The sequence below is a fragment of the Candoia aspera genome, chromosome 10, assembly GCF_035149785.1.
Source record: "Candoia aspera isolate rCanAsp1 chromosome 10, rCanAsp1.hap2, whole genome shotgun sequence".
NCBI classification, from domain to species: domain Eukaryota; kingdom Metazoa; phylum Chordata; class Lepidosauria; order Squamata; family Boidae; genus Candoia; species Candoia aspera.
In genome coordinates this window covers 3,783,563-3,922,697 of record NC_086162.1, presented here as the reverse complement: position 1 = coordinate 3,922,697, position 139,135 = coordinate 3,783,563, and the positions used below count along the sequence as shown (strand labels likewise).

Here is a 139,135-nt window from a genome sequence, read left to right as displayed (position 1 = left end):
AGCTACATCTAACTAAAGACCTCTGAACCTGAGTCCCTCCAGATTAGTGTTTCTCAACCTCGGCAACTTCAAGTTGTGCAGACTTCAATTCCCAGAATTCCCCAGCCAGCATGGCTGGCTGGGGAATTCTGGGAGTTGAAGTCCGTACAGCTTGAAGTTGCCAAGGTTGAGAAACAATGCTCCAGATATTCTGGAAAAGAGCTGCCATCTTTCCTAGCCTGTCAGGAATGATGGGAGCTGTAGTCCAATACCTCTGGAGGGCATGCAGCTGGGGAAGGCTAGTGTTCCTATTTTATTTGGAACAAAACCAAAACTACAGTTCCCAGGTTCAGCAGAAGCTGTTTCTACCATTGTTTTCATCCCCCAAAATAAGTTTGCTACCCACTGAACCCCGCCACTGGAAGGCGTTTTCACCTTCTGCTCCTCCTCAGCCATCCTGCCTGCTTTTATCCCCTCCCTCCATTATATTATTTTGTTCATACCTGTGCTGACATGTCTAGCAGTTTATAAATTGTTAAATTAGTGCCTTCAGCAGCTTTGAGAAAATCTACCAGGTTTCCTAGAAGGAAGCAGGAAAAAAAGATCAGCAGTCAGAACATGTGAAATATTGTTTTATACACAAAGTGACTCTTCCCAACCGTGGAGTAACCATGGAGTAACTGTAGTCATCCAAGTTAGCCTTCACTTACTTGGTTCTATATCAGGGGTGTCTGCAAGTGTGGTTTAAAAAGTTGATGGAGTGGCAGCCATCATAGTATTGTGGCAGCCATCTTGACTTTTTTGACCATACTCTGTGGACACCCCTGTTCTTGACAGAAGTCTTGAGACAACAGTTCCCAAAATTCCCTTACAGCACGGACAAGGACATCTCTTCATTTTGCTCCACTGAAATGACTTTGTGCATCTCCCATTAATTTCAGAAAAACAACCAGTTCTTTTTTTGGATTGTGTCCTATGCCAAATTATCCCTACAAGATGCTCTCCAGATGTAACAAATCACAACTCCCATAATGCCAAGCCAACACATCTGGTGGGCATCCACTGGGGAAGGTTGGCTTTTTGTTGCTTATTCGTTCAGTCGCTTCCGACTCTTTGTGACTTCATGGACCAGCCCATGCCAGAGCTTCCTGTCGGTCGTCGACACCCCCAGCTTCCCCAGGGACGAGTCTGTCCCCTCTAGAATGTCATCCATCCACCTTGCCCTTGGTCGGCCCCTCTTCCTTTTGCCCTCCACTCTCCCTAGCATCAGCATCTTCTCCAGGGTGTCCTGTCTTCTCATTATGTGGCCAAAGTATTTCAGTTTGGCCTTTAATAGCATTCCCTCAAGTGAGCAGTCTGGCTTTATTTCCTGGAGGATGGACTAGCATTATTTCCCTACAAGTGGCAGCCAAGGTCTCATGGAAGGGGCAGCTCCATTATTTGTACAAAATTCCTCTCAGGGAGAGTTGAACTATCGCTGAACTAGCACAAGGGTGCAAATTCCAGGTGCCAATAGGGGGCAGCAGTGAGCCATAATGTTCTGTATCCCTCTGCTGCCATCCAGTAGTCATCTAGAAATTTGCATCTCAGATTTGGAAGCCATGTTTTAGGGGTAAAAGAAACTTCTTCCATGTCCCTTTTTATATACTTTTATTCTGACCAACCTAGGAAAAGACCACCTTAATCTGGGGAAGCAGACATGTCTGTGTGTGTGTGTGTGCGCGCGCGTGCCCCTCCTCTAGCCTTCTCTTCTCAGTTCTGATTCAAAGCCAAATTCCTCTGCTGGGACAGCAAAATCTCACAGGAAAGAATGTGACCACGTTCCAGATGCCTTAAACCAAAACAGAGTAAAAATCTCTGCCTTTCAAACCCAGAAAGTGGGGCAGCAGAAAAACTGGACAGTCCCCCAGACAGATGAGAGCCAGGAAAAATTGCCATCCATCTTCACCCAGTTGCCTGCTCTTGAGCTGAGCAGGGAGTGAAATTGTTCTCACTGAAGTGTTTATAACATTGGCAGCCCAAAGGGAGACTGAAATCTGCTGGTACAGCTGGGTGTTATTTGTGATAGATCAGCAAGAATTTCACATTTCCCAAGGCTGAGCTCTGTAGGGTCAAAGAGCAGGTAGAGAAAAGTGAAAAACTCATCATGGCTGATCTGGTGCTCATGGCTCTGGAGGGTCAGAGTATCTGGTCCCTCACGTATTAGTCGCAATGCTTGACTGCATCTGTGGGCATCCCAGATGGCCAGTTTTAAGTGAATGATACGGGCATTTTATTCTGACAGTGTAAAAGCTTATTTACTCATAAAATATGCTACAATCAGTTCGCACTGTTTTTCCCCTTCAAGCATCAGTTGTTGGCATCACAGATAAGGTAAAAAAAAGTCAAGACAGTCGCTGCAGCTACCCAGTCAAAACCTTGTCCCATTTTAATGTTTGTGCAACACACATAAAAGGGGTGGGGCTTCAATCATAAAACTGTGGCCACCATCTTGACTTTCTTTACCTCCTACCCCCTGCAGACATGCCTGTTTTCCACACCGGTTTTACAACAGATTTGTTGGACACTGGTAACTTCCACACATGTTTTAAAATGACAGCACTATCACTTTTATACTCTAGGGTACAGGTAGTCCTTGTTTAGTGACCACAATTGGGACCAGCAACTTGGTTGTTAAGCAAAACAGTCACTAAGTGAAACTACGACTGTGCTTACAATCTGACTTTAGCTTTCCTTTGCTTTACAGACCTGTGAAGGTCGTAAATGTGAGGATTGGTCGTAAAGTTCCTTTTTCATCACTGTTGTAACTGCAAATGGTCACTAAATGAGGACTGCCTGTACTGGGCAAGGATCTCAGAACCTCCTGGTAAATCAAATCTGGGAGCTTTCTGTGGACTTGGTGAAACTGATTACTGGATAATGAAATTGAGTAGGTGGGATGAAACAGCCAGGTGGCGAAACTGACCAGAGAAAGGCCCAAGAGCCAAGCTGAGTAGGAGAGAGGGGCTGTTTTTCCCCACATGACTGATGGGAGGGAAAAGACTGATTTCATTAAGCAGAGGAAAACTGTGCTGCACGGCAACGAAGGTTTGGCCCAATCCACTTTCACAGACAGAAAATGAAATTGAAATGCACAAACCCAGCTGCAACCCACAAGACTACTGGCAGCCAAAAAATCTGTTCAAACCTGCTGTGGTTTGGAAGGGGGTGTTTTAGGGTCAACAGGGAAGGCAGTGTCATTTGTGCTGCCCCCCTTGTCATGTGCCTCGCACCCAGAGCAGCCACTGAGTTTTGGAAAAGAATTGCCACTTTGGTGCCACATATGCAGAGGGGTCTAGCATGTGGAGTCTGCCTACGGGTGACATTCAGAACTGGAGGCAGACTTGGTTGCTGGTTCGGGGTAAAACATGCAGAACACCTCAGCGTTTGGCGTTGGGAATGGGCCACCCACAGCTCCAGGCAATGCTGAGCTCCTGGCTACCGTTAGCGGACTACAATATTCAAGCACAAAAGCCCGCCACTTCCTTAATCCATAGAGAAAAGAGCCCCCGGCTGGATTAAGGCCAACTGGTGCCCTAAGCAAAGCCCAGCAGTCATGCCCCTTGGCCCTTCCATGGCTTAACCGGCAAGACATTAAGACTCAGTAGGTGCTGAATGCCGAAGTGGAGTGTGGCAGTGAGAGAGTTAAGGGCAGGACAGCTGGTGGGGGGGAGCTCTGGTGCTCCCCTTAAGCAGGTCCTTATTCTGCCTAATGTTTGATTCAGGGCTGGGAAGAGCCTAGCTTTGCTGCCACCTCCTGAAGATGGAGAGACTAGCTGACAGCTCCAAAAGGCAGGAAACTTCTCCCAGACCTCCCAGCTATTTTTGTATCCTGGCTGGCTGGCTGCTTTCGTAGCTAGCTAAATTGCAATAACCTTTAATTTCCTTCTCAATTTGGAATTGTGCCAAACCCAGCAAGCCCGACTATCTAGAGCAAAGGGAAGTGTGTAAAATAACTTGGTTGTCTCTGAGAGAGCAGAGGGGAATGTCAGGCTATATCCTCTGCAACGGGTCAGAGACAAACTGGGATGGAAGACCCAGGATGCTCTCTCCCTTGCCATTGGCTAATTAGCATTACTCTTGACCTGTTCTCATTGCTCTCCATCCTGCCCAGGCTACAGCATCAGCGAGGCAAAAGCACCGCAAAGATATTGAGTTTTGGCTTTGCATATGTAAGCCTTTTCATTATAGTCTACTCAGCAACCCATAGTTCAAAAACTCTTGGTTTAGCGTCACAGATGAATGCAGCCGCTAGTTAAATTCACACATTGGCCTGGTTTTGGTTACCCTGGTTGGTTGGATAAACCACAACTGGGTGGATTCACGCGTTGCACCAATTTCAGAAGCACACTTTAAAAAGCACAGCTGGGTTCACATCCAGTCACAAATAAGCAAACCACATCATGGTTTGAGAACAGCTTTAAGGACTGTGAGGGCCGGCACAGCCTTCTGCAGGGAATGCCTTCCAGAACTGTTGCATTACAGCTCCCAAATTACCAAGTAACATGGGTGGCAATGAGGAGAATTCTTTCGACAAGAATATTTATTGTCCAAATATTTAAGGATAAATATCTGGAGGACCCCGGTGGGGAAAAGGCTGATCTTAGCTGCAAAGCAGCTACCCAACTTCATCCAGAAGAAGGGGCTTCAGAGATTTCCAGGCAGCTGTGGTTTGCTCTGGGGCAAATGGCTTTGCATCACAAGCAGGTGACATTAGAAAATTGTTCCTCTGCAGTGTCCTCTTTTGTCTCTTTGGGAGAGGAGGAACCTGTGGCAGTGATCCCTTGAAATGTTCACCAGTTTTGTTTAAGGTCAAGCCAAGAGCAATTACCGACAATTTCATGGAAACATCCATGAAACATTTTTCTTGGAAATGTTACAGAAATAGTTTCCCATTGTCTTATCTTCCGGGGGTTATGTTTCAACTTCCCAGTCTAGTAGTCCTGGGATTTCCTAGCAATTTCCCAGCCAAGTCCTAATCAGGGCGAACCCTGCTTAGTTTTCCAAGAGCAGCCAAACTTTGATAGAGCCCCAATTTGGGAGATGGGGGATCAGATCTTTGGAAGAGAGAAAGGGGTTTCCTGAAACTGAGGGTAAAAATGAAATATTCTTTACAGCACTTTATTTCTAAGCTGTATATAATAAAAAAGAGGTATGTAGGAATCCACCTACCCAAAGGAGAGGCCTTCCCTCCAGCAGATCCCATACACTGGCTTCTAAAATCCAGAGCCAAGGATATAAAAGACTAAACTAGTGTTTCTCAACCTTGGCAACTTTAAGACGGGTGGACTTCAGCTCCCAGAATTCCCCAGCCAGCAAGGCTAGCTGGGGAATTCTGGGAGTTGAAGTCCACCCGTCCTAAAGTTGTCAAGGTTGAGAAACACCACTCCAAAGGACAAGTCCAGAATGTAACCATCACAACCCCAGACAGAGGCTACCTTGAAGGTCTGCAGTCACCTGCTGCTTTCCACCCGAAGACTCTGATGATACTTTTTGGCTTTTAGGAACACAGAGTGAAAGAACCATAGAGCTGGAAGAGACTGGTCCAGCCTCTGCAGTGTGTAGGAGAACCATTTAACCCATCCACAAGAGGTGGCTCTCCAGCCTCTTCTCAAAAGCTTCCAGAGGTGGAGAACCCACCATCTCTGTAGGTAGACTGTCCCATTGTTGTAGTGCTCTTGCCATCAGGAAGTTCTTCCTTACGCTTAAATGAATATAAGTAGCTGCAATTTGCCCCAGTTATGTATTCTTTACATATCTTCTTGGTCAAGCTAGCCTTCCTCCCACCCACCTCAACACCTCCCCACTGGTAGCATGCCTGATGAAGAAGAGAGAAAGTGACACTTTTTATGATCTTTGAATTGACTGATAAACATAATGGGTAGTCTGCAATAAGCGGGAGGGAGGGAGGGAGGGAGGATCTTTCCTAGAAAAATATGAAGTGTGGAAAGGACAATTAAAAACCAAAACCTAGCAGAATCAGAATAAACCTGCCAAATTTCCCACTTCCAAGTCAAAACCACACTCCATCCACGTGAAATGGGAGGAGACATTCTGGGCAGCTCACCTTTCTCCATATACTCTGTGATGATGAACATGGGCTTCTGAGTCACCACCGCGTAGAGCCTCACCAGGCGCGCATGGCGCAGCTTCTTCATCAGGTTGGCTTCAGCCAGGAAGGCCTCGGGCGACATGCTGCCCTGCTTCAGACTCTTGATGGCCACTTTTGTGTGGCCATTATAATAGCCTGTGGAGGGAGGGAAGGTATCAGTCCAGGGCTGAGGCTGAGGTCCACGTCGCTGGACATACATCAGCGCTCCGAGTTGAAGGGGAAGCTCTCTCTGCTCGTCAAGGCAGCTGGACTCCGAAGCTTCTCCACCATTCTGAGCTAGCAGCAGGGCTGTTCCGGAGGAGGGGGTCAAGAAAGTCAAGATGGTGGCCATGACCACGCAACTGAAGCCCTGCCCCTTCCTCCGTGCATCATGCAGTGCATGAAAAATCAGGGTAGGACTTCAGTTGTCTGATTGTAACTGCCACCTTGACTTTTTCAACACCCAAACACATATGGATGCCTCTACTCAGGCGACACAAGCCTTGAGACCTCCATGCCTCTTTGAACCCAATGGCTGTGTTCATACAACAGACGTCACTTGGTTACGGAGTTAACCCATCTTCTGAGTCTACACAATGCATTGTAACATGCAATAATCAACAAGCTGGATTCACACAACACACCAAGCCACAAAGAAGCTAGCTGAGGTTCAAGCTAACCAAGTACAGCATTCTGCACAAATGCAGCCTCTGAGTTTGCAATTGATCTGGTTACGACTGTGACACCAACACAGCCATTGTTTTCCAGCACAGTCACTTCCTGTCACAGACAGTGCAATTTGCAGCAGTTCAGGCTGCAAGAAAGCACAGATGCTAATATTTACATAGAGTACTGCAATAGAAACCAAATGAAAAACTCAGCAGCAAAGCTGGTCTATCTTGGAAACCCTACATCGTCAGGCAAATTATTAAAATTATTAAAAATTATTACCAGTAATTTTTAATACCAGAAAATTAAGACAAGTGATATTTGCTGGGTGAACCTGGATGCTGAACACTTGCAAGAAGTTCCTTATTGTCATTTCAAAAGTACTGGGGAGTATAGATTGCTGAATATCTTTCCAAACTAATCTTCAGCATCGTAACGCTGGGCTTTTCTAATGAAAGTGGAGATCCTTGAATTGCTGGAAGCTGTGGCTGAACAGAGCATGCATGAATCCACTCCCCAAATTTCCTACGACACTTACCCATCCAAACTTCACCAAACTGCCCCGCTCCCAGTTTCTCCACCAGCTTCAGGCTCTCCCGGGGCACTTCCCACTCATCCTGCCACCAGGGTTTCTGTGGCTTCTGAGTTTGGCAGGGTTTGCCAAGGCGGGTGCAGAGCCCATCTGTGTTGTCTATGAAGAGGTGATGCAAAGGAGAAGAGAGTAGATCGGGTGAAGCCCACAGGGGTGGTGGCAGTGGGCTACGCCCACACATAGCATTGGAGGCTCACCAGGACCGGAGAGGAAGGGAAGGCCTCAAGTTCATCTCCCTCTCCTCCAAAAGGGCAGTTACTCACGTGTGGGGCCTCCTTTACAAATCAAGCCTCATCATCTAGATCAGTGTTTCTCAGCCTTGGCAACTTTCAGATGTGTAGACTTCAACTCCCAGAAATCCCTTGCTGGATGGGGAATTCTGGGAGTTGAGTCCACACATCTGAAAGTTGCCAAGGTTGAGAAACACTGATCTAGATCACAGAGTACCCCAGAGACAGGGCAAGCCACTGCAGACAGAGCAGCCAGATACCTCCAGTTGGCTGAAGACTGAGTCACGTCACATGCTGCCTGGGGAATTCTGGGAGTTGAAGTCCCATGTCTTAAAGTTGCCAAGGTTGAGAAATGCTGCATTAGATGGTGCAAATTCCAGAGGGGCAGCAACTATGTTCGTGCAATTCATGCTAAAGCCAGAGAAAGCATGTGGCACTTCCCAGCCCTTAGATTAGTATCTTGATGACACTGGCATCTGGGCACCAAAGGTCCCGCTGTGTGATAAGAGAGGGCAGCCCAGTCCCACCCCGCAATAGCCAACAGGCTGAAAGAGGCTCTCCGGGACAGGTGGTGTCTTTAGCCTTACTCATATAATGTTCCACCAGGCTATGCAAGCTGTCGAAGGTGATACGAGGGGAGATGTAGAACCCGCCGTTGTCCATATTTCGTATCTTATAGTGCTTCACAACTTCTCCCTGGTTCTGGTCAAAGTCTCGCACAGAGAGGGAGAAGGAACCTGGGGAGAAACAGAACGAGGTTACTTTTCCACCCCTTTCTCAGCTAGAGAGAGAGGGAGGCCCTCGCTTTCCTTGGTCCAGAGTGCCTCCTGCCTGACATATATGTTTCCTTTTGTCAAATCCCTTCATTATTTCCAGGGGGTTCTGCAGTGGGGTGTCAAAAAAGTCAAAATTTACCTTATCCAGTGGCGCCCACAGGGAGGTGGTCAAAAAAGTCAAGATGGCAGGAACAACGATGCAATTGACGCCCCATCCCTTTCATGTGATCAAAAGGGGTGGGACTGCACTCTCGTGGTGGCTGCCATCTTGACTTTTTTGACTACCTCCCCATGGGTACCCATTGAGTTCTCCTGCTAGTTTTAGGCTCTACCTTTGGTATCTTTGCTCCTGAATCTTTTCACCTTTGCCCCAACATGTTCAAATCTTTGACTGCTGCTTCCATTTCAGATGGCAGGATGTTTAGCAGCAGAGCCTTGGGGAATTCGGACCATCCTAGCAAAAGTTGGAAGGGCTGACAAGGTAGGCTGATATCTGCAAAGCAGCAGCCAGAATATGAGTTTGGGGGACCATTCAGAAACTGCTTGGGAGTCAATTGGGGTTCAGAATGGAAGAGAGTTCATCTGTGGTAGCCAAAATTCAGAGGGACACATTTTATTAACAGGCACAAGCTTTCATTTTTTCTTGCAAAAGCTTACGCCTTTTAATTGAATAGGTTGGTCTGAAAAGGTGCTACCAGACTTCTCCTGAAACTGGACAGGAAAGCCGTTCAGGGACCAAGAGCACAGCTTAACACAAATACTTAATGTTCATTGTGTGGCAGACGATATGTAGTTTGGCCAGATTGTGTCAGAGAAAAGAAGGGGCTGCGACTTCATGGAGCAAAAATTCTGAATTTGGATTTGTCAGCCATCAGGCAGAGGCAGGGAGAAGGCTGTGGATACAGTGATATACCCTACGGAGGCGTTTCTCAACGTTGGCAACTTTAAGATGTGTGGACTTCAACTCCCAGAATTCCCTAATGGCTGGCTGGGGAATTCTGGGAGTTGAACTCCATCTTAAAGTTGCCAAGGCTGAGAAACTTTGCCCTACAGGTTGCTGAATCCTACTCATGCCATCCCTGATTAAACACTCCAGCATCTCCCAAGGAGCCTACAGGCACTGAGAATTTTCCCATCAGATGCTATGGAGAGTTATTTCTCTAAACCAGGGTTTCTCAACCAGGATTCCATGGCACCCTAGGATTCCACTAGGGGTTTCTTGGGAGATCACGATTTATTTAAAAACTTATTTCGAATTCGGGCAACTTCACATTAAAGAGGTAAGTTTCATTCTTTATTTTTAGTTTGAGAACACTGTTAATGCATCTATACAGGACTACCCATGAAACAAATATAATAATTTTGTAACTTTGAGCCTGACTGTGCAGGGGTTCCCCGAGGCCTGGAAAATATTTCAAGGGTTCCTCCAGGGTCAGAAGGTTGAGAAAGGCTGCTCCAAAGGGTTGTGTACGATTGGCTTGTGATTTGCACACAGAGATGCATTTTGGCTCAGTGAAAAGATTAGTTCTGTGTGTTTGGCCACGCAAGTGCTAACGGAGAGAGGCGGGCCTTCTCTGCAGTGGCGCCCGCCCTCTGGAACACGCTGCCCCCAGCGGTGAGGCAGGCCCCTTCGCTCCCAGCCGTCCGGAAGAACTTGAAGGCCTGGCTCTGCCGCCTCGCCTGGGGTGGGGTGGGGGGGCACCAGTTCTTCTTGGGGGTGGCTGGCACCGTAGATCTCTCCCCAATGAATAAGATCTTCATCCCTTGGATTTTGTATCTATTTTATTCTTATTTATTGGTTTATATATTGTAATTTATATTTTTATGGTTTTAATTCCTGATTTTATTGTAAACCGCCCAGAGTCCCCCTTTCTGGGGGGAGATGGGTGGTAATAGAAATTTGAAAAATTAAACAAACAAACAAACAAACAAACAAATAAATAAATTTGCATATGTATTGTTTATTGCACCCCAAAGCAGGGCTCCTTCCCCAAAGAAAAAGAACCTGCCAGGCATTTTGGAGCCTGAGCTGAAGCAGGCGGGGATGCTCCTTCCCCGCTTCTGCATCAGAAAGGGAACCGAGGCAGCCACTGAGTCTTCCATCAGAGGGGCAGCCTTCTCTGATGTGCCTGAAGGCAGCAGCTGGCTAGCGCACATTTGCCTTCCTAAACAGCTTCATTTCTTTTTGTCAGCTGCTTTGCTTTCTTGTGGCAAAAAAGCAGGATGCTAATATCTCGGATAAGCCCAAGTAGCCATCTCATTGCTGCTCCTCTTCCTAATGGTAGGGCCAGCCTTGGCTTCAGGTGCACCCAGGAAGAGGCTTCCGGCACTGCCAGCCAAAAGCATCCTGCAGGTATGCCCTCTCTCCTCCCTCTTCTCCTCCCCCTTGGGAAAGGATGGGAGGATGACCACAGGGTGACCAAGAAAGCAGAGCAATTGCAGAACAGCCAAGCCTGGAAGCCCTTGAAGCATTTAAGGGAGTGGTTCTCACCTGCATACCACCAGTGGAACACGGAAGTAGTTAGGTGGGACACGGGGTAAGCCATGAAAAGGTAAGTAAATTTTCCCATAAATGATCAGTGTAATAACAGCATAAAGGCATTAATGATCTTCTTGAGAAAAGTGGGGGTTAGTTCTGGTGTAGGGCGTCCCGGGTTCTTTGACAGAGGGGTTGGTTGGCTTTAAGGCATGCGAGGGCCCTTCTCCAAACTTGCTTTTAAGGCTCCCTTTCCAAGCTCTTTGTCATTCCCCTAAAGCAGAGGGAATGGTGACTCCCGCCTTCCGCAGGCTCAACCAGATCCTTGTCTAAACGAGGTACCTTTGGTGGATTCGCTCTCACGAATGAGGAAAGCACCATGTGTGTTGCCAGCAGTGAGAAGGCGGCGCTCAGCATCCTTCCTGCTGAGGGCTTTGAAAAACCAACTGCAAGAAACAACACATTGTTTACAGAGTTTTATCCACACCCCATTGTGTGTTCTACAGCTTTACATAGGCAACCACAGTCATTCTGACTTAAAATGAAACAAGGTGAGGATATTGCTTAGGCAGAGAAAAACACACCACATTTGCATTTTCGTTTTCAACCTTTCCTGGCCACCTTGCAATATGAATACTCCCAGGGTGACATACAAATAAATATTTCCACTGCAGCTTACAAATACAGTATTTTTTAAAAATCCATATATTCATTTCAAAATGTATCCACAGGTACAAAATGGAGCATACGGAAAGAGGACTGTAGTGTGACACAATCCAAAAATATAAGGGGCAAAACATTTTGTTTCTTGCAAAACTGACCCCAAACTACCCAATCTGTTTGAGAAACAAAAGCATTTACCATGCACCCAGTAAATATCTTTTTGATCCCCAAAGTCTGCCCCTCTTTTCCCACTGCTGAATTAAAGAGCTACAGTATGTGTCTATACCTACAGAAATCAGAATCATGCAAGCAGTGGTTTTCCTTGTGACCCTCTATGAAAGTGAACACTGGACTTTGAAGAAGGAAGACAGAAAAAGCACTGACACTTTTAAACTTTGGTGTTGAAGAAGACTCCTGAGAATATCATGGACAGCCAAGAAAACAAACCAATGGATTGCTGAACAAATCAGCCCAGAATGTGAACAACCAGCTCCCTTGAGAAGTCCATAATGTTGGGAAAGATGGGAGGGGGGGAGGAGGGGGGGAGAGGGGGAGGAGAATCAGCAGCAAGGAGAATGGACTCAATTGTGGCAGTGATGGGTACAACACAGGAAGACCTGAAGAACCAGGCTGGGGACAGATCCTCCTGGAGAAAGTCTCTCTGTGGGGTTGCTAAGAGTCAACAGGAACTTGATGGCACAGAATCAGATGAAATCCAGCCATACTTGAATTAGCAGAACACTACCTGGTAGAATTGATTGATAACTGGCAAATAGAGGGAGAAAATGTAGAAGCAGTGAAAGACTTTGTATTCCTAGGTGCAAAGATTACTGCAGATGCTGACTGCAGTCAGGAAATCAGAAGGCGCTTCATCCTTGGAAGAAGAGCAATGACAAATCTCGATAAAATAGTTAAGAGCAGAGACATCACACTGACAACAAAGGCCCGCATAGTTAAAGCAATGGTGTTCCCTGTAGTAACATATGGCTGCGAGAGCTGGACCATAAGGAAGGCTGAGCAAAGGAAGATCGATGCTTTTGAACTGTGGTGTTGGAGGAAAATTCTGAGAGTGCCTTGGACTGCAAGAAGATCAAACCAGTCCATCCTCCAGGAAATAAAGCCAGACTGCTCACTTGAGGGAATGATATTAAAGGCCAAACTGAAATACTTTGGCCACATAATGAGAACACAGGACACCCTGGAGAAGATGCCGATGCTCGGGAGAGTGGAGGGCAAAAGGAAGAGGGGCCGACCAAGGGCAAGATGGATGGATGATATTCTAGAGGTGACGGACTCGTCCCTGGGGGAGCTGGGGGTGTTGACGACCGACAGGAAGCTCTGGCGTGGGCTGGTCCATGAAGTCATGAAGAGTCGGAAGCGACTAAACGAATAAACAACAACAACCTGGTAGAATATCGGCTGTTGCCACTGCTGATCCCCATCCTGTCTTTACTTTCTCTGTGCATCAGTACTGATTTCCCTCCAAGGTAATAGTGATGAAGGGAACAGCTATGTAAACGTACTATTCACCAGCCCCGGGGCTGACAGGGAAGTACTGTATGTGGGCATACCATTTTCTGCCCCATCTGCCAAGTGCTCTTTGGTCTCAGTAACAAGGCTGGACATCGAAATTGTGCTCATAGTTTTTTTGTGGGAGGACTTAAGGAAGGTGATTGGGTACTTGGCCCCTGTGGTTGGTCAGTCACTGAACAGATGATTGACATGGGACCAGTTCTGGATGTGGGACTAGTGCTATTTTGAAAGGCCACTAAACCCGAATCTGAAAATGGCCCAGCTGATGCAGGTGTTACCTGGAATTTTTAGCTTCGTTGGTAGCCTTTTAATAAAGGTGATACTGTATTAGCATTCAAGCATGGCACCCACGCCTTCTTTTCAAGTTCAAGAAACCATGTTTTTCTTTCAGCCCAAACCCTTTCTTTCTTTTACATGCAAAAACTAGCCTTTTCAGCAACTAAATGATAGAGAATATATTCTGAAAGTCCCTGAGCACACTTGCAAGTTTTAAGATGATACAAACCCAGCTGGGAAAGGGAGTGACATAACCCATAAATTTGCCCCTTGTGGAATGTCATCTAGAATCAATGTTTTCTATTGTTCAATTCTCACATGTAATCCATGTCTTTTATTGTTTGATTATTTGCTTTATGACACATCACATATACCAAATGCATGTATCATTTGTCTCTGTACCCTGTAAAAGGACTTGACCTCTCCCTCCCCCCCCCCCCCCCCGCTTAATAAAGGCTTTTGCTTCTGCCTGAATCGCTGCGTGATTCGTGTTTTCAGGTAGGCAAAAAGCCACTTGGCAAAGTGAGTCTCTGTCCCAAATTCAGTGACCAGGTTTTTATCAGCTCCACACCAAACTCGGGGTGCCAGAGTTTCCAGGCAACACAGGCATGGAGGAGCAGCACAGAGAGAAGGAGGGGTAAGCGGTGCAAGTGGGAACATGGCCCTGGGACGTCTTGAAGGTCACTTGTCAGTTTGGCAGTTAAAAATACATCCATTCTGAAGGGATCTGCTTTTTTTTTTTCATGTGGAATAAACACATGACTATTCGTACATTTTTGTCATGCAGGCACAGACATATACTGTACATACCAACAAAGTCTTTGGGTGGAACCTTAACTAAAAAAATATTTTTTGTTTTATTTCTTTTCTATCCTGCCTTTATTACTGTTATAAATAACTCAAGGTGGCAAACATACCCAATACTCCTTCCTCCCCCTATTTTCCCCACAACAACAATCCTGTGAGGTAGGCTGGGCTGAGAGAGAAAGACCGGCCCAAGGTCGCCTGGCTGGCTTTCGTGCCTGAGGCGGGACTAGAACCCACCACCTCCTGGTTGCTAGCCTGGGGCCTTAACCGCTAGACCAAGCTGCCTCTTACCCCTGAGAAAAATTGTCCCGCGCTTTAGAGCAGAGAAAGAAGCACTGCAAGGGATCACACTTGTCAGGGGCGGCCAGACCACAGTCCTGATGGGGCAAGATTGAGGCTATGTCCTTTGTGAAACCTCTAAATACTCCCCAAATATAGCCTCTGGGTAACATGTTGCAGCCAGGCCACCGGCGTGGCTCCCACAATGCCAAAATTCCCTGTGACTGCTTCCCTTGTGGTGTCCACCACATGCTCTCAAATCTTCAAATCAGCCATAACGAATTGGGTAGTTGCAGTAAAAAGGAATCCGCTACTGTCGAAGAGGAGGGGGATGGCCCTGAAGAAGATGCGCTGCAGCCATTAGGAAAACATCAGCTTAGCCCGAAAGACCAGAGGGTGTGAGAAAGAGCCTGAAGATCGCCCTGCCTTGATTCTCTTGGGTCTAAGCGGGAGAAAGAGCGAATCTCGGTCAGGCTTTCGAGATTCTTTTATCATACCCTATAACAAAAAAGGAGAGCTGCAGGAGTTCTTAGGGGGTCTTTCTCTTGACCTGGCCTACCTTGAAGGGCTGACCCATGGGAGAAAGTAAATGGTTGATGAATTGGGTGTGGGCAAAATGTGTCCCCGGCACCTGTGATACGCACAAATCTCTGTGCCTTTTGTAGCTCTGCTCAGGTCTGCTGTGCATCTGCTTTGTTCCACAACAGAATCATCTGGTCCATCTGGACCAGAATTATCTGGTCATCTCCCAGATAGACTACTGCAATGTACTCTACATGGGGCTACCCTTGAAGAGTATCGGGAAGCTTCAGCTGGTCCAGAACGCGGCTGCGCGGACAATCTTGGTTGTTCCAAGATTTGCACACGTAACACCTTTGTTGCGTGAGCTGCACTGGGTCCCAGTTTGCTTCCAGGTCCAATTCAAGGTGTTGGTTATTACCTTTAAAACCCTACATGGCATGGGGCCAGGATATCTGAAGGACCGTCTCATCCCTATTACATCGACCCGCCCCACCCGGTCATGCAGGGAGGGCCTGTTACAGACCCCATCTATAAAAGAATTTAATCTAACGGGGTCTTGGAAGCGTGCCGTCTCTGCTGGAGCTCCCGCCCTTTGGAACATCCTACCCCCAGAGGTCCGACAGGCCCCTTCATTCCTGGACTTCCGAAAACGACTAAAGGCCTGGTTTTGTCAGCAGGCTTGGAATGGGAGGGGGAATAGTTATACCTGGGGATGGCTAGCGCCCTAAGTGATTCTGAGGGGCGTCCTACAATCTCTTGCCACTTAGATTTTACTATACTCTTATTTTATTGTATTGTTATACTGAAATGGTTTTAAGTTTTAACTGCATTTTATTGTAAACCACCCAGAGTCCCCCATGAGGGGGAGATGGGCGGTGAATAAATTTATAAATAAATAAAAATAAATAAAACAGAAATCCACAGGAACAATGAAATAGCTTCTTACTGCAGCATCCTATTCCTTGGTCTCCCTGGCCCAGTCTTCTCCAACCTGGTGCCCTCCAAAGGTGTGAGAGCAGGGTTTCTCCGCCAGGGTTCTGTGGCACCTGCGGGTTCCACAAGAGGTCACAAGGGGTTCCCGGGGAGATCACAATTTATTTGAAAAGTTATTTCGAATTCAGGCAACTTCACATTAAAGATGTAAGTTTCATTCTTTATTTTTAGTTTAAGAATACTGTTAGTGCATGTAACAGTTAATACCCATGAAACAAATATAATAATTTTGTGAGTTCTGGCCTGTACTTGAGCCTGAACGTGCAGGGGTTCCCCCAGGCCTGGAAAATATTTCAAGGATTCCTCCAGGGTCAAACAGCTGAGAAAGGCTGGGTTGGACCAATGTTTCTCAATCTCAGCAACTTAAAGACCTTGTGGACTTCAACTCCCAGAATTCCCCAGCCAGCAGCTGGATGGGGAATTCTGGGAGTTGAAGTCCAGAGGTCTTCAAGTCACTGAGATTGAGAAGCGCTGTGTTAGACCATGCTTTAGGAGTGTTGAAGTCTAACACCGTTTTTAGGGCAACAGGTTGGAGAAAGCTGAGCTGGACAGAGAAGCGCTCCGCTTTTGCAGCTGCAAATACTTGTGTGAGTGGCTGCATATTTTTCTTTTTTAAAAAAGTACAATAGACATGCACGTTTTCATTCCACATGAAAATATCGCACGCGCGCACACACAGACGCACACACACACCTGCATTCCTTTAGTAGCGTACCTGCATAAGTAACATTTACACTCTCTTAAGAAAATAAATCCACAGTGCAATCCACCGATGGACTGATTAATCAATACATTAATCTACCGAGGGCCTGAACTTGAGGCTGCTTCTGAGTAAGCAAGTTTTGGACCAAGGTTTAAGCCTCTTATCTTTATCGATGCCCTTAAAAGCCCAGGTGGCCCACGGCTACGGGCACGGAGAAGAACAGTCTCACTACTCACAGCTCCTGCTCCAGCGTGTTCAGCTTGGCGACGAAGTTGCACGGGATGTAGCCCACTTGCCCCGTGGTGAGCGACTGAGCCTTCCACCATTCCCCTGTCCTAAAAGAGAGAAGGAGTGTGTCTGCCCCCTTATGCTTGAACCCCATCCCTACCCATGGGACAAAGGGGGAGAAGGAACCCCAAACCTGGGCTTGGATGAACCCATTCCCCCCTCTTCCCGTTCGTGTTTATATTTTATTTTATTTTATTTATTAAATTTCTACACTGCCCATCTCACTGGGCAGCTTACCAATAAAAGCTCATAAAAACCATGATAAAAATACAAGAAACCCAAGAAAGTTAAAACAGGAAAACTAAAAGGCAGAGAGGGCATCTTCACACCACCAACCGCCCCACTCTTGGACCCCCAAGCTGGTTGGCAGAGCCAGGTCTTGGCGCTCTTCCATTCCTTTAGCCATGGCTGTTGCACGTGGGCACCGCTCTTTCCCAAGGGCGGAGTTCCTTTCCTGCCTCTTTGGTGAGCTTCCATTATCACAGTGTAGCTTTTGCACAATGTGTGTCTGTTGCGGGTTTTATCGAAAGGAACTCTATGCCTCCCCTCTGCCCCAGGCAGTGAACCTGGATGGGATGTGCTCTGACTTCAACACAGGGGTGTCCATCAGGGAGGAGAGGGGTGTCCAAAAAATCAAGGTGGCTATTGCAGCCTGCCAATCAAAGCCCAACCCCTTTATTACATGCATCACAAGTTATGCATATACAAAAAATTAGAGCAAGTAATGAATTATGTACCTTGGCAGAAAGTCTATGTTGAGAGACAGCATTCAGCCATCAGAAAAAAAAATGGAATTCCCACACTGTTCTACTATGTCATCATGTATGTATATACACACACACACACTTACATGTGTTGGAAGTCCTGGCAAATCCAGCATGCCTCATTAGCATATGGATGGTTGCTCTAGGATGCAAACTCTCCATGCTATTGAGGAAGCTGTTTGTTGCCACTCCCACTTCCTCTCTCTCTCTTCCTTCCTCCTTCACCATTGGAGAAGAAGCACATTTTGCTTCTCTCTCCATCTTGGGCCACGCGGTGGGCCTAAGAATGCAAAAGGGAGATTTTCGTCCCTTTCTTCCACACAGCTCTTAGCAGCTATAGGGCTAAGAGATTACTAAGTATAGGGAAAACAGAAGAAGAACAAAGATTTCATCCTTTCTGAATGGAAATGTAACTGGACCAAGAATAAAATGAGTAAGATATTCTTTTTACTTATCTTAAACCTACTTTGTCTAAGCATGTGATTCTTTATGCTTGGGAGAGCAGAGTGTGTAAGATCAATAACCTATGTTTCTCTGACGTGCTCATTAAGCTAATTTAAGATAATATTCTTTTTCTGTGCACAGCTCCTCCGCTGTGTTAAGCTCTGCTCTATTAGGTGGTTCTAGCAGGCCACTAATGGCTTCAACATGGTCTTACGGTTTTATACCAGTTGAGCTGAATTAAACATGAGGGCTCTCACAGCCCAGTTAGAAACCTTTCAGAATATGAATGTATGTCTAGTTCTCAGTGACCCATTTTACTGATATTAACATGATTAGAACCCGCAATTCCTAGAGGAATGCAAGCCTTAAGTGCAACCTGAGCTGTTTTCAGACAGAACAGTTAATTCCTTTTGCTGATGAACCGGGTAGTGCTTACTCTTCTACTATCCGCAGCTGTTCTCCGGTCCGAAGCAGCAGATCTCCATCGTGAGTTGATTCATAATCATACAGTGCAACCACCAGTTTATCTAAAAAAGATATGAACATGTCTTTAGAAAACAAAACAGGTTTCTGGGTAAAGGAAAGTTGAGGCTGCTAGGAATGGACTGAAAGGAATTACATTAGACAAGACCATGGAAATGTGTGGAGACTATGGGAAAGGATGTTGTGGGAATGCTGACATGAAAGAGGCTGAGAATGAAAGAAGGTGCATCCAAGAGAATGGCTGCTGCAACAAATGAGTGGAAAAAATATATCATGTATACATATAGAGAGAAAAATAGTTGCAAACAATATACTCAAGCACAACATTTAGAGTTAAAGGGGCAAAAAGGAATGATTCTGAAGGAAATAAAACATTGTTCTGGGTAGGTGAAGAGGCTAAGCAAGAAGCTTCCAGCACAATGAATGGAATTAAAAATAAAAGTGGTGAAATCATTTGGGAAGAAATTGAAGTGAGGGAATGCTGGAAGAAGTACTCCAGAGATTTAAATGGAAAGGATAGTGATATGTTGAAGAATGGAATCAAAACAAATGCTATAAACGTTCAATAAGAAGGAAAAGGAAGTCCTAGATGCTGGGAGTATGTCAGAAAATAAGGCTGCAGGTGCAGACAATATAACTGGAGAAATGTTAAAATACATTTATGGTTCATCTGTGCAACTTCTTTAACCCATGTGTGAAGACTGTGTCTGTACCTGAAGACTGGAAGAATCCTGCTATTATTCCTATATCAAGGGAAAGGTAGTAGGAAGTTTGCAAAAACTAAAGGGGAATTATTGTAGGAGGGGAATTACAGGGGAGTACGAAAGGAACTGATCAGCAAAATCAAGGATGTGCAGTTTGGCTTTATTCTAGTCAAGGGTTGAGCAGATGTTTCTGCTTCATCAGGTCCTTGAAGAATGTATGAATGTGAGAAAGTTTATTATACATTTGTTGATTTAGAGAAAGTTTATCCTAAAGCAAATAGGCCTGAGTTATGGAATGTGTTGTGCAAACATGGAACTGACGGTTGATTGCTGGATGCAATAAGAGTGGTATATGACAGAAGCAAAATGCATGAGAATCAATTAAATGCTTAGCAAACGATTCATATCTGAGCAGGGAATCAGCCGAGGAAGGGTTCTTTAATGAGTTTATGGACAAATGTTAAGGAATGCTCATGGTGGCATTAGGCATGTATTGGCTGGGGACGCGCGCATGCATGTGTGTGTGTGTGTGTAAACAATGCTATGTTGTTGACTGAGAATCAGCCAATTAGAAAATTATTCACAGCAACAGTTGGAAAGATTTATCTGATGTAAGGAGTGCGAAACTGAAATTAATGTATCAGATATCAAGGGAAGATGGAGCAAAGAATATTTTATTTTTATAGATCTATTTATATTGTAATTTATATGTTTTAATTGTGATTTTATTGTAAACCGCCCAGAGTCGCCTTTTCGGGAGAGATGGGCGGTGATAGAAATTTGATAGATAAATAAATAAATAAAGTTTTGCGGGTTATACATAAATGGTGAACAATTCAAGTACATGAATTTGTTGCCTTAATAAAATGTTTATTGAAAATGGGAAAATGAAGAAATGTTGGGATATGCTCTTGAAAAGTTGTGGATAATATATGATTTGTTGCAAGGAATGAATGTTTCCTGAAAGAAGAAAAAATAGCTGTATATTAGCCTGCTTCTGTCTACTTTGTCTTAAGGAAATGAGAGTTGGGTTTGTCAGGAAAGGCAGCTAGTCTAGTGTCGTGGTTCAAGGCACCAGGCTGGGAGGCTGGGAGTTCTAGTCCTGCCCTAGGCACAAAGCCAGCTGGTTGACTCTGGGCCAGTCACTTTTTCTCAGCCTTAGGAAGCAGGCAATGGCAAACCACTTCTGAAAAATCTGGCTAAGAAAACTGCAGGGACTTGTCCAGGCAGTCACCAGGAGTCAAAAAAAGGCTCAAAACAAGGCATAAAAAAAAAAAAAACCTTGTTCAGGTTCAAGGGTTAGCCACAGTTCTCCTGTATTAAGGGGCCAGTTTGGTCTAGTGGTTAAGGTGCTGAGCTAGAATCCAGGAGGCTGTGAGTTCTAGTCCCGCCTTGGGCATGAAAACCGGCTGGGTGGCCTTGGGCCAGTCCCTCTCTCTCAGCCCAACCCACCTCACAGTGTTGTTGTTGTGGGGAAAATAGGAGGAGGAAGGAGTATTAGGTATGTTCCCCGCCTTGAGTTATTTATAAAAATAATAAACTCAGTATAGAAAACAAAATAAAAATAAAAAATGTGAGGTTTAGTCAGCTTGGATCTTACCTTGCTGGCAACGTAACAGAATTTCGGAACACCCAGGGAGGCAGAGCCCCTCTGATCCGAAAGAAGAGTTTGTATATAAAAGGTGTGCTTATCTTTATGGTTTTTTCCCATGCTTTATACTGATAATCTTTTAAACTTATTCTGAAATAATCATTCTTTTTATTGAAGTTCAGAAGAGTAATAAGGCTTTTTGAATATGCTTGCAAATAAAGAAAGGACAGAATTGTTCCTGAGGTCCCCAGCGCAGTGCATGGGGTGTCAGGACTGTCATGGACACCTCTTTGGGCATCAGATGTGCTGACCAGTCTGACTTTTGACACGCTAAAGAATTATATTAATAGAGAAAGACCTGTCCTGGGGGAGTGGAACTCAATAGGGGGGCAGAGAGCGTTCTGCTTGGGAATTGGTTTTGTTCTCCTGGCAGCCATTTTGACAGGGCATCCATATTTTCTCAAAATTTTCAAACACGCCTACCAGCCCCCCCAAGTTCTGAGGAACCAAACAAGCAAAGTTTGACCCAACTAGAACAACTGAAGCAGCAGGTTTGAGGAATGCAGCATCAGAGAGATTTATCTCAATATTCTTCTGAAAATACAGTGATTGAGCAACAATTTTCATTAAGACGGGGAGCATGCCTCTGGGACCTCTCCTCTCCCAGCTGTTGATAAACTGACATGGTCCCCTTATTTTGTTCTCTGCCCTAAATTTGCCCCCAGCCCATTGACTTGTCAGTCCCATCCTAAGATGCCACAGATTTACTGCATTGCCAAGAAATCCAGACAGCCCGTGCACAGCCTTGGCCACAGCTGGAAGGAGAATAAAATGCTCACCTTGAAGGGGTGAACTAGGAGGAGGAATCCCTTCAGACGACAACAGAGGAGTGTGCAACTCGGAGCCATTTAAAGTGGGTCTCTGCAGGAGAAACAACGATAAAAGCAAACATCTTTTAATTGCAAGAGAGGTGGAGAGTTAGCTAGTTTTTAAATGTGGTGGAAGAAATCCAGAACTAAAATCTTTCCTCCTCACCCAAATGAAATTATTATTATTGTTATTGTTATTTCACAGATAGCTTCACGACACTCCACATTTCATGATCTGGCTAAAAGGAAAATTGATCCTCCTAGCTGTGAAATCGGGTGTACAAGCTGGGCCAGGTATGGAACACATATTTCAAGGAAAAGCTGGAATAGACAAGTCAGGGTGCAGGAGCCTAGGATGAGACTTTGTACCATGCATCTAAAAGGGCCACAATGAGTTTTCAAGAGGAGTTATGGGATTCATCTCCAGATGAAGAAACCAGAGCCATGAATGGATTTCTCACCTGAGGCTTGGTGGCTGGATCAATAGGGTAGTGACACACCTCACAAATCTCAGTGCCCACAGCCCAATCATCGTCATAGTCTAAACTGTAGCAGCAACCCATAATGTCTGCAGAGACAGGAGGGAGAGGAGAATTGAGACATAAACAAGCCATGAGCCCAGGTCCAAAGCTCTGAACATCTAAGCAAGGTCTTCAGCAAACTGAGTCAATGAAGTCAGAACTGAAAACAAATAACAGCAAAATGACATGAATTTCTAACAAAATACATTGTCCACCATCCATGATATTCCTGGAATTAACCAATACAATACAAGTTATTGTATTGCAAGCAGCAATACAATACCTTGTCCAGAATATTAGTGAAGGGTACACTAAGTTGGTGGGACAGAGGCAGCACTTGGAAATCACATTTTCCCAGTATTAACCAAGTCTGTTTTTCAGTCCTGGAGAAATGTGATATCCCTCAAGCACTAGTATAGCACTAACTGCAGGATGCTGGGCATCATCATCAAGGAGAACGTTTTGCATTTTGCTCTAGTGAAAGCATCTTCTGAACCAGTATTTCTCAACTTTGGCAACTTTAAGTTGTGTGGACTTCAACTCTCAGAATTCCCATCAATAGTCACATAGAGATAAACCGTATTTATACACCATTCAAAAGAGACAATAAAAAAAGCTAAGAAGGAAACAGAAAGACCAGAACACATCCTCTCCAGCAGCCAACACCCAGATAAACAGGGATTAACAACAGACAAACAGTCAAGCAGAAAACAATACCCTAACCAAGGAACTACCAAGGAGAAACCACACCCCCACCAACACCGGCAGGGCAAGCTGCTGTGTATAAACAGGGAGCAAACCCCACACTCCCTCGCACTGATGATGTTACCTAGTTGGATGATGAAATGTCTGCAAGCAAGCAACCCAGCTCAGAGAGCACCAAGGGCTCCACAGTTCAACCCTGAGCTACAGATATGCTCTTCTACTGAAGCCTATACTCAGAAATAACCTGAGATATAGATTACTGGCAAGCAGCACCTGCACCTGCCCTCCATCCTAAGGCCCCAGCCACACTCATCCAAGCCTGCTACACCACCTGTTCAGGAATGATCGGTAGTGGACGTTTTCCCTGCTAGTGATGCCTGGTGGGGAAATCTATCAATTGCTGCTCTTAAATTGTCCCGCAGTCAAGCTGTATGGACAGGCCACAGGCAGGCCTTGTTGCTGAGGCACATTAATGATTGGCCATTGGAAACAGCACAAAGTATGCTAACATTTTTTGTTGTTAACTCAAGGAATGCATATTAATACAGCTGTGAGAAGAATACAGCGATTGATTGATTGATTGATTGATTGATTGATTGATTGATTGATTGATTGAATATCCCATCTTTTTTTCCGGCCCTCATAGCACTCCCTGCTCCTATTTTTCCTACAGCAACAACCCCGTGAAGTAAGCTGGGCTGAAAGAGAGGGATCGACCTGAAGTCATTCAAGGAGCCTCCATGGCTGAGGGAGAACCAGAACCCCAGTCTCCGAAGTCTCCACTCTTGCACCACACTGTCATTTCTCTCAGAAGTAAGGGGGAACTTCCATATCTGCTTCCCTCAACAGACTGGTAAGCAGAAAAGGATTTCTTTCTTTTTCAGGACCTTAGACAAGTGCATAGGCAGAAACTGGAGCCTGCAAGTATAGGATTATTGTTCAGCAAAAATGCATTGCCTCTTGTCACCTCCTACTTCTCCAGCAGTTCTATAGTGAATAACTCTCACTCACAGCCTAAGTATAGTACTTATTGTTAGTCCTCTGCCTCTTGAGCAGCAGTTCCACGCTGGAAATCTTTCACTGTGCAACGGCCTCACATAGAGAAAGGACTCTAATATACACTGGTATCATGGCTTGGGACCAGATTGCCTGAGGGACCATCTTTTCCCAGTTGTTTCTACCTGTCCAATCCTGTCCGGCAGGATGGGCGTGCTCTGGGTCCCGTCAGCCAAGGAATGTCGGTTTGCGGGGACTAGAAGGCGGGCCTTCTCTGCCGTGGCCCCTGCCCTCTGGCACAGTCTCCCTCCAGAGATTAAGATGACCCCGACCCTACTGGCCTTCCGTAAGGCCGTGAAGACCTGGCTATGAGCCCAGGCCCGGGGCCCCGAGTATGTTAAGGCCCCCATTTCTTGGCTATACTAACTTCTATGCATTCTTTACATATATTTATTTTGTACTTTTAATTGTTTTTAATTATTTTAACTGTTTTATGGTTTTTGTGATTATAAGCTGCCCAGAGTCACTTGTTGAGATGGGTGGCTATAGAAATTAAATAAATAAATAAACTAAAAAGAGCAAATATCCCCGCTCAGCGTAAGAAGTGTAAGGGTTACCTAAGGGACCGTCTTTTCCCAGTTGTTTCTACCCATCCAATCCAGTCCAGCAGATTGGGCGTGTTCCGGGTCCCATCAGCCAAGGGATGTTAGCTGGCGGGGACCAGGAAGTGTGCCTTTTCTGCTGTGGCGCCTGCCCTCTGGAACATCCTCCCTCCTGAGATTAGGATGGCCTTGACCCTTTTGGCTTTTCAGAAGGCCTTGAAGACCTGGCTTTGTGCCTGGGCCTGGGGCCCCAAGGGTATGAAGGGCCCCATTTCATAGCTGTGCTAACACCAATCGCTTTTAAGATCTCTCAGCTGTATTTATATTTATATTTAATTTTTTGGTATTGTTTTTATTATTGTTCACCGCCCAGAGTCACTGGTTTGAGATGGGTGGCTATATAAATTGAATAAATAAATACACATTGCTCAAGTCAGGTCCATCAGAACTCAAGAAAAGCCTTGCTGGACCAAGCCAAAGCCTATCTTAGTCTAGAATTTGTTTCTAACAATGGCCAACCAGATACACTAGGGGAGCCCCTCTCTCCCTGATGTTCCCCTGCAACTGGTACTTTAGGCACAATGTCCCAACCAGAAGTAGCACTGATTGTTTAAGACCACTTGCCCTTACTAGACTATCGTCCACAAATTTATCTAATTTCCCTTTTAAAACCATCCAACTTCATGGCCATCACCACATCTTGTAAGGAATTCCACAGGCTAATTATGCACTGCATAAGAAAGTGCTCTCTTTTGTCTGTTCTAGACCTCCTTCAGATTTTTTTTTTTTAATCGTATGGCATAGCAGTTCAGTGTTCATGCTGCTTTTTTTCTTGCTGGGAAATCCATGTGAGGTCCAGCAGCCAGATGTGTAGACTATTTAGCCGTGACAAGTCACGTTGCCTGGGGTGCACCATAAGGAGGCTAGTCTGCATTGCACAGAGTTGGGCTGAGAGAAGGTGACTGGCCCAAGGTCACCCAGCCACTTTCATGCCTAAGGCAGGACTAGAACTCTCATACCACGCCTGGTTGGCTCTGGGGCTGAGAGGGAGGGACTGGCCCCAGGTAACCTGGCTGGCTTTCGTACCTGAGGCAGGACTAGAACTCTCCTACCACGCCTGATTGGCTCTTGGGCTGAGAGGGAGGGACTGGCCCAAGGTCGCCCAGCCGGCTTTTGTGCCTAAGGCGGGACTAGAACTCTCCTACCACACCTGATTGGCTCTGGGGCTGAGAGGGAGGGACTGGCCCAAGGTCACCCAGCCAGCTTTCGTGCCTAAGGCGGGACTAGAACTCACAGCCTCCTGGTTTCCAGAACCTTAGCCACTAGACCAGACTGGCTCTCATCTTCAGATGAGCTTCACTAAATGATCTTGGCCCTAGGGTTTGTCAAGGAGGAGAAGTTTCTCCCTGTCCCTTTGCTCTATGTCATGCCTCTTGTCAAAGTATTATTCAGTAGCTTTCCAAGGTTTTAGGATCCTATTTTAGGAGGGGCCACAGGCAAAAGTCCATGTGATGTCTGTGGCAAGATATTAACTTAAATGCAATTGTTGTTGTTTATTCGTTTAGTCGCTTCCGACTCTTTGTGACTTCATGGACCAGCCCACGCCAGAGCTTCCTGTCGGTCGTCAACACCCCCAGCTCCCCCAGGGACGAGTCCATCTCCTCTAGAATATCATCCATCCATCTTGCCCTTGGTCGGCCCCTCTTCCTTTTGCCTTCCACTCTCCCTAGCATCAGCATCTTCTCCAGGGTGTCCTGTCTTCTCATTATGTGGCCAAAGTATTTCAGTTTTGCCTTGAATATCATTCCCTCAAGTGAGCAGTCTGGCTTTATTTCCTGGAGGATGGACTGGTTTGATCTTCTTGCAATCCAAGGCACTCTCAGAATTTTCCTCCAACACCACAGTTCCAAAGCATCGATCTTCCTTCTCTCAGCCTTCCTTATGGTCCAGCTCTCGCAGCCATATGTTACTTCGGGGAACACCATTGCTTTAACTACGCGGACCTTTGTTGTCAGTGTGATGTCTCTGCTCTTAACTATTTTATCGAGATTTGTCATTGCTCTTCTCCCAAGGATTAAGCGTCTTCTGATTTCCTGACTGCAGTCAGCATCTGCAGTAATCTTCGCACCTAGAAATACAAAGTCTTTCACTGCTTCTACATTTTCTCCCTCTATTTGCCAGTTATCAATCAAGCTGGTTGCCATAATCTTGGTTTTTTTCAGGTTTAGCTGCAAGACAGCTTTTGCACTTTCTTCTTTCACCTGCATCATAAGGCTCCTCAGTTCCTCTTCGCTTTCAGCCATCAAAGTGGTATCATCTGCATATCTGAGATGGTTAATGTTTCTTCCAGCGATTTTAACTCCAGCCTTGGATTCCTCAAGCCCAGCTTGTCACATGATGTGTTCTGCGTACAAGTTGAATAGGTAGGGTGAGAGTATACAGCCCTGCCGTACCCCTTTCCCAATCTTAAACCAGTCCGTTGTTCCGTGGTCTGTTCTTACTGTTGCTACTTGGTCGTTATACAGATTCTTCAGGAGGCATACAAGATGACTTGGTATTCCCATACCACTAAGAACTTGCCACAATTTGTTATGGTCCACACAGTCAAAGGCTTTAGAATAGTCAATAAAACAGAAATAGATGTTTTTCTGAAACTCCCTGGGCTTTTCCATTATCCATCGGATATTGGCAATTTGGTCCCTAGTTCCTCTGCCTTTTCTAAACCCAGCTTGTACATCTGGCAATTCTCGCTCCATGAATTGCTGAAGTCTACCTTGCAGGATCTTGAGCATTACCTTACTGGCATGTGAAATGAGTGCCACTGTTCGATAGTTTGAACATTCTTTAGTGTTTCCCTTTTTTGGTATGGGGATATAAGTTGATTTTTTCCAGTCTGATGGCCATTCTTGTGTTTTCCAAATTTGCTGGCATATAGCATGCATTACCTTGACAGCATCATCTTGCAAGATTTTGAACAGTTCAGCTGGGATGCCGTCGTCTCCTGCTGCCTTGTTATTAGCAATGCTTCTTAAGGCCCATTCAACCTCACTCTTCAGGGTGTCTGGCTCTAGCTCACTGACCACACCGTCAAAGCTATCTCCGATATTGTTATCCTTCCTATACAGGTCTTCTGTATATTCTTGCCACCTTTTCTTGATCTCTTCTTCTTCTGTTAGGTCCTTGCCATCTTTGTTTTTGATCATACCCATTTTGGCCTGGAATTTACCTCCAATGTTTCTAATTTTCTCGAAGAGGTCTCTTGTCCTTCCTATTCTATTGTCTTCTTCCACTTCCACGCATTGCTTGTTTAAAAATAATTCCTTATCTCTTCTGGCTAACCTCTGGAATTTTGCATTTAATTGGGCATATCTCCCCCTATCACTGTTGCCTTTTGCTTTCCTTCTTTCTTGGGCTACTTCTAGTGTCTCAGCAGACAGCCATTTTGCCTTCTTGGTTTTCTCTTTCTTTGGGATGTATTTTGTTGCCGCCTCCTGAACAATGCTGCCAACTTCTGTCCAGAGTTCTTCCGGGACCCTATCTACTAAGTCCAGTCCCTTAATCTATTCTTCACCTCCACTGCATATTCCTTAGGAATATTAGTGAGCTCATATCTAGCTGATCTGTGGGTCTTCCCTAATCTCTTTAGTCTGATCCTAAATTGTGCAAGAAGAAGTTCGTGATCTGAACTACAGTCAGCTCCAGGTCTTGTTTTTACCGACTGTATAGATGTCCGCCACCTTTGGCTGCAAAGGATGTAGTCAATCTGATTTCGGTGTTGTCCATCTGGTGAAGTCCACGTATAAAGCCGTCTCTTAGGTTGTTGGAAGAGAGTGTTTGTTATGCAGAGTGAGTTGTCTTGGCAAAATTCTATCAGCCTATGTCCTGCTTCATTTTGTTCTCCCAGGCCATGCTTACCTGTAATTCCAGGTGTCATTTGTCTGCCTATCTTAGCATTCCAGTCTCCCATGATGAAAATAACATCTCTTTTAGGCGTGTTGTCCAGTAGGTGCTGCAGTTCCTCATAGAACTGCTCTACTTCAGCTTCTTCAGCATCTGTGGTTGGGGCATATATTTGGATCACTGTGATGTTAGATGGCTTGCCCTGAATTCAAATTGAGATCATTCTATCGTTTTTGGGATTGTATCCAAGCACTGCTTTAGCCACTTTACTATTAATTATGAAGGCTACTCCATTTCTTCTGTGGTCCTCTTGTCCACAGTAGTAGATCTGGTGGTCATTTGATGTGAAGTGGCCCATTCCAGTCCATTTCAGTTCACTGATGCCCAAAATGTCTATCTTTAATCTTGACATCTCACCAATAACCACATCCAATTTGCCCTGGCTCATAGATCTTACATTCCAGGTTCCAATGGTGTGTCGATCCTTAGAACATCAGATTCGCCGTTCACCACCAGCACTGTCGGCCGCTAGCCGTCCTTTCGGCTTTGAGCTAGCTGCGTCATCACGTCTGGGGCTAGTTGAACTCATCCTCTGTTCCTCCCCAGTAGTATTTTGACCATCTTCCGACCTGGGGGTCTCATCTTCCGATGGTATACCGACATATCTCTGGTTGTACTGATCCATTGAGTTTTCACGGCAAGAATACTGGGGTGGGTTGCCATTACCTTCCCCAGGGATCGCATTTAGTCTGACCGCTCTGTCATGACCTTCCCGTCTTGGGTGGCCCTTCACGGTTTAGCTCATGGCATCATTGAGGTGCTGAAGCTCCAGCACCACAACAAGGTAACAATCCTTTGCTGAAGTTGAGGCTGAGTTCATATAACACATGAAACCCTCAACCCAGGTTAACAATAGACCATAGTGATATTCCAATGACAGACTATGTCCAAAGAAACAATCATAGATTGTCTTATTGTGATGGCCAGGTTCACATCACAGGCAAAGACAATAGCAGGGATTCCACAACAAAAACCAAGTTAATACCATTTTAGTGTTGACTACTATGCTGTGTGAATGCAGCCAAGAAGAAGAAAGGCTGATTAAAAATGAATTGATCTTTATTACAGTCAAAAAACAAAATATAGGCATATAAAAGCTTCCATAAAAATAACATCTAATGACTAACAAAATTTCAATATACAGTATCATTTAGTTGTTTCAGCCCACACCTTAGATATTTTGATAGATATTTTAATAGATATTTTCTTGGCACAAGATCTTGTGACTACAGAATTTTGCCACCGTATAATTTACCTTCAGGGTTTTCGCAGATAATAAATAAGAGACAGAATATTCAGCTGCTCAGGGACTGGTATATTGGGGCACTGAAGTGGGGTCTTGAAAATGCCTGGCAGTATCTTGGATAGACAAGTGAAATTTAATCAGTGCAGCGATCACAAGCAAAAGTTCCTTCTTTTCAGCCACATGTTAGAGTCTTCACTCCAGCCAAGAAAGGTGTTTAAGACTGCAATCATTAGCATCCTTGATAAAAGCAGGCCCCTTGTAGTACCTTTACAGAAGCATTTGGGGTTGCAGCAGACATGCGCAGAGGTAGCCCCAGCACGGAAGGTCAAACTTTCCCAGTTTAGCGCCCTCCAAATGCACTGGACTTTATCTCCTGTCATCAGGAGCACCAGCTTGTGGGACAGAACACAGGTGTTCCCCATCACCCCTACGGGCTCTGAAGGCGTAAGAGTCCCCCTTTTGGCGGGAGGTGGGCGGTGATAGAAATTCGAATAATAAATAAAGGTGCAAATTCCCAATAAGAGGAACGTGATCATCCAGAAACCGCGTGGAGTTCTGCTGTTCCAGATGGAAAACCCGACTGTAATGTCCGTCCCTTCAGCTGAGCCCCAAACGAATGAAGTCAGCTGCCCAGCAGAGAGAACACACAGGGCATGGAGTCATTCTGGAGGTGGAGCAAATGCCGTGTGTGAGTCCAACAGTCAAGGCATGGGGAGCACAAGCAGGAGAATGTTGAGTTAATCTAACAACAGAGGGGCGTAAGAGCTGGGCCGGATCAGACCAAAATTCAGTTTCCTCTTCCTCCAGATGCCAAAAAAAGCCCTCAGTCCATCAGAAGATCCTTGTGATCTTCAGCAGATGGTGCTGAGTGCCACACTGTTTCTGATATGGAAAGCACTTTTTTTTTTCTGCTGTTCAATCATGTCCGATTCTCGGAGACTGCCTGGACAAGTCCCTGCAGTTTTCTTGGCAAGGTTTTTCGGAAGTGGTTTGCCATTGCCTCATTCCTAGGGCTGAGAGTGAGGGACTGGCCCAGAGCCACCCAGCTGGCTTTGTGCCTCAGGCAAGGCTAGAACTCTATCTACACCTAGAACTCAGGGTCTCCTGTTTCTAGCCTGGTGCCTTAACCAAGACACCAAACTGGCTTTCATGGAAATTAATACCCAAGGCCTTTCTCCACATGCACCTATTCACAGTGCAGCCATGCCTGGATTGCATCCTTTTTCTGCCACGTTCCCAGCAAGTGGCCATCCTCTCCAGCACATGAGTAACACGGCCTTAAATCATTCTTAGCAGGGCTGGTCATACGCTCTCCCTTATTCCTGCTCTATCCAAGAGCAATCTCAAGGTCAGTGCAATCTGTTAGGCTTTGTCCCCCATCATCTTGGAGGCATCGGGTGATTGGGGTGCCTGGGAACAGAGGCCAAGGAGGCAGGAGAGGGATCAGAAATGGGGCATCATATATTTTTGTAATCTTTTAATTTCAGAAAGCAGGCTAGACATTTTGGATGTATGACAGCTTTGCAATACAGTATCTTAACTGACTGATGCATAACTCTGTGTATGTGTGTGTGTGTGTAAGCCACAGCCTAAAGGGCCCTTCCAATTCTGTCATTCTGAAATAGATTCCAAACAAGAACAGCCTGGCACTTCCCTGAAGAACATTTTAGAGAACTACAGACTAAACAAAATGGCGCCGGCTTTTACCAGGCATGCACGCATGCTCAGTTGGGTGACACCATTTTTCTTGCTAATAATCCTGCACCTCTAACAGCAGCTTAAGAAGCATAAATCAAAAAGATCCCGTTGGTGCAGCTTCCAAAAAGACCTCTGTTGCCTTCTCCTCCTGCTGCTTGAAGGTACAAATGCCGCACACAGTAAAAAGCAAGCAAGATCAATTTTGAAAATATTGCTTTCCTTTAAATTCTGCAACTTTACTTTCAATTCTGTAATTCACCTTCTTTTTTTTTTCCAAGTCCCACATTCTGAAAGAGCTTTCACTGAAAGAGAATATGAGCAAAAGGCTGCAAGTAACAGCAGATGCTCCAGTGGGGTTCTCCTTCTAACATTTCTTGAAACACCATCATCGATTCGCAAGATTCCCATCGTTCCCAGTTACGAAGTTACTCCCAGGCTGAGCGTTCAGAAGAGGCACCTTTGTAATCTTGTTATATCAATAAAATATGTATCTGCTAGAATCTAAAAAGGGAACTGGGTCCATTGTATAGGCTGTATCAGAAACATGCAGGGTATTTCTGGCGAGGTACATTTAAAATAAAAGGGTATGTTTTTACCAAGGGTTGATAAAACTGTAGAGAGAACAAACTGGCCCTTATATGAGGCAGAGTGAACTGGCTGTCCCAGGAGGGCAACAACATGTTTCCTGCCAGGTAAGGAAAGAAAGAGAAACATGATATTTTTCTCCCTCCCTTGTTGAACTTGACAACTTTACATCTTGATCTGGAGAAGGCACCTTCTCTCTGTTCTTTAGCAAGGAAAAGCATCTTGGGTGAGCCGTAGAGGATGACTCAAGGAGCATCCAACACAAATCTTGCATCAGCCACACTTTCATCAGGCTCTGCGTACCGTTAAGCATATTCACTAGGGAAATGATCTTACTCACTTTGGATTTTTTTCTGACCAAGCCAATGAGAATGAGATTGTCCTCTAAGTGAAGGAAGGTAGCCTGGCAGGATGGCTACAGGTCCCAGACCAAGATTTTGCTTGTGTATGCCTTCAAGTCTGTCTTGATCCCTGGCAACTGCGTGGACAAGTCCATGACGTTTTCTTGGTAATATTTTTCAGAGGCAGATTGCCCTTGCCTTCTTCCTAGGGCTGGGAGAGAGTAACTGGCCCAAAGTCACCCACACAACCAAATTCAGGGACTCTGAGTTTCAGAAATGAATGGTATCATACATTGTTATGTAACTGCAAGATATTGCTATTTTGAAGCTAAATGATCAGACCATAGTACCTTTCTTCCCCAACCCAGCTGGCTGGATTTTAGAAGAAATTGAAGCCCAGCTCATTTAGAAAGCAACTAGCTGGCTACCTGATGTAATCTCAAAATTCTTTTCTTTGAAGTCCTGAATGCTTTCTGTCCCCCTTGGCTTTCTCATATGTCTTTTTTGCTGTCTTCTCCCCCTTTAATTTTCATTTAGTGTTTCTCCTTTACTTCATGATATTTCTATAGGCAATCATTTGTTTATTGATCACGTATATTTTACAATATTACGGATGTGTCTCTTTGCCATGAACTTATCTTCTGTTGTGTTTGTTGCATGTTAGATGCTGTTAGATGCCTTGAAAATTCAACCCTGAAGAGAAGGTCAGGTATAAATCAAACAAATGCCTGAATGTAGTTAGTATCTCTCCAACACACATAACACACAAGCAACACACTTCATACATATCTCTAATCTAAAGTTGGGGTAAAAAAGATTGCAGTTGTAACATCTTTTATTTCTTCTAGCAGTTAACATACTACTGAAACCAGTAGAGTCAGTGTTAAATTGAATCCTTAGACACCAACAGATAAAAATAAATGTAAATAGTGATAACATTCGTTCAGAGCGCAACCACTTTTCCTCAACTGGCTATCCCCAACTCCCCAAAGAAGAAAATGTTAAAAGAACATCTGCAGCAGAGCTGGAGGGTCTCCTTTGGGAGACATTTCCACCAAGAGAGCCAAGGAAGGAGGCAACTTTAAGCCCCCTTCAGTTCTTGTCCATTACTTACTTTTAGTCAGGGTGGAAGAAACCAGCTTCTCCTTGGTTCCCACAATTTGAAAGGGAGGGAAAGGGCTTCCTCATCACACTGTAGAGTTAATCCACATTTGTTTAGACGGAGACAGATCCTTGCAGACCAGGAGATCAAAGATCTTCTTCACCTCTCTCTTTCTCTCTCTCTCTCATTCTCTCTCTCTCTCTGCCACCTTTCCTGCTGATTTCCTGCCCTCTAAAAACTCTGCAGAGGCAACTCTAGAAGCGTGTTTGTAGCACTTGTTTGACCACAAAAAGTTCTAACGCAGTTTACAAACCCCAAAAGTTTCCTGCCAACTTCAACCCCCCCCCCTTCTGCAATTCTGTAGCTGAATCGTGCAGCTGGCCCCCTGTGGATCTTCTGGCCCACATGGTGTGCAAGCTTGACGCATGATGGGGCTGAGCCTTTTGAACTTGGGGAACCGTTGCATTGGGGAGAAGACAGAGACAGTATGAATTCAAAGGACGTTTCAGGTATGTTTCCAGGCATTCACATAAATGACAATGGAGCCTAGCTGTCTAAGTTCCAGACTTGGTCCAGAGTAATCTCACTATGCTTCCCCTCAGCTTGATTTTCCTCACATAGAATCATAGGATTTTTAGTGATTCTCCCTTCTGAATGGGGCAGCTGACTAGCCAGGAAACAATTCCAGAGAATCGCTCTTCTAGTGGACCTGGAAGGAGAGACATGGTGGCACAGTCAAACACAACCAAGTTCAGAAGACTGCCTTGTCCTCCACGTTGATTTTTGGCCCCTCATCCTGATGTCTTTACTGCTTAAGCTTCATTCAGATACGCAGAAACCTTAAGTCACACCCAACACTTTGACGGCTATATGACTTTCAGGTGTGTTCTTCCATTTGAAAGGGATTTGAAAGGGTCTTTGTGGATGCTTTCTGGAGCAAAATGCCTAGGGGGAAATTGCACAGATGAATATGATGAATAAATCCCACTTGGAATGTTTGTTTCTCACCAAGATATGTCAATGAAATCATAAATAACCAGCTAGGAAGGGGAGGATAAGTAGAAAAACTGGGGCATTGGAATCTATAGTTGGAGAGATGAGGACAGGGAGTAGATTGGAAACAACAAGAACTTGCACACAGAATGTGTGCACTAAAAACATTGTGCAGCTTTTCTGGAAGGAAGGAAGGAAGGAAGGAAGGAAGGAAGGAAGGAAGGAAGGAAGGAAGGCAGGCAGGCAGGCAGGCAGGCAGGCAGACAATTGTGGGAAAAAACAGGAGGGGTTCAAAGGAAGAGAGCGGTCTCTTGGACTCCTGAAATGAGGTAGGTTTTAATTGCCGCACGAGAAGAAGGCCCCATACCGAAGATGGCTCATTATTTGAAGTTATAAAGTGGGTCAATATATTTTTAACTTAAGGTAGTAAAACCTTAAAAGATCATCCCTGGTGTTATTTTCCTATTCGTGGTTTTCCCCTAACGCTCCCATTTTGTGGGGACCATTTGCTTAGTAGACTAAAAACAGAGGAGGAAAAATTACACCATCATGGCATGAGAAGACAGGGGAAAGCTCTAAGAATCCAAAAGACAAGAAGGTTTTCATGCTGAGAGCTTCACTGGGAACTACTTGATCTCTGGTGGCCTTTGGTACCATCAACCAGGTATCCGTCTGGATCGGCTCTGGGGACTGGGAGTGGGCGGCCCTCTATCAGGCTGGTTCTCTTCCTTCATGCAGGGCCGATACCAGTTGGTGTTGATTGGAGTGAGAGGTCCCACCCTCGAGCCCTTCTATGTGGGGTTCCACAGGTTCGAATCTCTCCCCACTCCTGTTTAACATCTACATGAAGCCATTGGGTGAGATCATCCATCACCGCAGGGTGAGGTATCATCAGTATACCAGCTGGACATCTCCACCCCTGGTAAATTAAGCAATGCTGTGGATGTCCTCTCTCAGTGCCTGGAGGCTGTGGAGGTCTGGATGGGGATCAACAGGATTCAACTGAGCCCTGGCAAGACCGAGTGGCTTTGAGTTTTAGGGCCTTCTGGATGTGGGACTTTGCCATCTTTGGTGGTGGATGGGGTGGCACTGCCCCCAACAGACCTGGTGTGCAGTCTGGGGCAGTTGTGGTTAGGAGGGCCTTTGTGCAACTTTGCTGCACCTGTTCCTGGATCGAGAGGCTCTGCTCACAATTACTCATGCCCTGGTCACCTCCCTAAAGGACTACTGTAACACATTCTATATGGGGCTGTCCTTGAAGAATATCTGGAAGCTTCAGCTGGTGCAAAATGCAGCGGCAAGGGCAGTTAGATGTGCCCCTAGAAGGATACATGATACACCTCTGCTCTGTGAGCTGCATCAGCTGCCAGTTTACTTCTGGGTGCAATTCAAGGTGTTGGTTTGGACCTTCAAAGCTCTGTATGGCATAGGGTCAGGTTCTCTGAGGGACCGGCTCTCCCCAGTTACATCTACCTGTCCCATCAGGTCCAGCAGGTGGGGCACGTTACAGGTCCCATCTGCTAAGGAGCTCCATCTGACGGGACCCAGGAGAAGAGCCATTTCTGCCATGGGTGAGATTAGCCCAACACTACTGACCTTCCAGAAATTTCTTAAAATGTGGTCTTTCTAGCAGGCCTTGGGATTCCTTGGAAACAGGGAGCCCGTGATATGGTTATGTTGTGTGTAGGTGTTTAATTATGTTTAACTATTAAGACATGTTTTGATTGTTTTGTTTTATTGTATGCTGCCCAGAATCACATACCTAAGATGGGCAGCTATATAAATTTGATAGATAAATAAATAAATAAACAGGAGGAAGGGAGCAGGGGTGTCCTTGCGGCAGGGTGTCAAAAAAAAGGCCTGTTTTGATAGCCCTCCATGGACATCTTGGAAGGAAATGTCCTAGCCAGGCCCAGCCAAGCAGGGCCGTAACTGGGGGGGGGGGGGCAACTGGGGCATGTGCCCCAGGTGCCATGCTGGGGGGGGTGCCAAAATGGGCACAGAATCCATGCTTGCCCGGGTGACACAGACCCTAGTTGCGGCACTGCAGCCAAGGGCCACCTGGTCCATCATGCTGTCCCCCAGAGTGGCCAATCCCTCTTTCCATGTTGCTGCCCTACAGATGATATTTCCAATAATCTGTCACTTTCAGGGGGTGCTATGATTAAGGATAATTGATAGCATGATTCTCCATGAATTTATCCAGTTCTTCTTTAAAACCATATGGCAGTGTTTCTCAACCGTGGCAGCTTGAAGATGTGTGGACTTCAACTCCCAGAATTCCCCAGCCAGCATGGCTGCTTGAGATATTCTGGGAGTTGAAGTCCACACATCTTCAAGCTGCCACGGTTGAGAAACACTGCCATATACACTGGGGGTGGTCACCATATCTGATGGCATAACTTAACTCTATCTTGAATTTTAAAATGTTCCATTTAATGGTGCTGAATCTCCTGACATTTCACTTTGATGGGTGACTAATATTGTGAAAAAGGGGGAAGAATGGCTCTTTTTCCATATTTTGCATACCATGCATTATTTTACAAACCTCTGTCCCGTCTCTTTTGCTTGCCTACTGCAACAGTCACCATTCTGGCTGCCCCTGTGTGAACCTTTTCCAGTTCTACCATAACTTTTTCGAGTCTAGTGACAAGAACAATGCCTAATTAAAATCTTGCAAAGCATTTCCTGCTTTCTGGCATTAATCTTGAGGTTCCATGCAACCTAGCAAGGTTCCGTGCAGCTGCATATCAGTTCACGATAATCACTAAGCTTAGCTGAATCCGTCCGAGCAGGGTTAGCCAAATATGGCTTGTTCTCAGCTTTAGGACTGATTTTGCTCTGTTGGTCTTTTTGATGGAATTTATGCTGTGTTTTCTATGTATCCAGTTAATCATGATATATTCTTGCTGAGTTTGCTAGAGGCTTATTTGTAAGTGAAGTCTGCAGTCTTTAAATTCTTTTTTGTTGATTTCACTCTTAGAGTTTTAGTTTCATTTTTTAGGTTGATTCTTATGCTCTTCTGACTCATTAGTCTTAACCTTTTCTATTCCTAATATTCCTTTTAGTTAAAATTTCTTGTATGTACCCTTCTTCTTTATTCTAAACCTATCCAGCTAGCCCAGTGTTTCTCCACCTGGGCAACTTTCAGATGTGTGGACCCCAACACGCAGAATTCATGCTGGCTGGGGAATTCCAGGAGCTGAAGTCCACGCATCTTCAGGTTGCCAAGGTCGAGAAACACTGCTCTGCTATGACTGTAATAAAGATTGGCAATAATCTATACGGTATTGCAAAAGGAAGAAAAATAGAAATGAGCAGAGGCCAACATAAACAAAACTAAGATGAAAAGCAGGAGAATCGTGATCTCTGGGCTTTCCTTTTGTGTGTTTTACCTAGGCTGACCATACATCCCCTTTTGAACGGGACAGTCCCGGTTTTTTAGCATTTCCCGACCGTCCCGTCGTTTTAGTATAAATGTCAATTTTGCCCCGTTTTTTAAAAACGTTGGAGCCGTTATTGGGGAAAGCGGGAAGAAATTGACATTGACATTGAAAAGGAGGCTGACTTGGCAGCAGTTCTCATCCGGGGGTAAACCTAGAGCGGAACCGCAGGAACGGCTGATTGTCGGAGAGCAAGAGGGAGAGTCGCTGCCGCCAGTCAGTGCAGTGGGAGGCGGTCGGAAAAGCGCGCCCAGCAGAAAGGAAGCCGATTGGCTCTCGGGCCGAAATGGCGGGAAGAAAATAAAATAAAAGGGCGTGCCAGAGAGGAACAGGTTGTCGGGGACGACCGGTCACTAGACTCCTCTGTTCCTGTCCGCCCCTCGCAGCTCGCCGCCACCCTCAGCCCTCCTGCAACCTCTCCGCCCAGCACCCCCCTGCACCAGCCTCTCCAGACCCAACCATTGCCGCACCTCCCCCTCCTGCACCTTCCCTGCTTACTGTCGATAACACTTTCTATCGTCTTTTTTGTGAATACGGAATATTATGTAATAAAGTTTAACCCCATCCCGTTTTGCCATCCCAGAGTCCCGTTTTTGTCTTGAGGAAATATGGTCAGCCTAGTTTTACTTAATTGTGCCAAGCTTGCTAATGTAACCACAAAAGTGTTGTTTGCATATTCAGTCACAAAATGGCAAGGACTGGGCTGACAAGGAAGTGCCGTGCTTTATGGGGGGGTGTTCACATGTGCGCACGCATCACGTTAGCAGGTAGGAATGCCTACCCTTTATGGCAGGGTTTCTCAACTGTGGCAACTTGAAGATGGGTGGACTTCAACTCCCAGAATTCCCCAGCCAGCCAAGCTTGGTAGTTGAAGTCCACCCATCTGAAAGTTGCCCAGGTTGAGAAACCCTGGTGTATACTAACTGTTCGTGCAAGGCTGTTGTTAAATAAAGCCTCAGTTCCGTGTGATTCATCGGTCCCCTGACTAAATGAGGGATCAATATAGGAACTGTGCCTAAAATATTATCCTACATGGAGGAGATCCAAGAAGAGGAAGTATCAGAACTCTTAAAAGGAATCAGGCTACTTCTAACCAGATAAACCTGGCTTTGCCCCACAGAGCTAATACCAATCAGAGGAATCCATAATGGAGTAAATCATGTCATGCTGGCTGGGGAATTCTGGGAGTTGAAGTCCACCCATCTTCAAGTTGCCACAGTTGAGAAACCCTGGCTTACGCAGTTAGAACGCAATCAGAGAAACAGAAAGCTGTTCTTAACTGGAGGCGGTTTGCATTGGGTGCCTCATTTCCTGCTCAGCCTTGGAATTTGTAAACAGAGAGGGCAAGGGGAAAGTTCTTGGAAATACCATTGAAGCCCAACCGGTGTAAAGCTGCCCGCTGAACTGCCATGGGCTGGGAATGGGCACCGGGCAAAGGCGTGCATTCATAAACAACACACAATGCTCAAGGGATGCATTTTTATGGTTGCTTTTAAAGGGTTTAACTTACAACAGCTTCTCAAAGCCATGCCAACTGACACAGAGTAAAAAGGAAGCAAGCCTTTAAAACATGCATGGGCAAAATAAAAGGGGAGCCGCCGTGGGGTGAGCACCCTTCCAGGCAAAAGGGATGTATCAACCAGCAAAATTCCTTCCCTTGATATCCCTGCCCCCCATGTGTCCTTGGCCAGATCCATTCCAAAGAGCCATGCAGAGAAGACCTTAAGGGGAGGGTTACGGTCAAAAAAAGTCAAGATGGTGGCTGCAACTGTGTGATCAAAGTCCTGACCCTTTTTTGAGTGCTAAACTTTGGGTTGGCCCTTCTCCGAATCTGCAGGCTGGAGGTTGGGCTCCCCCTAGATCCTCCTTAGGCCTGTGAATCACAAAAAGAATGCTGATCATCCCTCTTGCTGCACATTGCCCTCTTCCTTTCATCTCTTTTTTCTAAGCAGCAACCCTTCTCTTCTGTTGGAGCAAAGGCTGTCCCAGGCAGTTCCCTCAAATTTCCTACTTCCTTCCTTCTAGGATGTGTCCTCTAGCCCACATCCCTGAGACTTCCTGGTGGTCTCCCATTCCTATACAAACCAGACCCCACCCTGCTTTGTTTCTGAGCCCAGAGCAGATCAGCCAAGCAAGACACAGGTTGCTCTACCGAGGCACACCATCAGCAGCCGCACTCGGTGGGGCCCGAGATGCATCCTCCTTGCAAGCAGCTGCAAGCGCCAAGCAAGCACGCAATGGGGTGAAGGTCTATCAGCACAAGGAGAAGCGGCGAGAGTTGATATTCATGCGGGTGACTCCGATGTGCTTGAGAGGAGTAGACAGGAGGAAAGCCATCTTGGGGGGGATGTTGCACAGCAGGTCCGAATCGTCCTCGCAGCCCTCCAGTTCAAAGGTGGCGTCGTCCAGCATCTCTTTGTGCTGATGGCAAGCCTGCTCCACCTTCAGCTGGTGGATCTGGGCCCGCAGCGCCATCAGTTGCCGTGCCAGCTGGTGGTCCAGGTCCTGCATCTTCCTCTGGAACAAGAAACAGGGAGAGGATGGAGAGGAGGGGCTTTGCCTGACCCTGAAATTGGCCCTGGACATGTTCTACATGAAATAACTATCTAACATCCATCGCTTCACTGATGAACAAATTCCAAAGTGTGGATCCCAGCATGGGGGTCCAGAGGGAGAGGAGGGAAGGCAAGCGACCTCATACACACCGCGATGTCCTCCCACATATGATCACATTATATAATTGGGGTTCAGTTGACGAATTGCTTCATTGGTGTGATGATTCCATGACCCACGTGACATCACTTGCCTCCCCTGCAGACATCCAGGGGTGTTGCTGGGACAGCAAAGGAGAACAAATGACATCAGGTGTAATATGACGTCATTGCACAAAGGAGAAAAATGGTGCACATGACATCATTGTGGCTTCCACTGGACCCCTATAGATCCAACAAATTAAAACAACCGTTCATATACACACTTTACAATTTGATTTATAACAAAAAACATGTTGCTCTCCCTCTATCCTAAAATGCCCACCTCTTTAAACCACCAAGCAGCTTAAACTTGATCAGGTGTAGTGCAGACAGGCCAGTGAGCAGCCCAACAGAGCCAAGGCTTATCCAAGATAGCCTCTAGGGAAGGAGGACTATCTGGCTTCTTGATCTGAAGGAGGATAGCAAAATATCTCCAGAGAGAAGGGTGAGCAACTGCAAAGCTCACAAACATGGTGGGGGTCAAAAAAGTCAAGATGGCAGCTGCAAACAGTTTCACAATGCACATAAAAAAAGAGGGAGAGCTTGATTGCACTGTTGCGGCCCCCATCTTCATTTTCTTGACCCCACCCAGCAGACACACCTCCCCATGGAAGAGCAGGCAAGCCCGAATGCCATAAATGCCCACTGGGTCAGCTGCAGAGTTTCTCTTTCACAACTATCCTCTGAAGGGAAGGACATTGGACTCAAGACAAAATTCACCATTTAATTTTCACTACAGGCCTGGGAATCTCTCCAACCCCCCAACACTGGTTTTCAGCACACAAGAGTATTGTGTAAGTATTCTTTTCTTAATCTGAGATTAATTTGCATATTTTGTGCTCTTTTTAATGCAGTGGCAGCATCAGATTAACCTTCTCTGGACTTGGAATTTCAATAAAGCCAGGTTGAGTTAGGATTTGATGGGGAACCTTCTAAGGAACTCATCCTGTAGGCCAGCGTTTCTCAACCTTGGCCACTTTCAGATGTGTAGAGTCCAATTCCCAAAATTCGGAAACACATCTGAAAGCAGCCAAGGTTGAGAAATGCTGCTGTAGGCTAAGAAAACTCCACAGACGAATCCATTTAGTCACCAGGAGATGATCTTGACTCCAAGTAGAGTTGATTTTTTAAGAGAGGATGAGGACTGTGCCCCCCAAGTGGTTCCTGAGCTACAATTCCCTGTATCCCCCCACCACACCCCCAGCTAGGATTGTTGGAAAAATGTTTAGGATCGCCACAGATCCCCATTGCTGAAATACATTGTGTTGGCAGAGTGCTAAGAAAGCATTTGGCCCAGGAGAGATCAGAAAAGTCACACACCAGGCATTTCTATAAAAATAATTTTATTTACAGAAAACAAACATATTTAAAGGCTGTTTGCTGAGAGGAGAGATTTCTCTCAGCTGCATACTCTCTGCAAGCCTACACAGAAGGGAAACTGAAACTAAAACAAGTCCAGGCAAGTTCCTCCCTTAGGCAATGCAACCATTAACACGTGAAAAGGGGACAATTAAATTCAACCTCTTCACTTGGCCAAAATGATTAGTTACCATAGTAACCTTAATCTGTAGTAGAAAAACATATTAACACATTGCTCCTCTTCTTTTTCTCAAAATATGGGAATACAGTCTAACTATATATTCAGAGCCAAGGATTACATTACTGCTGTTTATTTATCCACTGAATATTGCCACTTTTTGGTAAGTAAGTAAGACTTTATTTGGGTCATAGACCAGCAGATGCACCTAAAATCCCTCATAGTAAGATGCAACAATAGGAAAGATCCAAGACGGAACAAAAAATGATCTGTGGCAAGATTTAAAATATTTAGAAGTTTTGAAAGAGCTCAGCCATGTTGGGAAATATTTGCTGCCACGTCCTCATAGGTGCTAGGCAAAATTTAGCAATATTGCAGTCAACAGTGGCCATGCAATCTGCCAGAAGGAAAGACGTTAGCGCCACCCACTAATAATGTACAAGCAGCCAAAGGTTCTAGTCGTAGCGTTAAGCACACACTTTCTCTAACCTGGCGTCCTACACCTTTGCTAGGACTACAACAGCAAAAAACTAGAAGCAAAACTAAAAGCAATTCAGGATTGCTTTTACCACAGAATGGCTCAATCCCAAAATATCACTTCATGGCTCATATGAGGGTCTGTCCTCTGTTCCTGAAACTTTTCTGTTATTCCCAACTACTTGCTCCAAGTCATCAGAAGGGCACCAGGTAGGGAAGCTGGTGCCACATCAGACTTAACAGGTTTCAGAGCATTTCCCTGCCACCAGCTTCCCACTTCTTATAACCAGGGGAGACCAGGGGTGTCAGTGATGTCACATGCGACGTGCAATCATCATCATGGCCCACATGATGTCATCGTGGCTTCAGTTGGATGCTGGTCCTTCTCAGACAGGGCTTTTAGCCTCTCGTTACAGCTGGGGAGGGAGGGGAGAAGTACAGCTTGCCAAAAACTGCTGGCTGGGAGTTGATCCCTGAGAGATGCTGACCTAAAGGGCTTTCCTCCTCTGCTTACCTTCTCCAGCTGCAGTGAGAATCCCACTGTCCAGAAAAACAGCAGAGGTTAAGTTGAAAGGAGGAACAGCAGATGTTCCTGGTTGGAGACTGGAGAAATAGGACTTATAGTAGTTTTTAGCTACTTTGCTGCCCCAGCTTCCAGTACATTTCATCAACAGTAATTATAATTGCCCCAAATGCAGCTTCCTGGTAGGCCAATCTGACCCCTTTAGGCCAAATGAGAAGGCATCTCCTGAGATCCAGTTTCCTCAAAGGGCTACTTACCAGCTCCATCCGAAGCCATTCAAAGGCCAGCCCAATGGTGGGGAACCCACAAACAGACTTCAAGGGCACCTGGGCCTGATCCTCTTCTCCCCCAGCCTCTTCACCCTGCTTCTCCAGGAGGGTCTTCAGAGCTCCGTCCTGGAGCCTGTTTCTCCAGGAGGGGCTTTGCACGTGGGCCTTCCACTCCAGGTAGGATGGGCGCCGCGTCTGTAACTTCAATTTTGCCGTCAAGGCCTTGACGCTGTCCAGGTTCTCCTCTTCCAAGTTCAATTCATCTTCTCCCAGCTCCTTGAACCTCACCAGCTCCATGGCAGAGGTGCCAGGCAGAGTGTGTGTCTCCACAGAGGACCAAATAATCAACTCCCTCTTGGTGAGCACACTTCATGTGTGCGTGCGTGCATAGCCGAAAGCTGTTTATTCCTGGAACAATCAAGTCCTTGGAGTTATAAAAAAAGAACAAGAACTTTAATTATCCAGAAGTGAATGTTGGAGGTTTTTTAAAGTACAGTATTATTGTCTCCAGCTGGGAGGAGACACCCTATTCTTTGGAAGGAAGTTCAACAGGAACATAAAAGACTGCAAGTGTGTAAAGTAATTTATCCTGCGCGGGCACTGTTTCCTCTCCTTATCATTAACCAAGAAGAGTCATGGATCCTCCACCCACGTCTGAAATGGGATGAAAGGTCAACCCAAGAACTTCGGGGCAATTTTTTATCAAGCCAGGTCATGCTTCAGCTAACCAGGGGCCAGGAGACCTTGGCGTGCGTACTAGGAGTTGATTGGGGCAATTGTCCACCACATCTTCTCTGCCCTCTGGGCCCGCCCGCCCCAGTTTGCCTGTGACCTCAGCTTCTCCTTTAAGCACAAATTACTGTGATGACAAGGAAGGTAAGCAGCAGCACCTCCTGCTGTCTGCTAATAAACCAAGCCACTTGATGCCCTTCAATGTAGAGTTGTCATGATCACCGTTGCGATGTACGCTCCATCGTAATGGTTCACATGCCAGAGTGTTGATGCGTGTTCCTGGCTGGGAGGGTGCTGCTGATAAACCTTGTATGGGGAGATGTGTGGGGCTGTGCCAGGAAGGAATGTGTTTGGGTTATCTCTTAAATGTCAAGGTCTTTTTGCCCATTGATCAGCAGAGCTCGTTAGGAGCACCTGGGAATGTGGGATTGTTCTATATGCAGGGGGGGGGGATCGTTGTTGGAAACGGAGCTATTTAGTTTGAGTTTAGGCGCGCTTTTCTCATTCTCAGCTTTCTTTCTGTTTGCACCTTATTCTAAATAAACCAGACCTTAAACTTAGATTTGGAGTCTGAGCTTTTTATTTGAGTAGGGCAATCGTTACATAAAGCTGAGAATCATTCCACGAACGAACCTCGCTAGTCTCTACCAAGGAATTTTTCTTGAGAGAGGAGAAGTTAGCGATGGCAGAATTGGGGAAGGAGTCGACGGGATTTGGGGAGGTGACCAGACAGCTCTTGGAGACGGCGTTCCCAAGCAGGGACTCAAGCCCCCTCCCATCCCACCCCGCACCCCATTCCAGAGATCCAAGCTCCAGCCCGGAGGAGAGGGAACCGACGGACAAAGGGCTCGCCGAACACCAACAGTCCCTGTGGGATGCCCTGGCAGACCCCCGGCCAGGGTCGTCTCACACCACATGGAAACTACGATGCCCACAGACTCCCGAAAGAGAGTCCACAAAAGTGTCGGGGAGTCAGCGACCTGAAGTGCCGGGGCTGGAGGACTCCACCACGCCGGATAGGATCAGAGTCCTTGAGTCCAAAATCGAATCCATGGAGTACATGCTACACTCCCTTTCAACCGCAGTGAGTGACCTGGTAAAGGTCGTTACTGGTCCGGGGGCAGCAGGGGGTCCCAGCGTCCCACCAACTCCATCACCGACTCCGAGGGGAAGGGGCCGGCCACGGGACTTTTCCCCGGCTGTCCGTGGTTCCACTCCGGTGGTAGTTACCCTGGCTCGTCCACCAGTTGGGGCGCCTCCGAGCGGCGGGGTAGCTAAGGACTTTTCAGTGAAGTTTGATGGTGACCCCACAAACTTGTCATTCTTCCTTACCAACGCGATGAATTATATGCAACAATATGGACATTGTTTTACATCAGAAGGGGCTAAAATTACAGCTATTGCCACAAAACTGAAGGGCTGACCGCATTTGATTCCTTTCTAGCCGCTTTGAAACGGTATTTTGAGGATCCCCTGGCTAAGGAAAGGGCTAAGGATGCTCTGAAGGAACTGGTTCAGGGACAAAAATTGGTTGCTGATTATGCCCTTGAATTCGAAGTTTTGGCAGGGAAAGTTCCCGAATGGTCGGAGGCTACCTTGATAGAGAAATTTAAGGATGGCCTCAACCAGGAGGTGTTGCGATGGGCGCTGTGCAGAGACGATCCAGACTCCCTGCATGATTGGATCTGTCTGGCCGGGAAGGCTGAGCGTGCCCAGCACACCTTTATGCAAGCTACGAAAGGAGACAAGCCCCCCTCCAGTGCGAAGGGGCCAAGGATGCAGTCGGACTCCAGCTGGGCTGAGGAAAGGCAACGCCGTTTCGCCCGGGGCCAGTGCATCAAGTGTGGCAAACCGGGTCACCGCGCAGCAGAATGTCAAAAAGCTAAGGCAGCGGATCGCCCCTCTAAAGCAACCCAAAAGGTACCCCAAAAGGCACTTAACCCCCCTTGCCAGCTGGCGGGGGCGCTGGTGACCGCGGATGAAGAGGATGAGCTATACTTTACAGGAGACGCTTTGGCCGCACTGGAGCAGCCGGCGGGAAACGCCTTCCACCTGCCTTAAACAGCGCCGCTGGGCAGGTGGTGGAGAATGGGCGCGATACCAACATGGTGAGTGCTGATTGCCCCATCCTAGCTGTAAAAATCCAGTTGGCCTGCCGATCCAAGACCGTCGACGTGTGGGCTTTTGTCGATTCAGGGTGTTCCAGATGTGTAATCCATCCCAACCTGGTCCCTGCTCCCCTCTCCCAAAACCGCTGATTTTTCAGCAGCTCGATGGTTCCACGGCGGAAGGAGGTCCAGCCACCCAGTTTACTGGGGAGGTTACGCTGCGAATGGGCACGCACATCGAACTGATCCAGTTCATAGTTACCCCAGTGGGCAATCCTTTGGTTGTTTTGGGGATCCCTTGGCTAACCAAGCACAACCCTTACGTTAATTGGAAAACCTGTACTCTAACGTTTGAGGATGGTTTCTACCAAGCTCCCGTTGTGGGGAGATCCCTCACTTTGGCTGCGGGGAGGGCTGAAATTGTTGACTCGCAAGCTCCCGCTCCCCCCTTGGAGGGACTGCCGGCAAGGTACTCGGACTTTGCTGACATCTTCAGGGAGGAGGAGGCTGACCAGTTACCCCCCCATCGCAAGACTGACTGTGCCATTGAACTTCTTCCCGACGTTCCCTTACCCAAGCCGAAGATTTATCCTATGACCAAGAAAGAACTTGAGGTGTTACAGGAGTTCATTGATAAAAACCTGGCTAGGGGTTTCATTGAACCAGCTAACTCCCCGGTTGGGGCTCCCGTTTTATTCTGTGAGAAAAAGGATGGCACCCTAAGACTGGGTTTCTTCCTCCCAAGTAAACTTGGTTTGTTTCCCTGAGCCACTGCTGCCTTCCCACCTGTTTGGGATTCTCAGTCCAGATCCATCTTTGCCAGATGGGAACAGAATGCCGGATCACCCAAATTTGTTTGTTTGTTCAGTTTCTATAGCCAATGAGTTTCAAAAAAGCCTGCCAAAATTGTGAGGTAAATTGTGTGCCCCTATCGGTCACCAAATGAGAGGGGCAGCCGTGGGGGCGGTACACATGCACCAAAAAGAGTTTCGCCAGCTGTTGCGCCGATGGAATGGACGCACAGGGAACAAAATGGGCCTGCTTTGAAAAATAGTCTTTGACCACCCAAATGACAGTTTTCTTTTGACTGGGGGGCAAGTCAACAATAAAATCCATGGAGATTTCTTCCCAAGGACGAGAAGGGTCAGCCACAGGCTGCAAAAGCCCCTGGGGTTTACCTGACGGTCGCTTAGACATAGCGCAGACAGGGCAGGAAGCGATATAAGCCTTGACATCCTTTCTCAAGGAGGGCCACCAAAATTGCCGCCGAACCAAATGGAGGGATTTGAGAAAACCAAAATGACCAGCTTGTTTGCTGTCATGAGAACGGGCAAGTATTGTAGCTCGTTGAGAGTCAGGCACATATAAACGCCCCCCCACCCAGGCTAGGTCATGCTCAAGGGAAACCTTGTCAGGGTTAGCAAGAAGCCAGGGATCAGATTTCAAAGCTGAGACAAAATTTGCCTGCAATCCACCAGGCATTTGTGGTTGCCTGCGGGCACGAGAGCACTGCACCGGAGCCGTTTGCGAGGAGGGAGGGGGCTGCCCCCGAGCGCGGCTCCTGGTGACAGTGACCAAACCCAATTGTGGCTCTGTTAGCACAGTCCCAATAACATCGGAGATAGGCTCCGCATCCTGTGGCAAGCACGGAAAGTGCATCAGCCAAAAAATTCTTCTTGCCCGGGATAAACTTAAGTTGAAAATTAAAACGGCTAAAAAACTGAGCCCAGCGTATCTGTTTTGGGCTGAGACGCCTGGGTGTGCGGAGTGCTTCTAGGTTGCTGTGATCCATCCAAACCTCAAAAGGGGAGGTAGCCCCCTCCAAAAGGTGACGCCAAACTTCCAATGCAGCTTTAACCGCAAAAGCCTCCTTTTCCCAAACATGCCAGCGCCTTTCCATTTCAGAAAACTTACAGGAGAGATAGGCACAAGGCTTTAAAAGCCCAGCAGAATCCTTTTGCAACAAAATAGCTCCAATAGAAAAATCAGAAGCATCAACCTGAACAACGAAAGGCCACTCAGGGTCAGGGTGGGATAGAATGGGCTCCGCTGTAAAAAGGGGTTTTAACTGATCAAAGGCAGCCTGACAGGCAGGAGTCCAATTGAGCACGGCCCCCGGGTTTTTCACTTTGCGTGTCTCCCCGACCCCTTTGGTGCGCAACAAATCAGTCAGGGGCAGAGCAATCTCCGCGAACCCCTGGACAAAGGATCTGTAAAAGTTAGCGAACCCCAAAAAACTGCCAGATCAAATTGGACAGGTAGAAACAATTGGGAGGAGACGGTCCCTCAGGTAACCCGGTCCAAGCCATGACAACCAGCACCTTGAATTGCACCCGGAAGCACACCGGCAACCAATGCAGCTCCCATAGCAGCGGTGTTACGTGTGTCGAATATCCAACTCCACTTACTACCTGCGCAGCTGCATTCTGCACCAGCTGAAGCTTCCAAATGCTTTTCAAGGGCAGCCCCATGTAGAGCGCGTTGCAGTAGTCCAGCTGCCACCTGCTCTTCTACAGGAGTCCAAGAGGACCCCCAAATGTTTGCCTTATCCAATGAAGACCGGCCTGCTAAAGGAGAGGAACTGTGGGCATCTTTTCTTGGCACTGCCTTCACTTAAGGATGCAAAGCCTACCATCGCAGTCTGAGATATTATTGATGATGGTGATGACAACGACAACGACGATGACAACAACTTTTGTGGTTTGGGGAAATCCAACACTATTCTTCCGCTTAGAAACCAAGAGGCATCCATGGGAGGGATCAAACAAGCCAAGATGACTAAGTGATCAAATCCCTGTGCCTCCTTTATGAACATTTTTAAAAAAGGGTGGAGCTTTGATTGCATGGCTGCCGTCTTTACTTTTTTGTCCCACAAACACACACTAGGCACTGCTGCTAGAGACATATTTATTTGCTATTACTTTTCATTATTTCTATCTCAGCTTCCAGGAAAAATGGTCAGTTCCCTATCCAATGTAGATCTGGTAGAGCAGAGTTTCAAAATCTCAGCTGGGGAATTCTGGGAGTTGAAGTCCACACAGCTTAAAGTTGCTGAGATTGAGAGACACTGCTCTCGAGGTGGAGAAGCTTGCTGAAGCTCCCCAGAAGGAAAGGCCCCCAACCCACATTTTATGGGGGGGTTCCTCATACGTGTTCCCATCCTACGCGTATCAGCGGAGAACCCTTCTTATTTTCCACTGGCCCTCCGAGCCCTTCTCTGCTGCTGCCACTGCCCCAGTCTCATTCCGGCACTGCATTTAAGGTGGAACAGAACATCTGGATTGCCTGGATATACTTAATCGCTCTGGCCCAACCAGGCACCTTCCAGATGCCTTAGGGCTGGAAATCCCTAAATTCCCAGCCAACCTGTCTGGAAGGTATCAGTTTTGGTAACGTGTTAGTACAGAAATGGTATCTGCATGCTGGTGGAATGCAGCAGTTCCTCACTCAGATCTACTTTTTGAAGGAATCACGGCTAAGCAGCTAAAAAGGGAAAACTTGTCCTTCGAATACAGCACCCAGAAGGGGTGACCCCACCTGGACAAGTTTCAGATGTTTGTTTTGCCACTTTGAATACCTGTGGGAGGTTCAGAAAAAGAGGTGCCGTCCTGCACCCCAACAGCCCATGCTGAAGATAAAACTCTGTCAGCAAAGCTCTCTCAAGCATCTTAAGCGGCCAGATCATTCCGTTCCTGGCCTTACCCTGCTTTCCTTCGAAACGTGGACGTCCCGGTTGCCAGAGGGACAGTGACCAGCTTAGGCTGTTGTGAAGGCAAAATAACAATGTGCCCTGTGGCACCATTAAGGTGGATGACCTTTCAGTAGCAGAGGACTCTAGCCGGTGAAAATTTGCTTTCTGTTCACCACGATGGCTGGGGACTATGGGGCTTTTAGTGTCATGGAGGTCATCAAAGTGAAGGAGGCGACTGTGCCAGGGGAAAAAATTAATTGAGCGGTTTGGCAATGGAGCCAAGGGCGCCAAGAGATGGGGAGATGGAGAAGCTAGACAGCCATTTGTACGGGAAGCTTTAATTCAGATTCCTGCACGATGCTGCAAGTTTGGCCTCCATGGGCTCAGGAGTCCCTCCTAGCTCTCTGGCTGTGGGATCAGGTCTTCACAGCTGGTGCTTTGCTTTATTTATAGCTGCTGCCTTTTCACTTGGTCTTTTACCCCCAGCAGCCACCTCCCCGCAGGGCTGGCCCCACAGAGGGGTGAGCAGGAGGCTGGCCCTGGGCATTGAACTGTGGCAAATGAACCTCGGGGGTGGGGGGAAGTAGAAAGCCTCTTTCATTTTTTTGGAACAGCTCAAAAATAAACTTTCACTATCTTTTGGAAGCGTTTTCAACAGTTATCTTGATGAACCCAGTTTTCTGGGTTTTGTGACATATTGAACTTTACACCATCCACCCAGGCTGGATTCACACGGAACAACTACCGGCTGAACATCCACTTCTCTCGAGGCCACAAAATTATGTTCCTTATCAGCTTGGAAAGGAGCCCTGCATTTTGATGCCTACCGATAGACCATTCGTTCAAATGCAGAATGGATGGGAAGTCCAGATGGGGGTGAATCCACCTAGGGAGAAGAGGGAGAGGCCGGCTTTGTCCCAGCAGATGGGAGGAAGGAGTGGGGAAGTTCCACAATGACCTTAAGGGGGAGGAAAATAGGCAAGGGGGCTGTGCCTATGTTCCTTGGGGCAGGGTTCCTCAACCTTGGCAACTCTAAGCTGTGTGGACTTCAACTCCCAGAATTCCCCAGCCAGCAAAGCTGTTGAAGTCCACACAGCTTAGAGTTGCCAAGGTTGAGGAACCCTGCCTTGGGGGATAAAATATTGCCCCCTCCCCATCGCTGCGCTCTGCTTTCCAGGGCCATTTTCAGAATGTCTGCATTCAAAGAGAGCAGCAGGCCCCCACAAAGCCAGAACCCCACCCTGCTTTGCAAGGCAGGTCTCAGACACTACGTGAGTCCCTTCTCTGTCCCCAGTAAGCAAAACACCAATTCACTGGTTTCTGCCAGCATGTGGAACTGGTGAACTAATAGTTAAGGGAGTCATAGTTGGGAGGAGGAGGAGGAGGAGGAGATGATTTCTCTAGCCTAAGTCACAGGAAAACTTAAAACTGTTTTCACCAATCCACCTGTGGACATATTGAACAGGAAGGTGTCTAATACAGGTGGCATGGAGGGGGTGGTATCCAAGGGCCTGTCAAAGGAAATCAGTGTCTACCCGAACCCTAACTTTGCTGACTGAAAAGAAAGCAATCTAATGCTTGTTTTCCCAGAAGGGATGAATGGGTAAAAAATGGGGGATCCACCCATCAAATAGAGGATGTGATAACCCACGGGAAGCCCTGTCTGTTTGGAGGAGGAAACCCCTTGCCAGGGATGCTGTTGGGCCATTAGGAAAAAAGGTCCCGCCTTGCCCTGGCCCGGACTCGCGGTCCCGGGTCCAGCCTGGCTCCGGCTGCTGGGGCGAGAGTCCTGTTCAGACCATGCACCTGCCCAGCGTTCTTGCCAAAACTGAGTAAGAGACTGAAATCCAATTAGTGATTTCTTCAGCTGGCTTCATTTCCTGGTTCCAGCAGAGGAGACAGGAACACACAGAAGAGCCTTATTTAACAAGGGGGTGGGGGACCTCAGACATCTCTCTTGTGATTCACACTCCCGGGAGCCGTTCTGTGACAGCTGAGACCATAATATCTTTTCCAGAGATCCCGAAGACTCTCTTCCCTGATTTAGGATGCCCTTGCTCTGCAGGTGCCTTAGCCGGGTGTGCCCCACCCCATCTCAGCCCCTGCCACGTGCCATGTCTTGGATTCCATGTTGTGGGGATCTGCAAAGAAATGTCAGAAGTGTTTGAGCTGCGGTGAGACTTACCTGGTTCCTTCTTTTAGGAAATCCTCCAGAGCCCTGAGCTTCTGAGATGCATCCCTCTCTCCAGCACTCCCTTGGTATAAGGAAGCTTCCTGTTAAACCTTGTTTGTCTTCCCAGACATTTCAGTCTGGGCTTGAGGGAGCAGTGGTAGCTTCTCCACTGGCATTTAATTGGTTCCCCCAATTTAATTGGTTCCCCCAGTTTTCTGGGTTCTGATGCATTAAAGGCTTGGGATAGATCTGCAAAACAGGTGGGGTTCAAATGTGGCTAGGGGCTGCAGAGCAGTTTCCCCAAGCAGGCCCTTGAGTCTGACGTGTGTATGGCAGCCTCCACTGATAAATTACTATTAACAATAAGTAATAAATTAACCGGATGGCGGCCAGGAACTAGACTTAACACTGGGAGGGAGGCAACGGCTACAGAGCTGCACTCATGGGAGGGGCGAGAGCTTTCTAGTTTTTTCTTGGGTTTGCAGAAGAGAAAGTTAATCAGTTGGAAGGAAGGAAGGAAGGAAGGAAGGAAGGAAGGAGGGAAGGAAGGAAGGAAGGAAGGAAGGAAGGAAGGAAGGAAGGAAGGAAGGAAGGAAGGAAGGAAGGAGGGAGGGAGGGAAGCAAGCAAGCAAGCAAGCAAGCAAGCAAGCAAGCAAGGAAATAACCTGTTCTGAGATTATTCTTGGGCTTGCTGTATCATTTTCATGTGTTTTCTACCTCTTACTGCCAATAGTTAGAAGCTGAGGCCAGAGACACCTTGAGGCCAGATATGTTCACATGTTCTTTTCTTGGGATGGAGAAGCTTGATCATACTAATTCGGGTTTTTGTCTTCAAAATCCAGTCTCCTCTGAGTATACCTGTAGCGTGAGGAACAGCACCCACCATGCTTTGCATTTCATCAGGAATGGGCAATCGGAGCCTTCCAGGTATTGCGGACGATGCTCGCCAACTGCAGTCCTTGGCTGCCAACAGCAAAGGGCTCTTGGAACTGCCCGTGGGCCATCTGGAGGGCATGGGTTGCTTATCCTTGGTTTAAGTGTGGCTATTACACTTAAGTGTGGCTATTAAAACACAACTGAACCTGACATTTCACACGCCTACCAATGAAGAACACGAGCTGCTTGGGGAGACACCAGTTGGTAACGCACAGCAGTTCTGTTTTTCCCTAATGTAAGAAAGAAACATCCTTCCTATCACTGGACCATTTATTATTGCAGAGTAAACTATACAACCATTTAAAGCTGAAGATTTCGCAATCTAAACTTCAGCAATAGAGGGAATGAGTACTACCAAAAGTACAAACTGGATTCAGAACAGAGGCTTTCAAGATCCCGTTGCTACTGGATAATGGGGAGGGTAAAGGGGTTCCAGAAGAGATCAATTCTGGCTTTATCAATTTTGCAAAGGCTTTTGGCTGTGTAAACCACAGCCAACTGTGGAAAGCTCTTAGAAGCCTGGGTGTGCCAGGGCTTTCGAAAAATTGGTACGAAGAACAAGAAGCCACAGTTAGAATGGAATATGGAGCAACAAAATGGGTTGAAAGAAGGGAATGAACAACAGGGTGCCCTCCGCTCCATCCTGTTGCAGGGATTTGGGAGGCACCAGGTAGAAAAAGGTGGTCTTAATGCACAAAAGAGACCTTTCTGGACACCTGCTTCTTATCCCTGCCTTGTTGGGGGATTCTGGCAAAGAACTTTTTTTCTGTTTAATTTACTTTTGCACCAGAACGTAGCACCCCGCTTCTCCATGGAAATATCTGAGAGTCGACAGTGCTTTCCTCTCGCTCGGTGCAGCACCACTCTGCCCATCAGTCGCATTATCAGCCAGCAAATCTCCCTCGAAGTTTCAATTCCTCCATTTTTCCGATCGTCTTCCTTCCTCTCTTTTTCTCGTCATCTGTCCAAGCAAACAACAAGGCAACTGAAGAATGCCAAGACGCACGTATGACTGTCGTTTATCACAGCAGTGCTTTATCTGCTATCTTTGCAGGTCTCTTCTAGTTCTTTAACCGTGGAAAAAATAAACTGAAAACAAGACAGATTACAGCCAGGCCACCTTAAGCGACACATCCTCTTTCTGCCTTTCTCTCGCTCCCTCTCCCTTCTCAGCCTCTCCCCCTCTGTAGTGCTGTGCAGTTCCTGTCCTGCCCTTTTGCAATGTAAGATCCTGCTCGAGCTCCCCAGCTACACAACAAACAGCGGCTGCAAGGTTTCTCAACAACTGTGCCCTGTGGATCTCGGCTGGCTGGCTCAGGCATGAACGGAGGGGATGATATTTGTCCCCTGCAGCCTTCACCAGTAGGCGGGGGATCCTGTTTCCTCTCAAGCAAGACCCCTTTGCAGGTGCCAGAGGGGACCCGTCCCCAATCCAGCTCTCAGGTAAGGGAAGCAGGCCAGCCCCTGGCTCTTTGACTCTTTCTCCCAACACAGATGGTCCTAGACTCAGTCCAGAGGAATATTTCCATGCTGCGAAAGAGGATGCTTTGCTGAAAAGTTCCCGCCAAGTCGCAGAAGCCCTAGGCCACCCTACGGCGGGCACCTCCACCAAAGCTCAGTTGCACTGGATGGTCCATTACCAGCTAGAGGGCAGCTGCTGGTCCCCCTGGACAGGACTGGGGCTATTATAAAGAGAACAGAGATCAGCTGTGCAGATCTGGCAGACACGTGGCCTACCCTACAGCTAACAGAATGCTTCATTTGGGCTGCCAATTTTTCATCCGGCCCCTGTAGTGGCACTTTTAACCACAGCAGGCCATGGTGTGTGCAGCCAGGCTTGTCCCTTCCTTGCCATTCGGACCAAACAGTCTCCTCCCGGCACTTGCTAAAGGCACCAGAACAGGCTAGCTGCCTTTGTCCTGCTCGGTTGGCAGCTGCCACTGATGCTGCCTGGAGAGCAGCCAGGAGGGTTAATAAGCCTCTTCCTGCTTCTGCTACTTGTGCAGGGCTGGAGATGGGGGGAGGGGGGACAAGGAAGGTCCCCTGGGCTTTGTGCTTTTGCAGAATGCCAAATTCTGGGCAGAGAAAGGGTAATGCCCAGAGAGCTTTGCTGACGAGGGACAGCAGCCTAACCCATTTCCATTCCTCTGTTGCGTTACGGAGAAGAAGAAAAGCATTTCTAAGGTCAGGTCAAGTCAGGCAGCTTAGCTGATCCCCCCTTCAGTCTCAGCAATGAATGAGAAAGACAGAGAGATCTGCCTGGTCAGCAGGGATGTCCAACGTCTTCCAAGTCAAGAATGAGTAGAGGGTAGTGTTTGAAAGGTGAGGCTAGGGCTGCTGAGACCAAGGTTCAAATCTAGTGTCAGCCACAGAAACACATTCGGTAACTTTGGGTCAGCCGGTCTTTCCCAACCCTACCTCATAGGGTTGTTGTTGTTCCAAGGATAAAATAAAGGGAACCCCCCCTTGTAAGAGCTCATGATGCAAGGGCAGAATATTTGTCTAGCAAAGAAAGAAGGAACAGGTGAGACACAGTCTCCACGCGGCATGCCAAAGCACGCTGGCCCCAGGGAGAGCGGGTTGGGCCAGGAACACACTGACTTAAAGACAGGCCCTGCATGATCACCGTCTTTGCAAATTAGCAGGTTTTGAAGCAGCTCTGGAGCCACTGGTAGCCCTGGGTGACTTGGGAACCCACCAGCAACTTTCCAAACATCTTAGGAATATTTTGGCTATCTGGATTTTTGCTTCTGTAAATCAGTGAAGGGACGCAGTGGCGCTGTGGGTTAAACCGCTGAGCTGCTGAGCTTGCTGATCGGAAGGTCGGAGGTTTGAATCCGTGTGACGGGGTGAGCTCCCGTTGCTAGTCCCAGCTCCTGCCAACCTAGCAGTTCAAAAACATGCAAATGTGAGTAGATGAATAGGTACCGCTTCGGCGGGCAGGTAACGGCATTCCGTTTAGTCATGCCAGCCACATGACCACGGAAGTGTCTACGGACAAACGCCGGCTCTTCGGCTTTGAAACAGAGATGAGCACCGCCCCCTAGAGTCGGACACGACTGGACTTAATGTCAAGGGAAACCTTTACCTAAATCAGTGAAGACACCTCCCCCAAAAAATCAGCGAGCCAAGGACAAAAGCAATCTGCACATACTGATTATAGTTTCCAATTCTTGGAAAGAATGAAATATTTTTTGAGTTGAGCTCAACTCCTGTTGACGTTACTGCCAAAAAACCTGCAGGAGACAAGAGGTTTGCTCCCTCCTCCTCCCAGAATTTTCCTTTTTAACTTCTCAGTCCAACCTGCAGATTTCCTAGTGATCTCCTATCCAAATACTAACCGGGTCCAACCCTGCTTCACTTTTTAAGATCGGTCAGTATCAACCAATACATTCCCTTTCAATTTGTTTTGTTTTTCTGAATGCTAAAAGTGATATGCACTTTGGGGCTTGTCACTGAAGCAACTTTATAGCAGAGAGTTGCAATGCCAGATTCCATAACTGAGAATCTGGACTGTCCCCTGTGGGGTAAACACACCCGGTCCCAAATCCCTCAGCCTAGTCAAGTCCAAATTCCACATAGATCCCCAGCACGGTCATCAACCGAGATTGAAATAGCCGGAGTGGGGTGAAATTAAGTTTGCCGGCTTTGCAAAATAGAGGACGGAGCCCCGCCATTCCCTTCTTTTCCCTTTTCTGTGACACAGACTGAGGTTTCAATGCACAACCTTGACTTGTTTGACTGCCCCAAAGACGCCCCTCCCCTCCCATTCTTTAATGCAAAAGTGCGGGTGTGGGTCACCCCCGTGCCTATCTAAACTCTCCAGAGTCCATCCTGCCTGGGGGTTTGGGAGTTCCCCTGCCAGTGTGGTGGGAGGGTGCGCGGTGTGGGGAGGCTGGTCTACAGCAACATTGGCACAATCTGACAAATTGAGGAGTTGGCCAGAAAAGCACCACCTTCCCTGTTTTGAAGGACAAGGCCTTTTCCCCAGCCTTCCTCAGCGCCCTTGGTCAGCCTTCTGCCTAATCTTCCAGGTTCTCTTTTGCGTCCTCCTTTACAGTCGCATCCCCAGGACGCTCTGCCACCCCCCCACCATGGAGTTTGCTGAGCTGATCAAGACCACCAAGGTGGACGGCGTGGTCCTCTCGGGCCCAGGACTCCAGCCCATCCGAGGGACGCTGGCCGTCACCAGCCATCACTTGCTTTTTTCATCCCAGACAGAAGGAAGTGGGGAGCACCAGATGACTGAGTTGTGGCTTCTTATTCGCAATGTGGATGCCATTGAGAAAAGGTGAACAGCCCTCCCCAGCATCGCTGGGCTTCTCATCGTGGTCTCCCGGCTTCTCATCGTGGTCTCCCGGCCCCCGGCCCCTGTTTGTACAGTCTAAGCCAGTGTTTCTCAACCTGGGTAACTTTAAGATGTGTGGACTTCAACTCTTAGAATTCTCCAGCCAGCTTGCTTTTTCATTTTCCAGCTGGGGAATTGAGGTTGAAAAACACTGCTCTAAGCAAACCTGGCCTTACAGAGCTTAAACTGCTCTATAAAATGTCACTGATTCGTCTTCTTGGACAATTAAAAGAAGCTTTGCATGGCTGCTTTGGAGAAGAAACCTAACAAATTGGCCACATGCAGATTTAAACTCCCTCGGTTGTAATTGAAGTTTCTAAGGTGGACTGTTCAGCCCCAGACGAAGGAGTGGTGCCCACACAAATATTGGCATAACGCTCAAGGGCTCTTTCCCAGGGGTGTGGTCCGGAGCAAAGGTTTTCAGAACAGGGAAAGAGACCAAATATCCCGCATTGGCTGGCTGGGGGTGGCAGAGTGGGGTGGGGTGCGACAGGCAATGGGCTTTCCCTACCCTGGTGTGCTGATGGATTATACCTGTTCCCTGCTGAAGCTCCAGCTTGCACCTTTTTGCGCCTGCACCCTTCAAACGGCAGCCAAACACGTGGGTTTAAGAGGTGGCTCTTCGCTGCAAGCCTTGAGAAAAAGCCTCACCTGCCCAGGATGTTCCGCTGAGGTCGGCTGCAGAAGAGACCAGAGCTGATCTGGGGATCTTGCACCTTCCTGGGATGCAGGCTCGTGGGAGAACGCTGTGGAGGCAAAATTTGGGTTGCCTGCCCACGGTCCCCAGAGCGGCAGAGTGAAGAGCGAGCTGGAGGACAGAGGGCACAAGTTGGCAACAGATGCTCCCCATCTTCGTGCCCACTTAGCCTCTGCATCTCGGGCAAGATGCTAACCTTTCTCCTTTCCTTCCTGTGACTCTCAGCATTCAGAATTTGAGCTGGTATCAAAGCTCCTGGACTAACAGCTCCGTGCCAGAGAACAGGTTTGCCTTAACCCCTTTTCACGCAAGGGAGGTGCCGGCTGACGCTCCATCACTCTCGGCTTCTGCGGCTGATTTGCGCAACCCGGAAAGAGGAATCCTGTCAGGCCCCACCTTTCCAGGTCTTGCCACAGGAACGGATGGGCTGCTCCTTCCATGTGCTGGCCCAGACAGGTGGAGAAAGGTCTCTGAGCCGTCCTGGTGTCCTTTTTCTCCCAGAGTGCCTGCTGGAAAGCGAGGCCAGGACGGTTCAATGGGACAGGTGGGGAGAACTGGGGACAGGGCCTGTAATGAGAAATCCAGCTTCTTGCCAGAATGCAGTCCAGAATCTGCCTTTATTTTATTTTATTTTATTTTATATCCCACCTTTATTATTTTTATAAATAACTCAAGGCGGCGAACATGCCTAACACTCCTTCCTCCTCCTATTTTCCCTACCACAACAACCCTGTGAGGTGGGTTGGGCTGAGAGAGAGGGACTGGCCCAAGGGCACCCAGCCGGCTTTCGTGCCTAAGGCTGGACTCACAGCCTCCTGGTTTCTAGCCCAGAGCCTTAACCACTAGACCAAACTGGCTTTATATGAACTGAGAGCATGTTTTTAAGCATGAACAGAGTGCTTATCCCCTTGGCCTTGCACATCCACCTCCTTTCCATAAGCGGTTGAGGTATCGTGTTGGAGATGTGAAATTGGCCGGAGGTCTTGTTAGAGGAAGTGCTCCTGGGCCTTTGCAGAGCGCGAGAAGAAGACTGCGTAATTAAGTGGCTGCAGATCCCATTCAGGAAGAGAAATGCTCATCATTTAGCTGTCTTGGATGCAGAGCATGGCCTTAGCCCATAACTTAGCCCAGCTATCGGTGAATGCTAATAGGCATTCATCATCTTGGAGACGGCAGGTAGGTTTATTAAGGAATAGATCAGACAGGAAAGCATCTAAGCCACACCCTTAAGGGAAAGAAGGGGGAGCGAGAGAGGAATTCCCATGACCTTGAATCACAGAAATTCACTTCACTAACAGTAGGCCAAGTAAGAGAGGCATGTGGAGACCCCTCCCCTTATCTCTCTGCCTGGCCATTTCCCCGTCATGGTCAAACAGCTCGTAGATGCAAAGAGATGCATCTCCCACAGATACTGGAGTCCCGTTTCTCAGCCAGCTGTTGAATCTGGCATGTCAGCAGGGAGGGTCAAAAAAGCCAAGATGGCAGCGGCAGCTGCATAACCAGAGCCCTGCCCCTTTATAGATGCATCGCATCTGTAACACGTAACAGGGGTGGGGCTGTGGTCATGGCCACCATCTTGATTTTTTTTTACCCTCCTTGCAGACACCTAGGGGTCTGTAACAGAAGCTTAAGACCTCTGAAAAGGTCAAGCTTTGGATCCCTTGGCCTGAAATGAAAGCGTTAAAAGAATATTTTAAAGCCTAATCTTCTTGTATGCAAAAATTGAGGGGGGGGGGAATGATTGATTATGGGAGGTCCCTGTTTGGAGTGAGCAGCTTTAAAGGCTAACCCATGACCTTTCCCTGACTGAGCCCACCTGTTTCCTCTCATAGGACCCTGCCCTGATCCCTCAAACACAAGCAGGGCATCATGACTGAAGCCCCACCCCTTTGGTATGTGGCCTCCATCTGGCAGATGTTGACCTATGCACACCCCATGGATGCCCCTCGCCCTCAGCACCTCATTTGTGGATTCCCCAAACCATGCTGCTGGAATTCAGCCAAGCTGTTATAGTTCAAATACAGCAACAAGATTGAGGGTGGTTTGAGGTGGGATCAAGAGCACTGTATTTTCCAGCAGCCTCCCACTCCCCTCTGGCCTAAAAGCTTGGAAAATATGGGACCCCAAATACCTCCTCATCCTTCCAGTGATGTCACTGGGGGGGTTGCTCCTTAGAAGATCAGAAGGTCACCAAATCTTGCCCACAAATGGATACAAAAAACCTCTGGACAGTTCTCAAAGCCATTTTGGCCTGGCATGAAGACCTATAGTGTGCAAGAACCAAACATGGTGGTTATTCTGGATTTATTTAATATGGATGGAAAAGGACGTGCAGTAATAGGGTGGGGACAAGAGAATAAAGGAGGGCAAATGAGTTCATCTGTCTCATGATATCATCGTGCCAATGATGTGAGTGATGCCATCAGCATCAGTTGTGTCAGTTGCATGATGCCATCATGCTGCGTGGGGTCACCATGGCTTTGCTCTTTCTTGGTTAATTTGCTGCTCACTTCCTGCTCATCTGCAAGCCTGTCTTTTGGATTGCAGCCTGGGGGGCTGGGAAGTTAATGCCTCCATCGCTGGTGCCGCTCCGCTCCTCCCTTGCCACAAAGCAAGAGGTTCTTTCTGCTTGCAAACTGCAGGAAGCCGCACGTGGCCTCCTGCAAGGCACTCACACACGAGAGAACAAGCTTGGTCTGTTTTCTCCCTATTCCCCCAGGCTTGCGAACACCTCTGGCACCATTGCTCTCAGATGCAAAGACCTGAAAATTCTGCAGCTGGAAATCCCTGGAATGGAGGAGTGCCTGAACATTGCCAGCTCCATTGAGGTGAGTACCTGCCCTTGGTAGAACCCAGCTGCTGCCAGAACATCGGAAGAAGAGCAGTCCCTGAACATGTGCAGAGTGCCGGTCCTGCTCAGTTGCGAGGGCTGGGTTCCCAACTACACTATCCAACCACAAATTCCCCAATCCCATTTTACCCTGGTCTTGTTTGTTGTGCAAATTCAGCCAATGCTTCATCCAGGATGTTCCCTGACATGCATTTTCTATTTTAAAAAATCCATATTGTTCTGCAGTTGTGGGAAGCAGTTTCAGCCAGATAGCAAAAACTATTCTCTCGCCAGCAACCCCACCCCTGATTAAACTCCTACCCAAAGTCAGGGCTCAGCCCTCGTGCTTCCAAACACTGCGGCCTTAAGGATAGGAGGAGGAGGATTCTAAATAAGAGAAGAAAGCAATATCCCCACACCCTTGCATCTTGCTCTTCCACCCCCTAGTTCACAATCACAGCGGAGAAGCGCACCACCTTCTCTCCATTTCCGGTGGTTAACTTCGAATAGGAAAGAGGAGGGAGGGTTGCAAAAGAAGGAAGAAGGTAACGGGTGGCACAGAAGTCTTGTGGTGCTCGGCGGTTTGGCCAACCCAGCCTCAGCTGTTGCGCAGAGCTCTCGGCAGGGCCAAATTTAAGAGGGAAGTCTTAGTTGGGGCTGTTTCCCCAATTCCCAGTTGCTGATGAAACTGGCTTCAGGCCAACGCGGGCAGAGCCAGCCCCGGAAGCCACAGTTTCTTACACATGGGTAAAAGGAGTGCCAGGGGGGTAAGAAGATGCCTGGGAATGCAGGAGCTGTTGCAGGCCTGCCTGATCTGAGGACACAATTGCACAATTTGATTGATTGATTGATTGATTGATTATTGAAATTGATATAGCTGCCCATGTCATATATGACTCTGAGTATCTTACAACAATTAAAACACATATAAAAACAACAAAAAAGAGCAATACAATTTAAAAACAAGAAAAAATATAAAAGCATATTAAAAACCCATCATAAAATGCATACGACTCGCAGCCAAGGTAATCCCATTCATCAAAGCAGCAATCAGTGCAGCCACTGCACCAGCTCCACGCCCCCCCTGGGTTTCCCTGCCCATTGGCAAAGCCACATCTTCAGGGCCTTGCGAAAAGCCAGCAGGTCAGAGCCAATCTGATCTCCTGGGGATGATGTTCCGCAGGGTGGGCACCATGGCAGAAAAGGCTGTCTTCCTGGGTCCTTGGCTGGTGGGACCTCTCCTGCTGGACCTGATGGGATGGATCGATGCAGTTGGGCAGACACGGTCCCTCAAGTAACCTGGTCCTATGCCACGTATACAGGCAGTCCCCGGGTTAAGAATGAGTTCCATTCCAAGGTCTGTCCTTAAATCGAATTTGTATGTAAGCCAGAACAGGATTATTGGATAATACTGTGTAAGTAGTATTGTGTAATAAACTTGAACCATGGTGTATTTAATTCGAATCATTCTGTATTTAACTCGATTTTTGCTACCGTAGTCTCCATTCTTTACTATGGGTTGTCCTTAACCCGGGGACTACCTGTTCTACCCTATGTACAGCCTTCTGCCCACACTCACCTTACAGGCCCAGGAGCCACTCCCGCCTGGCCAGGCACAACATTTTCAGCATTTCAATGGTAGTGTTGAGGGACACAAAGACTGATGAAACCCAAGTCCTCCACCAGGTCGAGTTGCCTTGTGCCAGATAGACTTTAATAGGCAAAATGAGGGCTTAGGCATAAGACTCAAGAGGGGGGAAGTCGTGCGTGCCTGTTCTTAACCATGATGGGCCACCCATGTTCCCACAGGCCCTTTCTTCTGTGGAATCGGTGATGATGATGTACCCCTTCTTCTACAGACCCCAAAACACGAAGCTGGGAACTGGGTGGCTGACAAACATTACTGAACAGTATTACAAGCAGATTGCATCTGATGTGAGTAGAGAGGCCGGTAACCTTCGCGAGAAACAAAGGTCCCTCTCTGAGTGTGGAAACTGGGTTGGCAGAGCTGACAGCTGGACCAGGACGTTTTGTGGCCTGGTGTCGAGGACATGGCATGTTACTCCAATCCTGGAATGGAACCAGGTCTCCCAAGGGTTAGGGTTGGTTCAGGCAGGCCTTTTTAAGATGCCGGGGGTTATATTGAACACCCCAGTTCCTATCCACCCTAATGTTTGTTGAGATGATTCCTGGGTCGATGCCATTATTTTCCTCCATTTTCTGTCTTTTGTCCATTGATGTCAACAATCCAGGAAGTGAGAGTGTGTGGGAAATGTGAAATATTGTAGCCTTTGTCGGAGGAGAGCCATGTTTGTCTATGGCAGCCAAATATCAGAAGAAGCCGGGCGGCGCCTTTTCTGAGTCACAATTTTTCCTAAAAGACATCTGCTTTCATGAGCAGATTAGTTTTGCTGCCTGGAATAGCAAACTTCAGTCTCTCTGATCCAACCTTTGGGTGGGACCCTCTTCCCGTCTGAGGCTCAGGGCCATTGCCTCTGTTGACCCCTTCTTTTAAGAAAGAGCTGGGGGTTGCAGAACAGGCTACGTGACACGTGTAGGCCTCTCTTCCATGACACAAAGACTCCCCAGGAGCATATACCCTCCAGCCTTTTCACTTTGCCCAGTAATTGTGCCAGCCTGGTTCCTTGCCCCCACCCCCATCTCCAACCAAGCCAACAGCTTCCTCCTCTCTGTTGCACAGAGCAGCCGCCCAGGCTGAGCCTGTTGAAATGCAGCAAGGTCAAAAGATGTCATCTGGCAGGATGGAAGTTCAGGAAGAACATCCTGGAGGCAAACAGCCCCACCACCACCAGACCTTGACCTGGCTGTCCCCAACCCCACCCCATCCCTTAAGGGTCATGGAAACAGGCTGACCTCTTTCCCAGACAGGGGCATGGAGGCTGAGTTCTGTCAACACAGACTTTGGTGTCTGTCCCAGTTACCCGCCAGTTGTGATCGTACCGGCAAGCGTGGACGACGGAGCCCTGCAGAAGACCGCCCGCTTCCGTCAGGGGAGGCGATTCCCTGTCCTCAGCTACTATCACAAAAAAAACGGGACGGTGGGTCCAGCACCTTTCTCTTTCTGCCCCTCCCTCTCGCTGCATCCGATTCCTGTGCATAAGGCATTGATGGTTTTCCTAGATCCTGCTGTGATCCTCCTTCAAACTGTAGGTTGTTGTAGTGTTCCAAAAACAGGATAAACGTTGCAGGTCAGGATAAAAAAACAGAAAGAGGCAGAGATGCCAACATCTGGAGGTATATCAGGTATGGTCAAACAGAAGGGCTGGGGCAATTCTGCAATTCTGCTGCAATTCTGATCTGCCAGGGGGGCGGGGGAGTTTCCATTTTTCCAACTAGGCCCCGCTAAAGCTGGTCAGCTTTGTAAAAGTAACAGAAGAACAGAGAATGTACATAACCATTTTAATAAGCTCACTTTCAGCACACGGATTTTCAGTGAAGGAAATTAAGCAAAACAACAGGTATCCCTCATGTATGCAGAATTATTTCTTTTATGTCATGACATGATTTACTCCATTATGGATTCCTCTGATTGGTATTAGCTCTGTGGGGCAAAGCCAGGTTTATCTGGTTAGAAGTAGCCTGATTCCTTTTAAGAGTTCTGATACTTCCTCTTCTTGGATCTCCTCCATGTAGGATAATATTTTAGGCACAGTTCCTATATTGATCCCTCATTTAGTCAGGGGACCGATGAATCACACGGAACTGAGGCTTTATTTAACAACAGCCTTGCACGAACAGTTAGTATACACCAGGGTTTCTCAACCTGGGCAACTTTCAGATGGGTGGACTTCAACTACCAAGCTTGGCTGGCTGGGGAATTCTGGGAGTTGAAGTCCACCCATCTTCAAGTTGCCACAGTTGAGAAACCCTGCCATAAAGGGTAGGCATTCCTACCTGCTAACGTGATGCGTGCGCACATGTGAACACCCCCCCATAAAGCACGGCACTTCCTTGTCAGCCCAGTCCTTGCCATTTTGTGACTGAATATGCAAACAACACTTTTGTGGTTACATTAGCAAGCTTGGCACAATTAAGTAAAACTAGGCTGACCATATTTCCTCAAGACAAAAACGGGACTCTGGGATGGCAAAACGGGATGGGGTTAAACTTTATTACATAATATTCCGTATTCACAAAAAAGACGATAGAAAGTGTTATCGACAGTAAGCAGGGAAGGTGCAGGAGGGGGAGGTGCGGCAATGGTTGGGTCTGGAGAGGCTGGTGCAGGGGGGTGCTGGGCGGAGAGGTTGCAGGAGGGCTGAGGGTGGCGGCGAGCTGCGAGGGGCGGACAGGAACAGAGGAGTCTAGTGACCGGTCGTCCCCGACAACCTGTTCCTCTCTGGCACGCCCTTTTATTTTATTTTCTTCCCGCCATTTCGGCCCGAGAGCCAATCGGCTTCCTTTCTGCTGGGCGCGCTTTTCCGACCGCCTCCCACTGCACTGACTGGCGGCAGCGACTCTCCCTCTTGCTCTCCGACAATCAGCCGTTCCTGCGGTTCCGCTCTAGGTTTACCCCCGGATGAGAACTGCTGCCAAGTCAGCCTCCTTTTCAATGTCAATGTCAATTTCTTCCCGCTTTCCCCAATAACGGCTCCAACGTTTTTAAAAAACGGGGCAAAATTGACATTTATACTAAAAAGACGGGACGGTCGGGAAATGTTAAAAAAACGGGACTGTCCCGTTCAAAAGGGGATGTATGGTCAGCCTAGGTAAAACACACAAAAGGAAAGCCCAGAGATCACGATTCTCCTGCTTTTCATCTTAGTTTTGTTTATGTTGGCCTCTGCTCATTTCTATTTTTCTTCCTTTTGCAATACCGTATAGATTATTGCCAATCTTTATTACAGTCATAGCAGAGCAGTGTTTCTCGACCTTGGCAACCTGAAGATGCGTGGACTTCAGCTCCTGGAATTCCCCAGCCAGCATGAATTCTGCGTGTTGGGGTCCACACATCTGAAAGTTGCCCAGGTGGAGAAACACTGGGCTAGCTGGATAGGTTTAGAATAAAGAAAAAGGGTACATACAAGAAATTTTAACTAAAAGGAATATTAGGAATAGAAAAGGTTAAGACTAATGAGTCAGAAGAGCATAAGAATCAACCAAAAAAATGAAACTAAAACTCTAAGAGTGAAATCAACAAAAAAGAATTTAAAGACTGCAGACTTCACTTACAAATAAGCCTCTAGCAAACTCAGCAAGAATATATCATGATTAACTGGATACGTAGAAAACACAGCATAAATTCCATCAAAAAGACCAACAGAGCAAAATCAGTCCTAAAGCTGAGAACAAGCCATATTTGGCTAACCCTGCTCGGACGGATTCAGCTAAGCTTAGTGATTATCGTGAACTGATATGCAGCTGCACGGAACCTCCACGTAGCATAATATTTTAGGCACATCTCCTCTTTTGGGGGAGATGGGCGGTGGCTAAATTTTAGCAACAAATAAATAAATCAATAAATATTTATCCCTCATTTAGTCAGAGGACCGGTGAATCACATGGAACTGAGTCTTTATTTAACAACAGCCTTACACGAACAGTTAGTATACACCAGGGTTTCTCGACCTGGGCAACTTTCAGATGGGTGGACTTCAACTCCCAGAATTCCTCAGCCAGCTAGTCCTCCCAGCTTGAAGTTGCCAAGGTTGAGAAACACTGGTGTACAGGATTACTTTACTAGTCCCCTCGTAAGGAATTTGGGCATCACAGAGCAGACAGCAGGCAAAAACAGACCAGGTGCTGCTTAAGAACTGAGAATGCAGAAAGAAATACCTTTCCGGCAGTCACTACCCAGCACAATGAGAATGGGGAAAGGTGTTTCCTGTGCACTGGAAGGGGAACTTTCTGAATTTCACATTTTCAGACCAAGGTGCAGAAACTTAGCTGTCATTCAAAATTCACAGTTCTCTGACTTTGGCAACCAGGTTTGCCAATACTGTAATTTTAGAAAATATATCAAGAAAAAAGTCTGCTTAAAAAACAAAAGCTGAATGAAATGCTTTACATTAGAGAAAACGGTTCGCAAAAACGGGACATGGGACAGACTTACGAACAAAAGCGCAATGCTTATGTCCAGGGAAGCCTACCCCAAACCCGTTCCATTTCAGCATGAGCTTTTTGAAAAAGATCAAGCTCAGCGAGCTGCACGTGGCCAACAGCCAGAAGGTGACACTGAGAGAACCCCAGACTGATCGATGTTGTCCCCACCCAGGGGGTCTCCCTCCCTCTCACCCTCTTCCATCCATCTTGGTCCCTTGCTCCTACAGGTGATGCTTCGCAGCAGCCAGCCCCTCGTGGGGCCCAACCGGAAACGCTGCCACGAGGATGAGCTGCTCTTGAGCGCCGTCCTGGCGGGCGGGGAGCCCGGCTTCGTCCTCGACACCCGATCGCTGCAGGCCGCCAAGCAGGCCCGGGTGATGGGGGGTGGCCTGGAGCACCGGAGCTGCTACAGTGGCTGGAAGAGGCTGCACCGGGCTCTGGAGAGGTAGGTACCTCTACCCGTTCCTGCCCAAACAGGGTGCATCTCCGCGATACTCCGAAAGCACCACTGAAGCCTTTTTCCCCGCTTTAAAACAGACTTCAGTAGCGCTTCGGCATATTAGGACCAGGAGGGAGCAGGAAAAACCACTCAAGGATGTCAGCGGTTGGTCCAAAGATGCACTGGGAACACGCTGATCTTGCTAGGACCCGTGCCCCTGATGCTCAGTAAAGAAGGGATCAGAAATGAACAGCTGGAGAAGAGGAAACGCCAGTGATGTTTCCTTTTTTTTTTCCATCCCCGACCCAGTGCCCACTGAAAAGGGCTTGCTCCTCCCCTGCGGCGCTGTCCTCCCTCAGCTGTGCCATAACTCTGATAGGGGGAGTTTTTCTAGTGGGCCGCGTTAATGGAACGTTTCGCCAGCACGACTGTTGAAAATAAAATCCTGGTCTAACGAGGCAATAGAGAACAGGGATAGGAAACCATTGGTTCCCAGCCGGATTTTTGCTTTTGGCAACAAAGGGCGGTTTCTGAAGTTTAGGTTGGTGGGGGCCAGTATTTTTATTCAGTAGGTGCTTGTATCTAAGTGTTGTACAAGAACTGTTTCATATACCTTTTCCTACCCAGGAAAGTGGGCAGCTGTGAAGGTTTAAGCCAGCCTCCCCCATCTTGCCAGGGGGGGGGGGCTGCAACCCGCTTTCTCCAGCCAGCCACGCAGGGGTCCGTCGCAGGCCCCCCTCCCCAGCTGGGAGCTGCAGGACTCTGACCGAGTCTCTTCCCTCCTCTCCCTCTCCTTCCCCCCCCCCCAGGGGCCGTCCCCTCCAGGAAAGCTTCATCAAGCTGGTGGAAGCTTGCAACGACCCTTCTCCCCACATGGACCGCTGGCTGAGCAGGCTGGAAGCCTCCAAGTGGCTGTCCCACGTCAAGGAAGCTTTGAGCACAGCCTGCCTGGCAGCCCAGTGCCTGGAAAGGTACCCGGGCGGGGGGGGGGGGGGGAGCTGCGCATTTGGTCCTGCCCCAGAAAGAGTCGGGAGGAGAACCCCAGGAGGAGCAGTCTGGGTGAGACCCCTCCACACACACCCTTCCAAGACGGGCTGATTCCAGGGCGGGCCGCGTGACCGGAACCCCCGTCTCTTGCTCCAGGGAGGAGGCCTGCGTCCTGGTGCACGGGGCCGAAGGGAAGGACGCCACCTTGCTGGTGACCGCTCTCGCCCAAGTTATCCTGGACCCAGACTGCAGGACGCTGGCCGGCTTCCAGGGGCTGCTGGAGCGGGAATGGATACAGGTACCAGTGGAGGCAGTTCCAAGGCAATTGGCATGCTGGCTGGGAATGCTGGGGGTTGAATTCCACCCCTGCTGGCTGGGGAATTCTGGGTGGTGAAGTCCACACATCTTAAAGTTGCCGAGGTTGGGAAACACTGGCCTAGAAAGTACAGCTTGTTCTTTGTATCTCAATGGTTCCTAGCAGTAATACAGATACCATTTCAAAAGTGAAAGTGACCGTAACTCTTTCTAAGCACAGGCGAAGGGTATCCGCCTTAGACATGCCAGAGAGAAAACTCCTTGCTATTTTCCTTCCACCTTGAGACTACACTCACTCATCATTGTAAGGCAGCTTACAAAATGGAAGAACACAAAACATGATTTGGGAAGGAAGGTCGAAAATGGCTATCACGTGACCACAGGACACTGTGAACTGGTTGCCCAGAACCCAAATCGTGATCACGTGACCGCGGGGATGCTACAATGGTCATAAGTGTGAGAACTGGTCATAAGTTGTTTTTTTCAACACCATTGTAAGTCCAAACCGTCACTAAAGGAATGGCTATTAAGTGAGGACTACCTGTAAGGAAGAACAATTTGATTCTTACTGATATTTATTGGGTTCTCTGATTGACCTCTTTGAGTCTCTGAGTCTTGTTGAAAGTGTGGCCTCCCACTCCTACCCTCTCCCTTGACATGGCTTGTAGAAGCTGAAGAAGTAGAACCCCCCTGTTCTGTTCCCACCTACCCCCCTCCTTTGCTCTTCCAGGCAGGGCACCCGTTCCACCTCCGCTGCGCCCGCTCCGCCTACTCCCACACTCGGCTCAAGCAGGAGGCGCCCACGTTTGTCCTCTTCCTTGACTGCGTCTGGCAACTCGGGCGCCAATTCCCCTTATCACTGGCATTCAATGAGCATCTTCTGCTGGCACTCTTTGAGCATTGCTATGCCTCCCCCTACGGCACATTCCTGTGCAACAACGAGAAGGAAAGGTGAAGCAGGACCAGGCCGGGTTGCTGGGCCAAGGAGGGGCGGGGAGGGCAGGGCAGGGCAGGGCAGGGTGACAAAGACAGGCAGCTCAGGGTTCAGACTCCCATGGAGGGCTGGGAATTTCCTGCCAGGAAAGACTCTGCTTCCAGCCTGGACAGACACAGAGGGGTGGCCTTACGGTTCCTTTGGCATGTTCAAATATCTCGGGCGAATCTTAGAAATCACAAGCGACACCCTGGGTGACCGTCCCCCCGTTACAACTCTTGTTGCACCTTCAAGAAATGTTGCTGAGGAGAGCAAGAACAGGGTTTTGACATCAGGTCATGACGTTGTCCAAGAGAAAATCAGTCTGGGAAAGCTGGACGGTTTCACTTGCGAGGAAACCTCACAGCAGCCGCTGTTGCAGACAGGAGAACACCAACATTTCAGAGCCTCCTGGCTGGTGGTTCGTGTCGCTTCTCCTACAGGAATGGCTGAGCCAGCCATGATGAAGCACTTGGGGTGTTCTCAAAACCAGGGCTCAGGGGTGTCTGCAGTGTGTGGTCAAAAAAGTCAAGATGGCAGTCACGACAGTGGGATTGAAGCTCCACCAATTTTTGTGCATCACATGTGCACCGCACATAAAACAGAGCTTCAGTCACGCCACCATATTGACTTTTTGACCACATCCCGTGGACACCCCTGCCAAAGCTCCTAGCTTGTCGCTCCAGTTCAATGCATAGCATTAAATAAAAACAAATCTGGTCTAGCCATTCTTCCTTGTAGCTAGGAGTCCCATTCAGAAAAAACAGTAAGTCTAATTCCAGTTTATTGATCTGAGTCAGCTGTGGCTAATGACGGAGAAAGTACCCATCTTTCATGCTCGTGGCTTTTCCACCTCCAACCCCATTTGAATCAAGGCCGTACCCACAAGAGGGGAGAGACACCCCAAAGCTACAAGGAAGGAACCAAGTCTAAAAACACTAGATTGCAGCTGCTTGTCAGTCTTCCCCAAACATCCAGTTGCAAGTTTGGTGGGGCATTTGTCCCCCTGTAACAGATAACGTTGTGTTCCTTCCCCAACATGATGTCCTCCTGGCTGGGTGGGCATGATGATTGGGAAGGCCAATGCCATCTAGGACTAGAGTGAAAACGAGTCTCCAGAACCACGTCTCCACACTCACATCCTGCCTTCTTCACCCCTAAACTGCTGGCTGGAGAATCATCTCATGATTCTCATTTCATGAAACCGTCTCCTGGTTCTGTTGGTCACCCAGACTAAGACCACCAAGGCTCTAGAGCAGTGTTTCTCAACCTTGGCAACTTGAAGGTATGTGGACTTCAACTCCCAGAATTCCCCAGCAAGACTGGCTGGGGAATTCTGGAAGCTGAAGTCCACACATCTTCAAGCTGCCAAGGTTGAGAAACACTACTGTAGACCCACCCAACGAGGGACTAAAATGCTACTGGCTTCCCCTGCAGGAAGTTCTGTGAGGTGAGGGAGAAGACCCACTCCCTCTGGCCCTGGATAAATCGTGTGGAGAAGTACCTGAATCCCCTGTACACGTACAACCCCTTGGTCATCTGGCCCTCCGTGGAACCACAGAGCGTGGTGCTCTGGCAAGGTAGGGGACCACCCACCATTCCTTTTACCATGTAAAACACAAACTCACGCTGTCCAGGGCTCCATCGTCTTTAGAACAAAGCACTCGCAGGCGAGTACATCGTAATTTGGATGGAATTAAGACTTTGAGATTTTTCATAGGTCAACCACGGCAATATGGGTTGTTCAGGTTGCAGTTAGGAGGGCAGGAACATATCAGAACATGGTGCATTGCGGAATTTTGTAATACACAAGCAGCCTTACTAAAATCTAAGTTTCAAAAGCTTTAGCTGTCTGAACGTCAGCAAATTTCCAAATCATATCTGATGAGTGGAAACTAAAACCTCACCCACCTACCCACTTTGTTGCTCATTTCCTTTATGTGCATCTAAGAGATACCCAAGTCCACTTGTAAGAACCATGCCTAGCTACTTCTCTCAGCCCTGGGTCTTCAGCGAGGACTCCCCTTGACAGCTCTCTCTATCCAGATATCAGAGGGAGTGAGAATTTCAACCCTCTGCTAAATATGCTTGTAAACTTGTAGATTGGAAGGATACGTGAATATTCTGGACATCTAAAATGCAAAAACAGGCACTTCCTGTTCCATTAGCAGCTCATGAGTTCTTCTGTGGGTCATTAGTAAAAACCTGGCTGTTCCCCCAAGTGTTTGGACCTGGAGATTAAGGGAGCTCTACCAGCTGATGCTCTTTTTATTGCAAGTTGCAATTTGCTGTTTGCAACCTCAGACATTATCTGGATGGTTCAGTTGTTGACTTTAATTTTGTACACCGCTTGGAGTCACTGCTGTGACACGGGCAGACATATAAATAATTTAAATAAACAAATTTAAATGAACGCTGCAAGGACGGAAGAGATGACTGCTGGTCCTTGTGAAAGGAAAGAGATGGCTAACCAACCATCATTCTCCATGCAGGTTTATTTCTCCGCTGGGTCCGTTCATCCCACTATTTCGATGAAGCGTGGGCAGAAATTCAGCAAATAGCAAGGAACAGCCAAACCTACCCACAATAGTTACACAGTGAAACGTGAAAGTAACTTGCAACGCCCCCTTTTCGGATGCAGGAACCAAAGACCTGGTGATAAAGGTCACCCCAAAACAGAAGAGCTGAAGACAGAGGGAGGGATGCCAACACGGAGCCAAGGAGAGAGATCCCAGCACTGAGCTCTTTATCTGTGGCACTGCAAAAGCTGTTTATGAACGCATAGATGTATTTCCCACAGGGTGACCAGACTAGTTTTTTTAATGGTTACAAATAAAATACAGCTCTTTGTATCCAAGTTTTAGATCAAGGAAATCAAGAACGTAAGATAGATCTTCCTGGAATTTGATTGAGAGGGGTGGGTTCGCATGACAAGCCAGACTAGGCTGAAATAGGGTGGGTCCTGTGCAGTTCAGGGTTTTGTGGAAATGTTGTGTGAACACAACTGTGTTTTGATAACTCGGGTTTAGGGATCAGCGAATCCCGCCAAGATCCACCTGGTCCCATAGTTTCCTCTCCCTAACCCAGCCAGATATCCAGGGAGTGCCTTCTGACCAACCCGGCTGCATATGGGACAAGGAAAATGATGCTGAAACATAAACTGTAATATGAGGCTTAACATGTTTTTTTTCCAAAAGCAAAGTAGCCCCTTCTTTCCACAGAAATACATCATGGTCCCCCCAATTTTGGATCCTTGCCCCACCTGCTGCCATCCCAACCTCTCAGAGCAGACGTTAACCTCTTGTTGTCCCACCCCACCAGGGAGGAAGCCCCCAGCTGGGGCAGAAGAGCTCCACATGAACCTGGTAACGAGAAAGTCATCTGGACACTCCTGTGTAGCCACCCCAACTGGCAGCCGATGGCTACGTCTGGACAATAAAGTTGACCAGGTCCAATGGAGACCACGTGGCTATGTCCGCACTACAGGTCAAGCTTTTTTAATGCGAATATTGGTCAGGTTGGTGGATTAGCCTGTTCTGCAACTCAGCCCATTTGGTTGGTTGATGGTTCAAGGTAGTGGGCAAACCCAGATTAATGAAGTCACTAGGTTGGGTGTGTGAATGCAACCATTGGTAAGTACACCCTCTTGTCTCAAGGGTGACAAGCACTACATTTGGGAGATGCAAACCCAGAATTTTAACCATGACTGTGTAAGGGCTAATTCTCTTCTCACACAACACACTAAACCATAAACCACAATAAATAAGCCAGTCAAAAGCCTACCCATATTATCTCCTAACATGGTATGTGATGCAGACCATCAAATTAAGCTTAACAGAGTTTAGGTTTAGCCTATTGTATGAACACAGCCAGTGTGGTGTCATAAAACTATGATTTATGCTTTGGTGGGCTGTCCTTATTCAACCATTCAATGAGCCCAGATTTTATGATAGGGTAAGGAAAACCTCCCTGTGTCAGCATTTTTCAACCAAGTCTGGCTGGGGAATTCTGGGAGTTGAAGTCCACACATCTTAAAGTTGCCGAGGTTGAGAAACACTGTCCTAAACAATTTTACTTGATCAGCAAACTGAACCATCTCACTGCTGCTCAACTTCAGATTATTGAGAAAACATGGATCACGAACAGCTCCATGGGAGACCACCCACTAGCATCCCTCTACCCCAATAAATGGGAAGTGCCCTTCCTCTTTTTTGGGCTTGGAGTAAATTCTGCAAATAAAACAAGAACAGGATTGGGCTTTCCCCCTTACATTTATTTTTATCTAAACTTTGGCCAAATTGAAGATTTCACAGACCGATGGAGCAAGTCTAGGGCTGTCTCTTCCTGCCATCTTACCAAAATTGCAGGATCTGAACTTGGGATTCATGAAAGCACAGGTTCTTCTATACCTGACAATACTTTAATCCAACGATCTCACAAGATATCTATGTCTCTGTCTGTCTATCCTGGAGTATGACCTGGTCTTTACTTAACATCCCCAATGTGGAACCCTCAATAATAATGCTGAATTCTGAAGCCAACGTAAATCATATACATGATGGAAATTGTATTTAAAAATTAGTAACCTGATTGTAACAATGACCTAGCTAACAAATTCATGCATACTTCTTTTCACGTTTGTAAAGGCAGAATTTATTATCCCCGTGTTTCACATTCATAAATACGGTGACCGGAGCTGTTCTGAGAGGTTGAAAGTGGCTGGGCTCCCCGCAGAGAACCAGCAGCTGCAGCCTGTCACCCTCGGCTTCAGTTTGAATCTTGCCCCAAGCATGCTCAGGAACAAGCGGGGCCTCAGCCCTGCCGGACTGCAAAGGCCAAAGGGGCTTCTGGGGGGCGAGGAAGCAGCCAGCTCAAGCTTCGAACTCAAATTCAAAGTACTGGGGGTCAAAGTAGTGGATGCGGACATAGCCATCCTCTCCGCCGCTGCTGTAACTGGAAGCAGAAGGAGAGGAGTGAAATTCCCGGGGCTCCTGGTCCCAGCCTTGGTGAAACCAAAGAGGCAGAAGAACCAAGACCCTTACCTCTTTCCATCCGGGTGGAAAGCAACACTGTTAATAGGCCCAAAATGGCCCTTGACTCTTCCAAACTCTTCCTCGACGCCCAGGTGGAAAAATCTAGAGCCGAAAGGAAGATGCAAAGAGGTGGCCGTGGTTAGAAAAGGATGCCGGGCAACAAGGGCAGCTCTTTGGCGTAACTCGCTCACGTGGCGATGGCCTTACTCCTTTTGAAAGCAGAGCCGGGGTTCATGGGAGCTCAGCAGAGGAAGCTGAGTCAGCGCCATAGCCCTCGAAACCAGGGGACGAAACAGGCTTACCTGGCCTCAAACTTTCCAATCCTGGTGGAGGTGGTCGTCACATCCATGGCTTCCTGACCACCGCCCAACACCACCTGCCAGAAGAAAAATAAGGGGACAAGACCCAGTTGGACATTCCTTTGGTTAGGAGAGGATGTGTCAACAGATCAGTTTATTGCCATGGCCCAAGATCTGATTTCCTGACTTGGTTACTCATAAGAAAACTGACCATGTCTTGATACTCCATGCCAACCTTAGGAAAGGAATAAACATTCTAAATTCTAGACCGTTTGGGTGAATCCAAATCGCATGGACACAGGACGTCTCCCATTCACCGAGCGCAGAGCTCTGTCCCTTGATCTCTCAGGGCTCTCCCACTTCCAGCCCAACAATCAAGCAGAGCCCAGAAGGGCCGCCAAGGAGGAGCAAAGCATCCAGAAGCTAACACGCAAACGGACACTTCCATCTCACAAACTCTCTCCGTAAAGAACCTGCACAAATCACACAACAGCAACACAATTCTCACCATAAGGGGACGCCACAAAAGGGAACCCAAGGGAAACTCCCCCAACACCTTGCCCACCAACATACGTGATCAAAGATGGGGGAAAGCGCTGCGGAGTTCACCGGCCGCTCTGTTCGGAAAGTCTTTAGGTGGTCAAGATTTGTGGAATCGAAGAGCTGCAAGAGAAAGAGAGCTGTAGGGGCTCTTCCTGGGCACTGTGAGACAGGCCTCTGATGAACTTCCCCTGTGCCATCTGGAAATGCTGATTACAGCAACAATCCCAGGCAGCGCAGCGCAGCCACTTCCAGGATGTGCCCAGTCCTGCTGTCCCAGCAAAATTGTGCTCGGAAGCTGAGCAGGGCAACTAGGATCAGCCTGGGAAACTAGAAGCAGAAACAAAACCAAACTCTTCCTGAGTTCCAGTGGGAGTTGGAAAAACTCCCTGTTGCTGCTAATCGGTGCGTCGATGCTTAATTTAGGACTGGCAGGACGGATACCAAAGAACGAGGACAGCGAGGGGGATGCCAGGATGGCAACAAGCCTTTTAGAGGAAGTTTATTAAGAAACCGTCCCTGGCCAAGGGGCCTGTCCTCAATCTGTCAGCTGAACCCAAGCGGCTCCTCTGGAATTTGATTCACAAAGGGGTTGCTTTCGTTGGGTGAGTTTCATAGTCCTGCATCCTCTCTTTCCCCCTCCGCCCCCCGAATTGCTCAGATTGGGCATCAGCCAAGGAAGGTCAGAGATTAATGAGGACGAAGTGTCTAGCAGGCCCTGGGCCCCCGCTAGGACAAAAGAGGGAAATAATGATCTGATTGGGGCTAAAGCTGGAAGTTTGTAATCTCTTTGCATTCGCAAGAGACTCAGAGGAGCTGGCTTGCCTGAGCAGCCTCTCTTCCAGGGGCTGGCTGAAAAATGCAGGTCGGTCACAGGACACCCCCCTTTGCCAGCAAGCAGTGGCGGGAGGAGAGACGCACCTTGGCGGTGTTATCCTTGGAGGCAGTGACGAACATTGTCATGTCTCTGGAAGTCTGGATGTCGTTGATCTGCTTTGTGTGCTCTTTGATATTCACGAGGACCTCCCCTGACTGGGAGAGAGGGAGAAAGTGAGCGCGGAAGGGAAGGAAGCGCACTGCCACATTACTCCAAGCACGGTAAGGATCACGACGTGACAAACTACAGAATACCCTGAAGGGTCAATGCAGTTCGTTGTATTATTTCAGTCCGGTCAGGAAGGACCACCACAGGGGCATGGTCTGAGGTCACATGAAGTCACCACCTGGATGCTAAACTGAGCAGCAACATGAGCCAACAAGAGGCCCCCTGAGAATTCTAGGTTCAGCACCCTGAATCCCACAATGGACAAATATCCTCTAAGATATCCAGACTAAAATAAATACTGACAGGATTACCATCCTCTTTTTGAAGAACAGAGCTGTGAGAACGCTATCTTGCTTAAGGCAATAAAATGCAAATCAAGTCACACTTTTAGTTACTATTCTCCAGCAGCCATTTTGAGTGTTCCCAAGACAACAACTGCAGAGAAAAGAAAGGAAAAAAACCACCAGCTGCAAATGGGGGGGAGGGGAGAGAGAGAGAAATAATTCAGCGACACCCGACTTCTTCACAGGGCATTCTTTCAAAGGAATATCAAAGTCCTGTTTGAACCTGAAAATGCCCTTCGTCCATGAAGCATGCATAACCAGGACCTGGATGACCCAGAGGGGGCCATTCTCCCCTCAGAATTATGTCCACCTTGGTTTTGAGCTGGCTGGACTCATCTGCCAAGAATCTGGGGGTGGGGGATGAGATGGCTGTTGCGCCCACGAGTCACTCAGGGCTCTGAGGCTCTGCTCTGCAGATAAACAGATCCTCTGGTTAAAGTTGGGCTTTAGGGAATGGTTGGTTTTCTTGCTGATGTGCCGCCCTGCCTGCTGCTCAGCACCATCCCTGCCTGATCTGCCGGACTCCACAACCAGAGGCCCCAAGACCTTTACTTCTTGGGGATTTCAATTTGCTGCCTGGGGATGTCGAGTCCGGGGCAGCTCAGGTTGCCCTCCAAGGCAATCACTGATGGCCTGATGGTCAGGGATGGCCTGATGTGTTCTGGTGGTCGCGCTCTAGGTCTGTCTTTTCTCTGTGGACAGTTGCAGCGTGATTTGGCAGGGGCTGGCACTGTCTTCAGTCCACTGCCACAGACAGATCTCTCCCTGATCACTTCCCAGCTCTCTGTGTCAGCCTACCCCACCCCAGGCAATTTGTGGATGGAACTTGGGGTGCTTGCTGAAGATCTGGTGGACAGCTCAGCTGAGGGGGTCTTCCTGAGCTCAAAGCTGCTGCTCAAAGAGCAGGTGACAACTGTGGCCAAGAGGCGCTTTGTCCAGCTCCATCCAGTGTACCAGTTGCACCCCTTCCTGGAGTGGGAGGCCCTCCAGTCACCCATGCCCTACTCACCTCACAACTGGGCTATGCAATGTGCACTACTTAAAACTACCAGAAGGTACAGCTGGTCCAGAATGCTGTGGCATAGGCAGTAATGGGCACGCCTTGGCATGCCCACGTGACACTGCTGCTTCACAAGTTGCACTGGTTGCCAGTAAGCTTCCAGGTCGTCACCAGGTTCAAGGGGTCATCACCTATAGCGCCCTTCATGGCGAGCAGCAAGAGACCACCTATCTCCTATGGTTTCTGCCTCTGTTAAGAGTTGGTGAACTTTGGGTCCCCTCAATTAAACAATGCCATCTGTTGGGACCCAGAAAGCAGGCTCTCTCTGTCGTGTTGGCTGCCCTCTGGAACGGTATCCCCACAAAGAGACATTTGGCTTTCATCCCGATGATGTTCCAGAAGTCTTTAAAAATGTGTCTGCCCTCCCAGGCCTTGGAGTAGGGTGGCTGTGGTGCCCCATCTTTTTGTGTTTGATGTTACAGGGAGAGCTTTTGGACACGTAAGATTTTCTTTTTATTGTTTTTTATTGCTTAGTATAAACTGCCCAGAATCATTCTGGAGTTGGGCAGCCTCTAATCTCATCAACCAACCACCAGGTGAGTCTGGCCAGAGGAGCAAATAAATTGGAAGCTTCTAAGCACGCTGACAAAAGATAGGATAGTGGAGACAAACCCTGATCTGGCCAGCTGAGGCTGGTTCCCTTCCTGCTGTGACACAAGTGCCCCTTATCAATCCATACCAACCTTTGCACTGAACTGGTTCAACTCCCCATTCTCATGCCCGACAATGATGAACTCCCCAAGGGGACCCCAAACCGCACTGGTAATCTTGGACTCACTGCAGGGGATCTTCATGTAAGGTTCGTTGTCCTCTGAAGATAAAAGGAAACAAGGCAGATTTGGGAGCACCGACCTCAAGGAAGGGCAAACGCCCACCCGAGCCTCGATTCTAACCTACACCTGAAGGTCTCACCAAGCTGGCTGGAGTCTCGAAGGTCAAAGAAGCTCACAAAACACTGGTAGCCCATCTGCTTATCTGTGGAGAACATGATGATGTTCCCTCCGAAGTCAAAGCCACACGTTCTCACAGCTGAGTTGGTCTTGACTAAGGCAAGTTGCTTTCCTAAGCAGGGGACAGACACAAGCCGTAAGCGCATCCCGAGACACCCGCTGCTCCCTCAGACTCAGCAGTATCTCCTCCAAAGGTCTCTAAAGCCTCAAGTGCGCAGGAAGCACCTCCACGCAACATACATATCCTAGTCAGCTACAGACATAATAGATACATGTGCACAACTTCCAAAATATTAACTTAGGGTGGCTCTTTAGTGGCTTAGCATGATGTGCAAGCCCAGCTTGTTTAGGTTAGATCATGATTCATCATTATGTGAATCCTGAAAATAAGTTTTAATTCCATAGTCAGATTAAAATGTGTTGTGTGTATCCAACCAGAAGGAGATTGCCCACCCCTGCTACTGGAGTCTCTTGGAATAAGAAAAGGTGGAGCCTAAACACGGAGACCACGTGCCTTTAAAGATGCTTTGCTGTCCTCATCGCCAGGCGGTTCTTCACAGGGACATTTACATCCATCAACTGACTGCACATAAGGGTGCCTTCAAATACACCTCACATTCTTAGGTTTAATCCTGCTCCTGAGTGGATTTAGACAGAACTCTAAAACCTGAGGGTTTGGCACTCCATAGCTCATTATCCCCTTTCACTGGAAGAGGAGACAAATGTCCCCAATACTTTCATGATGGGGGAAAACAGCACTAAAGTGGTTAAGTCTCTTCTTAGCTGACACCTGGAAAAACCACCAGCAGCAGATGAGAAGAGCAAGCACAACAACAATATTGTGAAAGGCAAGTACGCCAATAATTTATTTTAGTTTTGTTTATCAAATTTATATGGCTGCTCATCTCACAAAAGTGAGTCGGGGCAGCGTACAACTATGAAGAAAAACAATAAATATATAAAAACATTATTTAAAAATTTAAAAACAATCATTATTAAAATATTAAAAAATAAAGGCACAGGAGAGGGTGAATATATAACCAAGAGTTGCAATCATTATATGAGCACAAAAGCATAGAGGGCTGTCTTCCTCCCAGTGAGACCAGCATGCCCTCTTCCCCCCCTCCTGCCCCCGGATGCTCAAAAGATGCTGATTCAGGTAAGTCAACCATCCCACCCTTTAACATGTAAAAACAATATTCACACATGACCCTAATGTTGACGTGAGTTTCCAGTTGCAAATTCTGTATTAGCACACGAGGGGAAAGCAGTCAAACTTCATTCCCCTCCATCCTAACATGACGTTTTCCATCCTGCATACACAGAGCATTCTTACTACTCTTCACACTGAAGTTTACCTGTTTCACAGTCCCAGAGCCGACAAGTGTTGTCTGCTGAGCCAGTCAACACATGCCTTGTGTCCCCTGGAAGAGCAGTCAAGGAGCAACACAATATACATAAGCCTACATTGCAGCAGGAGACAGAAATGAGCTACTGCATGGCTTCAAAATATAAACCATGTGAGAATATACATACATACATACAGTATATATTCCATTCAACTGTCTCTGATTCTCAGCGACAACCTGGACAAGTCCCTGCAGTTTTCCTGGCAAGGTTTTTCAGAAGTGGTTTGCCACTGCCTCCTTCCTAGGGCTGAGAGAGAGGGACTGGCCCAAGTTCACCCAGCTGGCTTCATGCCTAAGGCGGGACTGGAACTCACAGCCTCCTGGTTTCTAGCCTGATGCCTTAACCACTATAACAAACTGGCGTGCATGTGTGCGTGTATGTGTGTCTGGCATAGACAGACCAACCCTTCTGCTGTTGCTTACTCAAGACAGGAGGAGTATCTCCCGTGTAAATATGAGCTATGCTGGGGCAAGCTTGAAAAAATGTGACTTTGTACACCAAAGCTAAAGGATACAGTCAGCGTCCACACACCAGACTGCACCAGTGTGACCGCTGTACGTGCCAAGTCTCTCACCATTGACAGAATACCAAACATTAACAATCTGATAAAAGAAAAATAAGGCAAAGTTATTAAAATACAACCAGCATGTTAAAACTAGTACATAACTGCAATCCTCTTACTAAGTTGGCCCAATTTATTGATTACCCAATGGCTTATGGACAAGATAAATTGACTTGAATTTGATTACATAATACACCGAGTAAAATTAGAAAATAGTAAGATACAAATGATGAGTGAAGGAGAATCATTAATTCAACTAAATTCCATTAACAAACTAGTTTAACAAACTCTTGCTTATTGCAACAGTTCCTGTGAAGATCATTGTGAACAAGCTACTCTAACTAGATTTAAATAGGCTAAGACCAATATTCATTGAAATATATAGATTTTAAGTGCTGAGAAACTTCATTGGTTATCAAGAAAATCTTTAACTGTGGCTGACAGTCAGTCAGCCTACAACCAGTTACATTCTTCAGCCACAGAAATTTTTGAATTTCTTTCAAAGACACTCATACGGACCATGCATCATGTGCACCTTTCTTTAGGGTTGAAAAGATTTAAAAATTAGGGTGCCCAGGTTTCCTTAAAGACAAAAGATGCAGATCCCTTGTTGGTATAAAGGATGCAACTGATTTTGAAGTATAACTTGCCCATTTTTCTTCCCTTCCACTTCTCATTCTCATCTATTTGAATTGCAGGCAGAGATACTCCATTAGGCTAAATGGAAAAACAGGTACAATAGGGTAACCGACCAGGGATAACATACCGGATCTTTTGCTACTGTAAATAGCAAATCACCTTCCCGGTTATATTTGATCTGAGTAATTGATCTCTCATGGCCTTGCAACAGAATAGGTTTCTGTAAAGAAAGATTTTTAAAGACAATCTTAACATTGCTTACTTGCCAGAGACAACGTTACAAAATATCCCTGTCATTCATAATGCTGTGGCTGCTATTCCGCTGTGGAAACTCTGGAAACAACTATCTCTATTGGACAAAAGATGGATAAAATAATAGCATGGTGGGGAACATAAAGTAAGGATTGTAATTCTTGGTGTTGATTTTAAGGGGTGAGATAGGCCACAATTCCATTTCTCCTATAACAGAGTAACAAAGCAATAAAATGGAAAGAAGGCCAAATTTAAAGATGTACTGTAAATCTCTTGAAAAGAATTATTTCAAGCATGAAAATGTGTAAATAGATGCTGTATTAAAGCTTGGGGCAGTTGGGAAAAGAAGAGATTGTCCAAGTTTAAAGGAAAAGCTAAGTATCCCTTAAAAGCTTTTAACAACTGAGAAATCAAATTGAACATTCATTTACTCTGAACTTAGCAGGATGTACTTCCAGTAAATATGCCCAGAACGGAAGCTTGAGCATAATGAACATCTATTTTCATGCGCATCTTTCCCAATTAACAGGAATAAGATGCCCAAAGAGATGTGCAGGACACGTCTAGCATACAGATGTATATATCACACACAACAGTTTATGACACTTGGCTTGATCCTAATCAAGGAATAATCCTAATGTTGCAAAAAGTCACATGTATATACACATACATACATATATATAATTTTAATACATATCTTCGTATTTGTATACCATCCAAATAATTACAAACATTAATTTTGTTCGCTGCTTCTGGGGGGCTTTTTCCATCCTGATTTTGTCCACTTCACTTTTCAAACTGTTCTTAGTAGATTTTCTTTATTTCTCTAAACTTTTATTTCATTATTTCTTTAAACTGTTCTTAGCATAACAACAAATCCAGGAACAGACTATCTTTTAAACTACCAATATATTGCTTTCCTAAGTAATGAATCTTGTTTAATTATTTTATTTACTCATTCTATGCATTGCTGGTTTTACTTGAGGCAGCTTTGTTTAATATTTTTATTTTATCTCTGACTCGAAGAGTAGCACAGGAACAATACTTATAACAAAGTCGATTGAGCCCTAAACTTTTAAGGAACCTTTTCTCTTACTGAGGGCCCTGATCCGGCGCACGTTTCCTCAGGAGGAGGCTCGGCTGAGTTCAACGGGACTGACTTCCGCGTAGACCCATGAGATCTTTTTCTACTCCGTTTTATTGTTCGTTATTTTTAAGAATTTTTCAGCCCAGAAAAAGCTGCGGGTCCACCTTCCATCCCAGTGGGATCCTGCCTATATCTGAACTAGTTAACTGACTATTTAACCTAGTTAATTAGTTACTTAACCGCGTTAAGGACTCGAAGAGACGCAGAGACTCACCATGGCTGCGGGAACAAGCGCCTGCAGCACGAGCGGAAGGGACAAAGAACTACTTCCGGGTTGAGGCCGAAGGCATCACTTCCGAGTCAGGCAGAAAGGAAAAGGCTCTGCAGGGCCTAGAGAAAGGGAAAGGAAAGCATGTTGGTTAGAGAATCACTTCCGGTACCGTTCAGAGGGCCTCCATAGGCGGGGTAAGAGGAGCTTCTTATCAATAGCATAACGTTTTTAAAAAGAATCATAATTCTGGTCTGTCCCAGGAAAGCTGGTCCTCGCGTAGCGCTTCGATCCGAGGATCATTCTCTCTATGATTCAACCCCTTTTTATTTTGACAAAGCAGGACCGACGTGCATTGGGATGCTTCACCTTCTCTCTCCGTGAAGAGACCGAAGGACCCGCCTAATCTGCCCCGTGGTTTGCCAGCTGTGACCCCACCCTGGGCCTCCGACGGAAGACCGGAAGTTGTGCAATACATGAGTGGCTGACTCTCTTGGGGCGCGAAGGCGCGACGCCCCTCCTGGGCGGGGCTTGAATCTTAGAGATCGGAACGGAGGCGCGAACCATGGAGAGATATGCCTAGAGCAACACCCTCCCAGCGGCTGATGGCTTTTTTCCGCTAAGGAGCGGAAATTCCGGTTGCTTTGCGGGACTCTTTGGTGTCCCGGTCGCCATGGCGTCGCTGGGTGAGGGAGCCGCTTCCGGTGCCCCCGAAATAAGGGAGGGGCAGAGTCGAAAAGTCCTTTAAGTGGGGTGGGGAGGATATTGATACTATGATTGTCTGATACTTTATGCTCATACGATAATCCCCCAGAGGCATTAGGGATTCTAGTGCTAAATGCCTTCCTGGCTGGGGCTGATGAGAGCTGTAATTCCAGCGCCTGCGGAGGCCTCCGGGCTGCGGCGAGTCTGCTTTGTGCCACGTCGCCCCCCCGGAGGGATTATTATGACTGCATATATTGTCGTCCTCCCCCCAGAGGGAGGCCAGAATTGCTTCGGAGTATTGGGGGGAGCGAGGGGGCTTCTAGAGATGGGGGAGGGGTAGCGAGCGCCCTCCCTCCGGGTCGGCAAAGAGGTCTTGGATTGGGGTGAAGCAGGAGGCGCGGAGAGGGAGGGAAGGGGCCTCAGAGGCCATCTAGCCCACCCCCGGCTCAGCACAGGATCCGCTCCAGCAGTCTGGGCCTTTTCCAGCAAGGCCAGAGGTTCAGCTTGAGGCCTTGTGCATGCAAACAAGTGTTTTGCTCCAGAGCTTCAATTCAGGGGTTTCTTGAGGTTGGGGGTCACATCTACATTGGCTGTTTGATCTCTGGCCTGTGTGAACGGCTGGCGGAGCTGCTGATAGGCTCAGCTGGCAATTGCAGAGGATTTATTAAGCGCCACAACTCGTTTTTCATTGATCTTTGCAGCAAACTGTGCCAGTGCACAAAATTTAACGATAGAGCCCTGGATTCCTTGTTCAATAATGTCTGCCCCTTCCTGTTTTGGTACCACTTGCTGCTTGATTTTAGGAATAAGTAAAACTAATGTAATAGGACAATGCTAAGCAAGGTGCAATTTACTTAATGCGGCTTAAAAATCTGTAAAACATCAATAAATATGTATTGAAAAGGAAGGGAAAGATTGATTTTGTTATTCATTGATTAGCCACCGGCTTTCTCAAATCCCGCAGGAATACAGTTGTAATGACTAAATAACTCCTGCTTTGAGCACTTCATTAAAACAGTTTGTAGATAGGGTGTCATCTTCTTGCAGGTGAGGTTGCCGCTTTGATTTTGGTAGCAATTCTTTGGGGAGCCACCAATCCATATTTGAAAAGAGGAACTGAGGGTCTGGAGCAGGTAAAGAGAGAAAGCAAACCTCAGCAGATGTTGGCAGAAATAAAGTTCCTTTGTCTGAATTACAAGGTATTTGCCATTTTACAAAGCCCTCTTAACACTGCTTTTTCTAGAGAGTGCAAAACATCCCATCATGGAGTATTCCAACCCTGGTCCAACTCACAACAGGCCTCTGCGGAGTGTTCCGGTGTTTTGAAATCAGACCACTCCCGGAGCCCAGTCCTTGTTGGGTTGCCCACCCCACCATTACCTGAAGCTCCTCTTGCACAGGAGCCTGAAATTTCCTGTCCCTAAAGCCCTCAACATGGCACCTTTGCACCTGTAGACATTCATGCTCACCAGGCCATCCTTCCTGCTGTTATTTTTTTTAACGGTCTTTTAGTTAAAATATGGGATTGGAAGGTGACATGCCCCCCACCTCTAAAAACAAGGGAAGGTAAACTAGAAGCAGGAGCTAACTTTGTGGGGGACTGGCAGTGAGTAAAGGGAGTTTTATGAATGGCTGTGCCCTTTATGGTAGCCATTTTCTCTTCTTGCCCATGAAATAGATTCAAAATGTTCTCACTGACTCAAAAAGCGATCTCTGGCAAGGTTTGGGGGAAGGAAATACTATGGAAGGTAGCTGGGCTGCAGCAGCTCATTCACATGTGCAAGGGAAATTAGTCTAAAATTGAGTTGATGTTTTATAAATCTTATACTGGATTGAAGTATTACTATCAGATTTGATTCTATTTTTTACTTGATACGATTCATCTAATAATAATCATAGTTTGATTAACTTACGCTAAATGCCAGAGAAGGCTTAGCATTTTTTATTACAGTATTTAGTAATTTTCCCAATAGAGAGGTCATTCCATTTTCTCTTCTTTATACTTTAGAATATTTGAGAGAAGTAGTGTCCATTTTCTTCTCAGACAGAAGGCTGATTGGAAAGCCACTAGTCAGCAGTGATCTTTTAAAACTGATTATATTCCACATCCAAGTTCTTGAAACAATGTTTCGAACAAGGAGCATGTTTCAAAGAGGGGGATAATAATACACCATGGGTTACAACAATTGGACGACCAGTAATTGACCAGGCATTGCATTGCCCTCTGTGATCAGAAATTTGTTTAAATCAAGTAACCCCTAAGTTCCCACCATCCAACTAAGTTCTTTTTTCTTGCAGTACATGGTGCCATTTGTACTAAACCAGTGTGGTTCATTCATCTACTATCTCACATTAGCATCCACAGGTTAGTCCTTAATTAATTTCTGAAAGTATGAGTAAGATTTGGGGAGTTGATTTAGAGTGGAAACCCTAATCATTACGGGGGCTGACTCAGATATCTATTGGAGAAAGACATAATTTTAAAGATCTAAGTTCTGTGACTGTATGGCCAAAATGGGAATACTCAGCTCTTAATAGGTTTCAAAGTAAGATTATGTTCATTTAAAAAAAGTACACTGAGAATTGTGATGGACATTCAAAAGGAGCAGGGCTATAATCACACCGCCACAGACACCATCTTGACCTCTTTGATACCCACTGTGGACACTCCTGGTGCCCTCCTGTTGATCGCAGCTCCTGAATTCCCACCCAGCATGGCTGGAACACGTGTCCATATGAGCAAGGCCTACTGGACAGTTGCTGCAGAATCAGGTGGTGGAAGTAACTGCCAGTGGAGAACGTCATCTTTTCAATACTGTCCTATGTGAAAGGTCCCTGCATGTGGAGAACTAGCTAATGTGCTTCTGGGGAGCAGAATTTGCTAGCAGAATTACTCCCCAGCTATGTACCAGCCAGAAATAACCTCCAGATGGATGTGTACTCTAGGGGGTTCTCTAGTTGAGCAGAGTTGTCTCCTTGATCGTTTTTGCTTGTTTTGATCAGGTGATTCTACATTAAATGTTCCACTTTCCATTTCAGACCTGACCTTGGCTGTGCCTCTTTGCAATTCCCTGGCCCTGGTCTTCACAATGGCAACAGGGAAAGTTCTCGGAGAAAACGTGGGTGGCACAAGTAGGTCTCCTGTTGCTTGATCGGATGCAAATTCTGTCCTCCTCCCTGTTGCTTTTGGTGTGTACCAAAAGAGAACAAGAGGCTTTAACTGAACATCCCGTGTTCCCCTCTCCCATGAGCAAAGACTGTGGCATAATCTGGCTTTAGTTGATTCCTGCTTTTTCTCTTCTGCAGGGGCTGCCCTGGGAGTGCTGCTGACCGTCTTGGGCATTGCTGTCTGCATAGCTGCGTCTGGGCCCAAGAATCCGTGAGATGTCTCAGGAGAAGAGGGGAAGGACCATTCTTGTCTGTGCAATTGTCAACTCCATTCTCAAGAGTTGCAGCCAAGGGCAAAAAACCCACGACTCCATGTTGGAGAGAGTGTGGTTCTTCCTATCCCAGCTAGCCCTCTTCCATGTACTTGGGTTCCAGAGGGCCCTGGGTCCCCAGACCTTGTCTTGATGTTCCTGTTAGCCAATCAGCAGCAGAAACCTTGGGGGCCCTGAGGTCGCTTTAACGGAAGCAGGGAGCTCAGAAGCCTTTAAGCTAGTGCAGGAATATCAGAAACAGCGACAGGAGATGCCCAGACCAAGCTGATGGGAGAGCAGGAGCAATCGCTACCATCAAAACAGGGCCTGAATAGGAGCTGTGCAGTGTGAAGGATGGAGGAGCGCTTTCCGGCAGGGAAAAGGTTTGCCAGTTCCACCCTTCAGAAGTTTGAATCGCCTGCAACTGGCGTGAGGTGCTGCTCACACCAGAGCAGTACCTGGAGATGCAGCATCAGAGGTCTAGGTTAGGCTTCAAAAGCCCTTGCGATTCTGGCAGTACAGAGTGACTCCCAAGTCCCCTAGCCCTGGTCCTCTAGCCTGGCTGGGGGGATTCTGGGAGTTGAAGTCCACACCTCTGAAAGTTGCCAAGGTTGAAAAACCCTGCTCTAGCCATATGAGAGATCCATGTGCCATATGCCTTTTCAGTGAATAGATCTGATTCCATGATTATTTCAATGTATTATTGTTAAACAGTCTTTAAAAATATTTATTACTGTGCAGATTGTTCCGTTTATTCATCCTGAAGTCAGAGAATGTGAAACTCTTAACAGCTTCCAGCATCTCTTCTCACTGATCATCAACATAACATCCTCCCCAGATGCTTATTCCGAAGAGGGATAAATGGGACTTCAGAGATGCATCCGAGGTACATCTGAGGCCCTTCTTCCCTCACTTGTCTGTGCCTAATCCTTCTGTTGCATGGAATGAGGGATGCGATTCACAGGCACTTTTGCACTCTAGCACTGAAACTGAACCAGGAGAGGAGGCAAGTAACAATGGAGAAAATTGATTTTCCATTCCGGCCTTCCACTTAACTCACTTTCCGTGGCCAGTGAACCTAGTTATTCTTCACTGGCTGGTCTTTTTCCCTTTAAAGATCTTTCGTACCTCTTTACACTACATCTTTGCTCCCTGTTGCTCCCTCCCTTTTATATATGAATAATGTCAGTTTGCGTGTATCACAAGCCCTTTACCACTCTTAAGATCTAAAATCTCAGCTAACATCTTGCTTACCTGGCGCCGTATTGGTGGCCGTGAGTTTGCCTCTGGGTTGAACTCATAACAGCTGCCAGCCCTTGGTCGCCATGCCTGATTTCTCCCCTCCCCACTGTCCCCTCCCCATAATCTTGTCTCAGATAAGTGTTTCAAATCAGAGCTGGAGTTTCCACATTTATTGTAAGGACAAATATTGCAAAAAACTACCACACATTTGGTTCAAGACGCTCCCTCTGGCAGGAGAAACCTTGCTGGGTCCGTTTCATTACAGTCATTTCTCAGATCCAGGAGAGCTTCTCCTAGGTGGTTTCAAATGCAGCTTCTGTTTCACTTCCTCCTCTCTGTAGCTCTTATCAACATGCTTAGCCTTTTCATTGTACAAGGAATGAAAAAGAGAATGTTTGTTGACTTCAGAGGTATATGAATGGGTATATCTAGAGCAGGGTTCTCAACCTTGGTAACTTCAGCTCCCAGAATTCCCCAGCCAGCCATGGGAGTCAAAGTCCACACGTCTTACAGTTGCCAAGGTTGAGAAACCCTGCTCTAGAGAGTTCTGGGAAGGAGGGCTGAAATGATGTGGAAGCAGATCGTTGCCTAATCTAAGAGAATTACTTGTGCTACGATACACACCATGTTTTGTTTTGAAGTGAATAGATCACACTTCCTTTAACCTGGCTTGGTTTTACATAAATGCACAGATTCATTCACTGCAGTAAACTAAGATGAATCAGTCGTTGTATAAACCCCGTTGTTTCTTCTCTCCGGTGCTCTGATTAAAGTATTCTTAATTACCTTGTTGAACAGCACTCCTTTAGTCTTTGGTATAACTTCCTCTTCCACAATCGCTGCAGCTTTCTGGAAAAAAGGGAGAAGGCACAAGCTGTCACGCCATGCCCGAGGCAATGGGAGAAGGGTTTTCTTGTTGTCCACCGGCAGGGGAAAAAAAAAGGTGCAGCTGGTTAAAATGACAATCCACTGCTTTCAGGCAGTAAATTCTATTATATTTAGCGTGGTTTCCTTCTGAGTAGAGAAAGGGAACACCATGGCATACGCTAACTACAAAGATGACAAAAGTCTAGGGGAAACGGCTTCTCTGGGGGAAAAGCCCTGAAAACATTTTTGAAGAAATTAAGCAGTCTTATTCCAAGTCTGCCCCCTTAATAGTGACCCACAGACCGTATACTGTGTACTGTATTTGTATACTGAAGCAGGTCAATTAGTGGTTTTGTTACAGTTAATCTTAGTTTGTAGTCATGGTTTAGCTCTGCAGATTCAGCTCCTTTGGTTAGTATTGTACAATCCCCAAAAAATGGGTTAGTTCATTGGCTGATCTCAAAAAACTAAACAGGAACAAACCTGGTTTGAGTACTTGGACGGGAGACTACCAGGAAATGCCGATTAGGAAGTTAAAATTAGATTAGGAAGTTGAAAAAACATCCTGGAAGAAGGCAGGGACTGATCACTTTTATACGATATGTCAACAAAGCAACACTGTGTCTCCACAAAGCTCCAGGCTCAAAGGATACCTCATCTGTACAGTAACCAGGAGAAGCCTTGCAGCCTAGAGAGTCACTTCCCCTGCCTTGTGCCAGACCCAGTCCAAATCTGTGGCTTTTTGTCTTTATTTGGGAGCAATTAAGTGGCATCCATTTTGCCCCTGAAGCCACCCATAAACCAAGGAAATGCAGTGCAACTGGCTGGGGAGGTGATGCGCTGGGCAACTTAATCAGGCTTAAAGGTAAAGGTAAAGGTTTCCCTTGACTTTAAGTCCAGTCGTGTCCGACTCTAGGGGGCGGTGCTCATCTCCGTTTCAAAGCCGAAGAGCCGGCGTCTGTCCGTAGACACTTCCGCGGTCATGTGGCCGGCATGACTAAATGGAACGCCATTACCTGCCCGCCGAAGCGGTACCTATTGATCTACTCACATTTGCATGTTTTCGAACTGCTAGGTGAGCAGGAGCTGGGACTAGCAACGGGAGCTCACCCCGCCGCGCGGTTTCGAACCGCCGACCTTCCGATCGACAGCTCAGCGGTTTAACCCACAGCGCCACCGCGTCCCTCGGGCTTAAAACACTATTTAAGCCTTTAATCAGGCTTAAAACACTATTTTGTCCTTTAAACATTCCCCCAGCTCCTCAAAACACAGTATAGCAACATGACAGTCTTGGAGGGCTGCAGGCAGGCCATGGATTGCCCACTGCTGAACTCATGAAACTATTGTTTGATCTCAAATACACTGGATCCGGTCCCCCTGGCCTGGTGCTCTGACAGCAGAATTCTCAGCAGATGTTAAGCCCCAAAGCTGGATCAGGTGAGCAAGAGAATTTCCACGCCAGTGGGCAGCTCTCAACATCCACTGCAATTCTTTAGGGTGACAGATTGCTCATACACACAAGGAGGCTGGAGTACGTACACGGAGAGAACCTTATACCTGGTCTATGGGAAATTCAACCTGCGTGTCTTCGTCTTCTCCTATTTCCTGCGCATCTGCCATCTCCTGTCTTGCCCCTTTCATTTTATAAACACTTTCGTCTTCTGAAGGAAAAATGAAACACAACACAGTAAGACATCCTTAGGGAATGCCACGTGCACCTCCCAGAGCAGTGGCCCTACTTGCTTAGGGAAGGGCTGCTGCCCAAAAGCCTCCAGATCCAGGAATGTGGCTACAAATTAGCCTGGATGCCTTTATGACTGAATAGAAGAAAGGTCCAGCCTGTGTTTACACAACAAACTAGCCCATGATGAACAGGTCCATGGTTTACTGAAGACTTTGCAGGAGGAGAGCCGTGTTAGCCAAAAATCAAAGGAGTCTGGCCACCCCTTTTCCAGCTGACCCATTTTGTTAAAAGGCATCAGCTTTTGTGAGCTGCTGACTTCATCAGGTGCATGAAGTGACTGGACTGATGAAGGATCTACCAGAATTAGACCATGCAGCCCACCTTCCCTCAAGCTCTCAGAATAGAGAGAGATGGATATTACATTATGTCATGTCCCCATATACCAAGTTTTACATGGCTTCCCCTTTCCCTTGGGGCTGGGAGGAATTTCTCCCTTAGTATGCAGCGGCTATATCCTGTGTGGTGCTTTCAGTCACACTGACCACCAGGGGGCAGCACACAGCCGGTTTCCTCCTCTGGACCGTCAGACGTGCAGAGCCAGAAGGCTTAGGTCTCTCACTCAGCCGTGGTGTTAAAGTCTCCTTTTTTCCAAACTGGTCACTGTGAGATCTGCAACAGTGTCCTGGGAGGGTGAAACACTCCAAACTACTTTGTCCTGAGTCAAAGCTGTGTCCGTTAATTCTTTTGCGCAAATTAACGAAGTAATGACTTTAACACCACAACTGAGCTGAGTTCACATCCCTCAAGAGATTTCGGGTTATCTCAGAAGGTCTCAATGAGCACAACGGGTTTTCAACACATGACAGCTGTTAATTGGTAAGGCGCTTGCAATCTGTCTCTCATGTGGCCTGCATCTGCATACCTACCCTGTCTTCCATTTTCCCCTCCTTTCCCTCAAATCTCAACTTAAATCATACATCAGCTGAGCCATTCCATGATCACGAACGCTGCTGCCTTTTAATAACATTGGTTAATCTGAGAAAGTGCTACTGGACTCCTCCCGATTTGCAGTTTACTGAAGTGATCCAAGTTCTTGGTGTGCCCAGCACAAAGCAGCCCCAGTTTAAAAGTCTTCCTCCAATCGAGCATGTTCCTAGTGACTCCGCAGACAAATCCACGTGGTTTTCTTGGCAGCAAAACAAGGGGTTTGCCTCCGGTTTCTTCCAGGATTTTCTAGCCTCCCCACTCTGGCCAAAACAGCCCAGGACTTTCCTGTGTCCTTCCCCTTCAAATCCAAACCAGCCCAACCTTCCTTAGCTTTCTCCAAGAACACCTGAGGTCACCAGGTGCTGCCACCTGCTGCACACAAGCCACACACTAGCCAGCCATGTTGCAGCGCATCATGTTGTGCACACTCAGCCTGTCAGATGATCTGATCATAATGAAAGGCCATCGCCCATACATCATCTACCCGCTTAACATTCATTCGGCTGCTTCCTCTGGAAAAAACGCCTGACTGGTTGACTCTGGCCCCGCCCGATGATGCTTGAGAGTTTCATCGCTGAAACTCCCCAAGGAAACTTGATGAAGAATTAAGAGGGCTGTTGCTCCAGGCCATCCCTCCCAACTTCCTTGTGAAAGCCACATCCACACACTCCCACTGGTTACCCGGGTTGGTGAGGGCAGCCTTGCCCAGCCTGATACCCTCCAGAGGCAAAGCCTGCGACGTGGCTGAATTCACAGGCAGCGTGGCCAAAGCTGCTCGCTCGCACCGCAGCATCCTCTCTAGCTATAGATTAAATGACCTGGTGCAGCAGTGCGGGCTGACCCAACCCCTCTGTCTCTCACACCTACATACACACGCTTTTCCTTTTCAGTTTATTTTTACCTTGGGCAGAACAGTTGCCGGAGATCTGGCTAACTTGTCCGACCTGGTCTGGCTTGGCATGAAAGATGGACGTCACTTTATCTTGGTGAGGATATTTCTTGGTTGGCTTGGACTCAGAAGAATTTGGACTGCTTCCTCTTGGCACAATCCCTGTGGAGTGCACCCGATGAAGTTTCAGCTGGAAGCCCTGTTCAAGGAAGGTTCGTCAGGGCCATTCGGATGTAAGTCCTCGCCAGTTCAGTCACCACCATCATCATCTTCTATCGCCATCCTCTCAAAGTTGCCCCATCTCCCCTCCATCATCATTCTCCATGCAAAAAAATCAGTTTCCTGAGGAAAAGGTGCCATGGCTCCCCTGCATTTTGATTGGTAGCAATTGGGAAAGTGGGGGTTCTCTGGCACAGCCAACGCTGTGAGATTTCAACCTGTAGCAGCTCCAGCCAGGTCAGGAACGATGACAGGGAATCCGGCCATGGTCTGATGGGCAGCCGGTTCCCCACTCTTGGTCTAGGGAGACCCCCAGGACAGGACCTGACTCAGCTCTGGCAACATTTTGGGATCCACAGGATTTTAAGGTGCATTTCCCCAAACCAGATGTGTTGAACCACAAGTCCCAGAGAAGCATGTCTTTGGTTGCATGGTTTGGTTGCAAAGGGCTAAGACGACTGGAAACTATTACTGTTATCGTATTTCTCCTAATATTCCACCAAAACCTGCTTCCCCAGTAGCTCAAGATTGGCTTTAATAAAGGTTTTACAAAGTCTTAGCAAAAGCAAAATGCCAGTTTCTACATTTAGGAAAAAAGGAGCAAACTTATTTGATCAAGGAGGGAAACACAATTACTTTTATAAGCCTGGAAACCCTTTATGGACTTTTTGCTGAAAATGGGTAAAAATGAGCTGCCAATTTCAGGATTTACTGATTAAAAAGATTTGTTTATGGGAAGAAGGGAACTATGATATACAACGTGGGAGGGTGGAGATGGTAAATACTATGTTTGTAACTGCTGCAAAGATCAGAAGTCGCTTCTTTCGATATCTTTCTCTTTCTCTTTTTTTTGCTTTTTGTTATTCACTTTTTCTTTTACAATTTTATAATATTTTTCAATTTCTTCTATATTTCTGTAGGTTTTTTTAATTTTTAAAAAATCTTTTAATAAACATTATTAAAAGAAAAAAAGGAGCAGTAGGACATTTGGAAAAGTCAAAATGGCAGCTGTGGCTACATGATGGAAGCTCTGCCCCTTTTTTATGTGCATTGTATGTTTAAAAGAAGGGTAGAACTTTGGGCAATTGTGGCCGCCATCTTGACTTTTTTTTATTTTTGACACACAAACTCCTGCAGACACCCTTGCGGATCACAAGTTGAACACAAATCAGCGCTGTGAGGCAGCTGTAAGGATTTTAGGCTATGCTGATGAAAGCACACTTTTGAAGTCCAGGAAATATTGTTTCCACGTTATTCCATGCCAGTCAACTAGAGGTCTTAAGATACAGGCAGGACAACCTTGTCAAATTTTGCTCCGGCTTTCCAGAACACAAAAGTATTCATGAGTTTAGCACGAAGCCTTTCATTGTGGAGAAAACACAATATATTCCAAAAAATGAAAATATTTCATTGCAGGAACCTCAGTGTTTAATGTGTGTGTGTGTGTGTGTGTGTATAATCTGACATGTGATTTAGAGGTATTTGATAATACAAAATTCCACTTTCAGCCAACATGAAACATTAAAGTCCTGAACATTTTGATTTAAGTCCAGCTTGGCAGACTACGACCCCCAACCTTGCTGCTTCACTTTACCTGTCGGGCTGGTTCATGGAGTGCTGAGTCGCTGCCTCCCTCTTGGGAAGCCTCCTGGAGTTCCCCAAGCTGGAGAACAGAAGTGAATATAAATAACTAGACAGGTGAATAACAGTGTAAGATTCTGCAGGTTCCAATTTTAACTAATGCTAAAACAAAAACTGGCAAGACAGAGAAATACTGGTGAAATGGAACAACGTGGTATGCATTTTATTCTTATTTTTTTAAAGACAAAATCTGATTAGTGCCAGTCAAGAAACACATCACTCCCAACCCCCAAATACTTCCTATTTATAAAGATGAAGCACTTAGCCATCTTACTCTTTCCATCCCTTATAAATGACCACATAGATGGATTCCGTTTCCTTACTATATTGTGGGTGTCCTCACAAAATGGCTACCACGGACACATCGCCCATCTACCACAGAGCAAGAATGTAATGGAAGCTCGCTCATTTACCAGAATGCTACCTGCCACCTCTTCTGCTGCCTCCCTCTGCAGAAGACTCCACGCCACCACTCCTTCTGGGCAGGCGGACTTTGCTCCTGCGCTGGACAGGTGCTCCTCTAGTTTACCTTTTGGGGCCCAGAGATGTTTGTGATGATGGAAGCTACCACTTTGCTCTGCAACGTGCTGCTTCTCCCCATTTTTAATAAAAACGCTCAGACCCGTAATAAGTGTTTTGCCTTCTAAGAGTGTGATGTTTTAATCTGGTCCCTGTTATGAATCCCATGTCCATTGGCAACATTAGTAAGGAGAAGAAAAAGGGCCCTCTTCTCTGGGGCTCTCCCAAGAAGTGAAACGATGCCCGGCCCGTGGCCTCCTAGGCGGATGCTGCTGGCTTCTATGGAGAAAATGGACAGGGAAGAGCGACTTAAGCAGAATTCTTCCCCAGCAGCATCCAGAAGAATAAGAATTTTGAGAGTCTGCTCAGCTGAAGCAACGTGAATTTTCCCTCACTAGATGATATGGTCAGGTAGGGCCCATCTGTCTAACCCAGATCTGGCTTGCAGAAGCTATTTTTTAAAAAATCTATCAGGAACATTTATGCCTCACACACCTCCTTCAGATGCGAAGTATCTCTGCTCCTTTTCACACAGTGCTGCCTTAGGAAATCAGCTATCACGGCTACTTACCCCCTGATTGTAGTTCCTTCTTCTGTTGGTAGGAAAGTTCCTATGAGTACAGAAGCAGGAAATTCAGACTCCAAACAGCTTTCTTCCTGCCTCACTGAGACACCTCTCAGTGTAATGGGCAGAAGCAATCACCCTGAGGAATAGCAGGAAGAGCTGCGACCAGGCAACAGTCGGACAACAGAAATCTGAGTCCGGACCAGAACTGTAGCCTGAGAAAGCGCCTCAGACGAGATCCTCCCCAGTTCCCACAAAGCCAAAGGAAGCCATGGAGGAAGCACATTCACACCTGCAAGGTTCTGTTACTATAGATGTCAACAGTAAGTCTTGACCTGCACAGCACTGCTTTCTTAGTCTGGTCTACTTTGAAGGACTGACACACAGTGGCTGTATGCACAACGCACCCTGTCTCGCCCTCAGAAAATCCAGGCCACTTCATTATCCCTTTGTGACCTCTCCCATGTTTTCATTTTGTTTTTCCTAAACAATCCATTAAGGAGGAGAAGATTGGAAGCCCAGAGACAGGTGCTTGGAGAAGGTGTTTGGACAGATGACGTCAATGCTGCCTTTCTTCCTTTTTTTCCATTCCAAGGGACTATATTCTGCACAAGGGGGGGGGGCTGCAATTGCCAACATTTCAGTGGCATATATTCAACCATTTGGACATGTGCTAGATTGGCTGCCATTTGACTCAATCTTTCCCCACCAGGCACCCAACTGAGAAAGCCGAGCTAAGCAGGCACCTCCGTTGCCTACCGAAAGGGACAGTGAGCCATTTTGGGGGGTACCAGCAGTTCGAAGTAAGGCAAATCTTTGTACTTCTCCAGCCCCACAGCCACGTAATAGCCGCCGCTCACCAGCTCCTCGCCCCGGGAGATGAGGTCGCCATTCAGCTTGCAGAGCCTGGCAGGGGGTAGAGCAAAGTGGAAACAGGCTCATGAAAAATGGGACTTGAGGAAGGCTCATGCAATCCTCTTAGAGTAAGCTGTTCTGAAGAATGTGGGACCAGCTTCTGTGAAAATATGCACAAGATTGCAGACAATGCCAAGAAAAAATTCTGTATTTCCTATAATTCTGAATTAAAACATGAAATGCAGTGGTTATCACCCTTCAGACTGCACACAGTGCTGCCTAAAATGATGGAGAGTTTGAATGGGCATTCAGATTTTGAGCTGAACTTTGCATTACAATTGTACATACAGGTTACTGAGATATCGCAAAATGGTTGAATGCCAAATGCACCCTTAACCTGGTTACTGAATTTACCCATTTCTGAATTGGTGCACCATATTAAATTGTACGCTGAGTTCACAAACACACTAAGCCATGAAACAAAAACCAACCAAGATGAGGACTAGACTAGTTTGCTGTGATAGGCAAAGGCATCTGCTGGGGCTTTACCTGGTCAGGTTAAACCTGTGTGAAAATACAGCCAGAGAATTGTCAAGGCTGTAACGTCTTCTACATTTTTTCCTCCTGTTTAAAGACTGAAGAGGGGACCAAGAAAGCTTAGGTTCAGAAAAACCCATTTGCAAACTAAACCAGATTACCACTCTGTCCTGTATTTCGCAGGAGGGCATAGCTCTCACATCCACCATTGCACAAAACGTGGTTAACCAAGCCCCTGATGGCCCACTGAGATGGCACCAGTGAGTTTGTTCCCTGCTAAGCCGGACTTCTGGCATAACACAAAGCCATCATGTGGTTTGCTTTGTTTTGGGTCAGCTTTTTGTGGGAACAAGCCATGTCGACATAGCCCAATGGATTCTAGGAGCCTTCTGCTCTGGTGGTGGGGTTCAGAGGGAGCCAGGATAGATCTGGGCTGTAGAGGCCCCATTGACCCCACCTGCCTCAGCTAATATGCCTGCCTTCATACTGAATAAATTATATTCCACAGGACATGAGCACACAAATAGGCAGAAGGGATCAAAAGAGGCTGTGCTCATAAGAGCTGCATCTACCTTGGAACAAACATACTGGTTAAATGACTTTCCCTTGCCTGAAATTCAGGACTAAGATTCCTCTGGGAGATTCTCAGTCCTTTTGCCAAAATCCTGGGCTTTTTGAACTGGAAGCTACGACAACTAAGGTGATATAAAATTGAGGTGTTTTTTGGCATGGAAAGCTCTTTCCATGCAGTCACTGCAAGCAAAGCGGTTCTGTGTAATCCTGAAGCAACATCCCTGGTTTTCCCTGGGTGCAGAATTTCCAAAAATTATAACCGGTTGGTGTTGATGCCTCCTGGAAGACAAGGTCCCTCAACTCTGCTGGAGCCAAGATTAATGTCAAGACCCACATGCAGACCGATTCCTAGGAAGCAGCCCACCACCACCACCAGGCCTTAGCCAGAGAACCTCTTGGGGGCTGGACTAGCCTGGTTCTGGGGCAGCAGGAGGGTGGCCAAGGATGGTAAAGGAAAGAGCCAAGGATGGTAAAAACCCCTGACAGAACCTACTTTTTCACAGCTCCGGTGCGCAGATTTGCCTTTTCTGACAAAAGGCTGAGGACGAGGTTCCATTCCTGCAGGGTGCTCCTGGTCAGGATCATTCGGAAGGGGGGGCTGAGCAAGTCTCCGTTGCGGAAAATGCTGGAATGAAAAAAGCAGAAGTCCCGGCTTCCTTTCCCGCAGTGCTTTCCAAGGGAAGACTCCCAGCAGGACCGGTCAGAGGAGACTGTGCGACTATTCCCATTTTCCTCTCAATAAATGAGCCGGGGGACCCTGGCGGGGAGGACCTGGGCTTGTTTAAATTCTATGAACGGGGCACGAATGAATCTCTAGATTCCACCCCAGGCAAAGAGGACTTCGGCTCTTCTGTGGGTCTTTCTAGCTCAGGATTTTAGCAGAATTTTTTTGGAGTGGGGGGCAGGGTTTCAGTCCTTTGTTTGTAAACCCCCCCCCACTGCGTTTTCCTATCACTTTGTCCATCTTGTTTCTTATCAGAAAAAGCCATTAAGAAGAGAGAGAAGGAAAAGCTGGACTAGGATTGGGAAGGCCCCCTGAGTTTGCTTGGGACAGCCGCTCTCAGCCCAACCTCCCTCACAGGGCTGTTGTGGGGGAAATCGGAGGAGGGAGCCCTAAGGATGTCCAGATCCTGAGGTCCAGGGGATATAAACTGAACAAACAAATAACTTCGGGGAAGTTGCCGTTCTGCCCTTGCCCTTCCTCGAGCATCCCCGCTTCTTCCTTCTCTAATCCAAGAGGAAATTTCCAAGGACAGGAGAGTCACTCACTGGATGACGCAGGGAAGGTTCGTTTGCCGCTTCCATCCTGCCGCAACCGTCACCGTCTGAGGAGCACCTGGATAATTCTGAATGCCAGAAACAGCATCATCACCACCAATAGCAGCAACAGTAACACACCGTTGTCTGTGCTTTGGAGGCTCTGCTGGTAAGGAACAGACTTCCTGAAGTCGAGCTCAGTTCCTGGTGAGACATGCCAGGGGCATCCGCAGGGAGTCAAAAAAGTCAAGATGGCAGCCACAACCATGCAATCAAAGCCCTGCCTCTTTTTCTACAGGTGTTGTGATGCTCATAAAGAAGGAGTAAGGCTTGGATCACACCTTTGTGGCACCATCTTGAGCTTTTTGATCCCTCCCTGTGGACACCTCTAGACGTGTCCATGTAGTAATTTTCTTAGAAACAACATTCTTATTGTTATTATTTATTTGACATACAGCAGCCAAACTGGAAAGATTCAAGCTTACATTAAAAACTAAAAAGAAAAAAGAAACCCACCCCACAATCAGAATGCAAAAACTATAAAAAGGAATCAACCAATGGGGAAGTTCATTAAAAAAAAAACAGCCTGGTTCAGCCCGCCCATCGCAAAGCCCTTGGCCTCTGGTCTGTTCAAAAAGCCACATTTTCAGTGCCTTTCTAAAGCAGAGCAGGGATGGGGACAAACAGGTCTGGGGGTGGGGAACAGTATTCCAGATGGCAGGAGCAATGGCAAAGAAAAATATGGAATTGATTTGCCATGGTCTTCTTCCAGGATCTATTTTCAACTTACCAGTCAAGACTACAGTCCTGGGTTTCCCCTGGTGATCTCCCATCCAGAGGAATTAACTAGGTTCAGCCTCAAAGTTAATTACACACTAACCCTTAAAAAATGAGAAAGTCCTATTTGGAGAAGAGAAGCTTGGATGGATGAACGTGGGAAACATCTGAAGGATGCACTGTACATCGTAAAGTTTCACATGCCATGGCGCTGACGCGCGTTTCTGTTGAGAGAGAGCTGCTGTGAAACATTGTGCCAAGCTCTGTATCTGTGGAATGTGTTTGGGTTATGTGGACTACTCAAGGACTTTTCCCGCGGACCATCAGGAGCCGTTAGGAGCACCTGGGATTGTGAGCCTGGGAAGATTCTACGAGGGGAGGGATCTCATTTGCACTGAGGGTTTTTAGTTTGCATTTGGCGCGCTTTTATCATTCTCAGCTTTCTTTGTGATCCTGCATACTATTCTTTAATAAATCAGATATCTTTATGAACCTGTTCATGAGTCTGATGGTGTTTTAGGATAGGCAATCCTTACATAAAGCTGAGAATCACCAAAGTTGTACCGTTAGCTCCTGCCAAGATTAGTTTCTTGTGAGGGAAAACAGTTAACGATGGACAAAGCCAAACCCATGACCGGGAGACTCGAGGAGCCGACTAGCTTGATGCCCCAGTCAATGGTCAGGAGCGAAGAACGGAGCCTCACCCCAGAACCTTCAGCTTCACGGCAGCATTCGAGTTCCAGCCCAGAGGGAGAGGGTTCCGAAGAGGGGAGAGCACAAAAGCAACCGGCACCCAGCGAATCGCCCACAGAGCTGATCACCTGGGATGAAATGGGAGAACCCCAGCCAGGGACATCCCAGGCGTCCTGGAAGTATCTGTTCCCACTGGCACCAAACGTAGAATCTACCACGGTATCAGAAGGGAGTCAGCTTAACGCGCGAGGGAGGGAGGAATCTCAAACCCCTGAAAGGCTAGGAGTGGTAGAGGCCAAATTAGAATCGATGGAGTACATGCTAAAAGCCCTGTCTCTGTCATGGGAGGGGGGGGGCAGCCGAGGCACGAAGGAGATTCCAGCTCCACGCAATCATCCTCCATCCCCTCACCTGGACTGCCAGCAAAGCAGGGCTGGAGACGGAGACGGGATGAATCTCCACCCCGCAGAGCTCATCCATCAGTGTCCCCACCCCGAGACAGGAGAAATACTGTAACCTGGGGCCCAACCACTCAAACAACAGGAGCGGGGGTGAAAGACTTTTCTGTCAAGTTTGACGGGGATCCAACTAGGTTGTCTTTCTTCTTCACTAATGCAAAAAATTATATGAAACAGTTTGGACCTTCTTTCCCTTCCAAAGAGGCTAAAATAGCTGCCATTGCCACCAAGCTGAAGGGACGAGCGGCTGATTGGTATGTTCAATTAAGCGAGGCTAGCTCCCCTGAGCTTGAGGATTTTGAGGAATTCATGTGGGCATTAAAGCTGCATTTTGAAGATCCGCTAGCCAAAGCAAGGGCTAAAAGGCACTGAAGGATCTTAGCCAGGGCCAACTGTCCGTAGCTGATTATGCCCTGGAGTTTAAGGCTTTAGCTGGGAAAATCCCCGACTGATCTCAGTCAACCTTAATAGAATGATTTAAAGAGGGACTCAATAGGGACGTCCTGCGGTGGGCGTTGTGCAGAGATGACCCAGAGACATTGTACGAATGGATCTGTTTGGCCGGCAAGGCTGAGCATGCCCAGCATACCTACATGCAAACCAAATGATCTGAAAAGCCACCAGCCACCATGAGGGGACCCCGAAGTGCCGCAACTGCTGCCTGGCCAGGGTACAGAGCCTGGGAAGAGGATCGGTGCTATGTGAAGTGTCAGTGTCTGCGCTGCGGAAAGGAAGGACACCGAGCAGCTGATTGCCCAAAAGTCAAGGCTGGAGACCGAGCGGGCAAACTGCCGGCCAAATCGCTGCCTTCATCACAGAGGATGACGGCAGCCAAGGGGGCGGCCGACCTTCAGAGTACCCTACTTCAAAGTACCCTACTTCTCGGGAGAGGTTGAAGATGACTCCAAGGAACTGGCGGGAAACGCCAGCCACCTGCCATGAAAAGCGCCTGCGGGCAGGTGGAGGAGGATGGGCACGAAGATGCTATGGTGAGTGCTGATTGTCCAGCTCTAGCAGTAAAAGTGAAATTGGGCTCCCGCACAAAGACTACAGAGGTCTGGGCTTTAGTTGACTCTGGGTGTTCCAGGTGTCTGATTCACCCTGATCTGGTTGCTGCTCTGGACCTGCCTAGCTTCCCCCTCCAGCAGCCTTTGATCTTCACACAGTTGGATGGTTCAACGGCAGGGTAGGGGGCAGCAACCCATTTCACTGGAACTGTCACGATGTAAATGGGCAGCCACCGTGAGTCTTTAAAATTTGTAGTGGCACCTGTTGGCAATCCCTTGGTAATTCTGGGGACTCCCTGGTTGACCTATCGAAGCCCATATATAAACTGGGAACACAGAACTCTGACTTTTAAGGATGGGTTTTACCAAGCCCCTACAGCGGACAGAGCTTCACGTGCGGGGGTAGGAAGGGCTGCAATTGCCACGCCGTGCCTTAGTTTGGCACATTTAGAAGGCTTGCCAGATCGATACCAAGACTTTGCAGACGCCTTTGGGGAAATGGAAGCAGATCAGCTACCCCCCCATCGAAAAACTGACTGTGCAATAGAGTTGGTTCCCAACGCTCAATTGCCCAAGCTGAAAATTTATCCAATGACTCAGAAAGAGCTTGAGGCATTGCAGGACTTTATTGACAAAAATCTGTCGAGGGAGTTTATTGAACCTGCAAATTCCCCAGTTGGGGCCCCTGTGCTTTTCTGGGAAAAGAAGGATGGCACGCTTAGACTTTGTATGGACTATTGGGGGTTAAATTCCGTCTCGATCTGCAACAAATATCCTCTGCCACTAATGAAAACATGTTAGCCCATTTGTCCAAGGGCAAGATTTTTTCCAAGCTTGACCTTCGTGAAGCCTATTTTCGCATCTGCATACGAGATGGAGACGAATGGAAAACTGCTTTTAATTGCCCATTGGGTTCATTTCAGTACAAAGTCCTCCCTTTTGGGTTAGCAGGGGTGCCCGGGGTCTTCATGCAATTGATCAATGAAGTGTTACATGATCATTTGTTTAAAGGGGTCCTGGTTTATTTAGACGATGTTCTCATTTACACTGAAACTGAGGAGGAACACGAACGCCTCCTCAAACAGGTGTTAAACAAGCTTAGAGATGCCAAACTCTATGCCAAGCTTTCCAAATGTGAATTTCACAAAGCCCAACTTGACTATCTAGGCTATAGGGTATCTGACAAAGGCATTGAGATGGACCCTGAAAAAATTCAGGCGATTTTAAGTTGGGAATGTCCCCACACCTGGAGGCAACTACAAAGTTTCCTAGGGTTCAGTAATTATTATCGGCAGTTTATCCAGGGATTTGCTGAGATTGATTTGCCCCTTACTGACTTGCTACGTACCAAGGGTTTGGGAGAGACACGCAAGGTGAAAAATCCTGGGGCAGTGCTGAATTGGACACCTGAATGCCAGGCAGCATTCAAAAAGTTAAAAACCTTTTTCACTGCTGAGCCTATTTTACAGCACCCCGATCCTGATCGCCCCTTTGTGGTCCAAGTTGATGCTTCTGACTTCTCATTTGGGGCTATATTGTTACAGAAAGATTCTGAAGATCACTTAAAACCCTGCGCTTATCTGTCCAGAAAATTTTCTGAAACTGAACGCCAGTGGCATGTTTGGGAAAAAGAGGCTTTTGCTGTAAAAGCCACTTTGGAAGCCTGGCGTCACCTCCTGGAAGGCGCTAACTGCCCTTTCGAGGTTTGGACTGATCACAAGAATTTGGAAGCCCTCCGCACCCCCCGGTGGCTCAGTCCTAAACAAATTCACTGGGCTCAATTTTTCAGTCGCTTTAACTTCCAGTTAAAATTTATTTCAGGAAAGAAAAACTTTCTGGCTGATGCTTTGTCACGTTTGCCTCAGGACTCTGACCATGTGGCAGATATAGTTGGGACTGTTCTCACTGAACCACAACTGGGCTTGGTTGCCGTCACCCGGAGCCAGACCCGTGCGCAGGCAACCCCGCCCCCAGCCCCGTCTGGGAGGCGAAAAATGCAAGTTCCTTGTCAGTTACAGAAGGACTTTCTCCAGGCACTGAAATCTGACACTTGGTTGCTAGCTAATACAGACAATGTTTCTTTTGAAGATGGTCTGGCGTGGGTGGAACACCACCTTTATGTGCCTGAAGCTTTGAGGGCTGATATCTTGCAGCGTTCCCATGATGACAAACTGGCTGGACACTTTGGTTTTGTCAAAACCTTGCATTTGGTTCGCTGTCAATTTTGGTGGCCGACCTTAAGGCATGACGTTAAAGACTATGTTGCTTCCTGTCCTGTTTGTGCCATGTCAAAGCGGAAAGGGGGTAAACCACAGGGGCTTCTGCAGCCAGTGGCCAGCCCATCCCGTCCCTAGGAGGAGATTTCTACGGACTTTATTGTGGACCTGCCTCCCAGTCAGAAGAAAACTGTCATTTGGGTTGTAAAGGATTTTTTCTCCAAACAAGCCCATTTCATTCCGTGTGCGTCCATCCCGTCGGCCCCACAATTGGCCCGCCTCTTTCTCATCCACATCTACCGTCTCCACGGTAGCCCCTCCTGTTTGGTCAGCGATTGCGGGACACAGTTCACTTCCCAGTTTTGGAAATCATTTTTAAAATTGATTGGCACCAAACAGGCGTCCACATCGTTGCATCCTGAGACTGACGGATCTATGGAGGTTTTGAACTCTACCCTTGAACAATTCCTAAGGGCATACATAAATTACCATCAGGACAACTGGGTTGACTTGTTGCCCTTTGCTGAGGTGGCTTACAACAATGCTGTCCATCAGAGCACTGGGCATACCCCTTTTCGGGTGGTTTCTGGTCATGACTTTGTTCCCATCCCTGAGCTGCCACAAACACCTCCCCAGTCCTGTTCTTCCTCTGATTGGGCTGTTCAGCTGGCTGATTCCTGGCCAGTGATTCAGCAGGCTTTGGCTGATGCCCAGTCTGCTTACAAATTCCAAGCCGACAAACGCTGTTCTGTGCAACATGATTTCAAAATTGGGGATCAGGTTTATCTTTCTACCAAATTCATAAAGTCCCCACAGCCCTCGAAAAAGCTTGCTCCCAAGTTCATTGGTCCTTTCCCTGTTATTGGTATTGTCAATCCGGTTACTGTTAAGTTGGATTTGCCTCACAATTTGAAACGTTTGCACCCTGTTTTCCATTGCAGCCTGCTCAAGCCTGTCCACCAATCTTCCCAATGGCATCCCCAACCTCCTCCTCCTGCTCCGATCATGATTGACGGGCAGCAACACTTTGAAGTCAAGGAGGTCGTTGATTCTCGCAAGCTTCGGGGCTCCCTCCAGTACCTGATTCGCTGGAAACACTTTCCTCATCCTGAATGGGTGCCTGCTCATCACGTTAATGCTCCTGATTTAGTTAACCGTTTCCACTTAGCTTACCCTTTGAAGCCTGCCGCTTAGAGTTTTCTTTCTTTTGGGGGGCAGTATGTCATGTTCACTGTTTCAATGTGCACTGTACATCGTAACGTTTCACATGCCATGGTGCTGATGCATGTTTCTGTTGGGAGGGAGCTGCTGTGAAACCTTGTGCCAAGCTCTGTATCTATGTTCATTTCAATGGAATGTGTTTGGGTTATGTGCTCTGCTCAAGGACTTTTCCCACAGACCAGCAGAAGCCGTTAGGAGCATCTGGGATTGTGAGCCTGGGAAGATTCTATGGGGGGAGGGATCTCGTTTGCACTGAGGGTTTTTAGTTTGCATTTGGTGCGCTTTTTCCATTCTCAGCTTTCTTTGTGATCCTACATACTATTCTTTAATAAATCAGATATCTCTATGAACCTGTTCATGAGTCTGATGGTGTTTTAGAATAGGCAATCATTACAGACCCAGCCCCAGGAACAAGTGAGATTTTTATGCAACTCAGCAGAACAACAGAATCTGTTCAAGTTCAGCTTGAGAAAACTGTCAACCTGAACAGTTTTCTGCATTAAAGGGTCGTTTCCATCTTCTCAAGCCAACTGTTAAGGCACCCTGTGAGCCGTGCCCTTGGCAGTTCCACCATCTCTCCTTGGCTAAGATAGAGACTATTGTCACCAACCCAACAGCCTTTTTCACAACCAGAGGCTCTGTTGCTGGGCCACGATCAACACTACAAATGTCCCAAGGCAGATAGACTGGATCCAAAGGGCTCTACCCAGCTAGCCTTAAGAAGAGCCACCCAGAGTCACTTGTGAAAGTGAGATGGGCAGCTATATAAATTGAATAAATAAATAAACAAATAAATAATAAAATAACAGATACTGATCCCAATTCAGTGGGACTCTCAAGTTGGCCACAACAGAGATAGTTCACTGTGTTAAAGACAAGAAAGGAATGTGGGTTTCTCAGTTGCTAACATCCATGGAACAAGTCAACACCATGGTGAGCCTCAACAGGAGAGACAGACTACACCAAGATGCCTGCGCAGCAAAGCAAGTCAAGTCATGTCTTGCTCAGGAATATCTAGCAGGCCCCCAACTCATTATGAGGGCCAAGGAAGGACCTCCACTAAGGCTATGAACCCCTACGGTCTACAACAGTGTTTCTCAATCTTAGCAACATTAAGATGCTGGCTAGGGAACTTCTTGGAGCTGAAGTCCACGCATCTTAATGTCTCTTGGAGTTGAAGTCCACACATCTTAAAGTTCCTGAGACCGAGACTGAGGAACACTGGCCTAAAACATCATTTGAGAGTATCAATACCTTTGCATCAGTATCCTCACATTTCCCCAAGGAATGTCAGTAACCTCACATTTCCTCACTTTGGTGTTGGAGAAGACCCCTGAGAATACCATGGACAACCAAGAAAACAAACAAATGGATCATTGAACAAATCAACCAGGCTCAAATTATCCTCCTTATAATGTGTCCAAGGTCTAATATGTGAAGGTCTGACACTCTGGAGAAAGCTCTGATGCTGGGAAAGCTGGAAGGAAAAAAGGAGGGTGACCGGCAGCAAGGTGGATGGACTGTTACAGTGGTGATGGGGACACTGTTGGAAGACCTGAAAGACTAGGTTAGGGACAGATCCTCATGGAGTAAATCTATCTGTGCGGTCACTAACAGTTGACACTGACTTGATGGCACATAATCAATCCATCAGTCAAGGAGTCAATGGCAAGCCCCAGCTGTACTGTTGCCAAAAATGCTGAATATATACACTGCCACCAGGAATCAAGATCAACTTGAGGAGACTTCACTCTTTTTCTTGCTCAGTTGGGGTGTACCATTAAACTGTGAAAGCAGGAGAGGCACTTCTTTCTCTGTGCAAGGTTTGGGCATGGCGTCCTTTCTTCCTCCACAGCGTAGAAGGCAGCTGCTGTCTTCCCCAAGGAGAAGAACCTTAAACCATGGAATGCTGAGATCGCCATCACATCTACCCAACTGGCATTTGCTGATAGGAACTCAGCCAACATCTGAGCATGTTTTTAGATCATAACATGAAAAACAATGCAGTGAATTTATCTGGGCAGAGCCTTCTTTGTGGACCCAGCCCCTATGACCCAACTGTTGGGTGAACCCAGCCACTGCGCTCTACAGACTACCATCTAGGTTGCAGATTGACCTTGATCCTCTGTCTTAGCTCAGTCTGCTCCACAGTCCAAACCGACATGCTCCAGGCCTTAGAAGATCCTGGCTTGCCACTTTCTCCTTAGGCAGAATACCTTCTTTTAGGTTGTTTTTATTATATCGATGCATGATATAATTTTGCCACTAGACAGAAGGCATGCAGATCAAAGGCCTGCTTCCCCTTGCAGTTGTGCCCTCTGCATTTTGCACAGCATTTCTTTGAAGCACCCCCAGTGAAGGCCACCAGCCAACTGGAATGTAAAATGGCTGGCCCTTTGCTCAAAGTTTGGGTAACAAAGCATTTAGCACCCCAGAGGGAGGTGGGACTGCTTTTAACCCAATTCTGCAGGCAAACATGCATTATTGTTATAATTGTCTAGCGGCTGGTACTGTATAAAATCCACTCACCATAAGAGAGTTCTAAAGCAGAACTAGACTGCTCCACTTTGAAACCAGATTCAGTCCACCCACGACCACTGACTCACCCGCAGTCCGTTTTTTTTCTGGTGCTTGTTCAACTGCTTCATTCCAGGATTCACATAGCTGTCAAAGTGATTTGGGAAGAAAATGAGCCACTGAACCAATGAAGTCAGGGGATGGTCTTGGGGAGATGTGGGTTCAAAACCCACTTCAGAGCAGACTGTCATAATTCTACACTCAACTATTTCTTCCAGGTGTGCTACGGACTTCAAATTCCACAATCTCTTGTTTTTGCAACAGGCTAATGCATTTACATCTCTGGAAGTGGCCAAAGAATGTGGCAAAGTAACTCTTGGGAGGTGTTCTCCAGTCAAGCAACCAGGATATCCTTTGCCATAGATAGGGATTCAACTACAACTCCCATCACCCCAGTTAATATGATCATTAGATATGCTCCATATGCCTTTCAAGGAAGGAAGGAAGGAAGGAAGGAAGGAAGGAAGGAAGGAAGGAAGGAAGGAAGGAAGGAAGGAAGGAAGGAAGGAAGGAAGGAAGGAAGGAAGGAAGGAAGGGGGAAGGAGGGAAAATCCCTTTCCCTGGGTCTTGCAGGATAATCAACATGAGGAGACCCAACAGTGATGTCCCTTGAACCCTTCTTTAATTCAAAGTCCCCCAATGAAACTTGAGGGATGAACCACCTTCTTCTATAGAAGGAAGGAAACCTGCATGTGTGATGCATCCTTGAGGTAAGAAACAAAATTCTACCACCACCACCCCAAATTGTTGGTATTTTAATAGTGTTTCTGGAGGTTCAAACTATAGGCTAGCTGATTGCAACCAACTCAAGAGTTCTGTACAGCAGGACAGCAATTAATCCCACACTGTAGATAAGAGATGGCTAGGAGACAGACATTGCTTAGATAGCTTTCCCCAGCTAGACACCTCTGCATGAGTTGGCCTGTGCTGGCTGGCAAGTTTGAAAATTGCTGGCTGGTGCCAAGTTGGAGAAAGATGTCCCAGTGGCAGAAATTCAGACTTTCTCTTTTCTGGAAACAGAGCCCTTATAGGGAGAGGCTCCTAGTGCAACCAGTGAGGAGACACACAGCAGTGTAGTTTGGGACAGGAGAACACAGATGGGATATGGTAGGAGGTGCTGTTCTCAGGACCTCAAGTAAAAGGCCATGAAAAATCCACAAAAACGGAAGCACTCTGCTACAGCTTTTCCCAACCTGCAATGTTCCAGATGTATTGGGACTATGACTTCTCAAAGCTCCAGAATTCTGGAGTTGTAGGTCCCAGCATCTATGATGAGCTCCGCAATGGGGAGGCCTTCTCCACAGTATACCAGGCATTCTGCAGAACCCGTCACTCAGCTTTAACTCTCAGAGACCTCTCTTCTTTAAACAAAGCCCATCTGGCTCAAGCATATCTCTGATGGACTGCTGGATAAGACATGCCATGTATCTTTGCAACTTACTTTACATCTTTGCTTTGAATGCTGGGTGCTAAGAGCTGCCCACTAATATTCCCACAAGGACCGGGATTGCTTGAAGCCTGACATCACTGGATTGGTGTTGTCATAATTCAAGGGTCTGGTCCTACCTTGGAGACTGAAGCAGACTCCTAGCTCTAGAGAGCAGCCCGGGACTGCAACTCCCTGCCCAGACTGCCTGCTCTGCTCTTAACGCTGCCTTGGATTTGGCTCAGGTATATCTCACCAGTTCTTGACTATAAGGTATTATAAGGACAAAGGTAAGGGGAAGCAAATGCCTGAGAATATGCTTCAGTTTTCTTGGCAGTGCTGGGATCGAAGCTTGGGTTGGCTTCCCCTGGAACTTTGGGCCATGGAGGGGTCTCTCCCTGCCCCACCTGCATGCTCAAATTCTCAGCCATAAGCCACTAGGAATCTACTTACTTGCCTTGAACTTTCATGCCAGTGAATCAGCCAGGTACCCTGCCTCGCCCATGGCATACCTAAGTGGGCAGTCCCAAGCACAGAAGGGCCTTCGTTCTGACACAGTGCCATGCCCTCCCCTCAGCAGTCCTTGAGGATCAAAACAGGAAGACACCTTCTTTGGAGTGGCCATGCCCTAGCAACTCTGGGCGCATAGAAACAGCTGAGTATGTGTTCCTCCAGTGCTCCCACTACAAAAACATTTGCGCTACTCTCATTCTACCATTACTACAAAAATATCCAGGGTGCCCAGGACAATCGTACCCCTCTGTTGCCTTCGGAGAGAAGCCCTGCAACAACATTCAGCACTGTCAGGTTCAAAATTCATCAGAATATGTTAAAGCCATAATCATCATCATTATAAACTAGATGCAGTGTGCATCTAGCTTGCCATATTAGGGTGTTTGGTAACCTAATACATTTTCATTTATTTTTACATTTTCATGTTTATGCTCCCCTAAAACCTTTTAATGCTCCTATGCCTCCTTTTTAGATTCTCACCTTTTGTCTTTTATACCTTTGAGGTCTCTTATATATACTTCTTTAGTTTACAGTTCATATGTCTTTTATATATAACTTTTTATGCTTTATATCTATTATAATTTTTTCTCATCCTCTTTGCTGACCTATGACCGTAATAAAGAGTGCTGGATTACTTACTCGAGCCTTTTGAACCTCTCAAACCCTGCAGCCACGTACCGGCAACCATTTTGCAATTCGCTTAAGTCTGTGATGCGATGACCCTGTCGGGGTGTGTAGATGCTCCTAACAGCCACGGGGGCTTGGATGGTGCTGGTCACCTCATTCAAAAAGGCCTCAAAGGTCAGGAACCGGCGCTGGCTCACCACAAACTTCCGGCCAAGGAAAAAGGGATCCCCGTTGCGAAAGACCACCACATTCTTAGCAAGGGGTGCCACTGCCACGGTCCCCGAGCTCATCGCTCCTGGTCCGCAGACACTGGGCTGCTGGTCTGGGAAAGCTCCCTGGCAGAGGGGGCACCTTTGGGGGCTTCTGCAGCTGAATGACACAACTTTTTCAGTCTGAGTGTGCCAGGCTGCCTTCTGAGATGAGAGCTATGCTGTTTCCATGGCTGCCAGTTCAACAGGTGTGTAAGAGGAGGAGTGCCCTCTGCTTGATGAAAGACTTCACTAGACGCCTACAGTCCACACTAGGGTGTGTCCGTGGCAGAATTACCTCCTTTATTTAATAGTTTAATAACGAGGCCAGAACACCCATTAAGAGGAGCACAGCTAGCATTTCTTTTGGTGCTGGAGGTGGCAATGGCAGCCCTAATAAGGGGCAGGGGTGCAACCTCCTTGGTGAAGCAATGAAGGTGGAACTACAAAGACAATCATCTGCTCCAATTCACTCTTCTGGCTCAGCTCGACCCAGTGCATGTGCCTGGGGCTTGAGCCAGATTTGCCCAAATCAAGGGAAAGTTCTTGGGCGAAATATGTTACAAACCCCGCCATGCAGAGTGAAGCTTCTGCCCATCCGTAGGCTTTCCACACCCCACCCACCCATTACGAACAGCCTTATGCCCCCCTTCAGATGCGGCCACCAGGCTGGAAACGCAGGTACTATAGAAGGGTCTTGAGGTTGTGGTGAGCAGCTCCCATGAAACGCAAATCCATTTTGCAGATATTGTGAAACACACAAGCAGATTAGGAAGGAAACAAGAACTATCAAATACAACAAAGCAACAATGCCCAGCGACAAAATGACTATGGGGTACCTCTGTTCTTGGCCCCGTTGTTCAGCGTGTACATAAGACCAGCAGATCCTGCAATTTCCCAAATCCCCTTAAAAAAACCAAAGATTGGACTGACATGTCCAGCCAGGGAAGCTGTTATTCCTTGCTTGGCAGCTAGTTCCACCTGGTGAACCTCTCTGGCTAAAGGGTTCCTTCTTTTGCTTTCTATCTTTCAGCGTTCAAATTTGTATGTGAGCGGCTGTCTTGTTACTGATCTAACCTAACCCACCCTGGGAGCCTTTGGCTAAAAATCACACTACAGTATTGCTACTGCCTTGTTTAATTTAGGGCAGTGTTTCTCAATCTCAAGAATTCCCCAGCCAGCATTTTCCCTAGTAAAGCCAGGCTCTTCTACCTGTGAAATTGTTAGTAATTTTAAAAAATGAAATAATTCAATTTAAAGGATTGCAAACCCAGTTTATAGTTTTTGAGGTTATTTGAAAGGGTTTTTTTTAACTCCTTTCTGAGAAGCCAACTATCCAGATTGACCACCGCTAGGGAGATGAACAGGAAGAAACTCCGGAAGCTTTGCTTTTTATTGGAAAGGGTGTTCGATCCCTTCTAGGGGCGAGTGGCTCACTAAGCGGCGCGAGGAGACCTCAACGTCTAGAACAGCCTCACATCTTCACAGCAAATCCAACAGAGAATTGGAAACAATTCTTAGATCGCATTCCAATTCAGAGATTTGTACCACATCCAAAATTTGGGTTTTTCTTTGCTTAAAATCTGCATTTCAGTTTTATAGGAATTTTGTTTTTATATTCTATACATTATATTTTATATAAATTATTAAGTATTTCATTTTATGGAAATTTTATTGGAGTTTATTGAAGTTTACAATCTCATCCTATTTTTTATATTGTCTTGACCAAGGTTCCTGATATCTATGCTTTGCGTAGAACTTATTAGTGATTTTCAGGCCTTCAAAAATATATTAGTTATTCTCAATCAATTAATGATATACTGGAAAACTATCATCTCTATGACATTTGTAAATCCCTCGTTTATCCACCTGTATCTTATTTTTACCCCTTTCTTTTGTTCCTTTCCCTTCCCTGATCTGTATTTTCTTTAAAATGTCTACTAAAATATAGATTTTAAGCAAGAAACTTTGGCAGTCACTTGTTGAATCTTTGATGGGAATCGAATCAAATTGGTAAGAGAACTTCCTGGAGAAGGGCAGTTGTAAGCCCCAAGGGCAGGTAAGACACCAGCCCAAAACGCCAGGTACAGATCCACCAAAACAAATAATGCTGCGGCAGGTTCATACTGCCTGCTAGTTGAAAAATGTGGGGAACAGCCTAATTTTACAGTCATGGGCAGAAAATGGGGGATGGCAGAGAAAACATTTTATTTAATCACGGAAACAAGTGACAAGCCAGCAAAACAGCAAAGACACGCGCACATCAGCACAGAGCAAACAGGAGGCAGGCAGGCAGCCGCAAAACCCAGATGCGAAGAAAACGAAGTTTCCAGCTACAGGACAGGCAGCCCAGTGGACAGCCCTCGGGTTCACAGAGTGGGACTCTGGAATAATCTCCAGGAACTGAGAACTTCCTTATCAAAAATGCCCTGATGTGACTTATGGGGAAAAACGGTCACACACGTGCAGCAGCTTCCACAGCCTGTGGATCGTCAGCCAGCTTTGCAAAGGCTATTGAAACTGATGTTCAGCCTCTGCTCCACCAAAAGTGCACAGAAGAATGTTCTGCGGTAAACCCTGCTCTTTCCAACAGCAATCCCAAAATATGCCAACCCTGGACTCGGAAAGCTTGCACAGTCTCCCGTTTCCACAGTTACTTTCGTACGCCGCAAAGCTGACTTCTGGTCATGGCCATCTCCAAGGAAAACTGGCGCCTTGCTGGCAGCTCCAGGCTTCCTTTCTGGAGGTGGCGGGTCAAAGTGTGCGCTTCCAGTTTTGTGTGAAAGGGTCACAGATGCGCCCTCCGGACGAGCTGTCAGTCTGGGTTCCCCAATCTCTGTTTCAGGATCAAATACTGTGAGGGATGAGAGAAATAAAAAGAAATGAAAGCAAGTGAGAGTAGATGAAATCTACATGGACTTTTGCAGATATCCTAAAACACTAATTGTTGTAATGTTTAAGATCGATACGCAACACAAGACTAGCCGCTATATTCCCAAGGAGAATAAAGCCCCCTTTCTTCACAGTTTTACACCCCGGTCCAACACATCTACTGGTACTGAATTTGAAAGCAGCCTGCGTGTGCACACCCACACCCCAAGGGAGCCTTCCAAGGCCACCTGCTTCTGCTCAAGGCTGGGATGATGCCGAAATACCTCTCCTTCGCATGGCATGCGTGGCCTGACAGAAGGAGCGGTGGATCACAGAACTGTGCCAGACCACCAGCGATCTGGGTTACGGCTGCCTCTGGAAACACTCACTTCCCCAAGAATCTCCCAGACAGACGACTAGCAGGTGACCCCAAGGCAGTGTCCTTACCTTCTTACGGCTGACGATCGCTTGCTGCAGCCACAGCAGCTCCATGGCCAGATGCTTTCGGTAGTTCTGGAGGTCGGGCACCGCTCTGGGCATTTCTGGGGCTTTGGGGAAATGAGGCTCTGGATAAGAAAAGATCGAGAGTGTCAACAAACACTCTCCCACCTCAAACTGGGCAAGGTGTACTGTATGTTGTTTCCGTAAAGTTGTTAGGAAGATCAACGCTACCAAGGGACAGATGTAGTAACAGCCTGCCCAGTTGACCAAAGGGGAGGCTGAAGTCCAAAGCTCCTTCAGCCCCTGACTTACCCTGGCTCGACCTGGGAGATTCCATCCCCAGAATTGTGCTGCTCCAGTCAGACGAGACACGGCTGGATCCCCTGCATTCCTCACTCTCTCCTGGCAGGCTGCAGACATTCCCAGGGTGAGCATCCACTAGTCGCTCCAGACTCTGCCCGACCTCGCCAACCTCGGGTTCTGCTGCCACCTCAGCTGCAAGTCGGCTTGGAAGCTGCATCTCAAAATCACACGTTCGTTGAGATAGTAACTCCTCTTGGCACAGTTGGGTGTCCTGTTTTTGTGGCTCAACCTCTTCGCTATTGAATTCCTTTGCCTTTATTGATTTCTGAGCAGTCTGTAGTTAAAAATAAAAAGACTACCTTTTAAAAAGGGAACTAGTATTATGTATAGAGCAAGATCCTTTCTAGTTGAAAGTGCAGCTTTGTGTTGCACAGAGCAAGGTGCACCCTGTCACAGGTGGAAGAGAAAGTAAACATTGGTGTGATGGAGCTCCGCGGGCAAGCAGCGACACCCCGCACTGTCCGCCACCAGACGGTTAGTTTTCTTACAAGAAACCCTTCTGAGGTTCATCTCCGTGCAGAGAAAACACATTTGCAAAGCAGAAGAGAGAATTTAATCTATTAATTCCTAACTGAGGAGCAAAGAAAAATCAGTAAATCCTTAAAGAGGCCACCAACTCAGCTGCCCCCCTGCAGAGAAATTGCCCTCCAGTTCCTTGTGCTCTGGCCAGTTTCCAACCTTTCTTGTACCAGCAACAGAAGGCTGCTGCTTTTCTGCATCAAGTTTAATAGGATAATTCAGGCGTCCCAGAAACACAGAAGCGAAGTAGAATAAATCTCCTGAAAATGCTGCATCAGCCCAAACAGCAGAGATTCATTCATTCATTCAATCAATTTATAGAGTCACCTGATTTGGCACAAGATGAGGAAAAAGTCTGATTGGGTTCATCTAATATGGCGCAAAGTAATTTGTGATTCAGCGTGTTTTAGGCACCCAACCATTACCTTAGCATGTTGCATGAACACAAGTGATCATATTAAGCTATAATATGGTTTTATTTGAGTATCAGATGCAACAAGAATTTAGCAATTGTGTGCCATTGACCTGGGTTTAGGAGCACGCATGTTAGGTAAACTTAGCCTCTGAGAATATTCGAAGGCTCCACCTGGCTCATTCACAGCTGTCCAAAGATCTTCTGCACTAGCAGTCCATTCGTTTCCCACGTGGCCCCTATGTCTCCTCGGTGGCAGACGAAGGCGCTTCTCTTTCTCTGTGGCTAGCATCAAACTGAAGGAGACGGCTGGCAGAGGAGAGGCGGATTGTCACATCCACCCTCTATCAGCCCAACATAAATGTTTCTGGCCTAAAAGAGGAGGGGCCTCCTCCTTCACAGCAAGGACGTAAATAAGTGGACGGGTGGAAGAGAATCTGCTCTTCCTCCCACATTTCCACGGGGTTTCCTTTTGCCTATAATTGCCAGTAGCAGCTATAATAGAGGCGCTGCCTTTATTGAATGTGTCCCCCACCCCCGGAGCCATTCAAACAGGGATCCATGCTTGGATCCCTGCCACTTCTACTAAGAGCTGAGTGTATCGACAGCTGTACCTTGGAGAGAAACACAGGTCTTGGTAAGAGATGGCTACTCCACTGGAACCAGTCCAGACTCCCTTCAATTGCTTTCACAATGCTCTCATAGCTGCTCCTTAGGCTTTGAAGCCTCTTCCTGGTAAGATAACCCCTGACATGAGCCTAAAAGGACACAAACTGTTAACAGCATAATCACAATTGGACAGAAATGACCAGTCCTGGCAGAGGAGGAGGCGGCAGCACGACTGACTTGCTCCAGCACTGCAGGACTTGATAGGGAGTTTAACAGGTGATTTTTCTCCCTCACATCTTTTGTCAGCCTGCTCTTTGGCAGGGGAGGACGGCCAAGGAGGAAGCCAGCCCTCAGTTGTGTCCAGTCCCAATCCCGAGGTCGCATTCTTAAATATTGGAGGTGAGGAAGGAAAATGAGGGAGCCACAGAACCCTTTTATGTTTATCTGCACCTTTTTCCGAAGGAGCAGTTTAACCCCTCGCCATTTCTGCTACTGAAACAAAGTCTCTACGCAGAAGAGTTCACTGCAGGGTCTTGGTTTCTAGGCTGCTCCTCCTACGCAGGGGGTCAGGCGGGAGTTCCACCAGTTCCCTCTCCAGGCAGGGAGCCCGCAAATTCCAGGGCAACCCGAGGAGGGGCAGGAAGTCCCTTTCCAAATCAGGCCTACAGAGGCCACGTGTGGGGCCAGGGACTCCGCTCCAAGCCTCCCCAGACCGCCAGTCTCCTGTGGCCAAGAGCTGAAGGGCGGAGGGGCAGCACCTGCGGCCCCTGCTTTAAAAGCCAAAGCAGCCCAACAGCCCTGGTTCCTCACAGCTGGGGCCACCTCTGTTTAAGTCAGTGTTTCTCAGTCTCAGCAGCTTTAAGATGGATGGACTTCCACTTCCAGAATTCCCCAGCCAGCAGGGGTGAACTTCAACTCCCAGAATCCTCCAATCACCATGCAGGCTGGGGAATCCTGGGAGTGGAAGTCCATCCATCTTAACGTTTCCGAGGTTGGGAGACATTGGTTTAACTGGATCACCGTTTCTTCCTTACACCCCCGAGCCGACGCGAGCCCAACAGGCGCGGCCCCACTGCGGCTGGGGAGCCCGGCGGGTCAACCCGGCCGGACCTTCTGCCCCTCCGATTGTGTCCCTCGTCAGATGGGGGCTGCCGGGACCTTCGGCCAAGCCATGGACCAGCGACCTACCCAGCCTCCCTCGTAGCCCCTCCGACTCCCACGCCCGCCCCACCTGCAGCTGGACGACCGCTGCCAGCAGACGCTGCCGGTCCGCCCCCTCCCGCATCTTCCTCAGCCTCCAGCCGGGAGCAACCGCACGTCTCCCGAGGCAACCGCGCCTCCTAATGACGTCAGAGAAGGGCGACTCATCGGACAACACGCCCCTGGGGCGAAGGCTGGCGACTCTTCTACCCGCAGTTGCCTCGCGCGGCCGGTAGAGGGCGATGGCGGGAGGGGAATTGGGAGCAAAGCTGAGTTCCAGGTCCCATCATTCCCAGTCGGGGGAGTACAGCTTTGGGGGGGTGGGGGGAAGGGACCCACAGAAAGATTGTGATCCCGACCCCCGCTGAAATGGGCCGAAGTTTTTTCGGGTTAAAATGGGAGAGTTTGACCTGGCAATTAATGAACTGAATTCAGGAATCTCTCAAATGAAGTGTGCAACCGGGTGACCTCCCATTTCGAATGTCTGGTTTGTTGCATTTTACAACTTCATTACTCAATAATCTGTTAGACTCCCTGAAGCAGAGAACTCGAAAGGTTAGGACAGTGTTTCTCAACCTTAGCCGCTTTAAGGTGGGTGGACTCCCAGAATTCCCCAGCCAGCTTAATTCTTAATTCTGGGAGTGGAAGTCCACGCATCTTAAAGCAGCCAAGGTTGAGAAACCCTGGGTTAGGGCTTTCTGCCACACCCGCGCCCATAAAGATTGAAAAATGATCAAACACCAGTAATAAAGCTTTATTTTACAAGAAAATCAACAGAATGAGTAGCACCAGTGTTCAATTAAAGTAACCAAAAAAGGAGAGTGTAATTTCAAACATACATTTTACTCCCATGGCTAAGATTTTTTGTATGGGGTTGGGGTTCAGTTTAACTACTCCAACACTTAATACACTGATCACATCATTCACTTGTGAAGAGTCCACAGATGGGAGTGAACTCAAATATGGGGACTCTTCTATGTAGGAATTACTTACAAATGGGTAAGCCCCCCTCCCCCCCAATTCCAGCAACAGTCGGAGCCCTCTGGAAATAGGCTGGTAGATCCAAATAATTTTCTGGTCAGAATTCCCCACTTATAAGGTCCTTCCCCACCGCTGAGCGGAAGGTCTCCCTGCTCCTGGAGCCAGGATGACTTTTGCTGATCCTCTTTTGCTCTGTTGTGGCTCATTGCCGAATGGAGCTGTCCTGACTTTACAGCCCCGGAAAAGCAAACCAGTCAGCTTTGGCGTGCTCCCTCTTCTGCACTTCCCCTGCCAGGGAGATGGGGTGTGTGGGTGTGTGGGTGTGTGTAGGGATTGTTCATGTTCTCATGTACCTTCTCAGCACAAAAGTTCCCCAGTTGCTTTCACATTTGACACTAATAATTTGTCCGTTCACCATAGCTATAGATCCAAGTGGAAAAGAACAGAAAAGGATCATCATGAACAATGGGAGTGCAAAATCAATTTAAAAAACCAAGTTCAGGTGAAAGATACGTGGCTATTGCACTGAGCACCACACTTCTATTCCTGGAGGGTTCACATGCATCATCCTGTTCGTGACACTTGACAATCAGTTGGAGATGCTTTAATCAGTTACTCTACACTCAGCAGGGATTGGACTCCCTGGCCTTAAGATACCTTTGCGATGCTGGCTGGGGAATTCTGGGAGTTGAAGTCCACACATCTTAAAGTTGCCAAGTTTTAAAAAGACTGTTCTAAAGCACCTTGCATGTACACATTTCTTAAAATAACCAGCTAAGATAGTCAGCAATCTATGCCTGGAGGAAGAGCAGCCTGAGGCTCAGAGGGAGCAGCTGACCTAAGGCCGCTTCACAGTAAAGATGACCCTCAAACTAGGACCCTCTAAGCCAGGATGCCATGCCACCTCTCTGCCTTGAAGGCCCCAGACTGCTTCTTCCAAGCCCTTCCCAAAGCAATTGTCCTACCCTTAATATACTAATTGTGTTTTGAGAAAAGAGTAATATACAGCTCTCAAACGAAGGCCATATGCAGGGCAGGCACAGGATGCAGGAGGTTAAACTCATGCGGCATTACAAAAATAAAAATAAAATTAAAAATGGGAGGTGGGCAGCTCACACAGCAGGAGGAGCAAGAGCGCAAGGCGACTGGTGGTACATCGGCTACTCATCGCTGACCTCAAGAGAGTTCGGTCCAGTGTGGAAACTGGAGTGGCCACGCAAGGGGAAAGAAAACAGAAGCAATTCTGGGCTGTGTCTCCTTCTTCGCCAGCACGAGGTCTTTTGCCACACCTGGCCCAGCTCAGGACTCAACCACAAGCCCACGTGCAGGGGATCTGCCTCCTCGCTGGCCACTTTCATTTCCCTTCCCTGCTTCCTCCTCTTTTCGGCAGCCATGCAGAGTGGGCTGTTTCCCCTCGGGTTTTCTGTCTCCTGCAGATCTCCGGTCCTGCTTGCGTATCTCTGCCTCCCTCCATCAGGCAGCACCTAATTTTTTTACAGGCCATTTACGGCACAGTTCGGAAGCAGCCTCCTGCCAGGCGTCCTCGTCCGTTGCTTCTTGAGGCCTCCTAAGAAGGGCCGCAAGGGGGGCCGGCTTGGCCCCTCCCGACGCCTCTTCTAGGCATTGGATGCGTCTTCCAAATCAGGATTTTCAGCCAGGTGGAGCTTTTGTCTAAGGTGAAGCATTAAGGGAAAACGAGCAGGAGAGGGGCCATTTCTCCCAGCGCTGACAACCTGCTTCTTTGCTCGGATAGACCAGCTGCCTTCCTGAAGTTTTGGACTTCAGCTCCTATCAGTCCCTGCCCAAATGGCCAAGAGCAAGGGATTATGGGAGCAACCATCCAAAACAGCTGGACGATGCAAGGTTGCTCTTCAGGGGTGTCTGCGAGGGGTGTTAAAAAAGTCAAGATGGCAGCCATAACCACACAATCAAAGCCCCACTCCTTTTTTACAGATGCAACATAGGTAGACAAAGGGGCAAGGCATTAGGCGTTCTAGGCATGCCGCATTAGGCACGTGCTCCACTGATGTCTATGGCATATAAGGTGATGTGCTGTGGATCCCAACATACCTGGAAGTGCCAGTTTCAGGCAGCATTTTGGCCAATTGTGCAGTTGCAGCCATCTTGACTTTTATGACTCCCACTCACCCAGGATGTCCCTGCTGCTGGTTCATGCTATGAAGCATAATATTGTAATGAACATCAGCCATGCTGACCTAGTTTAGATCACAGGTCTCCACTGAATCTGCCCCTCGTACCATCAATGCTGAGGAATGTGGAAATATACACCCACACCCCACCATCACGTATATTTGGAAGGGCGAGGACAAACATCCGTTTAGACTGCTGGCTTGGACTTGGGAGGTGCAGCCAACACGTCTGGCTCATGAAGTGTTTGCGCACTGACAGTTCCCAAGAGCAGCCTGGGAGTTCAAGACTGAGGGTGGATTTGAGCCGTGGTCTCCATAGTCCAAATTCAGCACCTTTAAACCAGATGGGCTCTCGTAACTACAATTCAGGGGCTGGGTTCACACCACACCTAGACCCCCCGGGCCCCTTTTAGCCTGGACTGCTGTGTTGTGGTAACCAGACTTCTAAGATAAGTCAGCATTTTTGTCCCCAGTTGTTGATGGGGGAGAAAGAGGCTCACTTCTTGTACTTCGTACAAGTCATCCAGTGACAGAGATATTATATTAATCGGAGTTGTTGTGGGCAAGAGATTGGCTGTCTTGTCACCTGGAAATTAGGTGTCCAGGACAAACCACAATGAAGTCCCATGCCCCATGATGTCACCACATATGGACGTCACCCTCCACATGGACGCCCACGCATCTCCTCTTCACTGGCCACGGTGAGCCACAGCGCCACTCTGTTCTCCTGCCTCTGATGCACCAGAGACACAGACCCCTTCTTCCCTGAAACAGCCTCTTCTTCACACCCCTCTTCCTCTCCCCCTGCCCACCAACTCACCAGGAGAACCACACTTGGGCCCTACAAGAAGGATACATGGAATTGCTGAGTTCTTCCAGCTGCAAAAGCAAATTAAAAAAAAAAAAGGAAAAAGCATTGTGAACATACGTGAGAAGCGGCTCCCACAGAGCACAACCACAGAAGAGGCCTTCGCCAAGCCCACGTCATGCCCAAGCCAGTCACAGCCTTTGCAGAAGCTGGCCAACTGTCCTTTCATCTGGGGAGATGGGGCAAACCACTTAATTTAGAAAATGAAACAAGGTAAACCGGGTTGGGACCACCAGAGACAAGTGGAGATTCAGCCTCTCCCCACCTCATCTCAGCCCCAGTTTCCCCCGGCCTCCCCCTCCAGGTACCTAGAGAAAGCCCACTCCTGCAGGGCCACTCTAAGCCCCCATCTTCAGCTAGGCTAACTCAGCGCGAGGGATGGGGCAGCTTGTGTTCAGCGTGTTGTGGGACCCAGCCAGCGTCTTAAGGCTCATCCACGCATCCCACTCGCTCTGGCCACAGACAGCCTTACTGATCCCGGAGGACACGAACACGCAGCATCGTCTCCAGCCTGCCCCAGCCTTCTCTTGGTCTGCCTCAAAAGGAAGCCATTCCAAATCTGCAGCACAAGGGGGTCGAGCGTCATGTCACTTGCAATAATGCTCCTCTCAAGCTGGCAGGGTGGTGCTGTGGCTGGAGGGTGGTGCTGTGGCTGGAGGGTGGTGCTGTGGCTGGAGGGTGGTGCTGTGGCTGGAGGGTGGGCCCCCTCCCCTCCAGCCCCTGCGTGCTGTGGCCCCCCACAACTGTTTCATCCTGAGCTGCTGGATCCATGAAACAGTGAGCCCAACATTATGTTTCCGTGCGTTGCATTGCTGCAGCCACTGAACTACAAAATACCAAACCCACTTTAGTCCAGGCTGGATTTGGGGGCAAAACCCAGCCTATAAATCACCACCAGCTTAATAGCTGAGAGATGGGTTACTTTCCCCTGGGTGCACTGCTGACTGGGGCTTCCTGCAGTTGAAGTCCAAACCAAATGGTTCTCACAAGTTGGGGAGGAGCATGCTAGGAAACAACCATCGAAATGGGATGCCCCAAGGATGGTGCATGTAACACTTTTCCTGCGAGAGCAGCATTGGGTGCCAGTTTGCTTCCGGGTCCAATTCAAGGTGTTGGGTATGACCTTTAAAGCTCTACATGGCATGGGGCCAGGCTACCTGAGGGACCGCCTCACCCCCATTACATCGGCCCGTCCCACCCGGTCATGCAGAGAGGGCATGTTACGGACACCGGCCATGAGAGAATGTCGACTGGCGGGGCCCAGGAAGTGAGCCTTCTCTGTCGTGGCCCCCGCCCAGTGGAACACTTTTCCCCCAGAGGTGAGGCAGGCCCCCTCCCTCCTGGCCTCCCAGAAAGGGTTAAAGACCTGGCTCTGCCATCTCGCTTGGGGCGGGAAGGGGGTAGTCAATCCTGGCGGGGGGCTAGTGCCTTAAAGTGGTTCCCGTGTACTTATGAATTTAAATCAGAACTTTTAATATTGCCTTCCTGGATGCTATTTTATATTTATATTTAAGATATCTTGCTTTTATTGTATTTTACAGTTGTAATCGAAATTATTCAACCCGCATTGCAAATCAGGTTGATTGACAATATGTACAAACTTTCAGCTGTTTGCAATGAACAAATCAAACAAAAGCAATTGAAATAGCTCAACACAACAAATGCTTCAAGTGGTGTCCCCAAATTCAACTGAAAATGCAACTTATAATGACTTCTCCAGTCTCAAAATAATTCAACCCCTTTGTGGCAAGCATCTTCAGTACTTAGTAGAGCACCCTTTTGCTGTTGTGACCTGCTGCAAACAAGATGCATAGCCAGACACCAGCTTCTGGCAGCATTCCTGAGGAATCTTAGCCCACTCCTCATGAGCAATGGCCTCCAGTTCAGTGATATTCTTGGGTTTGCATGCTGCAACCGCCTTCTTCAAATCCCACCAGAGATTTTCTATGGGGTTCAAACCAGGTGACTGTGATGGCCCCTGTAGAATCTTCCAGAACTTCTTCTGCATCCAAGCCTTAGTGGAATTTGAGGCTTGCTTGGGATCATTGTCCCGTTGGAAGGTCCAATGGTGCCCAAGCTTCAGCTTCCTTACAGACGGCATGACGTTTTCTCCTAGGATTTCCTGATACTTCAATGAAGCCATCCTGCCGTCCACACGCTGCAGGTTTCCAGTGCCAGAGGATGCAAAGCAGCCCCAGAGCATCACCGAGCCACCACCATGCTTAACTGTGGGCAAAGTGTGCTTTTCAGCCTATGCTTCGTTCTTCTTCCTCCAGACGTACTGCTGATCCATCAGGCCGAAAAGTTCCAGTTTTGTTTCATCGCTCCACAGCTCAGAATCCCAAAACTTCTGTGGCTTATTTATATGACTTTGAGCATATCGGAGCCGACTTTTCTTGTGCTTTCGGGTCAGCAGTGGTGTACGTCTTGGAGTTCTGGCATGGAAACCTTCTGTGTTTAGTACACACCTTACTGTGCTCACTGAAACCTCAGTGCCTGTTGCCACCAAGTCTTGCTGCAGGTCTTTTGCAGTCACTCGAGGGTTTCTCTCCACCTGCCTTCCCAGAAATCTGCTTGCAGCCATTGACAGTTTCCGTCTTCTGTCCCATCCAAGTAGTGTCACCATGTTCCTTCAACTGTGAACTTGCAAACTGTGCTTCCAACGGTGTCTCCAGGAACATTTGCTGTGCCTTTGCTATATTTTTGTATCCTGTTCCTTGTTTGCAAAGGGCAATGATCTCTTCTCTTACCTTTTTGGACCATTCTTTTGACTTAGCCAGACTGTATTTCTAACATGCAGTCAAACGTGACACTCAACAGACCCCCAGCCACTTCAGGTATTTCAAGTGTTCCAGCTCAAGCGCACCTGGTGCAGCTAATGAAGCCCCTGATTAGTCGCATCAGGTGTGCCTGAGACAACACCTGTTTTGCATACTGTATGTGTGCTGTTGTGACGGATTCTATTCAGGGGGTTGAATAATTCTGAGACTGGAGAAGTCATTATAAGTTGCATTTTCAGTTGACTTTGGGGACACCACTTGAAGCATTCGTTGTGTTGAGCTGTTTCAATTGCTTTTCTTTGAGTTGTTCATTGCAAACAGCTGAAAGTCTGTACGCTTTGACAATCAACCTGATTTGCAGTGGGGGTTGAATAATTTCGTTTACAACTGTAATCTCTTTTTAGCTTTACTGTAAACCGCCCAGAGTCCCACTTTTGAGGGAGATGGGCGGTGACGGAATTTGATAGATAAATAAATAAATAAATACACGCTCACACCCATTCCAACCATTCAGGGCAATGGCCGTTTGCCTTTTGAACAGCCATCCCGGAGGGACCATCGGTTACCCCGAACAATGCAACCTATTTTAGTCCCGAGCTGAAGAGAGAAGGGGGGCCGGAGAGGGAGGGGTCCCCTGGAGAAAAGAAGGCGACAGTGGCTGGGGTCACTCACGTTGGTCAGCAGCTGATCCAGATTCCTGTCGGCTACAGTTTTCTTCTGATCTTCTGCAAGTTCCTCCACGTAGACATCGAGGCTAAAGTGCAGGCGGGCAAGTTTCTCTTGCATCTCCCGAATGTGTTCCAGCTGCTCGAAAGAACATTCTCTCCCTGCATCAGGCAAGGCGAGGACAGGGTGGCAGAGCAAAGGTTAGCCAAGGAGGAACAAGGAAGGAAAGGCAGCGCCCTGCTTGCCTTGCCGAAAAGGCCAGTTCACGTTCTGACCCCAAGCACAGGTTGGTCCTACCCAACTCAACGATCACATCCTCCAGATCTAGAGCATCCCAGGCCGTATCTACCATTGGAATCCTTAGAAATACAAAACCAAGCTATCAAAAGAACGTAAACCTTGCAGCAACTTAACTGAAGTTACACCCTCCCCTCCAAAAATGGAGCTTATATACATGTCCATGTACAATTAGCCCTTATGTAAGTGGCTAAGGAAGGCTATTCTGCCATATCTTCTGGGGAAAATAAAAAAGAGTGGATACTGTGACCATCTTCCTTTCCCTGTCAAGTCTGAGGAATGTTGATTGCTGCACTGAGAGGATTATTAGAAAGGCAGGGCAACCTTCTTCCATATGGATAAACGGGTTAATGACATAGTCCATTTGAGACAGAAATGCACCTAGCCACGGATTCATGCAGCGGAGGCCTGTGACCAGGAGGCTGGCAAGTGGAGGCAGGATTTATCTCAGGTGAGACAGGAGAATCAGTTGAGGAGGAACTAAGCAGGGGGGAGAAGACCCAACTATCCATGTAATCCATCTCTGACCTTACAACCAACCCACATCCCTTCTTGAGCAGCTCTCTACCAATATACTACTAAAACTCCTGTGTCTGCAACCTTTACCTGGCAAAACGGCATGTCACAGGGCAAAACTTTTTCAACCAAGGTACCTCAAAAGGGCTAACTTACAGAATGCATCCAAAATCTGGGACCCGTGACTCCCGTGGGATTGAAATTTGGCAAATTTTGTAAAACATTTTATGACATAAGCATTATCATAAAACATTTTATGACATAATACAAAATGCCATAAAGCATTTCCTGTGGTCAACTCCTGATGTTTGACTGGGCTGACAGTTCAGCCTGGGCTACTTTCAAGGCAGATGCATCTCTGAAGGCCTCCCTGAATTTTTAAGAGCTTTTCCGGGACATTAGCAGCTTTGCCACTGTTGATGGCATTGAGGAATCTGGTAAGGAAATCTCTCTGGAATGATGACCCAACAGGTCACGGGTTGTCTAGTCTTTAACTATAATTTTAAAGGCAGGTGCCCAAGTTTGCCTTTCTCTTCTATTCTCCTCCTCCTCTTTTCCTTGGGTGCTGTGTCATTTAAGCAGTAATACAAGGGCTATGGTTGCTGTATTAAGCTAGGCAGAAGGATTTTTGGTTAAAGCGCAGAGTAAAAATTACGATTTCATGAATAAATGAAATCACAATAAAACATGGGATGGTATTAAGTTGCTCAAAAGACATTTCAGGGCTCCTTTTAACGATAAGTTAAGAAAAGGGTTACCCAGAGATCACCAGTAACCTGGGATTTGAACCCACCTAGTCTCTCTGCCCAATCCAAGAAGTAAGAAGATTGAATGCTGATTTCCAAAGGGCAGCAAGGAACGATAGTGAAGTTTACTGGGAGAAGCGTTACAAGCAATCAGAGGAAGATTATACAAAAGGACACACTAGGAATGCTTTTGCACTAATCAAAAAGATTCGGGCACCATTCAAGGCTCACAAAGGTATCATCAAGGATACGCAAGGGAAAGAATTGTCTGACCAACAAGGTGTCAAGAAGAGATGGCGAGAATATGTGGAAGAGCTGTATGCTACTAGTATAGAGAAGCAACATCAAAGAGAGGAGGATAAGGAAACAGAATTAGAACCAGCCAGCCTTGATGAAGAAGTCAAGTGGGCAACTAACCAAGTGCCAAACAACAAGGCCCCGGGAGTTGACAACATCCCTGCAGAATCGCTAAGACCAGTACCAGCTGCAATTATCAGAGCTCTGGGCCAGAAAATTTGGGAAACCAACACATGGCCACATAACTGGAAACAATCAGTGTTATTCCATTGCCAAAAAAGGGGGATTCAAAGGAGTGTTCCAAGTACCACACCGTTGCTCTCATATCTCATGCTAGCAAAATTCTACTGAAAGTCACGCGACAACGCCTGGCTCCAGTCATCGAAAGGGAACTGCCGGATGTCCAAGCTGGTTTCAGACGGGGTCGTGGCACCCGTGATCACATTGCAAACGTTCAACGGATATTGGAAAAATGTCACGAATATCAAAATAACATTTTTACATGCTTCATCGACTACAGGAAAGCTTTTGACTGTGTTGACCATGACAAACTATGGAGAGCCCTAGCAGACCTTGGGGTGCCACTACATTTGGCGAAGTTGGTGAAATCACTGTATGTATATCAGGAAGCCACTGTACGAACTCAATATGGAGACACTGATTGGTTCAAGATCGAGAAAGGTGGCCGACAAGGTTGCATTCTGTCACCTTTCTTATTCAACTTGTACGCTGAAGTGATCTTCAGGAAACTGGAGCGAGACAAATCAAAAATTGGGGTAAAAATCAGCAGCAGAATCATCAGTAACCTTCGATAGGCGGATGATACAACCCTCCTCTCAGAAACCCTGGAAGGCCTAAAGCACCTAATCATGAGACCCAAAGAAGAAACCGAGAAGTTTGGCCTCTTTCTGGGTATCAGAAAGACCAAACTCATGACAGCTGCAAGGAATGGTAACATCAAAATAATAATTGATGGAGAGGGGGTGGAATGCATGGAAGAATTCACCTTTTTAGGACCACTGGTCAGTCAAAATGGCAAATGCAGCCAAGAAATTAAACGCCGAATCATGCTGGGTCGCACAGCAATGGTGAGTATGAATCAAATTTGGAAAAACGAGGATGTCAGCTTGACTGAGTGTAGACTAGTCCGCACTATTGTGCTCCCATAACTACATATGGCTATGAAAGCTGGAAGATGAAAAGGTTGGATAGAAGGAAAATCGATTCGTTTGAACTATGGTGTTGGAGGAGGCTCTTGCGCATCCCTTGGACCACAAAGATAACAAATAAAGAAGTTTTGAAGCGCATAAAATCGGTCATGTCACTAGAAGGAAAAATAACAAAACTTAGACTTAGTTACTTCGGTCATGTTATGAGACCAACATCGTTGGAGAAAGACGTTATGCTTGGAATGGTCAGTGGCAAAAGACGACGAGGACGCCAAAGAACGCGCTGGTTGGATGTAATCACAGCAGACACAGGCCAAAATATAAAGCAACTGAAAGAAGCTGTACAAGATCAGAAATCACGGAGAGAGCTGGCTTACGGAATCGCCAAGGGTCGGATACGACTGAATGGACAATTCGATTCTGTTCGAGTCTCTCTGCCCAGCATCACCCAGTCCAGGAATACATCATCAGCCACCTGCCCCATCGAAGGCCTTACCAAAAGCTTGTAGCTTTCCCGAATGGAAGTCATTCAGCAGGTGAAGGAGACCCCCTTCCATCTCATACACATCGGAGACATCGGTCAGGAACGAATGCTGCAGGGGGGTGCCCACCACAGACCCTGCATTGCCCCCAAGCTGGGGTACTCCTCGTGGCGTTTCCTTGTTTGCTCTGCAGCAGAAAAGAAGGAAAGTGACATCTGAAGTGACAATGGGCAGGAAACTGGACAGCTGGCCTGCCCAAGACTGCCACCGAGGGAAAACTAGGCTTTCCTCCAAGATCTGCCAAGTGGCCCAGCCAGCCTGGCAGAAACAGCAATCTTGCCCTGCAAAAAAACCCTTGGAGTTACCTGGAGAGGGATCTGCCAGGGCTGGCATTTGGTTCCCACCTTGCCATCTAAACTGCTTCTGATGGGGTGTGTCATATCGCTGACTGAGCCTCCTCTTCCTGCTTGCCCTCCTTGTGATCCTGCACCATAAGTGTGGCAGTCACTGGCTATGTTCCCGCAACACACTTAGACAGCTGCCTTTCCACAAACCTAAGCTGGGTTGATTTTAACTCTGATTAGTTTTTTTGTGGTTTAGCATTCACTGCATTGTACAAATTCAGAAAGGAAGTTCATTTCGTAAAGTTTGTTTGTATTAAAGAGGAAGCAGGAGAAATATCTCCAGATGTGTGGTTCATTTCCTTTCCCAAATCTCCTCCCATTCTCAGCTAGGAGTTTTCCTTTTACCCAACTGTAGTTGTACAACGGTGGCCGGGTGTGAGAGGACCATCTCAACAGAGCTGAAGGGCCCCACCAAAGGCCCTTGGCCTGAACCCATCATTGCAGGGCCAGATTTCCTCCCATGGCTTCTAGCCCAGATCGCTCCATGACTTCCTGAGCAGACTGTGCTGGTACCCCTATCGCTAAGCAAAGGATCCACTTATCCACGTCCAGGTGTGAGTCACAAAACTTTTAGCAAGCGAACTGAGCCCATCGTCTATCGCAAACCCTTATGTGAGGAAAAGGATGTATGTGGGTTCAACTCTGTGTTCAGTAAAGAGAGTCTCCTCTGAGTCAAGCTTGTCTCCTGGTGACTTCATAGACTCAGCTATGATGTCTTCTTAGCAGCAGGACGGGAGCGGTTTGTCACTGATGTCTGAGAACTTTTTTTCAACTCTGAAGTTTCATCCCAGCCCTAAACAGGTCTGACCCTGCTAAGTTTCTGAGCTCAGAGTTCCACCAAATGCTGCCCCTGACTGAGACATTTGTACAGTAGACTCTCAGTTAACCAGAACAAAAGCAACCAGGACTCTCAAGCAATCAGCACAAAAATCGAACTGGAAAAAAACCAGCTCTCTCAAGCAACCAGCAAAAAAATCTGTCTCTCTCTGCTGCCATCTAGTGGGTATTAGGGTTTAGTAGTAACTCTGAAGCAACCAGAAACATTTATCCGGCATCTACCAATCCCAGTGGGTGCCAGTTAACTGAGAGTCTACTGTATTAATGTTTCTTATTATTAATATTTTTTAAAATAGTCAAATGCTTTTCACTGTTGCATGTTATTAGAATTTTTATTTCCCGGGGTTGGTTCAAATGCACATGTAACGCTTGGAGATGGCTTTTGACATGGGCGGGAGTAGCAGCAGCAGCAGCAGCAGCAGATAAATCTTCCATCCAAGTGAAACTCAGAATCTACCTGATTCGTTTGCATCCCCCTGCCTGAAAACCCTTATCAAAATCCTAGCCCTACCCAGGAACCTGTAGAGCTCGCCTTGCAGGGAGACTTGTTCAGATGGACAGCCCAAGGACTGGGCAGAGCTTGGTGCTCCATGCACTACTCCAGGGGTGTCCGCACAGGGGTGTCAACATCTGCAGGACAGCAGGCTGTGGCATGGCGATCAACGTCCTGCTCCTTGGTGCGTGTGCATGCACTGCGCCCGTGGACCCCTGATGCTACCTTCAAGAAGGACTAGGGTTGGTACCACACTGGCAGTGTGTTTCTGGACTCCTCTGAATTTTCTTTGAAAGAAACTTGGCAAGGTTTATTTCCAAGATTTCTAGAGCAGGTTCCCAATCCTAGGAAGCATGAAAGGACCCAGCCTTGCAAAAACACAAAAGCTCAAAGCCTCTGAGCGCATGCAAAAGGCATTTCTGTTTCTTAACTAGCATATGAGCAAAAGGATCTTAGAACATGTGCAGAGCAGCTCGGTCTGAAGGATCCCATTAGAAGCAGGAAGGGGAACGAAGCCCAAAATGCTCTCTGCCGTCAGACACCTTGTTCCGATGGCTGTCTGGCCCTTTTGCAAGAAGCCCTTCTAGCAGGCTCTGGGTTCAGTCCCCCACAGAGGAAATGTGGCTCTGCTCTGCCTTTATGCTGACCTCTTAAACTTGGCCCTCTGCTTTGGGGAAGGGAGGTGTGGCATCCCCAGGGAGAAAGAGGCACTCTTGCTGGCAGGAACAGGCAGCTTGCGCAGCGCACTTGCAGGCACTGGCTGGCCGAGGTGAGCCTTGGGACTCTTCTTCTTCTTCTCCTCCATCATTGGGTGTCTCTCTCAGCCACCCCGCATGTCGGAAAAGCCTCCGAGGCACAGAAATTAGAGGCTGCCTGAAAGCAAGCAAGAATGAGGCGGCGATGTAAAAGCTACCATCAAGCAGTGGCTTTGAAAAGCAGATCAAGCCCCCACACTGAATTCCGTACTTGAAGAAAATTTCAGAGGCACTAGAACAGGACAATGAGGACTAGAAACACAGCCTGAAGAGGGAAGTCCACACATATTAATCTTGACTGGAGGAAACAGCAGGGTATGGAGGCACTTATACAACTTTGGGAAGTCACACACACCCTCTTGCAATCAAAGCTCCAGCTGGCAGGTGTGAAAAGCAACTGCTGGCTGTTCTCCAAGAGAGAAACTGTTATGAAAGCAGAGGGTACATGAAAACAGCCAACTGTTTTGTGACCTATCAGCTCATGTGCGGAGAATGAGCAGCTCAAGGAGTCAGAGATTTTGCACTATCAGCTTAATGACACAGGCTAAACCCTAACCTGGTTTGGGTTTTGTACAATTGATTAACCCAGCCCTCAATGGACGCCTGAGCCCTATGGCTTGCAGACCATAGTTTATGGCTTAGTTTGTCCTTTAAACCCAGGTAATGGGGAGTCATTCTATAAACTATGCTGGAGGAAACCATGGCTTAACAGGTAATGTGAAACAGGTTAAACATCACAAAGCATCAGTTAAATTTTGGAGATAACAGGGAGTCCACTGTAATTTGCAAAGTTTGGAATCAATCCAGGGAGCCTCAAGATGCTCCAAGACGAAGCTTAACTTCTGCCACCTCCCTTTATGCAATTTTATTGGCGGGTGGTGGGGGGGGACATGAGGCAAATACCACTGAGAGAGTTTGCATGATAGATTAAATGGCGTCTTTATCTCCACCCTGTCCACTCCTTTAACACGGTGTTTTCTGCAGTTCAGCGGGACATCTAAATCCGGAGCGACAGTGCTTTCTCACCAGTGGCAGCCAGGATTCAATGCAACTGTTACATACTTTGGGCTCGGACAACGTATTTAATCCTTGGAAGCTACCAAGATAGAGGAAGGATTCAAGATGGGAGTAAGACCTCTTCGTGTTAACCAGCAAGGGTTAAAATCTCCTTCCAAGCCTCATTTTCCATCTGAACCTTCCCTTATTTTTCCAATTCTTTCCCCATCCTTTTCCTTTCCGCAAAAAAGTATTCTGACCAGAAGGATGGGCAATGCTTTGGGAAAGGCAGGGGTCTGGAGGAATCCACATGCACTTTGCCATGCAAAATAATGAAATCACGTCATTGGCATTATGGGGCGACCTCAGGATCCCCGGGTGGCCTCACTTCTTTCCTTGCCAGCACCACCCTGCCAATACCCCTGAGCTCCCTCCGGGAGAGGTCCCTGCCAGCCAGCGAGCTGGAAGCAGCGCTCCCTCTGTCGAATCCACCTCGCAGGGCTGTTGTGAGGTTCCAACGAGCAAGGGATTGCCCTGCTGCTCGGCCAAGTCCGCGGAAGGACACCGGAGGACCTCATCCCCCACCTGCAGGGACCCCGGACGTCCCGGGGGCTCCCTCCTCTTGCCCCTCGGAGAACGCCCGGGCCGGCCAGCCAGGCGTGACCTTCGGGAGCAGAGCCCGCCCGCCCCGGGCTGAACCCGGCCCCGCCCCGGGGAGGCCCGCGCCAACGACCCTGCCGGCGGCGCCTCGGGCAAGCAGGCGCGGGTCGGGCGTTCCGGAGGCCTGCCCGGCTTCCCCGGGGGAGCGAGATGCGCCCAGCCGCGTGCCGTCCTCGGGGCTGGCTCTGCCTCCCGCCCTGCGCTTCTCCCTCGCGCCCGAGGAAGCCCCGGGGGGCCCGGGAGAGGCGGCCAGGACGCCCCCCGGCCGGGCTCCGCAGCCCGCCCGCTCGCCCGGCTCTCGCTCGCGGCCGGCTGTGCCGCATCCGGGGCGCCCTCGCTGGGCGAAGGCAGCGCGGCCAGCGGCGGCAGCGCCCGCTCGGCCCGGCCCAGGCTCGGGCGGAGCGGGGGAGGCGTCCGCCGCCGCCCGCCCCGCCGAGAGCCGCCGCCGGGGCTCCCGCGCGAGGCCGGCCGGGCAGGCACCGCGTCCGGCCAGCGCGAACGCCCGCAGCCCTCCGGCCGGCCGGGCGGCCCCTCCCCGCCCCGCGCGGCGCCGAAGAACGAAGGGAACCTCGCCGGACGCCGCCTCGCCGCGCTGCCCTCCTCCGGGACGGTCTCCGGCGCCGAGCGCCACGCCCCGCACGCCGGGGGAGCGCGTGTCCGAAGCGAGCTCGCGCCTCCCTCTTCGCCGGGGTCGCCCCGCGGGCTGCGGCTGGGGCCGGACGGACGCGACGCCCCTTTCCCCGCTCAGCCGGGGTGCCTGCGCCCGCCCCTCCGCCCCTGTCCAGGGCGTCTTTTACCCGTAGGACTGACCAAGTCGGAGCCTGCTTCGGATCCCCTCTTCCATTTTGCGGGAAAATCAAGTTTCTCTGGTCGTGCTATCCCTCTGCATAAGTACAAGACAAAGATACCTGGACTGTTGGTGACATACATGTACGTAACATCCAAAATACTGAATATGATGTAGGGCATACTGAGAGCATTCAAGGCTGGGTGTGCAAGCATCTGCTCCACCCTATGCAGCTGATGGCAAATTGTCAGCCTTCCCAGGCAGGAATCACGACCAGGTGGACTAATTCTACTTTATTGTAAGGCTACGTTAATAGAATCTTGCAGGTCTGAGAGTACAGATCTCTTTTACAAGTCTCTCTTACAGCCTGATCAATTAGGGTGGATCCTTCCTAAGTTTCTTTCTCAGGAGGTTATGCAGCTGCCGGCTACACCTTTTCTTCTCTGATCACTCCCTAGGCAGCATCTCTTCCTCCCAAGGTCATTCCCACATACCATTACACAAAAGCCTTTTGTGATTGGCATAGTGAATTATGGTTCACAATCAAATCGAATTAGATGAAGTGATATTGCTGTAATTATACCACAGTAGTAGATATCCCAGGACTTCAGCCTGATCCCAGACTGAGTAAATTCTTCTTGACCTGAGGTCAAAGTATTGGATGTTGATGATTAAGAATTCTGTCCCTCCTTTCAGTTGCTAATCAGTTTTATTTCTGAATCCCAAGAAATATTTGGGATTCAGTTTGGAAGCAAGCAAATTAAAGCATGTTAGAGCCCATCCTCACAATTGATAATACTCAGGTAAACAACAGGAACACAAAGCAACTTCTGTGAAAAGGGTAGAAACGACAGAAATAACTGGAATGGGTCTGTGTGACGATTATGTGCCATCAAGCCCTCAGTTTGATGTCAACTATTAGAGACCGTATAGACTGACTTCTCCAGAATGACCTGTCCCCTCCAGGTCCCCCAACAGTGCACCCAGTGCTGCTACAACCAAGTTGGTCATCCTCTTTTTCCTTCCCCCTTTCTCAGCACTGAAGACTTCTCCAGAGAGCCGGGTCTTCACATAAGGTGTCCAAAGTATGACAACTTGAACCTGGTCACGTGTGCCTCGAGTGCGAGCTCCGAGCTGGTCTGTTCTGTGATCCGTTTCTTTTCTTGGCTGTCCACGGTGTTCTCAGGAATCTTTTCCAACGCCAAAGATCAAGAGCATAAAAAAGCATCCTTCCTGCTTCTTCAGAGTCCAACGTTTGATTCCATAGAGGGCCACAGAGAAAACCGGTCTGCACGATTCTGGCCTTCGTAGGTACAGAATCACCCCGGCATCTGAATCTCTTTTCCCAGGCCTTCCTGGCTGCTCTACCAAGTGCCAGTCTGTGGCGCATTTTTTGACTGCCGGTTCCTTGACTGTTGGTGGTCGATCCTAAAAGGCAGAAGCTCTTCAGCGCTTTGGTATCTTCACTGTCAATTCTAAGGCTGGCTATCCTTGGGAGGGAAATGGGCGGTGATAAAATTTGATACAAAACAAATTGGATTTCATTCTACCTGTTGTCATTAGTTTGGCCTTTTTTATATTTAATTTTATTCCTATTTTTTCACTTAGTTCCTTAACTTTTATTACTAGAACTTGCACATCCTTTGCATTTTTGGCTATCCAGGTAGTATCAGCATAGTGTGGGTTATTTATGTTTCTTCCTCCAATTCTGAAACCACACTCATCTTCTTCCAGTCCAGCTTCCCTTAATATACAGTCAGCACATAGGTTGAATAAATAAGGGGAGAGTATGTAGTTTTGCCTCGTTTGCCGACCTGCAGCCAGTCTGTTTCGCCATGTTCTATCCATCCTGTGGCTTCCAGACCGGTATATAAGTTTCTCATTGAGATGAGATGATGCTTAGGATTCCTGTTTTTCTGAGCGCATTCCACAGCTTGATGTGACTGACACAACTGAAAGCCTTTCTACAATCAATGAAGCACACGGCGATGTCTTTTGGTATTCTTCGGCTTTCTCAGTTATCCAGCAGATGATGTCTCGTGTTCCTTGGCCTTTCCTAAAGCCAGCTTGAACATCTGGCATCTCTTTTTCCATGTAGGGATCTAATCTGCGTTGGATGATCCTAAGCATTATTTTGCTAGCATGTGAAATTAAGGATGCCGTACAATAGTTTGCACACTCTGTTGAGTCTTCTTCTTTTGGCCTTGGACTGTGAATTGACCCCTTCCCATCTGTGGGCCACCATGTCATTCTCCAGACGTGCTGGCATAATTTGGTCAGAGCCTTTACTATTTCTTCTGTTGCTTGCCATAGTTCTGTGGACGCTGTGAATGTTCTCGTTGCCTTCCCATTTGGTTACGATGGGAGTGCTAAACTACCTTAGTCTTCTAGTACGAGAGATTCTTTTAAGTAGGAAGTATTTTCTTCTTTTTTGTAGTAACTTTGTTAAATTTTTAAGCAAAAAAAATAAAAACTAACCAAAACTAATATTTAAGATGAAGAGGGAAAAAAGAAAAAAAGAAAAGAAATGACTTTCAATTTACAACAGTTATAGGTACAAAATTAAATTGAACTCTTACTCTATGACTACAATATAATTTTCATTTTTTCTATCATCTACTACTTTTTCTAATCATCAAACCCATATATCATAAACTCATTTTTTTTCTGTTCACCCAAGAAGTCCAAAAGGGGTTTCCAATCGGCATTAAATCAACTTGGCCATCTCAGCAAGCTCCATCGTCTTCACCATGCACTCTTCCATTGTGGGTAATGTCAAATCTTTCCACCGTTGTGCATATAAAAGTCTCGCTGCTGTTATCATATATAAAGACAAAGTTTCATTTCCAACTTTTTGTCAGCCAGTCCCAGAATCTCTGGCTTCAGTTGTATATTAATCTTTAAAATCTTCCGAATTAATGTATTTGGGTCCAAAGTTTTTTAGCTTTTTCACATGTCCACCAAGCATAATAAAAAGTCCCCACTTGTTCACATTTCAGTAGGGAGTATCTTCTAAGTATCTTGGATCTCAACATCTCTACTGTACGTTTCAGTATATTCCTTCCATCTTTGTTTGACCGTCTTTGAATCAGGTGCTATCTGTCCATCGGTGTCCTTGAGCATATCAATTTGAAGTTGGACCTTCTTCCGAGTTCAGAGATCTTTTAAAAGACTTTCCTTGTTTTTTCCATGTCTGTTTCCACCTTCAGTGTCTTTACAGATGTAGTAATATTGCTTCTTGTCTTTTCTAACAGCTCTTTCAAACTCTTAAGTTCTTCCTGAGATTTTTATCTTTCCTGGCTTTGGCCTCTCTTTTCTTCTTAGCAATTTCCACCATTTGTTCTGACATGGTTTGCTTTCTTCTGTTTCTTCATCTTTAGCACTCTCTTTTCACATTCATCCATAACTACTTATCTGATATAATTCCATAGTTCCTCTGGTTACCAATCAATGAGGTTCAGGACTTCAAAGTGATTCCTGATGTTCTCTTTGAAAATGCTCAAGATCATATTGTGGAAATTGGTAGTCTTTGTCCTTTCACTTTAGTCTGATCTGGAATTTGCACATGAGCAGTTTATGACCTGTCCCAGTCCACCCAGTCCATGTCTCTGCTATGGTAACTACTTTTTTCTTTGCGCCAATAGTCCGTTTGATTTCTATCTGCTCTATCTGGAATTGTGCACGTACAGAGGTGTTGCTTTGCTTTGAAGAATGTGTTAGCAATGAAGAAATCATCAGTTTGACAGAAAACGACAAATCGCTTTCTGATTTATACCTAGCCTGTTCAGTCCAACTGTTTTTCTTCTTACTATTTCCAGCTTTGGCATCATTTGGAACTCCATCATCAATCGCTTTAAATTGTCTAACCATGTGGCTCCTTGGTAAAATACAGGAGTCATTTACCATTGTTTTCTCCAGTACAGCATGACATGATGCCTTTGCTGTTGTCACAAAAATCATCATTTGCCTCCAGCATCTTCCTATTTCGCTACTGCCTATGTAGGCGCCTGCTTCTTTAGCTGGGAAGACCTTCACGCCTTGGGTGACCTGCTGGGAGTATATACTCTTAGTAAACACTCCCGCCATTTTTTGCTCATCCCTCCCCAGAGCAACCCACCACCATGCAGCAGCATAGCAGGACTCGGAGGGAAGGGTGGAATGTCCACTATGTACCAAATTCAACAGCTTGTCTCACAATATCAAACTGGGAGACAAAAAAGGAGTACAAACAGCAGGTACAGGTTGCATTTCTATTGAGTACAAAGATACATACAACAGATTGAGATATAGTCTATTGTACAACAGCATTAAAAATTGGAAGGTTTCCTTGACATTGCAGAAGAGAATAATATGGACCAAGGCGATCTCCTCAGCTTACAATCTCCTTCTCCTCCTCTTGGAAAGCCGTGGGGCCCATTTACATTCATCCATTCTCTTCTTGCCAGCTGACCAAGTGGAGGAAAATTTCAGCAGCAACTGAACCCCACAGAAAACAGGGGCACTGGTCTGCCACTTGAGGCAGGGGTTGCATCGCACAAACTGTAGCACAATGCTTGTTTCCTAAAACCCAGTTCTCTTTCTCCAAGAGACTGACATACACCGGTGGGCAGATGGGCTGTGCCCTCGACACTGACCAGCTTTCCCAAATATCTCCCCTTAACTGGAAAGGAAGCTACTAGCAGTATAAGAATTGTACATTGATACTTCAAACGGCCCTGGTTTTAGCAACTATAGAAAAAAAGAATAAAGTTGGTGATTGGTTTTAAGACCAGGAATGGCACAAATTAAAACAATGAATTGGCTACAAGTGAAGAAGGGTCCAAATGAAAAAAAAAATTGCTGAAAAACTCTGAGGACACCTTGCCACAGTGACATGATTCTGCAGACAAATGATCCATCAAAAGTGCTATCAAGACACACTTCAGGCAACCAAAGACTTGGGCCAAGTTTGGTTCTAGCTCCTGGGCTCACCACCTAAGTGGCCTAGAGTGGGAAGTTTAGTCTACTCAAAAGTTACACAGAGGAGAATTCACCTTTGCCACCCAAAATTCACCAGGCACAAACACAGGCAGGAATGCTCATCATGTGCAAAACGGTTAAGGAAGTAAAACCTTTGGATTCAATCTTTAGTACATACACTTGTGTGTGTGTCTGTGTGCGTGCACACATATAATCATAGAGGCAACTGTGAAGTCATAAGGCTATTGAGACATAAATTCTGGAAGTAGCAAAGTCCGGGAGATGACACCTCCTCTACCCAAACCCACGAAGTGTGTGCCCTGGGTCTCTATCCCCATGTCACAGAAACACATCAGCTTTATCCTCCACATTCTCCCCCAAAAGTTGCAGGCTAAAAAGGATAACCTACAACATTATCAAACTCCTGAGTCTCCAGCACTGGCTTTAAACGGCAGGTCTGGTAGTTAAAAAAAAAAAACCCTTCAGGAAAAAAAAAGCAAGAATTAATTCTGAAAGTCCCACTGGTATCAGATTTTTGCTTTGCATTTGTATTCGTAGTATGGCACTCACAGTGAGCTGCAGCAGCCAGATGTTAAGAGTGGACGGGTGGTCAGAGGAGCGAGTTTCCCCCGCATCCATCTTTGAAAGGATCATGGCTGAAACTGCCACATACTCAGAGGTTCACACAGCACGCAGAGAACTGGATCAATCTCATTTATAGATCTAAATATAAAAGGTGGCTGTTGCTGCTGTACATCGTGTTGGATAATATAGAGAGACAGATTATTTTAAAAGCCAAAAAAAAAAAGCATTCAGTATTGTCAAAAGCTTTAACTGGAAAACCTGAAAGCC

At 47.4% G+C, this 139,135-nt stretch overlaps 9 protein-coding genes across 11 annotated transcripts in view; 2 read left to right on the top strand and 7 right to left on the bottom strand.

Annotated features, from left to right (window-relative positions):
• Positions 1–33,847, bottom strand: part of LCK (LCK proto-oncogene, Src family tyrosine kinase) — a 36,560-nt gene extending 2,713 nt beyond the window's left edge. Inside the window, exons 1-10 of the mRNA XM_063312015.1 lie at positions 33,540–33,847; positions 22,233–22,339; positions 21,742–21,823; positions 18,561–18,651; positions 16,865–16,963; positions 11,195–11,298; positions 8,188–8,337; positions 7,317–7,469; positions 6,086–6,265; positions 483–559 (exon numbers count right to left, since the gene is read on the bottom strand). Of these exons, the coding sequence (XP_063168085.1) occupies positions 483–559; positions 6,086–6,265; positions 7,317–7,469; positions 8,188–8,337; positions 11,195–11,298; positions 16,865–16,963; positions 18,561–18,651; positions 21,742–21,823; positions 22,233–22,334 (1,038 nt within the window). The 5' untranslated portion in view covers positions 22,335–22,339; positions 33,540–33,847. The remainder of the gene's footprint in view (positions 1–482; positions 560–6,085; positions 6,266–7,316; positions 7,470–8,187; positions 8,338–11,194; positions 11,299–16,864; positions 16,964–18,560; positions 18,652–21,741; positions 21,824–22,232; positions 22,340–33,539) is intronic.
• A 5,599-nt stretch (positions 33,848–39,446) lies between these two features.
• Positions 39,447–44,091, bottom strand: FAM167B (family with sequence similarity 167 member B). The gene is made up of 2 exons (XM_063311645.1): positions 43,511–44,091; positions 39,447–40,480 (listed from the first exon to the last, which is right to left on the bottom strand). Exons 1-2 carry the CDS (start codon positions 43,817–43,819, stop codon positions 40,217–40,219), a joined length of 573 nt encoding a protein of 190 aa, XP_063167715.1. The 5' UTR covers positions 43,820–44,091; the 3' UTR covers positions 39,447–40,216.
• Positions 44,092–54,414: 10,323 nt separating this feature from the next.
• LOC134503049 (myotubularin-related protein 9-like) lies at positions 54,415–73,276 on the top strand. 2 transcript variants are annotated; one of them, XM_063311660.1, is made up of 11 exons: positions 54,415–54,605; positions 57,223–57,453; positions 60,927–61,035; positions 62,847–62,972; positions 63,923–64,096; positions 67,328–67,545; positions 68,349–68,510; positions 68,683–68,824; positions 69,572–69,792; positions 71,252–71,394; positions 72,307–73,276. In XM_063311660.1, the coding sequence occupies exons 2-11, from the start codon at positions 57,257–57,259 to the stop codon at positions 72,402–72,404; spliced, it is 1,590 nt and encodes a 529-aa protein (XP_063167730.1). In that variant the 5' UTR covers positions 54,415–54,605; positions 57,223–57,256; the 3' UTR covers positions 72,405–73,276. The 2 variants fall into 2 exon arrangements, with proteins under 2 accessions (XP_063167730.1, XP_063167731.1); XM_063311661.1 differs by lacking the exon at positions 63,923–64,096 and having other exon boundaries at positions 54,416–54,605.
• A 1,164-nt stretch (positions 73,277–74,440) lies between these two features.
• EIF3I (eukaryotic translation initiation factor 3 subunit I) lies at positions 74,441–83,431 on the bottom strand. Its single transcript, XM_063312194.1, has 11 exons — positions 83,310–83,431; positions 81,824–81,916; positions 81,010–81,097; positions 80,444–80,509; positions 79,048–79,197; positions 78,819–78,946; positions 76,608–76,718; positions 75,720–75,809; positions 75,150–75,223; positions 74,857–74,949; positions 74,441–74,767 (listed from the first exon to the last, which is right to left on the bottom strand). Exons 1-11 carry the CDS (start codon positions 83,310–83,312, stop codon positions 74,686–74,688), a joined length of 978 nt encoding a protein of 325 aa, XP_063168264.1. The 5' UTR covers positions 83,313–83,431; the 3' UTR covers positions 74,441–74,685.
• Positions 83,432–83,650: 219 nt separating this feature from the next.
• TMEM234 (transmembrane protein 234) lies at positions 83,651–88,165 on the top strand. The gene is made up of 5 exons (XM_063312195.1): positions 83,651–83,989; positions 85,056–85,207; positions 86,307–86,373; positions 87,048–87,140; positions 87,315–88,165. Exons 1-5 carry the CDS (start codon positions 83,977–83,979, stop codon positions 87,389–87,391), a joined length of 402 nt encoding a protein of 133 aa, XP_063168265.1. The 5' UTR covers positions 83,651–83,976; the 3' UTR covers positions 87,392–88,165.
• Positions 88,166–89,380: 1,215 nt separating this feature from the next.
• DCDC2B (doublecortin domain containing 2B) lies at positions 89,381–111,082 on the bottom strand. Its single transcript, XM_063312276.1, has 10 exons — positions 110,790–111,082; positions 108,241–108,298; positions 99,275–99,351; positions 98,499–98,630; positions 96,800–96,946; positions 96,047–96,086; positions 94,910–94,978; positions 93,109–93,295; positions 91,094–91,233; positions 89,381–89,518 (listed from the first exon to the last, which is right to left on the bottom strand). The coding sequence occupies exons 1-10, from the start codon at positions 111,065–111,067 to the stop codon at positions 89,381–89,383; spliced, it is 1,266 nt and encodes a 421-aa protein (XP_063168346.1). The 5' UTR covers positions 111,068–111,082.
• Positions 111,083–113,411: 2,329 nt separating this feature from the next.
• Positions 113,412–117,577, bottom strand: IQCC (IQ motif containing C). The gene is made up of 5 exons (XM_063312023.1): positions 117,472–117,577; positions 116,246–116,389; positions 114,650–114,974; positions 114,344–114,462; positions 113,412–113,879 (listed from the first exon to the last, which is right to left on the bottom strand). The coding sequence occupies exons 1-5, from the start codon at positions 117,523–117,525 to the stop codon at positions 113,841–113,843; spliced, it is 681 nt and encodes a 226-aa protein (XP_063168093.1). The 5' UTR covers positions 117,526–117,577; the 3' UTR covers positions 113,412–113,840.
• Positions 117,578–118,178: 601 nt separating this feature from the next.
• Positions 118,179–131,330, bottom strand: CCDC28B (coiled-coil domain containing 28B). Its single transcript, XM_063312024.1, has 5 exons — positions 130,774–131,330; positions 128,407–128,579; positions 124,892–125,046; positions 121,428–121,450; positions 118,179–120,092 (listed from the first exon to the last, which is right to left on the bottom strand). Exons 1-5 carry the CDS (start codon positions 130,932–130,934, stop codon positions 120,038–120,040), a joined length of 567 nt encoding a protein of 188 aa, XP_063168094.1. The 5' UTR covers positions 130,935–131,330; the 3' UTR covers positions 118,179–120,037.
• A 6,230-nt stretch (positions 131,331–137,560) lies between these two features.
• Positions 137,561–139,135, bottom strand: part of TXLNA (taxilin alpha) — a 15,615-nt gene continuing 14,040 nt past the window's right edge. For both annotated transcript variants that reach the window (XM_063312603.1, XM_063312602.1), the window contains exon 11: positions 137,561–139,135. This exon is cut by the window's right edge and continues 431 nt beyond it. The gene's annotated coding sequence lies outside the window, so the exon portion shown is untranslated.

What these genes read in the sequence shown, in the direction of transcription:
- FAM167B (XM_063311645.1), bottom strand. Translation starts at nt 43,819, where the DNA reads ATGGAGCTGGTGAGGTTCAAGGAGCTGGGAGAAGATGAATTGAACTTG. An exon ending in AATGGCTTCGGATGGAGCTG is followed by an intron (nt 40,481 to 43,510) that starts GTAAGTAGCCCT and finishes TTCTTGTTCCAG; the next exon opens with AGGAAGATGCAGGACCTGGA.
- LOC134503049 (XM_063311660.1), top strand. Translation starts at nt 57,257, where the DNA reads ATGGAGTTTGCTGAGCTGATCAAGACCACCAAGGTGGACGGCGTGGTC. An exon ending in GTGGATGCCATTGAGAAAAG is followed by an intron (nt 57,454 to 60,926) that starts GTGAACAGCCCT and finishes CTATTCCCCCAG; the next exon opens with GCTTGCGAACACCTCTGGCA. An exon ending in ACAAGCAGATTGCATCTGAT is followed by an intron (nt 62,973 to 63,922) that starts GTGAGTAGAGAG and finishes CCTCTTTCCCAG; the next exon opens with ACAGGGGCATGGAGGCTGAG.
- EIF3I (XM_063312194.1), bottom strand. An exon ending in GCTCTGGGACTGTGAAACAG is followed by an intron (nt 79,198 to 80,443) that starts GTAAACTTCAGT and finishes TCCCCTGCTTAG; the next exon opens with GAAAGCAACTTGCCTTAGTC. An exon ending in TTCCACCCGGATGGAAAGAG is followed by an intron (nt 74,768 to 74,856) that starts GTAAGGGTCTTG and finishes TTCTGCTTCCAG; the next exon opens with TTACAGCAGCGGCGGAGAGG.
- TMEM234 (XM_063312195.1), top strand. An exon ending in TCCTTTGTCTGAATTACAAG is followed by an intron (nt 85,208 to 86,306) that starts GTATTTGCCATT and finishes TTTTTCTTGCAG; the next exon opens with TACATGGTGCCATTTGTACT. An exon ending in TCTCACATTAGCATCCACAG is followed by an intron (nt 86,374 to 87,047) that starts GTTAGTCCTTAA and finishes TTTCCATTTCAG; the next exon opens with ACCTGACCTTGGCTGTGCCT.
- DCDC2B (XM_063312276.1), bottom strand. Translation starts at nt 111,067, where the DNA reads ATGAGCTCGGGGACCGTGGCAGTGGCACCCCTTGCTAAGAATGTGGTG. An exon ending in GAGAGGTTCAAAAGGCTCGA is followed by an intron (nt 108,299 to 110,789) that starts GTAAGTAATCCA and finishes TCACTTTGACAG; the next exon opens with CTATGTGAATCCTGGAATGA. An exon ending in ATGGCTCACTGTCCCTTTCG is followed by an intron (nt 96,087 to 96,799) that starts GTAGGCAACGGA and finishes CTGTACTCATAG; the next exon opens with GAACTTTCCTACCAACAGAA.
- IQCC (XM_063312023.1), bottom strand. Translation starts at nt 117,525, where the DNA reads ATGCGGGAGGGGGCGGACCGGCAGCGTCTGCTGGCAGCGGTCGTCCAG. An exon ending in ATCTCCCAGGTCGAGCCAGG is followed by an intron (nt 114,463 to 114,649) that starts GTAAGTCAGGGG and finishes TTTCTTATCCAG; the next exon opens with AGCCTCATTTCCCCAAAGCC. An exon ending in CGATCGTCAGCCGTAAGAAG is followed by an intron (nt 113,880 to 114,343) that starts GTAAGGACACTG and finishes CATCCCTCACAG; the next exon opens with TATTTGATCCTGAAACAGAG.
- CCDC28B (XM_063312024.1), bottom strand. Translation starts at nt 130,934, where the DNA reads ATGATGGAGGAGAAGAAGAAGAAGAGTCCCAAGGCTCACCTCGGCCAG. An exon ending in CAGAGGGCCAAGTTTAAGAG is followed by an intron (nt 128,580 to 130,773) that starts GTCAGCATAAAG and finishes TTTCTGCTGCAG; the next exon opens with AGCAAACAAGGAAACGCCAC. An exon ending in GGGAAAGCTACAAGCTTTTG is followed by an intron (nt 125,047 to 128,406) that starts GTAAGGCCTTCG and finishes TGCCTGATGCAG; the next exon opens with GGAGAGAATGTTCTTTCGAG.